This window comes from Scyliorhinus torazame, chromosome 15, assembly GCF_047496885.1.
Source record: "Scyliorhinus torazame isolate Kashiwa2021f chromosome 15, sScyTor2.1, whole genome shotgun sequence".
NCBI lineage: Eukaryota > Metazoa > Chordata > Chondrichthyes > Carcharhiniformes > Scyliorhinidae > Scyliorhinus > Scyliorhinus torazame.
In genome coordinates, this window is record NC_092721.1 from 150,262,140 (window position 1) to 150,384,035 (window position 121,896).

Genomic DNA, 121,896 nt, shown 5'->3' on the forward strand with positions numbered 1-121,896 from the left:
AGCCAGACGTTGCCAGATTGCTGAGCACTGAGAGTCTAGGACCATGCTCAGCAACTTGTTGCATGACTGTCTGGTTTTTGGGATGCATAACCTTAATATCCAGAAATGTCTGGTGGAGATTACAATTACTTTGGAAAAAGTGATCAAGATAGCTCAGGCGACGGAGCGCGTTGAAAAAGACGCCACTGAGATTCAAAGCACGGCTGAAAGGAAAGTATGGAGGGGTACAGCCATGAGGTCTGCAGAGGAATCAACAGGCACAGTGCAGAGCCAGGCACTGCCCTCTGGACAGGAACAGAACCCAAGGAGCAGGAAGGAATCAGGGCATCATATCGAATCCTAGGTGGACTGCTATCATTGCAGGGGGGACCATCCCCAGGAGTCCTGCCATGTTCGAGAGTTTGTGTGCTTTTGTTGCAACTGAAGGGGGCACATTCAAGCACATTGCCTCACAAGTCAAAATGCGCCATTGCAAAAAGAAAACAGCAGCAGCCGCAGTCCACAGCACCCACTGAACATAGTGGAGAAGAGTTCTGGAAAAGGGAATATGATGCATTGGTTGAATACAGTCTAATTGAGTAAAATGGCTCTGATTGAAATTGTCTGAAGGGTAAATGGTAGAAGCCTTAAAATGGAAGTCGACACCGGGGATTTGGTGACTGTAGTGGATGAACAGATCTTCCAATATCTGCATGTCGGAATACAGTCTTGAAACCTTTTTTTTATAATTTAGAGTAACCAATTCATCTTTTTGTTCCAATTAAGGAGCAATTTAGCTTGGCCAATCCACCTACCCTGCACATCTTTGGGTTGTGGGGGCGAAACCCACGCAAACACGGGGAGAATGTGCAAACTCCACACGGACAGTGACCCAGAGCAGGGATCGAACCTGGGACCTCGGCGTTGTGAAGCAGTAGTGCTAACCACTGTGCCACACTGACCTACAGTTTTGAAACTTGAAAAGTATTACAGCCAAGCTATCGACATACACCGAGGAGATTTTGAAGATCCTTGGAACAGCCAATACTCCAACGGCCTACAGAGGGCTAGAGACCAATCTGCCTTTGGTTGTCGTGAAAGGACATAGACCCAGTCTGTTGGGAAGAGACTGGTTACAGAAGATTAAACTCAACAGGATGGAAATCGTCAAAGTATCTGACGGCATCCTCTAAGATGTCTGAAGGAGGTATGAAGACATCTTCCACAAAACATTGGGCCAAATTAAGGGTATAAAAGCCAACATGTATGACACTCATGTTGTTCAGAGCCAGGCCAGTGCCATACACATTGCATCAAAAGGTTGAAGCAGAGCTAAAGACATTGGAAGAGTCTGGGTTTAATCAAGCCCGATTAGTTTTCAGAGTGGGTGATGCCGATAGTCCCTGTCCTTAAACCTGATAGGTAGATAAGGTTCTGCGGGGACTATAGGATGACTATAAATTAAGTTGCCCAGGTCGAATGCTATCCAATTGAAGATCTGTACTCCAAACTGGCAGGAGGCCTCACCAATTCAAAATTGGACCTCAGTTACGCCTACCTGCAACTAGAGTGGGATGAGGAATCTCAGAAGTTTGCTACAATCAATATCCATAAAGGACTCTTCCAGTTTATGAGACTGCCATTCGGTATTGCTTCAGCTTGCGCTATCTTCCAGGGCACGATGTAAAATCTCCTCCAGGAAATCCCCATGGTGATGGTTTACCTGGATGATGTGCTGGTCACCAGAACTACACCAGAAGAATACATGGCCAGCCTAGAGGAAGTATTAAAGACGCTTTATGATGCCATGATCCACCTAAAATGTGAAAAATGTACTTTTCAGGCCTCTGAAGTGATGCACCCAGGATTTTGCATCGATGCGACAGGGTGGCATCCTATGGAAGGAAAGGTCAAGGCCCTATGAGACGTCCCTGTACCCAAAAAGGTCAGTGAGCTTAAGTCCTTTCAAATCTACTCACAACATTGGCACCATTGCACCAACTATTAAGGAAGAATCAGCGGTGGCAATAGAAGGAGCCTCAAAAAGAAGCCTTTCGAATCGTGAAGCAAAATTACAGTCTTCAAACCACTTGGTGCATTTTGATCTGGGAAAACTAATTGTGCTGATATGCGACACGTCCTCTTTGGTATAGGGGCTGTTTTATCGAGTAAAATGGGAGATAGTTTGGAACGCCCTATATCCTTTGCCTCAGAACCTCATGAAGCAGAACAAATCTGTGCCCAGATTGAGAAGGAGAAATTCCACCAGTGTGTGGACGATTGATGATTCAACATAGTGACTGACCAAAGCCATTGCTGGGATTGTTAAGTGAAGACAAGCCCATATTGCCCATAGCCTTGGCGAGGGTGCAGTGTTGGGCCCTGCTGTTGACAGCTTACAACTATGTTTTTCAGCACCGACCCAGTCATGTGAGCCAAATGGATGAAGGCCACATTCCCAAAGAGATGCTCTATGACTAGCTATTGACCAATTGTTCACCCACATTTGCATTTCAAAGATGTCTACAAGTGAGATCTCATGTTGACCGAGATCGGAGTTGGTACATGGGAATTCCTTGCTCTTGACTAGAGTACCTGGAGACAAGACATCAGGATGGGCATGGAAAAGGCAGAGGACAAGAGAAATGTCAAGATGGCGGAGAAGAGAACCCAGTAGAAATCCTAGGCACGTCACTTCAGAGCCTGAAAAGTACATTTTTCACTTTTAGGGGGACCACGGCATCACAAAGCGTCTTTAATACTTCCTCTAGGCTGGTCGTGTATTCTTCGGGTGTAGTGCTGGTGACCAGCACATCATCAAGGCAAACCATCACCTTTGGAATTCGTGCCAGCTCTATTCAACTGTGCCAGCTGTGGCTGGGATCACAGTGGGATCTACATCCCCAATAATGTTCAATCGAAAAGTGACAAACACCCTGGGCATAGTCCATTGTCTCTACAAAGTACGTTCACTAGCTATGATATCTTTTGCTCAGTGCTATGACTCTATGAGTTGTATTTGCATTGTGCAGCCTGAGCATAAACATCAGAATCATTCAGGCAGTGAACAGGCCAGCCAAAGGGGATCTTAAAGGTAAGTTCCTCTTTATACTTATGGGGTTGCGAACAGCAGGGATGCTTCTCCAGCCTCCACGTGCTTCATGGACCTACCATCTTCCAGCCTAGAGTCTCTTAGCTGCCCTGGGCCATTTAATTTCCACCTACAGCTCCTTGTTCCAATGTAACTGAGGTTCAGTCCTCCCCCACACCAGAACCAACCACCCAAAATCCACCCATGAGGAAAATCAATATCCCAGAGTACTTTTACACATGAAGCGTAGTGGAAATCTAGAACTCTCTTGAAAAGGCTGTCGATCCTGCACCAATAGAAATGTTAACGCCTGATAGGGCTTTGGTGGGTAGGGGTATCAAGTGATTAAAATGATCAAAATTTAGTTACAGAGGAAGGAACTGAAGTTAAACTGAATGACCGAACAGGTTCAAGGTGCTGAATGGCCTATTCCTGTTCCTCTGAATGCCAGTTTCTTTTTGGTACCTTACCTCCAAGGATGAACCTAAGCAAGGTGAATGGGCAGGTTATTTGGCTATAGGGGATGGAGGCGAGAGACATTACAATCCTGATCCCAGCAAACGTTCACACAGATGCACTTCCAGGACGGTTATCAGGAGCAATAGTCTTGACTAATTTTCTCTTGCTAAGCCACCAGTGCTGAGACTAACACCAAAAATGCTGAAATCTGCAATGCATGGATGGTAGAGGGCTGTATAACGTGTAAAGGATGCACCATCAGCGTCTGTAAAACGGAATTTCAACATGCAGTGTAAATAGAGCTCTAGTCCTTGGACTGGTGGCCCTACAAACAGATCAGAAAGCCTAACTGGTTAGATTTTCCATGTTGCTTTACAATGAGCCCTTTAATGATGACAGCCTACAATGTTTGCTATTAGTGGCTGAATAGAAAGCATGAGTTCTGTTTGATATCCAAATTAGCCTGCAAATGGCTAAGAACCAGCACAAAGACCTTTATAGACAGATCGATTAATACAAACACTACTAAGGAGACATCCAACCTGATTACCATGTTATTCCCACTTTGGAGATTCCTTTATCTGATGTGATTCACTTTGATCTGCTTGCTTATTTAGGTCACTAAAGAATAAGAAAGGGTTACAAGGAATGGGCAGGCTAATTTAAAGAGACCTGAGGGAATAGGAAGACATCAAGGTGGCTTAGAGGTTTTATGTAATTGAACCGACTTTAGGTTTCTTTCAGTGCCCAGACCACCTTTGTTGGCACTGTTAAATATAGGCAAAACATAACATCGTTTGTTTCATTGTTTGGAGCAGTTGAGAAAGGCCCTTGTGCTCTTAATCAGTGCTTTTCCAAGCACCCATTCAGAAAAAATTTCAAGGTGCTTTTTTTGTCACGTCGGTTATAGACTCAAACTAGCACCTCATGAACAAAGTGAGGAGTTGGGTTAATCAGTGGTTAAAAACAAAAGCAGAATGCTTTGCATTTGGATGTAGAATGTCACAGTGGCAGGAATACAATGAGGTGAAAACAACAGTATTGGGAAGAAACTGCCTGAGAAAGAGACAGACGTCACCAAACAAACACTTACAAATTACAGACACAGCATGAGTGACAAAGGTCACTGGGGGGTCACAAAATCTGATGATAAAAAAAGACTGTTTTGCTCATGAGATATCAGAATATTAAATAGACAATCCTTATTTTAATTACCCAAGCTATCCAACAATCAGTTGGTCAGTTTTCAAACAGCTGACTGGATGTAGGTCGGATTTACCTTTAGGAATGGTGCTTCAGATTAGCACAATTCACAGGTTAGGTCATAACAACCAACATACAAACACAGTGGTAATCTGCTGTAATGTGAATTTGTGCACTCTAGTTATACTGAGACCTGGAACTTCATCAGATTTGTTCTCAGGATGTGGCAACACTGGTTAAACTACATTATTGCACATCCATAGGAGCCCTAAGGATCCTGTAAGCCTTCTTCTTGAACGCCTGCAGTCCTCGTGCCCCGATGGTATTAGGTAGTGAAGTTCAGTTTATTCTATCTGTGTACAGTGTAAGCGGTTCAATAAAATCTGCCCCAAATAAAATGGGAGCTCTCAATAGATCAATTTCCATGGCTGAACTTGTAACATCCCACACGGGACTTATGGGGTGGGAATGATTATCTCCCCCGTGGTTCTCATGGAGTACGAGGGCCCCGCTGAGGGGTGGGGAACTCCATTCAATTATGTATAAAAGGTTGGCCAGTAAAGCACCGACCGAGGAGAGACCTGGTAGGAAACTATCAGGAGTTCTATGTAACGTAACTGTAAATAAACCAAAGTTTGTATTCTTATTCAGTGTGGACTCCCCATGTCCTTATTAAAGAACGCATTCTTACTTTTGCCCACCATATGTATAATGCACTTTTTTTTGTATTTCAACAACAACAAAGTCCAAAGATGTGCAGGTTAGGTGGATTGGCCATACTAAATTGCCCCTTAGTGTCCAGGGATGTGCAAGTTAGGTTCCAAGGGTAGGGTGAGGTGGATGGGGGAGGGTAGACCTGAGTAGGGAGCTCTTTCGGAGGGCTCGGTGCAGACATGATGGGCCGAATGGCATCCTCCTGCACTTATAGGGATTCTGTGATTTTCTTCTTTCAATTTCAATTCAGGGGAAAGTTAGTATGGCCAATCCACCTACCCTGCACATCGTTGGGTTGTTGTGGGTGAGATCCACACAGACACAGAGGGGATTCTATGATTCTAACAACGAACATATATTTGCACCTTTAACATAGGAAAACATTCCGAGGTGTTTCACAGATGTGCGATAAAATAAAAATTGACATTGAACCAAAGGAGATATCAGGGCAGGTAAATATATGCTTGGTCACAAATGTAGGTTTTAAAGAGGGCCTTTAAAGAGGAAAGAGAGGTGAAGAGAGGCAAAGTTAAGGTTGTACCTTGAATAAATAACTGTTTAATGTATATTTTTCAAATGCTTCAACTATTTTCAGTTGTGAAATCTGATATCGAAACAAAGTCACATCAGCTCTGCATGCTGCAGTCAGCTTTCTCTTTGAGCATGGTAACCAAATGAGTTGGCGTCCACCACTCAACGAGTAATTCCAACTTTTTTACTAACTTTATTGTGGAGATAGGAGCAGCAGGATCTAATAATAATAATCGCTTATTGTCACAAGTAGGCTTCAATGAAGTTACTGTGAAAAGCCCCGAGCAGCCACATTCCGGCACCTGTTCTAACTTAAAACCATGGGTTTCAACTAATCACTACCAGCCCCTACTGCAATTGTTTGAATCCTCAGCCCCATTTGTTTTCCCTCCAGAACTGGCAAGCCACCTTGGGGCCACAACTGGCATTGCCAGCTCACTAGAATTGTTCTAACGACACTTTTGCCATGCTCTTGCCATCCATTTGATTAGGCATATGTAGGGTTGGTTGCATTCGGATTGAGACCACATTCAGGCAGGGTCCTATTTCTCGGCTATGACGAGAGCACATGACAATGGTGTGCCTGCTTGGGGGTAGTGGAAGAGTGGGAGCGGATTGGCAGAGAAAGTGAAAGGAAGGGGAGCCAACAACAAGGTTACCTTGACTGGAAGGATTTGGAGTGGGAAGGGTGGCATGGGAGGGAGGCGGGGCAGATTGTATGGTGGGAGGCGAGGACATGGCATAGGGAAGGGGAATACATGGGGGTTAATGGATGGTTGATGGGAATGGGGTGGCAACGGCAATATGGATTGAGGAATGGGGATAGCATAGGGTGAAGGGGTAGGATCGGGGATCAGATGCAACTGATATGAAAGGATGAAAGGAATGGGATATGACATGAGAAGGATGGCATGGGAAGGATGGAGTGGAATGGGCCGGAAATTTAAAGAAGTACTTTTCTTAATTTAGTTGTTCACAGAATGTGGATATCATTGGCCAGGCCACCATTTATTGCCCATCCCTAATTACACTTGAGAAGTCGGTGGTGAACTACCTTCTTGAACTCCTGCAGTTCATTTGGTGTAGGTACACCTGCCGTGCTGTTAGGAAGGGTGTTCCAGGATTTTGATCCGATGACAGTGTAGAATGGCAATATAGTTCCAAGTCAGGATGGCGTTGGAAGAGTGAGTAAGCCGGGTGGGAGGGATCTTTGATTATGCTGCCCGCTTTCCCCAGGCAGTGGGAGGTGTAGATGGAGTCAATGGATGGGAGGCAGGTTTGTGTGATGGACTGGGCGGTGTTCACGACTCTCTGAAGTTTCTTGCGGTCCTGGGCCAAGCAGTTGCCATACCAGGCTGTGATGCAGCCTGATAGGATGCTTTCTATGGTGCATCTGTAAAAGTTGGTAAGAGTCAATGTGGACATGCCGAATTTCCTTGTTTATGATGCTGACCTGGGGGCGGTGGTCAGTTTCAACAGTGAACCGGGGAAGACCATACACATAGCCATGGAACTTGTCTAAACCGGTTAGCAAGCCCAGGCACTCCTTTTCGATCTGCGCGTAGCGCTGCTCTGTGGGGGTCATGGCCCGCGATGCATAGGCGACCGGGGCCCATGACGCAGTGTCATCCCGCTGCAGGAGCACTGCCCCAATGCCGGACTGGCTGGCATCAGTCGAGATTTTAGTGGCACGAGACGTGTCGAAAAACGCCAATACCGGTGCTGTGGTGAGCTTGAGTTTGAGCTCCTCCCATTCCTGCTGGTGTGTGTGCTGCCACTGGAACTCCGTGGACTTTTTGACAAGGTGGCGCAGAGCTGTCATGTGGGAGGCAAGGTTGGGAATGAACTTCCCCGGGACGTTGACCATGCCTAGGAAGCGTAGCACTGCTTTCTTGTCTGCCGGCTGCGGCATGGCTGTAATGGCGCTCACCTTGTCTGCATCCGGACGGACCCCTGACCGGGAAATGTGGTCCCCCAGGAACCTCAGCTCGGTTTGGCCGAAAGAACACTTGGCTCGGTTGAGGCGCAGGCCGTTTTCACGTATGCGTGCAAAGACGCGTTGGAGACGATAGATGTGCTCCTGTGGTGTGGTGGACCAGATGATGACTTCGTCCACGAAGACGCGCACACCTTCGATGCCTTCCATCATCTGCTCCATGATCCTATGAAAGACCTCGGATGCCGAGATGATGCCAAATGACATTCGGTTGTAGCAGAACCTGCCGAAAGGGGTGTTGAAGGTGCACAGCTTTCGGCTGGACGGATCGAGTTGGATCTGCCAAAAACCCTTCGAGGCATCCAGTTTCGTAAATATTTTCGCCTGGGCCATTTCGCTCGTGATCTCTTCCCGTTTCGGTATGGGGTAATGTTCCCTCATAATCTTGTTATTGAGGTCTTTTGGGTCAATACAGATCCGGAGCTCGCCGGAGGGCTTCTTGGCACACACCATGGAGCTGACCCACGGCGTGGGCTCCATAACCCTGGATAGGACCCCTTGGTCCTGGAGATCCTGCAGCTGCTGCTTGAGGCGGTCTTTGGGTGGCGCAGGGACTCTGCGAGGTGTGTAAATGACCGGGGTGGCGTCTGGTTTGAGCTGAATTCTGTAGGTGTATGGCAGTGTTCCCATGCCCTCGAATGCCTCCTGGTTGTGGGTGAGGAGCGATTGGAGCTGTGCGTTGAACTCTGCATCCGGGAAGTCAGACGTGCCGTCTGGAGAGAGAGAGTGGATTCGTTGCACGAGGTGGAGAGCCTTGCATGCCTGTGCGCCTAGCAGGGAGTCCTTCGATGAGCCGACTATCTCGAATGAGAGTGTGGCCGTGTGTGTGTAGTGTGTCACCTGGAGCTGGCAGGATCCCATAGCCGGGATAACGTTCCCGTTGTAGTCGACCATCCTGCAACGGGACGGCCGAATTGGTCTGACCTTCATGGCGTAGAAAGTTGACCATGCTATGAGGTTGGCGGAGACGCCAGTGTCCAGACGGAAGGTTATCGGTGATCGGTTGATCGTCAGGGTGGCACACCATTCATCACCCGGATTGATCGTGTTAACTCGGTTCCCATCAATGACCGCAAGACGGAAGGTGTCTCGGTCATCTGTGTCACCGGTCTGGATGTCGTCTGGGCACGATTCGTAATGGGGAGGCTGAATGGTCCGCACGTCCCTGCGAGGTTGTCGGAGTTGTGGAAGATTGACAGGTTGAGCTGCTCGACAGTAAGCAGCGTAGTGGCCCACCTTGCCACAGCGTAGGCATTGTCGGGTTCTTGCCGGACATTGCCGCTTTAAATGTGCAGCTCCACAGTTGCCGCACGTCGTGACGTCATGGCGTTCGTTGCACCACTGCGTATGCGCAATTCGGTCTTGCGTCGAGTGTGCCTGCGCATCACGTCCCTCAGTGTTGCCGTAGGTTTTGGCGCGCACAAGCACGGGAGGCCTCGAAAAGCGCGAAATGGCCGCCCTCGTCCGGTCCGCGGGCCGGGAGGAACTCGATCGCCTGGACCCGTTCGGCCTTGTGGGGCAACTGGCTCGCCGATCCGGCCGCGTAGGACCCCCACCGTGCCGATTCAGTTGCCTGAAATTGGGCATAGCGGCTAGTCGCGTTTTCGTGAAGGACACAGGCTTCGATTGCGGAGGCTAAGGTGAGGCCTTTTATTTTTAAAAGCTGCTGGCATAGGGTGCCCGAGGCGACCCCAAAAACGATCTGTCCCGAATCATGGAATCTGAGGTGGTGTCGTAACCGCAGGACTGCGTGAGGATGCGGAGATGCGTAAGGAATGATTGAAAGAGCTCATCCTCACCTTGCAGGCGCTGCTGGAAGACATACCTCTAGAAGCTCTCGTTGACCTCGACGTTGAAGTGTTGGTCGAGCTTGAGAAGGACCATCTTGTATTTGGATTTGTCCTCGACTTCCGCGAACACCAGGGAGTTGTAGACATGGATGGCATGCTGACCTGCGGTGGTGAGGAGGATGACGATCTTCCTGGTGTCCGAGGCGCTCTCTTTTTCGTTGGCTTCCAGAAAGAGTTCAAAACGCTGTTTGAACAGCTTCCAATTGACGCCGAGGTTCCCAGCGACTTGCAACGGCTGCGATGTGTTGACGGTGTCCATGGCGCAGGATGGCAGATTTGTGGGTAGGTATCAAATCACTCCTGGTATCATGAAGTGTTGGGTACTCTGATACACAGACGAACCAACACGGTTGCGAATGGTACAACGCAGTTTTATTTCAATCAACTATTAACATAGTAAACTCTGGTACTCAGCACATGGTGAATGTCTGAGTGGCTGGCAATGAGGTCTGTGCCCTGAGCCGTCTCCTGCTCGAGTGCCCAGGAAGTGTTGTGTTCCCTGTTTTTACTGTGTATGCTCTTGTCTGTGATTGGCTGTCGTGTTGTGTGTGTTGATTGGTCCGTTGATCTGTCCATCATTATGTATGTATGTATGTGCTCTGATGTTCACCTGGATATCATGACACTTCTCATTCTAGATAGTAGTGGTCGTAGGTTTGGAAGATGCTGTCGAAGGAGCCTTGGTGAGTTGCTGCAGTGTATTTGTAGATGGTACACACTGCTGCTACTGTGCGTTGGTGGTGGAGGGATTGAATGTTTAAAGTGATGGATGAGGTGTCAATCAAGCGGGCTACTTTGTCCTGGATGGTGTCCAACTTTTTGAGTATTATTGGAGCTACACTCATCAAGCTAAGTGGAGTGATTTCCATCAAATGGTGGACAGGATTTGGGGAGTCAGTAAGGAGATGATATCCACAGAAATCCTAACATCTGACCTGCTTTTATAGTCACAGTCCAGTTCAGTTTCTGGTCAATGTCAACACCCAGTATGTTGATAGTGGGCAGGGCAGCATGGTGGCACAGTGGGTTAGCCCTGTTGCCTCACGGCGCCGAGGTCCCAGGTTTGATCCCGGCTCAGGGTCACTGTCCATGTGGAGTTTGCACATTTTCCCCGTGTTTGCGTGGGTTTCACCCCCACAACCCAAAAGATGTGCACGGTAGGTGGATTGGCCATGCTAAATTGCCCCTTAATTGGAAAAAAATTAATTTTGTACTCTAAATTCTTTTTTTAATGTTGATAGTGGGAGATTCAGCGAATGTAATGCCATTGAATGTCAAGGGGAGATGGTTAAATTCTCTTGTTAGGGATGGTCATTCCCTTGTTCTTATGTGACATAAATTACTTATCTGTTTTCAGCCAAGCTTGCATTTGCACGTGGGCTGCTTCAGTACCTGGGGAGTCATGAACGGTGCTAAATATTGTGTAAATCATCAGCGAACATCCCCACTTCTGACCTTATGATCAAAGGAAGGTCATTGATGAAGCGGTTGAAGCTTAGGTTGCGCCCAGGACACTACCCTGAGGAACTCCTGTAGCGCTGTCCTGGACTGAGATGATTGACCTCCAACAACCACAACCATCTTCTTTTTTACTAGGTATGACTCCCAACAGTGGAGAGTTCTCCCCCAATTTCTCATGAGTTCAGTTTTGTTGAGGCTCCTGGATGCCATATTCAATCAAATGCTGCCTTGATGTCAAGGGCAGTCACTCTCACCTCACTTCTGGTATTCATCTCTTTAGTCCATCATAGATTATCATAGAATCATAGAATTTACAGTGCAGAAGGAGGCCATTTGGCCCATAGAGTCTGCACCGGCTCTTGGAAAGAGCACCCTACCCAAGGTCAACACCGCCAGCCTATCCCCATAACCCAGTAACCCCACCCAACACTGAGGGCAATTTTGGACACTAAGTGCAATTTATCATGGCCAATCCACCTAACCTGCACATCTTTGGACTGTGGGAGGAAACCGGAGCACCCGGAGGAAACCCACGCACACACGGGGAGGATTTGCAGACTCCGCACAGACAGTGACCCAAGCCGGAATCGAACCTGGGACCCTGGAGCTGTGAAGCAATTGTGCTATTCACAATGCTACCGTGCTGCCCCTATATTTGGATCAAGGTTGTAATGAGGTCAGGAGCTGAGTGACCTTCATGGAATTCAAACTGAGCATCAGTGAGCAGGTTATTGCCGAGTAAATGCTGCTTGAATAGCACTGGTTTTTAAAATAAATTTAGAGTACCCAATTCATTTTTTCCAATTAGGGGGCAATTTAGCGTGTTCAATCCACCTATCTTGCACATCTTTTGGGTTGTGGGGGCGGAACCCACGCAAACGTGGGCAGCACGGTAGCATTGTGGATAGCACAATTGCTTCACAGCTCCAGGGTCCCAGGTTCGATTCCGGCTTGGGTCACTGTCTGTGCGGAGTCTGCACATCCTCCCCGTGTGTGCGTGGGTTTCCTCCGGGTGCTCCGGTTTCCTCCCACAGTCCAAAGATGTGCAGGTTAGGTGGATTGGCCATGATAAATTGCCCTTAGTGTACAAAATTGCCCTTAATGTTGGGTGGGGTTACTGGGTTATGGGGATAGGGTGGGGTGTTGACCTTGGGTAGGGTGCTCTGTCCAAGGGCGGTGCAGACTCGATGGGCCGAATGGCCTCCTTCTGCACTGTAAATTCTATGAAAATATCTATGAAACATGGGGAGAATGTGCAAACTCCACACGGACAGTGACCCAGAATCGAACCTGGGACCTCGGTGCCGTGAGACTGCAGTGTTACCACTGCTCCACCGTGCAGCCCCTGCTTGAATAGCACTGTTTTTTTTTACAAATAATCTTTATTAAGGTTTTCATAAAATATCAACAACAAAATGAAAAAGGAACCCAACTGGGTTAAGTACAAAACACAGTCTAGAAAAGCAACCCTCCATACCCCCCTCCCCACTGGACATAAATAATAAATTAACATTGACACCCCGACTTAACACAACAGGTATATACACCCCCTCAGGCCCTCCAGTGTAAATACCAAAAACAAAAATAAAGTAAATCCCCCCCCCCGCCGAGTTGCTGCTGCCATTGACCAATGTCTACCGTTCTGACAGGAAGTCTAAGAACGGTTGCCACCGCCTAAAGAACCCTTGTACCGACCTTCTCAAGGCGAATTTCACCCTCTCCAACTTAATAAACCCCGCCATATTGTTGATCCAGGATATCACGCTTGGGGGCCTCGCATCCTTCCACTGAAGAAGAATCCTTCCCCGGGCTACCAGGGACGCAAAGGCCAGAATACCGGCCTCTTTCGCCTCCTGCAGTCCCGGCTCCTCTGCGACCCCAAATATTGCGAGCCCCCAGCCCGGTTTGACCCTGGATCCTACCACCCTCGACACCGTCCTCGCTACGCCCTTCCAAAATTCCTCCAGCGCTGGGCACGCCCAGAACATATGGGTGTGATTTGCTGGGCTCCCTGAGCACCTAACACACCTTTCCTCACCCCCAAAAAAACGGCTCATCCTTGTCCCGGTCATGTGTGCCCTGTGCAGCACTTTAAACTGTATGAGGCTGAGCCTCGCACACGATGAGGAAGAGTTCACCCTCCCTAGGGCATCTGCCCACATCCTTTCCTCAATCTCCTCTCCCAACTCCTCCTCCCACTTACCTTTCACCTCCACCACCGATGCCTCCTCCTCCTCCTCCATCACCTGGTAAGCTTCCGAGATCTTCCCCACTTCAACCCCCCCCTCCCCCCCCCCCCCCCCCCCCCCCCCGAGAGCACCCTGTCCTGTACTGTGTGTGGCAGCAGCCGCGGGAATTCCATCACCTGCGCCAGGCAAACGCCCTTACCTGTAAGTACCTGAAGGTGTTCCCCGGGGGGAGCCCGTACTTCTCCTCCAGCTCACCCAGGTTCGTGAACTTCCCGTCCACAAACAGGTCCCCCAACCTTCGTATCCCTGCCCTGTGCCACCCCGAAAACCCTCCATCTGTTCTCCCTGGGATGAACCGGTGGTTCCCCCGTATTGGGGTCCACACCGAGGCCCCAGCTTCCCCCCTGTGCCGCCTCCACTGCCCCCAGATTTTGAGGGTAGCCGCCACCACCAGGCTCATGGTATACCTCCTTGGAGGAAACGGCAGCGGCGCCGTTGCCAGTGCCCCCAGACTCGTACCCACACAAGACGCCGTCTCCAGCCTCTTCCATGCAGCCCCCTCCCTCTCCATCACCCACTTGCGCACCATCGTCGCATTGGCGGCCCAGTAGTACCCACAGAGGTCGGGCAGCGCCAGCCCCCCTATCTCTACTCCGCTCCAGGAACACCCTTCTCACCCTCGGAGTCCCTCGCACCCACACAAACCCCATTATTTGAATAGCATTGTTGACAATACTTCCCATCACTTTACTGATGATCGAGAGATGACTGATGGGTTGATAATTGGCCATGTTGGATTTGTCCTGCTTTTTCTGTGCAGGACATACCCGGGACGTTTTCCACATTGCCAAATAGATACCACTGTTGGAGCTGTACTGGAACAGCTTGGACAGGGGCATGGCAAATTCTGGTGCACATGTCTTCAGTACTATTGCTGGAATGATGCCAGGGCCCAGAGCCTTTGCAGTATCCAGTGTCTTCAGCCATTTACTGAGACCATGGAGCGTGAATCGAGTTAGCTGAAGACTGGATCATCCACAACAATTCTGGCTGAAAGTGGTTGAAACTGTTTCAGATTGCTCGGCTCCTTCATCATAGAGAATGGGATATTTGTAGAACTTCCTCCCTTCTCCTGTTAGTTGTCAACTTGTCAACCTGGCTTCAGGTCAAACATGGGCATGGAAACCTCCTGCTGATTATCATGTACCATCAGCCCTCAGCTGATGAATAGGAGTACTCCTCCATGTCAAACACCACTTGGAGGAAGCAGTGTGCATGGCTAGGGCATAGAACGGACTCTGGGTGGGGAACTTCAATGTCCATCACCAAGAGTGGCCCAGTAGCATCACTACTGACCAAGCTGGCCAAGTCCTAAAGGACATAACTGCTAGACTGGGTCTGCGACAGGTGGTGAGGGAACCAACAAGAGGGAAAAACATCCTCCTCACCAACCTGCCTGCCGCAGATGCATCTTTCAAGGACAGTATCGGTAGGACTAGCCACCACACAATCCTTGTGGAGACGAAGTCCTGTCTTCACATTGAGGGTACTCTCCATTGTGTTGTGCGGCACTATCATCGTACTACATGGGATAGATTCAGAATGGATTTAGCAACTCAAAACTGGGCATCCATGAGGAGCTGTGGTCCATCAGCAGCAGCAGAATTGTACTCAGCCACAATCCGTAACCTCATGGTCCAGCATATTCCTCACTCTACCATTACCATCCAGCCAGGGGACCAACCCCTGGTTCAGTGAAGAGTGCAGGAGAGCATGCCACGAGCAACATCAGGTATACCGAAAAATGAGGTGTCAACCTGGTCAAACTACAACACAGGACTACTTGTGTGCCAAACAGCATAAACAGCAAGTGATGGACAGAGCAAAACAATTTCACAACCAATGGATCAGATCTAAGCTCTGCAGTCCTGGCACATCCAGCCGTGAATGGTGGTGGACTATTAAACAACTCATTGGAGGATAAGGCTCCACAAATGTCCCTAAATGATGGAGGAGCCCAGCACATATGTGTAAAAGACAAAGCTGAAGCATTTGCAGTAATCATCAGCCAGGAGTTCCGCAGGATAGGGTCCTAGGCCTAATCATCTTCAGCTGCTGCATCAATGACTTTCCTCCCAACATAAGTTCAGATGTAGGGATGTTCCGTGATGGTTGCACTATATCCAGCACCATTCGCGACGCCTCAGACACTGAAGCAGTCCATGTCCAAATGCAGCAAGACCTGGACAGTATCCAGGCTTGAGCTGACAAGTGGCAAGAAATATTCGTGCCACAGAAGTACCAGGCAATGACCATCCCCGATAAGAGAAAATCAAACCATCGCTCCTTGACATTCAATGGCATTACTATCACTGAATCCCCCACTATCAATATCCTGGGGGTTACCGTTGGCAAGAAACCAAACTGGACTAGCCACATAAATATTGTGACTACAACAGCAGCTCAGAGGCTAGGAATCCTGCGGCGAGTAACTCAAAGTCCTGACTCCCCAAAGTCTGCCCACCACCTACAAGGTACAAGTCAGGAGTATGATGGAATACTCACTTGCCTGGACAAGTGCAGCTCTAACAACACTCAAGAAGCTCAACACCATCCAGGACAAAGTAATCTGCTTGATCGGCAGCCCTTCCACAAATATTCACTTCCTCCACCACCGACGTATAGCAGCAGCCGTGTGTACCATCTACACAATGCGCTGCAGGAACTCACCTAGGATCCTTAGGCAGCACCTTCCAAACCCATGATCACTACCATCTAGAAGGACAAGGACAGCAGATACCTGGGAACACCACCACTTGAAAGTTCCCCTCCAAGTCACTGACTATCCTGACTTGGAAATATATCGCTGTTCCTTCAATGTCGCTGGGTCGTAATCCTGGAATTCCTTCCCTAATAGCATAGTGGGTGTACCTACACCACGTGGGCTACAATGATTCAAGAAGGCAGCTCACCACCACCTTGTCAAGGGCAATTAGGGATGTGCAACAAATGCTGGCCTAGCCAGCGAAGCCAACAACCCATAGAAATATATATATTATAAACTACCATTCACACCTGGATGTGGCAGGTGTAGAGCTTAGATTTGATCCGATAATTGTGGCATCGCTTAGCTCTGTCTATTGCATGCTGCAATAAAGATAGTTTTTTCGGGTTTTAATTTTCTTCTGCAGTCTCTGCAAGGCTTTGAGTTGTTCCATTCGCTGCCACCATGTTGTACGGTTTTGGGTGCAGTTCGTTAGGTATTATTAAGGTATTCATAGTCTTGGGTAGTTTAACAGTAAATATTTATTAACTAATAAAATCTATATACAAAGGTAGAGGCCTAATCTAGGAGCTGTCTCCATGCTTGCTTCTGTGCACTGCTCTGTCCAAAGCTACACTGCTAGGTGCAGGTCACGTGTTCTCTTACATCATTGTGTAGGCATTATTGTACACATTCCGCATTAACCTTTTGTGTGCCAGGCCCTTATACGCGAGGGGAAAGTTGATTGCTTACCCTACAGCTTTGGTGTAGTGTGAGGCACAGAGCTACCGGCATGAGGGATAGAAGAGGATCAAATGGAAGCAAATTAGGGCACAATGAGAGTTTCCATGTCAAATCTGGAATACAACAAGGATCAGCACTGAATGCCTCCCTCTTCCTGATTGTCATGAAAGTTCTAACTGAGCAAGTGAGAGAATGAGGAGGTGCCATGGTCAAGGATGTTTGCAGATGACATAGAATCACAGAATTGTTATGGCCAGAAGGAGACTATTTGGCCCATCGTGTCTGCATCATGACTTAGTGCCATTCCCCTCCTTTTTCGCCGTAGCCCTGCATATTGTTTCTATTCAAGTATTCATCCAATTGCATGCAGGGTGACACAGTGGTTAGCACTGCTGCCTCACAGCACCACGGACCCGGGTTGAATTCCGACCTTGGAAACTATCTGTGTGGGTTTCCTCCGGGTGCTCTGGTTTCTTCCCACACTTCAAAGATGTGCAGAGTAGGTGGATTGGCCATGCTAAATTGCCCCATAATGTCCAAAGGTTAGAACGGGTTACCGGGGAGTGCTCTTTTGGAGGGTCCATGCAGACTCGATGGGCCGAATGGCCTCATTCTGCACTATAAGGATTCTATGATTCATATATCCTCTTGAATGCCTCGATTGGACATTTCCCGGCAGGGCAGGCTTGAACCAATCGTTGTGTTAAAAGGTTTTTTCTCGGGGCAGCACGGTGGCGTAGTGGGTTAGCACTGCGGCCTCACGGCGCTGAGGTCCCAGGTTCGATCCCGGCTCTGGGTCACTGTCCGTGTGGAGTTTCCACATTCTCCCCGTGTTTGCGTGTGTTTCACCCCCACAACCCAAAAATGTGCAAGCTAGGTGAATTGGCCACACTAAATTGCCCTTAATTGGAAAAAATGATTGGGTACTCTAAATTTAAAAAAAAAAAGGTTTTTTCTCACATCACGTTGAGCCATGTGATGGGGATGGTGACCGAGCATCTGGAGAAAAACACTGGATGACCAATAGGCCAAAGATGCAATATGTGGACTGTCAGTTTGAGCCTCGGGAAGAGGATTGGAGTAAAGACTTGGAGAAAATAGACCTGTGGTCAGTGGTAGTAAAAGATGGAAGTATGAAAATGGAAATTAAGCACCAGGTTAGCTCTGATGAAATAATTGGAAGAGTGTTGTAAGATAGAAAAATGTTCCTGAAACTGAAAGGAAGAGTTCACAAGAATGGGCAATATCAAGAAGAGAAGAATGATGACTGGATACCAATGAGATGAGGATGTTGAGATGGTTGTGTGGAATGACAAGAAAGTCAAGAATCAGTACTTCAGGGGGTCAGTAAAAACTGTGGGAGCATCAATGAAGGTGACAAGAGATTGAAATGATCGGGTCATTTACTGTGGAGAGGGAGAGGAGCTTTGGTTAGGAGAGTGATGGAGATGGGACCACCAGAAAGAAGGAGAAAAGGAAGACCATATGGAAGGATGCGGTGGCAAGAGATTTAAATGTGGTGGAATTGGAAGAGGAATGGGTGATTGACCGGAGGAGATGGAGAAGAGTGATCAACCAGCATTGTGGTGACCTCAAGTAAAACGGGAGAAACTGAAGGAAGATGTGTGAGGAATATATAAGAGAATGGGATGGAATCATAATGTAAAGCATAAAAAGAATGAGTACAGAGGACGTTCACAAGAATGATCCCTGGAGTGAAGAGCTTGTCCTATGAGGACCGGTTGAGGACTCTGGGTCTGTACTTGTTGGAGTTTAGAAGGATAGGGGGGGGATCTCATTGAAACTTACAGGATACTGAGAGGCCTAGATAGAGTGGACATGGAGGGGATGTTTCGACTAGTAGGAAAAACCAGAGTCCGAGGTCACAGCCTCAAATTGAAGGGATGATCCTTTAAAACAGAGATAAGGAGGAATTTCTTAAGCCAGAGGGTGGTGAATCTGTGGAACTCTTTGCCACAGAAGGCTGTGGCGGCCAAGTCACTGAGTGCCTTTAAGACAGAGATAGATAGGTTCTTGATTAATAAAGGGATCAGGGGTTCTGGGGAAAAGGCAGGAGAATGGGGATGAGAAAAATATCAGCCATGATTAAATGGCAGAGCAGACTCAATAGACTGAATGGCCTAATTCTGCTCCTATGTCTTATGTTCTTCAAAATGTCAGGGTTTTAGTTTGGTGTTGTACAACAAATGCCCAAATGGACCTGAGCTTTACTCAGACTTTTGTCTTGTAATTGAAATCTGCCTAAAAACAAATATTTGTCCATGTAATTAATAATTGAAGTGGTATTTGAAACATTTTATTTCTTGAATATAGCTGTAGTAATGCAACATCATGCATAGGTTTGTACTCCATTCATTTTCCCACGGGAATTTCCCATGGGATCTTCACTGGTGCCTGCCATGACAAATTAGAAACCCACTGATGGCCAGTGTGAAACTGATTTGCATCCTGCGAATGGGACATCCTCGAACATCACAACAATGGGTGGGGGGAGCATCTATCAGGTGGATCTCCCAGTTTGAGTGTCATGGGGGACGTCCATCTTCCAGCCTCAGCATGTTCCTGGTGATCCATCTCCAACGGTGGGTCAGTTATTTTGGTTGCCTTTTAAATATGGCACCCAGATATGACAGCAGGACACACACATACCCCGCCCTGCCACACAATATGGCGCTAAAACCCCAGGTGTATGATTAATGAGCTCGAGGCTGGATGAGACGCCATGATGTCCTGTCAGCCTCTGCAGCAGGAAACAATCCCCATCCCCACTCCTGCCACGGGACGTAGTCCCAGATGGGAGATTTCCACCCTATTTTTCCTTTTTACTGTCAGTGCTTTTCCTCTTTTAACAGAAAGTTCATAAATTACTTAGTTTCTGTTAAGTTACTTTTTGACTGAAAAATGATCAAAGGAGACTCATTATTCTGTGGTATATACAAAATTACTTAGGGATTGACTTCAGGTAATCTTAGACACAGGTAGTGTGTAAACTCTGGTTAAAGACTCAATGATTAATATGTCATTGACATTGTCAGTCAATGATTACTTCAGGTTCTGGGCAGGTAGCCTTTCTCTATGGGTGAGCTTTAAATCAAAGAGTAAATTCAGCAAATTCATTCTCCCAGCAGGGAACTGCTGACCTACAGTTAGAGCTCCATCTAGATCTGCTCTCTCTGAATGCAATCACTGAATCTCTTCACACATTTCTCAGGCAGTTCTTAAAGAAAATGATGCACTTTGCAGGTTTTAATAAAGCTATCACAAGCCTCTACAATTGTTAGATAATTCCTATCTCCTCACTAAAGAAAAAGAGTGTTATATGAATTGGCTTAAAAGCGTTCTCTATAATTAAACGGAAGGACAGAAGATTCTAATATCAATATCAATATATTGTCTGTGCACCAGATGGGCAAAGGTTTCCAGATGGAACAGGAAACCGCTGTGTAGACCCCATTCCAGTACAACTCCAGTGCAGATGTGACATTCTCAACATATGTGAGTGCGCCAACTGGGGAAATATGGGGCAAAATTGTCTGTTTAGGAGACTAAGGGCAAGATTCTCAGTTTCCTGCTGGAGGAGAATTGCTATCGATTTACACCCCCCCTGGAAGCACAAATCAGGAAGCAATCTATATGCTCGACATGCAAATTTATGCATGGCGAGGAATAGGTGGGATTCCTGGGGAGCATCCTGCTATTGGGCCGCCATTTGAGTGGGCTGCCCAATAGCGAAATCCTGTGGCCAGCCAGCCCCCACTCCCTGCATCGTAAAGCAACCCCTCACTCCTGAGATTATCTACGTTCCCCCCCTTTCCCCAAGTATGGGGATGATCCGACCCACCCCCTCCCTAACTAGGGAGAAACCCCCCGACACATGGACCCCCTTAATATTGCGTGCCCACAACAGTGACTCCCTTAATAGGGAGACCCTCCCACAGAGGCCTCCTTAATAGGGAGACCCCCCCTCAGAGACCCCCTAACTACATAATCCCCTACAGATACCCTTTAACTAAAGGAACACCCCACCGAGACCCCCTAAATAGAGGGACACCCCCACAGGGATTCCCTAAATTGAGGGACCCCCCGCCCAGATCCCACAGAAAAAAGCCCTCCAGTCAGAGGCAGTGACAGAAATTATAGTTGTAACACTTACCTGTCCATCCTGCAAAGAGAACAGCTGTGACCAGTGTTTAAATCCCTCAGATCCATTAGCTGCAACCATTTCTAGTAGTGGGCTGTGATTGACAGTTTCCATAAAACACTGTAGCCTTGATTTATTCATCTCCCTTCATGGGTGAGTGACTCTAAAATGCTGAAACCCCCAGGGCGACATGGTGGCGCAGTGGTTAGCACTGCTGGCTCACGGTGCTGAAGACCCAGGTTCGATCCCAGCCCCTGGTCACTGTCTGTGTGGAGTTTGCACATTCTCCCGTGTCATGCATGGGTGCCACCTCCACAATCCAAAAGATGTGCAAGATAGGTTGATTGGCAATGCTAAATTGTCCCATAATTGGAAACATTTAAAAAATATTTTAAAAGGTGCTGAAACCTCAATGCTTACAAACATCAACCAGATCAAAGAGAGGTAAGTGCATTCCAATCACTCAAGCGTGTGATTGCAATGCACCTACCTCTCTTTGACATGGTTGATGTTTGTAAACATGGGGATTTCAGCACTTAAGGGTCACTCAACCATGAAGGGAATTGAATGAATCAAGGCTGCAGCTGCATGGGTCATTAAGACACATCTGCATTCATTTACATCTCCCTGCTGGAGCGCGGGTACGAACATCGAACCTGCTGCCAGTAAGGTGTCGGAGCATCGCAAACGGGTCGGCGGCCACCTTCGCCTGTCGCTGATCTCAATTTTTTGATTACCCACTGCATCGGGGACCCCGCTTCCGGCGACGGGTGGCAGAGAATCCAGCCCGAAGTATTGATGCCAGGACTGAATTGCGTGCAGTTCACCTTCCCATTGAGGCACTATTTGGGGAGCAATTCAGAACATGCTAATAGGCCAGCACTTTGCTGGTGCGAATTCTGAGCATTTCCCGGCCCAACGGACGTTCTAACCACTGGGACAGGAGTTAGCGCTCAAGAGCCTGACAGCTGGAGCTGGTTTTAAGCGCTCCACTTATCACACACTCACTGCAGCCACGGCTCAGAGAAGAACCCCCCCCGGGCCCCCCGAGGCCAGGAGTCCGAGGTGGACCCACAGCTCATTGCCAGTGAGGGGTGGAGGGACGCTCTCTTCCCCAAAGTGAGCCATAGACTCAAGCCTGCTCTCCTGAACACTGCCTGGGAGGTGGTGTCAGAGGCAGTCAGTGCTGCCAGTCTCACCAGGAGGAGACAGCTGATGATCTGGAGGGGTGGGGGTCATGTGTGAGGACTATTCCCCTGCCCTATCCCCATAACCAAAGATGTGTGGGTTAGGTGGATTGGCCATGATAAATTGCCCCTTAGTGTCCAGTGATGTGCAGGTTACATTGTGGGGTTACGGGGATGGGACGGGGTGGACATTGGTGCAGTGCTCATTCGAAGGAACAGTACAGACTCGATGAGTTGAATGGCCTCTTTCTGCACTGTAGGGATTCTATGAACCCCATCTAGCTTTTGGACACTAAGGGGCAATTTAGCTTGGCCAATCCATCTCACCTGCGCATCTTTGGATGATTTTCTTAAAATATCAAACAATCTTCATACCCACCTGCATCTATTTAAAGGGATTCTCATTGGTTCTTCCTCAGGATGTGAGGTAAGATGCTTTTGGAATTGGCGAAAGTATTTAGAATCTTTCTTCAGGTTACTTCATACACACCTCCTATCAGTTGTTTCCTTTGGCGGCACGGTAGTCCAGCTGGTTAGCACAGTTGCTTCACAGCGCCAGGGTCCCAGGTTCGATTCCCGCTTGGGTCACAGTCTGTGCAGAGTCTGCATGTTCTCCCGTGTCAATGTGGGTTTCCTCCGGGCGCTCTGGTTTCCTCCCACAAGCCCCGAAAGACGGGCTGTTAGGTGAATTAGACATTCTGAATTTTCCCTCTATGTACCCGAACAGGCGCCGGAATGTGGTGACTAGGGGATTTTCACAGTAACTTCATTGTAGTGTTAATGTAAGCCTACTTGTGACACCAATAAAGATTATTATTATTTCTTGTTTTCCAATTCTCCTCCTCAATTCTCTCTGCATCTCCTGAAGGTGACAATTGCTATTGGGCTGTTTGGGTGGAAAGGTGCCGTCACGCCTGATCCAATCCCCAGTCAATAGTCTGCAGACATGCACTTTGCAAGTAGCTTTACCGAATAACTATCAGAATCTGCGATCTTGACTGAATCACTTGCTTTCATGACCACCTTGTATCAGTGTGCAGTGCAGAAAAGATTAAAACCTTGTTTTGCAAGGGATCATCTGCAGTAAACTTCATCCCGGTCATATGCAGCACAGCATGTGGGAACATCAATATGTTGTGCTTTTGCTTCATTGCTCTCTTTTTCTTACTTTCTTCTCCCTCATCCTGATGAGATTACTGCTCCTGCTGTGACTTATCATTTGCCCCTGAGATCTCTGAGCATTAAAATGGTCTTTCTTGAATTCAACAGTGCGTGTTTATGGCTGGAAGGAGCATTGTTAGCTAAGGACTCGAATAGAAAAGGGATGTTTATTATCCTCTATAAAACTAGCCACAGCCAGACATTCAGGTCAGCCTAGACAGGAGACAATAAGCACCATACTGGACACCTAAAATAAAAAAAGCAGAAAATACTAAAAACACTCAGCAGTTTAGCAGCAGCTGTGGAAACAACAAGTTAACAATTCAGGCTTGCAACCTTCATCAGAATTGGACAGAAAACAGATGTTTCCATTCCTCAGTGAACACTTTGTGTCATGTGCACACGATGATTGTTTCTGACCAGTGTCTGCTGGTTAGGAAAAGGGACTGCATTGGCACTGTGCTGTTAATTATTGGACGTGTTCATGAGATGTAAAAAGAAAGAACACAAAGAGCAAATCCCATGAAATCAAGGGTACACTGCAAACCTATCAAGGAACTGTTTTATACAATGCCATCAAGTATCACCACTTCTGGGAACTGGGGAAAGGATACAAAATCCTTATCAAGGTTCAACGTGTAAAAGCTTCAGCATTTTGAGTGACAACAATAGGAATAAAGGAAATGACTAATTATAATAACAGACTAATTATAAAAAATGTTTGATATGAAGTTTCCATTTATTATGCACAAATATCCATGCAGGAATCAACTGGCAGAATGCATCAGTCTTTAAAAATGATTGCAATTCTTAACATGTATTCAGATGTGAGGTCAAATCTGTTTCCCTTGTGCTTACATGGTTCTTGCATAATAAAAAAAGACAATGCTGGAAATACTCAGCAGGTGCATGTGCGGAGAGAGAAGCAGAGTTTACCGCTTTCATTTCAGATTTCCAGCACCAGCAGTATCTTGCTTCTGCACAGAGATCTTACAGATTTGCAGGCTGGATACATTTCAGCATCCTGGTTTGGGGGATTGTTGATGCCTGGCCGTAGTTCTGTGGGAAGGATGGCAAGCAGTTGGATCAATAAGTGAGATCATGCTCGCACTTTGATATTTAAGCGCAGCACATTGCATTCTTCCACTATGCTGATTATCCTGAAACATTTCTCGTTTGTTTAGAGGAACTTGCCTGGTATTTTCTACTGAAACATCGTTCTTGCTGTTGCCTTTTCCCATCACGAAACAAAATAGCAATATCTTCTGGAATCTCCAAGGTCGGGCAGCACGGTAGCACAGTGGTTGGACTGTTGCTTCACAGCAGGAGCGTCCGAGGTTTGATTCCCGGCGTGGGTCACTGTCTGTACGGAGTCTGTACGTTCTCCCCGTGTCTGCATGGGTTTCCTCCCACAAGTCCCGAAAGACGTGCTTGTTAGGTGAATTGGATATTCTGAATTCTCCCTCTGTGTACCCGAACAGGCACCGGAGTGTGGCGACTAGGGGATTTTCAGTGACTTCATTTTTGTTCTTAAATTTAACATGCCCAATTTATTTTTTCCAATTAAGGGGCAATTTAGTGTGACCAATCCACCTACACTGCACATCTTTGGGTTGTGGAGGCGAAACCCACGCAAACACGGGGGGGAATGTGTAAACTCCACACGGACAGTGACCCAGAGCCGGGATCGAACCTGGGACCTCGGCTCGTGTGGCAGCAGTGCTAACCACTGCACCACCATGCTGGCCCTCACAGTAACTTCATTGCAGTGTTAATGTAAGCCTACTTGTGACAATAATTAAGATTATTAATATTATTATTATGGCCTTAACAATCCCAGGGTGAAGGCATCTTTGCACGTACCAAAATACACTAGCCTCATGCCTTCTCTACTGACCCTGCTAAGTTTCAGAGGAATACTGGCATTTATCAAGTGCAGAGTCCTTCTGGAAGCTTTCGATCTTGGGAGTTCCCACCTTCCTCAGCCCCACCCCTCCATACCACATTGGGCAGCCCCATATGGCTATTTTGGAAAGGTCATTGTGACATCAGAACCTGATGGGACCAGGTCCCCACGTAGTTTTCAACTGTTTCAGCAAATTGTTGCTGAAATCATGGCAGAATTATACTGGAATAACCTTGGATTTTCAGCATCTATCCATCTAATCATTTTAAATACCGAACCTCATGAAAGAAAATGCAAATGGATAAGCCATAAAGCTATGTGAAAGTGGATAACGTTTAAATTACTTTCAAACTGACTATAAGCTTGAGACAAGCACCCTTTGGTGGATCAGCATTGTGTATTTCAGTGCTCAGATACAGAATTGTGCCCAGTGCTTCCAAAACTGAGTTACTACCAGTCCTGACTCAATCAGTGAACATTTGTGAAGGGTAGAGGGGGAATTAAGTCAGAGTTGGAGTCACCCAAATCTGTCCCGCACGGCAGGGTGCTCAGGGTGGGCAGCCAGTCATCCACTGAAACAGAGCCAAGGGATATGCGATTTTGGGCGATTGGGGTGAGATTCTGAAGGCGACCAAAAACAATTTAAGGATAAGAGGGTTTAGGAAAGAAGATAAATGGTAAAAATAAGTCTGAGCTGAAAGTGAAATGGGAATTGACGTGCAAACAGGATTCACTAGAAAAGAAATAATTAAAGCTTGGATTTATATAGAGCTTTTCCTGAGTTCCCAAAGTGTTTTACAGCTAATGTGTTAATTTTATAGTGGACACTGTTGTGATGTAGGAAATATGGCAGCCCATTTGCGCATACTTATGTCGCGAACGCAATAATAAAGACCAGATAATTTGTCTTACTGTTGTTTGTTGAGTGATAAATATTGGTCAGAACATCAGGGAAAACACTTTGCAATTGTTTGAAACCAGGCCATGCAATCTTTTACATTCACCTCAGAGGGCAGAATCTGACAGTGACAGGTCAGTGCCCCCTCAGTCCAGCATTGGGGTGTTAGCCAAGGTTTTTGTGCTCAGGTCACTAGATTGTGAGAATTGGACCCACAATCTCTGATTCAGAGGCAGGAATACAACCACGAAGCCAGAGCTCGAAACAGAACACCCTTATTGCTATCTCCAACTGCTCCCTGCTGGAAAAAAACTTTTCATCTGCCAAAATGCTAAACTCACCCGCTAAAGCAGTTGACATGCTATCTGGAGTTTTAAAATACATTGTAAAAGCAATTTTGCCAAAACATTATGTATAAGAGGTCTTATGCAGGCTATCAGCTACTGAGGACCTGTTGACTTCATGTAGTGTGAGGAAGACAATCAGCAGATAGCAATGGTTTATTCTATTTCCAATAGCCTTTCAGCCTTTCCTGCTCATTTTGACTTAGGTATGTGGATACATCTCACGTTATTGCTCTGGTCCAAATGGAGGTACAACCAGTAAGGAGTAATTATAGAACCAAAGACACTGCAACAAAAATGATTCAAAACAAAATGTTGAAGACAGTACCAGGGACCCGGGTTCAATTCCAACCTCGGTTGACTGTGTGGATTTAGCACGTTCTCCCTGTATCTGAATGCTCTGGGTGCTACGGTTTCCTCCCACAATCCAAAGATGTGCAGGTTAGGTGGATTAGCCATGCTAAATTGCCCCTTATTGTCCAATGGTTAGATGGCGTTATAGGGATAGTCTGGGGGATAGGATGGGGATTGGGCCTAGGCAGGGTGCCCTTCTGGAGGGTTGGTGGAGGGTTGGTGGAGACTTGATGGGCTGAATGGCCTCCTTCTGCACTATGTGGATTCTATGGACTAATATAAGGCCTGTTCTTGTTATAAAGCAATGGCTCATAGGAAACAAAAGTTGTTCTCCCACAATTAGCTGCAGTACAAAGGCTACCAGTGCATACTTACCCTTTATGGGTAGCAGTACAGGCCCACATATTCATGGGTCTTGTCAATGCTCCCAGACTCCAGTACTCAATGAAGAATTGTTCGGTGGGAATGTAACAGGAAAGCACAATATGAAGAGATCCATTTTTCTAAAATTGGTACTGCAAAGCAAAGGTATCTGTGGTGTAACAAATTCCCCTCTCCCAAGATCAGTTAATACAATGCAGACCAGGGATAGGATCTGGGACATTCCATAATTCAATTTCTGTGGTGCATTTACCCACTATTATGAGGATCCGCAGGTTCATGTCTTGGTCTTTGTGTGCTGGAGACTGACAGTACTGAGGAATCTTGAGGTGGGATGGAGGGGACCTGCGTTGGTGGGTAGGTGGGTGTGGGGAGAGGTTGTCCTATCAGTGTTGCTTTCTCCTCCATATCGCTGTTAGAAGGCGGGTGTGTGTACTGACATTATGTAGTGACAGGGTTAACTGTGATGATGACTTCCCCAGCCACTCAAAATCCTGCCAACACTCTATGTTTTAGACAGAAAAATGACCAGTTGGGTCAGAAATGTCGCTGGCTGTCAATGAGTGTGGAAGTGTATTTAGAAACAGTTTCCTCACAAAAGAAGAGAAAACAAATGAAAACTGGGTGTGGTTCCCCGTGAGCATGTGGGGGGGGGGGGGGGGGGGGGGTCCCGTTATCTGTGGTGGGGGGGGGGTCCCGTTATCTGTGGTGGGGGGGGGGGGGGGGGGTCCCGTTATCTGTGGTGGGGGGGGGGGGGTGGTCTGCCCTTGTGCATGTTGGGGGGATCAGGGTTCCCTTATCCATAGGGGGGATGTATATTTTTGTGGCAGATTAAAGCCTTTAGAAAGTGTGCCCCAATCTCTAGATTAAGAAATACTTGCATTAATGTAGCATCTTTATCACTATCAACACATCTCACACAAACAATTTTTCTGAAGCTGTGACTTGGCCGCCATTTTCTACCAGTTACATCCTTTAAACTTTAAGATGACTAACCAGTTAATCTGCTCTAATCCTGGCCATGCCGGGAGATTTCCTCTCCACAAAGTGCTGCAAAATGTGGTGAGAAAAGCTGCCTGTGAGTTGAACTCGGGTTTCTTTTGCCTCAGCAAATAACCGAAAATTCCACCCATTGAAACTAGAGTTGAACAATAAATTTACAGTAACAGTGCACTTTTCTTGTTCAATTCAGGGATGAACGATTGTATTTATTCAAGATCATGAACTAAGAGTATTCATACTGCAGAATATGCTGCAAATGAGTATTTGCATCATAAAACATGTGCTAGAATTTTAATGGGTGACAAGGTAGCACAGTGGTTAGCACTGCTGCCTCACAGCATCAGGGACCCAGGTTCGATTCCAACCTTGGGTGACTGTCTGTGTGGAGTCTGCACGTTCTCCCCGTGTCTGCGTCGGTTTCCTCTGGGTGCTCCTGTTTCCTCCCACAGTCCAAAGATGTGCAGGTTAAGTGGATTGGCCACTCTAAATTGCCCCTTAGGGGATGCAGGAATAGGGGGATTGGGCCTAGGTCGGGTGGCCTTTCGAAAGATCGGTGCAGATTCGATGGGCTGAATGGCCTCCTTTTGCATTGTAGGTGCGCATGGAAGGCCTCTGACCCGGAAGTGCAGAGGCACGTATCTGCAGCAAAAGCTGCGAGATTCACCCGGGTCCCTGCTAGCCCCCTGCAGGACTATGAATTTGTTACACTTTTTTGCAGTAATTTCAGGAGTAAAATGCCACGGTTTTGACGCTGGCGTGGGGCATAGTCTCAATAATGGAGAATCCAGCCCAGGATCTACAGGAGGGGGTGTCAGCAACTTTCTGGCGCCTGCAGGTGCAGTTGGAGGAGTCCAACTGCCTTTAGGTGCAGGAGATGGTGCCGACAATGCGTGGCACCAAGGCCAACATTCAACGGGTGGAGTCCGAGGTGGAAGCCTTGGGTCAATAAGTCACAGCCATGGGTCAAGACGTCCAAGGCTTGGGGGTACACGGGGAAGTCGATGGCTGAGGCTCAGGACAGGAGAGCCCAGTCACAGGCAGCCATGTACCGGGCCCACATGGACATTACTGCGGCTCTCCAGAGCTTGGCCCAGTCACAAATGATCATAGCTGAGGGCGTCGAGAGCATTGGCCGGGTGCAGGCTGATCTGGGCCAGTCACAGAGGGACATCACCGAGGCAGTGAGGGACACACTCACTCGCTAATGGACGTGGCCCAGTCTCAGTGCTCCATGGTTGAGGGCATCGAGACCCTGGTTGAGACGAGAGCAGGCCTCCAGGATTGATAATGCCAGATGATGGTAGAGTCTCAGGAGATCACTTCGTCCTCACCACCATCTCACTGAGCACCCCGAGGGAGGAGGAAGTGTTGGGCCAATGCCAGTTCCTCCTGCAGGGCACGTGCTGGAACACCTCAGCGCTTCCAAATCCCCCCTACCTGAAACTGGCGCATCTAATGGACAGCGGATCGAATAGGGTGGCACCTCGTCACCTGTGGCACCCAAAGGTCGGTCGAGCCCATCCAGATTCAGGCCCTCCAGAGGATGGCCGCCAAAGGCATCCCAGGTTAGAGGGCGAGATACACAGCAGGCCACCTCCATGTCTGATGTGCTGTCTGGGGTCACACCTAGAAGCAGCGATAGGTGATGTAAAATAAGGATGTTAGACACCAGATAAGTTGGCACGGGTAAAGCGGGTAGGGGGTCAGGGCACAACAATTGTATATAGTCATGATTAAACACCTTTTAACCAACATTCAGACCTGTCTCAATTCTCTGTCTGAAGGATGTGAGGGATAGAATGGGCTAGCTGTAGAGGGTGTGCCGGGTGGGGCAGGATGGCATGGGGCGGGGTCCCCAGGACAATTAAACGTTCCACCTGGATCACCCTCAGAGGTGGCAGGGAACGGGCCCAGAAGTGTGAGGCAGCCTTGTAGGACAGCTTACCCAGTGAGTGGCCCATCACCGCTCACCATCTCCATAACTGCACTCCCCCCCCCCCCCCCCCCCCCCCCCCCCCCCCGCACCCCTCCACATGTGGGCCCAAGAGATGGAAAGGCCAGCACACATGCAGGGACCACCATCAGTGGAATTAAATCCTGAAGGAAGGAGTCAGACTTTGTCAAATGATCAGGTGCACCAGAGCTCATCTCACAGTGAGTCATCATCATCCTCCGTCCCATGGAAACGACCCACTGATACTCCTGCCCAGGGCAACACCCTCTCGTAATGCTGGTAGGACCCTTGGAGGGGGAACATGTCCCCCCTCTGCTGTACAATGTTGTGCAGGATGCAGCAGGCTAGTATGATGTTAGACACCCTCCTGGGGCTATATTAGAGCTCCCCACCGGAGCGCTCCACGCATCAGAAGTGCATCTTTAGGACGTTGATGCACCGCTCAATGACGTTTTTGGTTGCAGCATGGGCGTCGTTATTGCGGTTCTCCGCGTCCATCTGGAGCCGCCATACAGGCATCATTAGCCAAGACCTCAGCGGGTAACCTTTGTCATCCAAGAGATAATCCCTCACCCAAGGGAGTGCTTTGAAAATGCCAGGAACTGACGAGTGCGCCAGGATGTATGCGTCGTGCATGCTGCCTGGGTATCGGGTGCAGACTGGCATGATGTGCAGCTGGTGGTCACACACCAACTGCACATTCAGGGAGTGGAAACTCTGCCTATTGATGAAGGGCACCCTCTGATGAGCTGGTGCTAGTAGGGGGACATGTGTGCCATCAATCACCCTCTGGGGGCATGCCAGCAATGCCAGGAGCAGTTATCCTCCTCCAAACCCCCACAGTACCAGGTATGCCATCATCTGGCACAGGTGACACACAGTCCCCCTGGTTAGCCAAAGTCTTTGGCACCACAGACGGTCCGGCACGTCCTCGAAGGACAGGTGCTGATGGTATAAATGTGGCCCGATGCACACCTCCTCCTCGGCCTGTTGGATGGCCAGCACTGGAACCTCACCGGCTGTCCCCTGCTCTTCTGAGACAGACTCCTCTTGTGCAGCATCTCCCCAAGCAGGCCCTGTGTTTCCAGCCTCTGTGCATCTACAATGGCAGCTGCGGCCAGGTAGAAAGCAAGCATTCTTGGCTGTACTCTAAAATTCATTCTCTTCAGGGGGGAAAGAGAAGACATGTTAGCAAGATGAGTGTTTCCTTGCTCATCCAAATCCAACAGGCTACATGGTGACCCTGAGTTGTCCTACAACTCCACCCTCCACAAGTCTCCCACAATCCTACCCCCACCCCTCAGTCCTTCCCCCTGATATGATGCCTTCCACACGCTTCCACAATGCACTCCTGTGCCCAGCAGTGAGTGGCACTGGGGAGTCTCTATCCTCACCATCCACCCCTCTAAACAGGGGTACCGGTGGCTGCCGCAACCCATGTCAGCAATAAGCTCTGCGGTGGTGCACAGGGTGCATATGACCTGGGCGAGAAATAGTGGGTTCTTTCAGAGGGTAGCAGGTGAGTGTGAGAGGTGGGGTATACTATGGGTGTTCTGATTGGGTGGGCTCTATGTTATCCTGCCCACAGGGTGGCATCCAGTTATGTGCTGGAGAGGGTCACCTTATGCGACCAATCACTTTCATGCTTAGAGGCTTGTGTGTGGACAGGTCCTACAGATGGGGGAGAGGGTGTCTGCTGGGAGTGTAGCTGCAGTGTGATGTGTGTCCTGGGTGTGGCACACAGGCTGTGACAATCTGTCTGAGGGCAAGGTGGATGGGAACGTGGCCCGGCGGGCAGGCAGAGCATGCATTCAGTTGGTGGTCCTGAGGAGTGGGCTAGTTGATAGCAGGTGGGCTGCGCTTCTGATGTGTGCGCTGGGGAATGGCAGCACCTGGTGGGCCATTGATTGAGCTTGGCCACGCCCATCCTGGTGTGGGTCAGCTGGAGTCTGAGGGTTTCCAAAGGGGTGGCCTGGATGGGCTCCCAAATGGCCAGTGGCGCTGTGAACATTTACAGGTCACAGGTCACAGTGAGCAGTCAGCAGAGTGAGCAGCCAGAGGCCCGTAACCTGTACCAAATAGGTGTGTTTAAAACAATTACTGCAGCGATAGCAGCCTGGGCCACCCTGACCCTGAGGGGGACACCCCAAATCGATGGGGTTTCTACCAAGTCGCTCCTTGCTGCTCCCCTCCACCCTGGCAGCCACCCGCAACAAGCAGTACAATTTTTAACAGCTTTTCAAACTTTGCTTACCTTCTCTCTCCCCCTCAGCAGCCATGACGCCCAATCCCCATTTGTAAATACCTGTAGTAAATTGCACCTGCGTGACATCCACCTAAGAGGAGCGAAGCATCATGGAGGCCTGGAGCATAGTGGGTGATGTGAGCTAATTACATTTAAATGGATGAAAATGCCGGTTTTGCGTGTCTCCTGCTAGCGCGGGGCACAAACCTTGTTATCGCCATCAGTGAGGGTCACCGGAACATGGCACCCAAATCTGCGCTGGGCGCAGAACTCGATTTTGGATGGATGCCCGATTCTCCACCCGATCACGGTTTGTGTTTTGGCGTCACTTGGCAGAGAATTTAATAATAATACGTCACTTGGCAGAGAATTTAATAATAATAATCTTTATTGTCACAAGTGGGCTTACATTAACACTGCAATGAAGTTACTGTGAAAAGCCCCTAGTCGTCACATACCGGCGCCTGTTCGGGTACACTGAGGGAGAATTCAGAATGTCCAAGTTACCTAACAGCACGTCTTTCGGGACATTCGGGAGGAAACCAGAGCACCCGGAGGAAACCCACGCAGACACATAGAGAATGTGCAGACTCCGCACAGACAGTGACCCAGCCGGGACCCTGGTGCTGTGAAGCCACAGGGCTAACCACTGTGCTACCGTGCTTGTCCCTGATTTTAAGTTTTGTTCTGAATGTAGGTCATTACAATTTCTCTTATTACATCTGGCCCTGAAGAGGATTCGGATGATCAGAACAGCAAGCAGTAGGTTGAGCCTCTTCAGCCATTAATTTAGATCATGGATGAACTGTAACTCAATCCCATTGATCGCACTTTGTTTCTTAACTCTCAATACCTTCACCTAGCAAAAATGTATCCATCCCAGTCTTGAAAATTTCCATTGACCCAGCAGCATCAACCTCTTGTGGATAGAGTGTTTAATTTCCAATAACCTTTGTGTGAAAGTCTTCAATTTCTTTGTAGCAAATCAAAGAACAAAGAACAAAGAACAAAGAAATGTACAGCACAGGAACAGGCCCTTCGGCCCTCCAAGCCCGTGCCGACCATACTGCCCGACTAAACTACAATCTTCTACACTTCCTGGGTCCGTATCCTTCTATTCCCATCCTATTCATATATTTGTCAAGATGCCCCTTAAATGTCCCTATCGTCCCTGCCTCCACTACCTCCTCCGGTAGTGAGTTCCAGGCACCCACTACCCTCTGCGTAAAAAACTTGCCTCGTACATCTACTCTAAACTTTGCCCCTCTCACCTTAAACCTATGCCCCCTAGTAATTGACCCCTCTACCCTGGGGAAAAGCCTCTGACTATCCACTCTGTCTATGCCCCTCATAATTTTGTATACCTCTATCAGGTCGCCCCTCAACCTCCTTCGTTCCAGTGAGAACAAACCGAGTTTATTCAATCGCTCCTCATAGCTTATGCCCTCCATACCAGGCAACATTCTGGTAAATCTCTTCTGCACCCTCTCTAAAGCCTCCACATCCTTCTGGTAGTGTGGCGACCAGAATTGAACACTATACTCCAAGTGTGGCCTAACTAAGGTTCTAGCCCAGTACTCTGTCTTCCTGTTATTCCTTCCAAAATGAATCACCTCACACTTTTATGCATTAAGCTTCATTTGCCACCTCTCAGCCCAACGCCATTGAACAATTTAACATGCGAGACAGTGTGAACTCACCATACCAGACTGCCATTAGGCTGAAGAGGTTACACTGTCCCACAGGTTGCCAGAGTTACTAGAGATTGTGAAAGTTTCCATTGTTTGTGAATTGCTTAATAATTTAACTGTGCCACAAGGATCTGTTTTGGGGCCACTGCTGTTTGTCATTTTTATAAATGACTTGGAGGAGGGCGTAGAAGGATGGGTAAGTAAATTTGAAGATGACACTAAAGTCGGTGGAGTTGTGGACAGTGCGGAAGGATGTTACAAGTTACAGAGGGACATTGATAAGCTGCAGCGTTGGGCTGAGAGGTGGCAAATGAAGCTTAATGCATAAAAGTGTGAGGTGATTCATTTTGGAAGGAATAACAGGAAGACAGAGTACTGGGCTAAAGTGTGGATGAGCAGAGAGATCTCGGTGTCCATGTACATAGATCCCTGAAAGTTGCCACCCAGGTTGAGAGGGTTGTTAAGAAGGTGTACAGTGTGTTAGCTTTTATTGGTAGAGGAATTGAGTTTCGGAGCCATGAGGTCATGTTGCAGCTGTACAAAACTCTGGTGCGGCTGCATTTTGAGTATTGCGTGCAATTCTGGTCGCCGCATTATAGGAAAGATGTGGAAGCATTGGAAAGGGTGCAGAGGAGATTTACCAGAATGTTGCCTGGTATGGAGGGAAGATCTTATGAGGAAAGGCTGAGGGACTTGAGGCTGTTTTCGTTAGAGAGAAGAAGGTTAAGAGGTGACTTAATTGAGGCATACAAGATGATCAGAGGATTGGATAGGGTGGACAGTGAGAGCCTTTTTCCTCAGATGGTGATGTCTAGCATGAGGGGACATAGCTTTAAATTGAGGGGAGATAGATATAAGACAGATGTTAGAGGTAAGTTCTTTACTCAGAGAGTAGTAAGGGCGTGGAATGCCCTGCCTGCAACAGTAGTGGACTTGCCAACACTAAGGGCATTCAAATGGTCATTGGATAGACATATGGACAATAAGGGAATAGTGTAGATGGGCTTTAGGGTGGTTTCACAGGTCGGCGCAACATCGAGGGCCGAAGGGCCTGTACTGCGCTGTAATGTTCTATGTTCTAATTCCCACATTTATTGTGGATACCGTCTGATGTCAGTACCAAAAATACACATCCATATCCAACAGGGCATTTGTTATCTTCTTTTTATTAATTATTTTTATCAATTCACTGTGTGTGTTGCTGGCTAGATCAGCATTAATTGCTCATCACCAGTTGCCATTGAGAGTCTGCTTATTCTGTTTGTCTATCGGCAGTCAGTCGGCTGCTATTAAGTACAGAATCCTGGGGTTTACTGTACAGCTACATGGTTCTACCCACCTAAACTGTACCTTCTATTATTTGAACATAAAAATTGAAAGCAGCCAGATCAGTATGAGAATCAACCATGGCTTCAATCAAGGTCTGGTTTATCAGGCAGTTAAGTTAATTACATCCAGTAAATCTGCTGATAAAACCAGTGTTGACAATCGTTGTAACAGTTGAATCCCCCTTTCCTATTGCTGCGGCATGGGTTTTAAATGAGCCCTATATAAAAAAAACAATCCGATGCAAAATTCCAGCTGTTAGGCTAAGTGATACTATCAACGCACAATTATAAATAGCTTGCTAATAATCACCCCAAACTACAGAACCTACAACAAAACATTGCTGATACTGGCCAGCAGATGGCTCTGTTTGTTAACTTTATTTGTATGCGTTATTTTGTCAAGGACGGGGCACTTAACATAGCCAAAACCCTGTGGAGCTGACACTGCACATATTCAGTTGAAGCTTGGCAGAATCATCTTCTGTGTACATTACACACTGGTAATATTTAAAGATTTCATAATCTTCGTTTTGAAATCTTGCTGCTAATGACTTTAAATATAAATATTTGTGCCTACTACAGATTCTGAATTTGAATTAGAAATTAATTAATTGGCAAGATGGATTTATGTCACAGGGCATTTCTCAAAGCGATTTCATAAGAAGGTGATTTACATTAATACATTATAGAATCATATTTTCAATTTTTAAAATGTTAACAAAAGGAAGTTATGGTGATGACTGAAAACTGTGCCATATTATTGCACCAAATGCCTTAAAAACATAGACCAACGTGCCAGGTTGATGTGTTAAATCATAACGTCCTTTGCCAATGTATAGGTGTTTGCTCTATATGCGTGTGTAATGATTGTTCCCCATTGAGATGCATTTTGTAAAGCCTTTCATTTATATAGCACCTTTTATGATCACCAGATGAAAACGACCCAAACTCCATCAATATCCTCATAATCCTACCCATAATCTCCACAGGATCCGTGACGGATAACAACAGATTATCTGCATATAGGGAGGTCCAATGCTCCATCACCCCTCTCCATACCCCTCCAACCCCCTCCCCCCCAAAGCCCTACGCGCTATTGCCAAAGGCTCGATCGGCAACGCAAAAAGCAATGGAGACAACGGACAACCTGGCCTCATTCCCCACGGTGCAGACGGAAATACCCCGAGCTAATGTTATTCGTGGAACACTCGCCGTGGGGACTCTGTGCAACAACCTAATCCAATCCAATAATCCCTGTCCAAAACCAAAGCATCCCAACACTTCAAACAATTAATCCCACTCAACCCAGTCAAACGTCTTCTCCGTGTCCATAGACACTATCACCTCCGTTTCCTGATGCCTCCAACCCCCCCCCCAAGGGCATCATAATCCCATTTGACAGCCTCCTAAAGTTAGCTGGCAGCTGCCGCCCTGTCACAAACCCTGTTTGGTCTCATCTATCACCCCCGGAACACAATCCTCCATGCGCGTCACCAGTACCTTAGTCAATAGCTTTGCATCCACATTTAACAACGATATTGACCAATACAATCCACACTCCTCTGGGTCCTTATCCTTCTTCAAAATAAGTGAAATTGATGCCTGCGTCAATGTGGGCGGATGCCCCCTCGCCAACCAACCTGTCAAACATCTCCACTCAAAGGGGCCCCAGTTCTGTGAAATAGTTTTTATTGAATTCTGCTGGGAACCCATTAGGACCCTGGGTGTTCCCACACTGCATGAACCCACACACCCTAACATTTCCCCCAGCCCAATTAGGGCACCTAACCCCTGCACCTTCTCCTCCTCCACCACCGGAAAGTTCAGGCCATCCAAATACCACCTCACGCCTGAGACTAGAAATCCAGAGAGCCAGTTTAATGTTCTGTGACCCCTGGGTTTGAATCCTACCATGGCAAATGGTGAACTTTGAATTCCATAAAAATCTGGAATTAAAAGTACAATGATGACCATGAATCAATTTTCATAAAAACCCATCTGCTTCACTCTGCCATCCTTGCCTGGTCTGGCCTACATGTGACTCCAGACCTGCAGCAATGTTCTAACCGCCCTGTGAAATAGCCGAGCACTCAGTTCGAGATTAATCAGGGGTGGGCAATAAATGCTCAGACAACGATGCCCACACCCCATGAATGAATATGAAAAAGAGGCTTCTGATGGAGGTGTCCCCTCCCTCTACCCGCCTGAGACCTTAACCTGATTATTTTCAGGTTTCCCCATCACCAGGATCTCCTCCTGCATCCTAAAAATTGATAAAGGTGCCAAAAAATACAATTTGTTGGACTAATTGTGTTTAAAAACCACAGGAAATGTGCCAAATAAAGTGTCAAAAGACATATGGGGCCATGACCCCAACCTTCTCTGGAAACTAAATGCCATTCATGGGGCACAGTATATGCACTTCTGAGAGGGAAACCATACTGCTGATGTTGCCTAGCAACATGTTATGATGCATGCAAATTAGGAAATGAGGTTGCTCAGTTGGGGCAAGGGCGGGTGGCTCATCTGAGGCCTCTTCCGCACCAGGATAAACTTGTTGAGCGGTCGTGGTTGGTGGGAACCCAGAGGGAAGCCCATCCACAATATTTCACACTTAGTCCCTGCCTACAAACCCGCCAGCAGAGGAGCGTAAAATACAGGTCTCCTGAGGTAAAGCCATTGCAATAACCAACTTAAACAGCAGTCCAACACCAGGTGGCACTATTGAAACACAGCCTGGAACATCAAAACCATCCCAGACAAATAACAAAAATTCCCATGCTGGATAAACTCCAGTTTCACTTTTCCAGCCAGTATGAAGAAACTCTTTACAGTCAGTGCTACTCTACATCTTGTGCAGGTTTTATGTAATGTTAATCCCCTGACTGTAACTGGGAATGCAAAGCTGCCTATCAGTGTTCTCATAGTGTAGCAATAATTTGTTTTTACCTATAATAATCTTGACTATAAATATGAGTTGTGTGCAGACAGTGGAAATCCTCAACAGTCATCGTCTCTTTAGAGTGAGGTTTGAACACATCACCTTCTGACTCCGAGGTAAGAGTTGCTGACATTTTGGTTGTGCAGAGATTGACCTGGATTGCAATGAATGCAAGGAAATCATCTGCCCCCCATAACCTTTGATTCTCTCGCTCATCAAAAATCTAACACAGCCTTGAATATATTCAGTGATCCAACCTCCACTGTTCTATGGGGAAGAAAATTCCTCAGACTGGAGAGTATCGTTGAGAAGTAAATTATAAACAAGGTTGTGAAAAGTTCAACAATGATGGCGAGATGATGAAAGACGATGAAAGAGGGCAGCATTCTCTATCTGCATTTTCTGTCAGAGGAGAAATGTTTCACCAAACTCAGTGGGGCCGTAATTCACGGTTTTGGTTAGAACCATCTCGGTGTTGTGAGCTGGGTAGAAGACAGTTTGAAGAGATATAGAATCATAAAATCCCTACAGTACAGAAGGAGGCTATTTGGCCCATCGAGTCTGCACCGACCCTCTGAAAGAGCACTCTACCCAAGCCCATTCCCCCGCCCTATCCCAATAACAATTTAACCTCACCTACACATCTTTGGACACTAAGGGGCAATTGAATATGGCCAAGCCAAATAACCTGCACATCTTTGGCCTGTGGGAGGAAACTGAACATCCGGAGGAACAGACACAGGGAGAACGTGCAGACTCCACACACAGTCACCCAAGGTCGGAATTGAACCCCGGTCCCTGGCACCATGAAGTAGAAGTGCTAACCACTGTGCCACCATGCCGCCCTATGGACAAGGAGTATTAAGAGAGCTGGAGTATGGAATTGGGTGGTGGCACTGCATTTAAGAATCTTCGAAAGGAAAGAGAAGTTAGAGGGACTGAAAGGGTTTTCCTTCCCTAAAGGACGGGTTGCATCTAAACTGGAGAGGCATAAATATCCTGGCCGCGAGGATTGCTAGTGTCACACAGGAGGGTTTAAACTAGTATGGCAGGGGGGTGGGTACCGGAGCAATAGGTCAGAAGGTGGAAGCATTGAGGGAGAACTAGGGAATAGGGCCAGTATGGCTCTGAGGAAGAGCAGACAGGGAGATGTTGCTGAAAACAGCGGGTCTGGTGGCCTGAAGTGCATATGTTTTAATGCAAGAAGTATTACGGTAAGGCAGATGAACTTAGGATTAGTACTTGGAACTATGATGTTGTTGCCATTACAGAGACCTGGTTGAGGGAAAGACAGGATTGGCAGCTAAACGTTCCAAGATTTAGATGTTTCAGGCGGGATAGAGGGGGATGTAAAAGGGGTGGCGGAGTTGCGCTACTGGTTAGGGAGAATATCACAGCTGTACTACGGGAGGACACCTCAGAGGGCAGTGAGGCTATATGGGTAGAGATCAGGAATAAGAAGGGTGCAGTAACAGTGTTGGGGGTTTACTACAGGCCTCCCAACAGCCAGTGGGAGATAGAGGAGCAGATAGGTAGACAGATTTTGGAAAAGAGTAAAAACAACAGGGTTGTGGTGATGGGAGACTTCAACTTCCCCAATATTGACTGGGACTCACTTAGTGCCAGGGGCTTAGACGGGGCAGAGTTTGTAAGGAGCATCTAGGAGGGCTTCTTAAAACAATATGTAGATAGTCCAACTAGGGAAGAGGCTGTACTGGACCTGGTATTGGGGAATGAGCCCGGCCAGGTGGTAGAAGTTTCAGTAGGGGAGCATTTCGGGAACAGTGACCACAACTCAGTAAGTTTTAAAGTGCTGGTGGACAAGGATAAAAGTGGTCCTAGGGTGAATGTGCTAAATTGGGGGAAGACTAATTATAACAATATTAGGCGGGAACTGAAGAACCTAGATTGGGGGCGGATGTTTGAGGGTAAATCAACATCTGACATGTGGGAGGCTTTCAAATGTCAGTTGAAAGGAATTCAGGACCGGCATGTTCCTGTGCGGAAGAAGGATAAATACGGCAAATTTCGGGAACCTTGGATAACGAGAGATATTGTAGGCCTCGTCAAAAAGAAAAAGGAGGCATTTGTCAGGGCTAGAATGCTGGGAACAGACGAAGCCTGTGTGGAATATAAGGAAAGTAGGAAGGAACTTAAGCAAGGAGTCAGGAGGGCTAGAAGGGGTCACGAAAAGTAATTGGCAAATAGGGTTAAGGAAAATCCCAAGGCTTTTACACGTACATAAAAAGCAAGAGGGTAGCCAGGGAAAGGGTTGGCCCACTGATGGATAGGCAAGGGAATCTATGTGTGGAGCCAGAGGAAATGGGCGAGATACTAAATGAATACTTTGCATCAGTATTCACCAAAGAGAAGGAATTGGTAGATGTTGAGTCTGGAGAAGGGTGTGTAGATAGCCTGGGTCACATTGAGATCCAAAAAGACGAGATGTTGGGTGTTTTAAAAAAATTAAGGTATATAAGTCCCCAGGGCCTGATGGGATCTACCCCAGAATACTGAAGGAGGCTAGAGAGGATATTTCTGAGGCCTTGACAGAAATCTTTCGATCCTCACTGTCTTCAGGTGACGTCCCGGAGGACTGGAGAATAGCCAATGTTGTTCCTTTGTTTAAGAAGGGTAGCAAGGATAATCCAGGGAACTACAGGCCGGTGAGCCTTATGTCAGTGGTAGGGAAATTACTGGAGAGAATTCTTTGAGACAGGATCTACTCCCATTTGGAAGCAAATGGACATATTAGCGACACGTAGCATGGTTATGTGAAGGCGTGGTTGTGTCTCACTAACTTGATAGAGTTTTTCAAAGAGGTCACAAAGATGATTGATGCAGGTAGGGCAGTGGATGTTGTCTATATGGACTTCAGTAAGGCCTTTGACAAGGTCCCTCATGGTAGACTGGTACAAAAGGTGAAGTCTCATGGGATCAGGGGTGAGCTGGCAAAATGGATACAGAACTGACTAGGTCATAGAAGGCAGAGAGTAGCAATGGAAGGGTGCTTTTCTAATTGGAGGGCTGTGATTAGTGATGTTCCGCAGGGATCAGTGCTGGGACCTTTGCTGTTCGTAGTATATATAAATGATTTGGAAGAAAAGGTCTGATTAGTAAGTTTGCAGACGACACAAAGGTTGGTGGAATTGCAGATAGCGATGAGGACTGTCAGAGGATACAGCAGGATTTAGATTGTTTGGAGACTTGGGCGGAGAGATGGCAGATGGAGGTTAACCTGGACAAATGTGAGGTAATGCATTTTGGAAGGTCTAATGCAGGTAGGGAATATACAGTGAATGGTAGAACCCTCAAGAGTATTGAAAGTCAGAGAGATCTAGGAGTACAGGTCCACAGGCCACTGAAAAGGGCAACACAGGTGGAGAAGGTAGTCAAGAAGGCATACGGCATGCTTGCCTTCATTGGCCGGGGCATTGAGTATAAAAATTGGCAAGTCATGTTGCAGCTGTATAGGACCTTAGTTAGGCCACACTTGGAGTATAGTGTTCAATTCTGGTCGCCACACTACCAGAAGGATGTGGAGGCTTTAGAGAGGGTGCAGAAGAGATTTACTAGGATGTTGCCTGGTATGGAGGGCATTAGCTATGAGGAGCGGTTGAATAAACTCGGTTTGTTCTCACTGTAACGACGGAGGTTGAGGGGCGACCTGATAGAGGTCGACAAAATTAAGAGGGGCATAGACCGAGTGGATAGTCAGAGGCTTTTTCCCAGGGTAGAGGGGTCAGTTACTAGGGGGCATAGGTTTAAGGTGTGAGGGTGTGAGGGGCAAGATTTAGAGGAGATGTACGAGGCAGACGTTTTACACAGAGGGTAGTGGGTGCCTGGAACTCGCTGCCAGAGGAGGTGGTGGAAGCAGGGACGATAGAGACATTTAAGGGGCATCTTGACAAATACATGAATAGGATGGGAATAGAGGGATACGGACCCAGGAAGTGTAGAAAATTTTAGTTTAGACGGCAGCATGGTCGGCGCAGGCTTGGAGGGCCGAAGGGCCTGTTCCTATCCTGTACTTTTCTTTGTTCTGTCTCTCCACCTCTCTCTCCTCCTTTATGACACTCCTTAAAACCTCTGCCTTTGACCAAGCTTTTGGTCACCTGCCCTAATACCTCCTTTTGCGGATGGGCATCAAATTGGTTTGATAATACTGCTGCGAAGCATCGAGGGATGTTGAGGGATAGATAGATGCACTATTTTAGAAGCCTTTACATATATATACTGGGAAGAGGGAAGGCAGGAAAAATAGCACAGCAATGTGCTGGGTGATGTGCTTGTTGTCTTCTGCCATAATGTCATTTTGCCAGCAGCAGGAAAGGTGGCAGATGGCCTGAAGCCCAATTCAGCTATGAATGTGGCCAGTTATGGGCCTCTCACCCCTCCACTGGCATTTTACCAGCGGTGTCGTGACAGAAGCTGGGCGTGCCTTGTACGATGGGTTTCAAGATGCCCTCGATGTAGCCAGAGAGGTTCTCACACAGGGTCCCATTGCCTGAAACGATAGGACGGCCTGGTGTGATGGCCGTGTGTATTTTCGGGAGGCAGTAGAGATCTCCAATACGGGGAGGACGTGGGATGAGAGCACGTAGGGTGCTCTGAAGGTCTGGATCCAAAGTCTTGATCAGTCTGTTGAGTTGGCGGATGTGTTCCTTGGTCGGATCTGCGGGTAACTATCTGTAGTGTTCCTGGTCATTGAATTGTCGGTATACTTCTTTGCAGTAGTCCGTTCTGTTCAGTATGACGGTGGCCCCTCCTTTGTCTGCTGGTTTGATGACGATGTTGCGGTTGGTCTTGAGAGCACGGATGGCGTTGCGTTGTGCTTGGGTGATGTTCGGAGCTGTCTTGTGAATGCAACTGATGAGTCTGGCATTGACGCGACTCCTGACTACTTGAGCATACATGTCGAGTCTAGGGCAGCGGCCTTCCGTCGCGACACGACGGATTTCCTACAAAGACTCAGCACCCAGGGACCAGTTGAATCAGGAACATTCCTCGTCACAATGGACGTCTCGGCACTCTACACCAGCATCCCCCATGACAACGGCATTGCTGCAACAGCCTCAGTACTCAACACTGATAACTGCCAATCTCCAGACGCAGTTCTGCAACTCATCCGCTTCATTCTAAATCACAACGTCTTCACCTTCGACAACAAGTTCTTCATCCAGACGCACGGAACAGCCATGGGGACCAAATTCGCACCTCAATATGCCAACATCTTCATGCACAAGTTTGAACAAGACCTCCTCACCGCACAGGACCTTCAACCGACGTTATACACCTGATCATCGATGACATTTTTTTCCTTTGGGCCCACGGCGAAGAATCACTGAAACGACTGCACGATGACATCAATACGTTCCATCCCACCATCAGACTCACCATGGACTACTCTCCAAAATCAGTTGCATTCTTGGACACACTCATCTCCATCAATGACGGTCACCTCAGCATTTCGTTTTACCGCAAGCCCACGGATAACCTCACAATGCTCCACTTCTCCAGCTTCCACCCTAAACACATTAAAGAAGCCATCCCCTATGGAAAAGCCCTCCGTATACACAGGATCTGTTCAGACGAGGAGGAGCGTAACAGACATCTACAGACGCTGAAAGATGCCCTCATACAAACGGGATATGGCGCTCGACTCATCGATCGACAGTTCCAACGCGCCACAGCAAAAATCCACACCGACCTCCTCAGAAGACAAACACAGAGATTTATTATGTTGTAGGTGTAACATAAGCGGCTTCTTTGTGGTGCACTTGACAAAGGAAGGTTCATATGTGGAGATAACTTCAACACGTTTATTAAACTATTTACACTTCTATTACTCGGGTTCGACACTACTACTAATCCTACTATAGCTACCCAGAGTGACTAACCAGTTGCTGCAATCCATGTGGTGGGTGTAATATTGAATCAACCCTGTGTCTCTACTCACTGACTGTTTCCACTGGAAAGAGGCAGATCATGTGTGAGTGGTGTCCTTTATATATGGGTTGGTGTAATGCCCTGTTGTGGTCGTGTCACCTCTGTGTGTATCGTGAGTGTCCATTGGTCCTGTCCTATCTAACTGATCTATTGGTTGAGTGTGTGTGTGTGATGTCTTTGGTGCTCCCTCTAGTGTCTAGCTAGCCTACATGCATTTACATTGATGCACATCAACACATCCCCCTTTTTTATATGTTACATATTTTCTGGACACTTTGAGAAAATTGAACAAAAAACAGGTAGATAGATTAAGGTCTATACAAGTCATGGGAACAGTGATTAAACAATAAGTCCAAATCATTTTGTGAGTCCAAAAACCATCAATCATCATGGTCAAATGTCTCCCTTGGTTATGAACGCCATCAATGTCCCTGTGCCACAGGAACCAAGAAGTGGTCAAATCAGTTCTCTATCTGATTTGGAGTCCCTTTCTTTTTCGATGTTTATGATGGTGCTGTCGGATGGCATCTTGTAGCTGATAAGGTGTTGACGTTGAAGAGGTACCATCAACAGTATCATTCGAGGTCATGGATGTGCCATATGTTGAAGTTGGATAAGACTGTGCATACTGGTTCTGGCCACATGCTGTGCAGGAAGGGTGATCCTGCTGAGAACCGTTGAAGCTTGTCGAATTGGAAACAGAATTGCTGCTCACATAAATACCTGGTGAGGGTGTGAAACTAGAACCCTGCATCTGATAGGAATATTCCGTCTGGCCAGGCTGGGGTGCAGCAAATCCTGGGCTGTAACTAAGGCATCCAGTCTGTAGTGCAGATTGCGCTGACGGTAGTCCTCCTTCGGTCTTGATTCCATTAGTGGGCAATCCGTAGTGCTGGCCTGTTTGAGAATATGCTGCATAGACTGCTGGCTGCTGCATGCCTGAATACTGGGTTTGTCCAGCATGAGCTGTCATTGGCTGCACTGCTGGTGTGGAAATAATGTGTGGATATAGCTGAGGTGAATATTGGTGTATTCCTCTTGGACTGTAGCCGCTGCTTGTTATTACTGACCCAGTGTAATTGTTAAGTGATCCATCCCCTGTCGTTGTGGCATCTGCTGTCACCCTGAGCGTGCCATCACTGAGGTTGCGACACTCCCTGTCTGGAGTAAAGTCCGGCTTACGTGAATCAGAGTCGGCGTTTGGTTGCTCCCCATCTGGAGTCTGGTCTGTTTTAATTGAGTCAGTGTTGGTTTGTTGATGCTCCCCATCCGGAGTCTTAGCAGGTTCACTGGAGTCAGCTGAGATTTCTTGTAGCTGCACGTCTGGAGTCGGAACATGCAGGGATGCATTGACTTGTGGTGAGCGAATGAAGGTGGAAGTATCGTGGTGTCACCGGAGTCATCAGTGGTCTCACAGTGATCGTTGAGTGCCTCTGTACACACTAGCTGAGGTCTGTCACTTTGCACATCTTGCATGGGAAGTGGGATGCTGTCGTCACTCATCTCACATACCGTGGGTAGATCCTCAGTAGCTGCTTGCTGTTCATTTGGGTTGGGTAAACTGTCGGAGCCTTCATCTGATGGTGCAAACAATGTGGGTGGACTGTCATTGTCTTGCTGTTGTCCTTCATTTGGGCTTGGACTGTCATCGTCGCTTTGTTCTTCACTGTAGCATGATAGACCGTCATGGTCGTCCTGCTGTGCACTGGAGCGTTGTAGACTGTCATAGTCTTCTTGCTGTTTACTTGAGCATAGCAGACTTGCATCATCTGCCGCAAGTTGGTCAGAGGAGGTTGCTAGACCCTGATGGTCTTGTTCCTGCAAGGACTGCGCATCAGAGTCTTGCATTGCTTCTATCGTGGAGGCTGTCCACGAGCTCGCTGTGGAGGCTTGTGACACTGGAGTCACTTCTTGTTCATGCAAGGACTGCAGTGTGGAGTCTTGCGTTTCTGCAATTGTGGAGTCTGTCCACGAGCTCACTGTGGAGGCTTGTGACTCTGGAGTCACTTCTTGTTCATGCAAGGACTGCAGTGTGGAGTCTTGCGTTTCTGCAATTGTGGAGGCTGTCCACGAGCTCGCTGTGGAGGCTTGTGACACTGGAGTCACTTCTTGTTCATGCAAGGACTGCAGTGTGGAGTCTTGCATGTCTTCTTTCGTAGAGTCGGGAACCCTGAGCGGTGTGTGGACCACGCTCTGTGTGGCAGCAGGCCGCTCTCTGTGGGCTTGTACCGCTCTCTGTCTCTTGGTGTCAGGCTGCAGCATCATCCTGCACTCACGAGTTAGGATGTCATATCTGCTGGGCTGAAGATTCTCAAATCCGAAGAATTCGTCGTCGGGGTTGTGAATGTGCAACACGTCTAGTTGCGGTTCGGATTTGGTACTGGGGTAGCCTCCCAAGGTGAAAGGTTCGTCCGAGTCGTTGTCTTCTAGGACCATATCATCACTGTTTGCGCGGAGCTGGCATTGGGCTCGCGGGGTCCAGAGAAAATGTAACGGTCGGTATCGAAGTATTCAAGGTCGGAATCATCAGTTTGGGCGTAGGTAACTGCTTGTTGCAGGGTTCTTCGGAAATTAATTTCATTTCATGGTTCAATGTGAGTCATTGTGCTGTCTTTCCAGGTGAAGGAAGGTTGATTTACGGCTTTAAAATATTTTTTCTTTGATTTGGGACGTTTCCCCTTTAAATGGGCATGGTCCGGGGCCTCAGACGTCATGACGCATGTGACATCATGCGCATGCGCAAATCGCTGTTCCTTTACCGATGGCCGTTTTCGTGACTGCGCATGTGCGGCATCTCGCACATGCGCAAACGGACCTTCCCGTTCTGTGCGCTTCTCGCGCAACTGTGCAAGTGCAGTCCCTTCAGAAAGATGGCCGCCGATCAAATCTGTTCTCTGCTCCGGGATCTCGGCCTCGTGGTGAGTACTGGCGCTTATCTTATCTTTTCTTGCTGGTCGGAGTGTGTTTTCCTCACAGTATTTGCCAAATTTGTCCAGGACTGCCTGGATGTCGCTCCTGTTTTGCCCTTTGGAGAACTTGAATTTTTTAAAGGTTTCTTCTGCTCTGGCACCAGCGATGGTGAGCAGAAGCTCTGTCCTTTCAGCATCGGCCACTTCTTCTAGTTCGGCTGCCACCAGGAAGATTTCAAACATTTGCCGGAATACCCGCCAGTTTTCGCATGGATCGCCATGGCACTGGAGCTGCTGCGGAACCCGGATCTCGAACAACTTGCCTGGGTTTTGTTGCTGGTTGTCACTGTACACTGAGGTATGGCTATCTGGATTGAAACAGTTCACTCTTGGGTCCATGATTTGTTATGTTGTCGGTGTAACATAAGCGGCTTCCTTGTAGTGCACTTGACAAAGGAAGGTTCAGACGTGGAGATAACTTCAACACGTTTATTAAACTATTTACACTTCTATTACTCGGGTTCTTCACAACTGCTAATCCTACTATAGCTACCCAGAGTGACTAAGCAGTTGCTGCAATCCATGTGGTGGGTGTAATATTGAATCAACCCTGTGTCTCTACTCAATGACTGTCTCCACTGGAAAGAGGATGATCATGTGTGTGGTGTCCTTTATATATGGGTTGGTGTAATGCCCTCTTGTGGTCGTGTCACCTCTGTGTGTATCGTGAGTGTCCATTGGTCCTGTCCTATCTAACTGATCTATTGGTTGAGTGTGTGTGTGTGATGTCTTTGGTGCTCCCTCTAGTGTCTAGCTAGCCTACATGCATTTACATTGATGCACATCACCACACACGAGACACAACCGACCAGTAATTTCCCGGAGTGGAGAAACTACAACATCTTCTTCACAGCCTTCAACACGTCATCGATGAAGATGAACATCTTGCCAAGGTCATCCCCACACCCCCAGTACTTGCCTTCAAACAACCGCGCAATCTCAAACAAACTATTGTTTGCAGCAAACTACCCAGCCTTCAGAACAGCGACCACGACACCACACAACCCTGCCATGGCAATCTCTGCAAGACGTGACAGATCATCGACATGGATACCACCATTACACGTGAGAACACCACCCACCAGGTACGCGGTACATACTCGTGCGACTCGGTCAATGTTGTCCACCTCATACGCTGCAGGAAAGGATGTCCCGAAGCGCGGTACATTGGCGAGACCATGCAGACGCTGTGACAACGAATGAACGGACATTGTGCGACAATCACCAGGCAGGAATGTTCCCTTCCAGCCGGGGAACACTTCAGCAGTCAAGGGCATTCAGCCTCTGATCTCCGGGTAAGTGTTCTCCAAGGCGGCCTTCAGGACGCGCGACATTGCAGAATCGCCGAGCAGCCAGGTTCCGCACACATGAGTGCGGCCTCAACCGGGACCTGGGATTCATGTTGCATTACATTCATTCCCCACCATCTGGCCTGGGCTTGCAAAATCCTACCAACTGTCCTGTTTTGAGACAATTCACACCTCTTTAACCTGGGCTTACCCCTATCTCTGGATCTGTAAACACTTAATTAACTGCAAATGCTCGCATTCAAAGCATTGTCTTGCATCTTTGAATTTGTCTATATATATGTTTCTGGAACATGCCTCTTCATTCACCTGAGGAAGGAGCAGTTCTCCGAAAGCTAGTGTTTGAAACAAACCTGTTGGACTTTAACCTGATGTTGTAAGACTTCTTACTGTGCTCACCCCAGTCGCCGGCATCTCCACATCATGATCTAAATTAGTAATATAAAAGCCAAATCCAGCTAATTGTTAGGCACTAAAATTGGGGAAAATGGTTAGGGCAGGTACTAATTACCGTGTTTGTTTTGAAATAACTTTCCGAGTTTACCTTGTGCACGGTAGCACAGTGGTTAACACTGTTGCGTCACAGCGCCGGGGTCCCAGATTCAATTCCTGGCTTGGGTCACTGTCCTTGCGAAGTCTGAACATTCTCCCCGTGTCTTTATGGGTTTCTTCCGGGTGCACCGGTTTCCTCCCACAAGTCCCGAAAGACGTGCTGTTCGGTGAATTGAACATTCTGAGTTCTCCCTCAGTGTACCCGAACAGGCGCTGGAGTGTGGCGACTCGGGGATTTTCACAGTAACTTCGTGGCAGTGTTAATGCAAGCCTACTTGTGACAATGATAAAGATTACTATTATTGTATTTCACCATAATACTTTACAGAATTCACTGAATATTCCCTCCCCTTAACAAACTTCTTACAGGACAGTGCAGCTTGAACTTCTCTGATCAATTCACAAAGCTCTTTACATTCGAGATCAGTTTTTTGCTCTTCTCTGTACCTTCATCAATGTGCATATATGGTTTTGTGACATGTACCAAAATTGAACAAAATACACTAATTGTGGTCTGACCTAAGCATTAAAAGCATTGCTAAAATAATAACATATTGGGCACCTTTATATAGTAAAACTTCCCAAGGCCATTTTACAGAAGCTTTCTCAAAGTTTGACACTGAGACACATAAGGAGACGACACTACAACAGGTGACCAAATCTTGTTCAAATAGCTTTAAGGAGCCACTTAAAGAAGCAGAGAGAGTGAGGAAGGTAGAGAGCTTTAGGGATGAACTGCAGAGTTTAGAGACTGGGCAGCTGAAGGTAAAGCACCAATGGCAGGGCTATTAAAATCAGGAATGCAAAGAGGTGAGATTTGGGGGAATTCAGAGATCTCGGAGGATTGTAAGGCTGGAGGAGATTATGGAGGGAAAATCAATGAAGGATTTGAAACAAGGATAGGAATTTAAAATTTGATGTTTTGTTGGACTGGGAGCCAATGTGGTCAGGAGCAATAGGTAAGAGGGGTTTGACGTGAGTTAGAATATAGGCAGCAGAGTTCTGGATGAGCTCAAGTTTATGGCTAGTACCATCTGGGAAGCCGGCCAGGAGAGTAAAGAAATAGTCAGGTTTAGATGTAACATAGGTATGGATGAGGATTTCAACAACTGATGGGCTGAGGTAGAGATGGGGATGGGTAACATTGAAATTGAAGTAAGTGGTCTTGGTAGTGTAGATGATATGATGTTATAATCTCAGCTAAGGACCTAATATGTCTACATTTACATTGACAGTCAGATTTAAAATGAAAAGTCCCCGTGTCCAACAAATCAAAGTGATGTGCCTAGTGTGTGGGTGAAAAGACTCAACATGCTTTTAACTTTTATGTGCCAGTTTGATTTTCATTTTCATCCTACACCACTGAATAGTAACAATGTTAAAAAACAAACCCAATGTGGTAGTCTCTCCTTGTCAGTGCACAGTCTCTCTATGAGAAAGTCCTCAGTGACTCCTCATGGCTAAAGCTTCAGAGGAACTCGAAGGAGGTTTGGACCTCAGACATGCAGTGTGCAGCTCCATTGGCATGTGAGCACGCCCCGGCATTCATGAACCAAACTCCCCGACGGTGAGCGAATAGCTCCAGTGTCTTGTGGATACCTCAGGAGAGTTGAAGGCTAAGGGAGTAAACCCTGACAAAAACTCTGGAGTGGAGCCCAAAGGCAAGCTGATGTCTAAATAGATCGGACCGGATTCTCCGTTTCAGAGACGAAGTGTTGACGCCGGGACTGAATCGTTGATGTTCTATGACCACGGAAGCGGCGCCAGTCCTGGAGCAATTCAACATCGTTAATGGGCTAGTTCCGGCACCATGTTGAAATAGAGCAATTCCAATGAAAAACGGTCTCCGATTCGCCAGAGCCGGGATTGGCACTTGAGAGGCTGACAAGCTGCAGCCACATATAAGCACTCCACTCCCCACACACACCAATTCCAGGCAACAAGATGGCACCCCGAAGATCGGCACCCAGTTCGCAGATGCGAAGTTCAAGACCCTGCTGGATACTGTAGAGGAAAAGTGGGGTACCCTGTTGTCCGGCGTGGGAGGCTGCCACCTACTGCCATACACGGGGCCTGGGCGCAGGTAGCAGAGGCCATTAGTGACGTGGGCCCCACCACCAGGACCAGCCAGCAGTGCCGTAAAAAGCTGCACAACTGCCTCAAGGTGGCCAAGGTGAGTGGCCAACACCATGCCCCTGGCACCAACCTGCGACCCACACAAGGGCAACACGGTGGCGCAGTGGTTAGCACTGCTGCCTCATGGCGCTGAGGTCCCAGGTTTGATTTCGGCTCTGGGTCACTGTCCGTGTGGAGTTTTCACATTCTCCCCGTGTCTGCGTGGGTTTCGCCTCCACAATCCAAAGATGTGCAGGGTAGGTGGATTGGCCACACTAAATTGCCCCTTATTTGGAAAAAGTGAATTGGGTACTCTGAAATTTATTTTTTTTAAAACCTGCATCCCACACACTCATAACCACCCCCCTACACGAGGGTGACTGAATCCCATACGCCAGCAGTCTGCTCGCACCCTGCTTTGCACTACATGCTAGCACTCATATCACCCACCATGGCCTGGTGCCCTGTTACAAAGGCCACCAGCTGCCCATTTGTTGCGCTGCCCGCTTCCAACTGTCTAACACTGCGCATCTTCTGTCTCCCCCCCCTCATCCAGGAGAAGGTGGCGCACAACTGCAGGGAGAGAGAGAAGATTGGAGGGGACCCAGCGGACCTGCGGACCCTCACCGTCGTGGAGTGGCAGGGACTGGACCTGGTTGATGGGCCCGGGGAGAAGACAGTAACCGAGGCGGAGGTCGGCATCAGGGAACCAGGCGAGCCCCTGCTGAGTTGCGGTGTCCCTATGGCACGCGTGGCACAACCCTTCCACTACCCGCTCATCACCCCAACGCCAGCACCCCACAACCTCAACACCACCCCAGCACCCTACCTCCACAACATCACCCCAACCCCAGCACCCCACTACCCCCACACCACCCCAACCCCTGCACCCTTCCTTCCCCAACATCACCCCAACCCCAGCACCCCACCACTCCAACCCCAACACCCTACCTCCCCAACATCACCCCAACCCCAGCACACCACTACCCCCACACCACCCCAACCCCAGCACCCCACCCCCAGCACCCCAACCCCAGCACCACACTACTCCCACACCACTCCCACCCAACCCCAGCATCCCACCACACACCCCCATTACCCCAACCCCAGCACCACTCCACTCCTACCCCAACCCCAGCAGTCCACCACCCCATCACAACCCCAACCCCAGCACCACACTACCCCCACACCACTCCCACCCCAATCCCAGCGGTCCACCACCCCCACGTCACCCCAACCCCAGCACCTCAACCCCAGCACCCCAACCCCAGCACCCCACTACCCCCACACCACTCCAACCCCATCACCTCACCACCCAAATACCAGCACCGCACCACTCCAACCCCAGCATCCCCCCCACACCACCCCAACCCAAGTACCCCCCCCACACCACCCCAATCCCAGTTACCTACCTCCCCAACATCACCCCAATCCAAGCACCCCACTACCCCCACACCACCCCAACCCCAACACGCCCCCCCCACACCACCCCAACCCCAGCACCCCCCCACACCACCCCAACCCCAGTACCCTACCTCCACAACATCACCCCAATCCCAGCTCCCCACTACCCCCACACCACCCCAACCCCAACACGCCCCCCCCACACCACCCCAACCCCAGCACTCCCCCCACACCACCCCAACCCCAGTACCCTACCTCCACAACATCACCCCAATCCCAGCACCCCACTACCCCCACACCACCCCAACCCCAGCACGCCCCCCCCACACCACCCCAACCCCAGCACCCCCCCACACCACCCCAACCCCAGTACCCTACCTCCCCAACATCACCCCAATCCCAGCACCCCACTACCCCCACACCACCCTAATCCCAGAACCCCACTACCCCCACACCACTCCCACCCAACCCCAGGACCCCACTATCCCCACACCACCCCTACCCCAGCATCCCACTACCCCCACATCACCCCACTACCCCCACACCACCCCACTACCCCCCCCACTACCCCACACCACCCCACACCACCCCACTACCCCCACATCACCCCACTACTCCCCACCCCACCCCACTACTCCCCCACTATCCCCACACCACCCCAGCCCCAGCTCCCCACTATCCCCACACTACCCCAAACCCAGCACCCCACTATCCCCACACCACCCCAACCCCAGCACCCCACTACCCCCACATCACCCCAACCACAGCACCCCACTATCCCCACACCACCCCTACTCCAGCATCCTACTATCCCCACACCACCCCAACCCCAGCACCTCACTATCCCCACACCACCCCTACCCCAGCACCCCACTCCCACCCCAATCCCAGCGGTCCACCACCACCACGTCACCCCAACCCCAGCACCTCAACCCCAGCACCCCAACCCCAGCACCCCACTACCCCCACACCACTCCAACCCCATCACCTCGCCACCCAAATACCAGCACCGCACCACTCCAACCCCAGCATCCCCCCCCCCACACCACCCCAACCACAGCACCCCACTATCCCCACAGCACCCCTACCCCAGCATCCTACTATCCCCACACCACCCCAACCCCAGCACCCCACTATCCCCACACCACCCCAACCCCAGCACCCCACTATCCCCACACCACCCCTACCCCAGCATCCTACTATCCCCACACCATCCCTACCCCAGCACCCCACTATCCCCACACCACCCCTACCCCAGCATCCCACTATCCCCACACCACCCCAACCCGAACACCCCACTATCCCCACACCACCCCTACCTCAGCATCCCACTATCCCCACACCACACCAACCCCAGCACCCTATCACCCCCACACCACCTCAACCCCAGCACCCCATCACCCCCACACCACCCCGTCACCCCACCCACCCCACACCACCCCAACCCACACCCCACCTCCCCCACACCACCCCAACCCGCGTTCTCACCAAGCGTCCTGTCTTGAGTCTTTAAGGATCACCTGGCAACGAGCCAGACCCTTCTGGTGTTCCCTGTCCCTGGCCACAAGCAACGAGGCAGCAACAGACAGCGATGCGAGCCCCCAACGCCAGTCTGCAACACCCCGGAGTACCAGCTGTCTCCAACACCCTCCACCTTCCCAGAGACACTCACCTCTGTTGGGCACTTTAGTGAAGAGCCTCCTGGGGCACTAGTTGGTGCTCACGACACTCATGGAGTTGTACATCAGGCGGAGGTGGGAACCCCCGAGGGGCGGACGGTCGGAGGGCGACCCAACCCCAGTAACTAACTGCTGCCCAGATGGGTCTCGGGCTTCTGGAAAAGGAGGTCCCATCGATGCTGGAGATGCAGACACAGAGCCGGGGACTACATGAGCGGTTGTCAGTAACCATCCAGCGCCTGCAGGTGCAGTTGGAGGAGTCAAACCGCCTGAAGGTGGTGCCGACCATGCATGCCACCCAGTCCAACACAGCATGGGTGGGTCTGCGGTGGTGGGAGGCCTTGGAGGCGAAGGTAACGGCCACAGGTCAGAATGTCCAAGGCCTGGGGTGCTCTGGGCAGGCGGTAGCTGATGTACAGGACAGGGCTGCCCTGTCACAGGGAGCCATGTACCAGGGCCACCTGGACATTGCAGCGGTGCTCCAGAGTTTGGCCCAGTCACAACGGCTGCGAGCACCAATGGCATTGCCTGGGCGCAGGCTGACCTGAGCCAATCACAGAGGGATATGGCACAGTCCCAGAGGGAGGTGGCCCAGACCTTGTGCTCCATGGCCGCGAGCATTGAGACCCTGATCGAAACGAAAGCGGGCCTCCAGGACTGGCAGAGCCAGGTGGTGGGAAAGCCACCCCCTGACTGCATCCCCATCCCTATGAGTAGCCTGGGGGCCATTGGGCACCCTGAGGAAAGAGGAGGTGACCCATGCTGGGGAAGTGCCGAAACACCAGAGCGTCTCAGACATCTCCCTCCTGTTCCAGTTGTATCCGATGGGCAGTGGGCCAAACAGGGTGGCACCACACCACCTGGGACACCCAAGAGACTGATGGGCCCGCCCAGGCCCAGTCACTCTAGAGGATGGCCGCCAAAGGGGACCCAGGTCACAGGGCTGGAATCGCAGCAAGCCTCCTCTACCCCTGATGTACTGCCTGGCGATCCACCTAGATGTAGAGTTAGACACCAGTTAAGTTGGCATGGGTGCAGGGCACAGGATAGCGTTGGGGTCTAGGGCACCAAGCTGTAAAAATCTGTTCACAATAAACACCTGTTCACCATTGTTCCAACCTGCTCTGTCAGAAGGGTGTGAGGGATGGCCTGAGATGGTGGGGGAGGGCTGTGTGTGGAGGTGTGGCCATTGGAGGTGGGCATGGGCCAGGGCCCCCAATTCAGCCACCGCCCTGGTACCCCGCCCCGCCCCTATCCCTCTCCACCCGAACCCCCACCCCCTGCACCCCATCCCCACCTCCATCCCCCCTAAGGGTTTGCTGGGACTGTGTGATGGAATAGCCAACTCACATGCAGGGATCACCCAGGTGATCAGTGGAAAGTGCTACTGTGGGCAGGGGTCAGACATTGTCAAATGATGTGGAGCGCCAGAGCTCATCGCAGACCGTGTTGTCGTCATCCTCCATCCCATGGACTGGATCTGTTGTTACGGCCAACCCAGGGCCAGCACCCCTTAGTGAGGCAGGTAGGAATCATGGAGATGATTGCGGGTGGGGGTGGGGGCGGGTTGGGGTCCAACAGCATACTCAGTGACCTGGGAATAGAGTCTACCAGGACTATGTGGTGGTCACTCCTTCCAAAACTGTCATGGACAGATGCATCTGCAACAAGCAATTTGGCGAGAACGAGTTCAAGTAGGTTTTTGGATTGGATTGGATTCCCCACTTGTTGGTTCTCTCACCACCTGCTGCAGGCCCAGTCTGGCAGATATGTCCTTCAGTGGTCGACCAACTCAGTCAGAGGTTGTGTTATCAAGCCACTCTTGATGTTGGACATTGAAATCTCTAACCAGAGATTTTGCCCTTGCTACCCTCAGTATTTGATAATCAGCACGAGGTTTCCTTACCCATGTTTGATCTGATGACATGAATCTTCATGGAATCCGGGTCAACTTTAATGGCTTCCAGAGCCACTCCAGTCATACTGTATATCACTGTGTCACTACCTCTGGTGGGTCTGCCCTGTAGTGGGACAGGGCATATGCAAAGATGGGGATGGAGGAGTCCAGGACATTGAATGAGAGGTATGCTATGAGTATGTGAGTGTGGCTATATAGGACTGTTGCTTGACTAGTCTATGGGATAACTCTCCCAATTTTGGCATAATCCCCAGATGTTAGTGAGGAGACCTTTGCAGGGTTGATTGGGCAGGGTGTGCCTTTTTGTTGTTACCGGTGCCTAGGTCCATGATAGATGTTCTGTCTGTTTTTATTCTTATTACAGCATGTTTGGTACACTGAGTCATTTGTTCGGTCATTTCAGAGGGAGATTAAGAGTCAACTACATTTTTATTTGCCTGGTGTTAAATAACGGTAATCCTGACGAGGATGGTGAATTTCCTTCCCTGAAGGACACATGAACCAGATGGGTTTTTTCAGGCAATCTGGTGGTTACATGGTTACCATTACTAATATTAGTTTTTTTTATTCCAGGTTTATTTATTTAATTAACTAATTTTAAATTTCCTGGCTGCCTTATTGGGACTTGAAGCCATGCCTCTAGATCATTAGCCAGGTCTCTGGATTACTCGTCCAGTAACAGATTCACATGCTACTGAACCCGAGGCTTCTGTCATGTCAGAGTACCTTTAAGAAATGGGTGTTTATCAAATAGCTGTAGTGGGTGTACCTTTAAGAAATTGGTGTTTATCAAATAGCTGCAGTGATGTCAGAGTGTGGGTGGAGCTGGGTTTTGGTCTGTAGCTTTTTACTTTTGCTTTGAGCTAAAAGCTGGTGTGTGTCTGTGTTTTAGTTTCGTTTTCAGAGTTGGAGCTGCGTCCAGACAAACACCCTTCTGACAGAGCACAAATTTTGATCTCTCTCTTTGTATGTCAAGAATGTCTTCATATCACTTGCTAATTTAAAAGTGATAACTGCTCTCAGTAGAGAATTTAAACCTGCTGCCTTTGTTAAAGAGGGTATTTGTCTTATGGATGTTGCTAGGAAAGATTAAGGATTACTTATAGAGTACTGTATTCTTTGGGGGAGTATTTAAGTTGATAGTTGCTAAGATGTTTACTGTGTGTTTATAAAATGTTAACTGGATTCATAGAATAAACATTGTTTTGTTTTAAAAGTACTTTAGATCTCTGTTGCATCACACCTGTAGAGAGTGCCCTTGTGCTCCCCATAACCAAAATCTATTAAAAGTTGTGGGTCAGGTGAACTCCATTATATACTTTGGTATTCTCTAAACCCTGGCCCATAACACTTCAACAGTCCATGCCCTCCTCTGAAATTCCCTTCCTAGGTTCCTCTGCCTCTATACCCCGCTTCTTTCCATTAAAACTCAAATCTTCAACCTCGCCAACCTTTAATCACCTCACCTGACACCTCCTTCTGTGGCTCAGCCTTGTTTTATCTGACTGCATTTCTGTGCAGCTCCTTGGGACATTCATCTACATTATAGGCACTAAATAAATGCAAGTTGTCAGATACTACAGGGGGAATTTTAATTCCAAAAAGCAGTGGCTTTGGGTGAGGTGGGGTTTGAACTGTTAAATGTCTGAATCCCAATTCTAGCCTGATTCCAACCCACCTACGTCTGGTTCTAACAGAGCTGGAATGGAATGGTGGGGGTGGATGACAGAGCTGCTAGAAGGAAGAGGAATGGCACTTTAAGTGTGATATTAAGGCGGTGTACCTTATTTGTATTCACCGTGTGAAATGTAACTCTGGCTGGTTGGGTTTGCGGGACTGTGGGAAACCCGTCAGCTAAACCGAGGTGAGGGACTGGTGGAGAAGAGGTCAGTTCCTTTTCACTTTCCTTCTCGATCCAGTGTCGCTGTTGGGCCAACCCTATGATTGGCCAACCCCCCCCCCCCGAAACCCTTCTAATCTCCCCACGATCTCACTCACAAGGTCATCGACCATCCCACCACACTGCCACCCTCACCCAGGTAGTGGGGCAGACCTCACTCATCCTGTGGCCTCCTCCAGACTGTACACTTCCCAACTGGAAGTCAAGCTGGCACTCAGGCGGGTAACCTGTTGGTGACAGCACACACATTCCAGGGTTTCCAGTGCTCTACCAGCCTCACCCAACTCGTGGCAGGTCAAGAAATTTGAAATTTTCCCCGGTGAATGAGCTTTCTCCTTACTGAGCCACATGGTTCTGTCACCATGTTATGTCAATCCCTGCAGGCAAGACTCCAGATTCCTAGTCTCTGGATATCTCCATAGGTTGGGTTGGGATCGTGGTGATCAAAATTGTGCACCCGGCCACCGCTGATCCTGACCCTGGACCATTTAAAAATCCTGGTGTTGGTTTGTAAATGCTTAAACTAGATTTCTTCACTAATAGTGCTATCAGTACTGCAATTTAGTACAAATTGAAAGCTGGTTGAATATATGGGAATGTTTACATAATTCTTGGTATAACATCTCAGCCCTTACTTCCTGAATTGCAAATAGGATACATAATCCTAATGCAAGGTTTTTCAAAGTGCGGGTTTTTCAAAGTGCGGGTCACTGACCTACGGGCGGGTGTCGGAAGGGTCATGGAGCAATTGGTTACCCTGTTACCACGGTGGTCCTGATCATGGGAGACGCGCGCAATGGCCGCTGCCACCTTTTAAATGAAAGGAAATGAGGTGGTGTGGAGTCTTCCGGCCAGAGGGGGTGGCAGAGAGCAGGTCACATGCCCAACACGTACACCTGACATCAAGCGTTCTCCATGCTTTTGGCGCCAAATTAGGGAGCACATTTGCTTCCATTTTCAAGCTGCTGGCAAAAGGACTGTGAAAATGGATCATGTTCTGAAATGTAAGTGACGGCCAGAGACTCAAATAGACAGTGTACCATTGGACAGGATCTCATAACAGAATCTGCTGGAGAGAGCTGCTCAGGAAAGTCCAGGGCAAGACAGAGCAGTGCTAGTGTTAGCTCTGTACAGAGCTCCAGGGTTTCTGGTTAACAGTCTACAGAGAAGAAACTTAACTCAGGAACAAAGCAGTATAAAGATGATTTCTTGAGGTATGATTTTGTCAATTGCGCCAATGCAAATAAGAATGCAAAGTCCATATGCAGGGAAATACTGGCAAATTAGAGAAGTTTCAGATATTGAAAGAGAAGTGGTGGGTGAAAAATTAATTTTGAGAGACCCCAGAGTCGTTATTAACTTAGAGCTGACTCCAAATTAAAAGACTACGCTGCTGTAGCTGACCTGTGATCCCACATTAAAAACACACCAAAAACCCATAAGAATGTCAGCATTCTGGAACAGTATCTCCCAGACGTATCCAGTGCTGAGTAAAACACACATTGTGTTGCTATTGTCCTTCACGCCGACCTACATGTGCGAGGTTGGATTTTCCGTTTTCACAAAGATGAAGATGGCACAAAGGAACTGGTTGAAGGCTCCCCTGATATGTCCATTGCCCTCTCCTCTTTTAAACATGATTCAAGTGAGATTGTGAGGACCAAGCAGGCTCCCCTGTCGCCTTAAAGGTAAGCGAATATGGCGTATGTCGTGAAGACCAGCCAGCATGGGTTGCAAAGGTTGGCGGGAGTGCGTTCTGGGAAAAAAGTTTGAAAAACACTTTCCTAATGATAGGAAAATATTAGGAACATTGGGCCCAGAAATATGGGTCCAAAATGTAGCAGGAAATTTTGGGGTTAAACAGACTGAAAGAAAAGACAGTGATACACCTACAGCCTGCGTTACCGTGTCCCATTCAGACGTAACCTCGTTAGTAGGAATACACAGGATGATCCACTCAAGATCCATTGTCATTCTGGACAACCTTATTTGACCAGCCACCAGCCCATCACAGCGTCTGATGACCTATTTGTCCATTAATGGGAGGGTCAGTTGCATATGAATGGCATTGCTCTCTTCTTTTGTGTAAATGGGAGTGAGCAATCAGCCAAGTTCGATAAGCGATTCACATCTATTCACCTCATAGGAGAACTTTTGTTTGAGGGTTGGGCGGAGCTTAGAGAGAACAGTTTTGAACAGTTACAGCAATAGGCTGTGGAGGTCACCCAGACAGATCCTGAAGGAAGCTGTTCAAGATTACAGATTTCTGAAAAGGGTTACAGCAGAGAATTGCTTCGTAAATACAAGAATTATGTTTGCCTATGTAAATGAAAAGAGAGCTCTTATTTCGAGTGATGTTTGGTTAAGAAACTGTACGTAATCAGTTAGTTTTAGAACTGTGAAGTAAAAGTTTAAATATTGTTTTCTTTTGTTTTGTTTTAATAAAGTTTGTTTATAAAACAACCAAACCCTATTTCTTATATTATCACTCCTGCAATGAATCGAACATTTTGCATGGTCTTAAAACTTACATGTCTGGTTCAGTATTTTAGCCATTGTGGAGGACTGACCAGGTGTCCATAACACTAATGTATACTGATATGTCAATAATTTTACAACGCATCTTTTAAAGACTGTAGATTGTTACCGTTTTGTAGACTTACATCATTATAGAATATCTGATTTATTAAATCTGGAGTCTAGAGAAGCTGGAATAAAAAAGTGCGGAAAAAAAAAATTAACCCTATCTGGCAGCATCTGGGGAGAGTCAGAGAGAAAAGGGGGAGAGAGTAGAGTCCAATCTGATTCTTCTTTGGAACTAGACACTGAGATTGTTCTCCTTCAAGTAGAGAGTGTTAAGGAAAGATTGGAAAGGGTTTTGACAAATAAGGACAAACTGTTTCCACTGGTATGGAGTCACTGTCTGTGCAGAGTCTGCACATTCTCCCCGTGTCTGCGTGGGTTTCCTCCGGGTGCTCCCGTTTCCTCCCAGAGTCTAAAGTTGTGCAGGTTAGGTGGATTGGCTATGCTAAATTGTCCTTAGCGCCCAAAATGGTTAGGTGAGGTTACGTGGTAGGGTGGACGCGTGGGCTTAAGTAGAGTGCTCTTTCCAAGAGCTGACGCAGACTCGATGGGCCAAATGGCCTCCTTCTACACTGTAAATTCTATGTGGGCAGATGGCCAGAGAGCATAGATATAAAATAATTACCAAAAGTAGAGAGGGAACAAGAAATGCTTTAATGCAAGTTTTTATGATCTGGAATTTAGGTCTGCCACTAGTCTCCACAAATCAGAACTCAATCTCCAGGAGACTGGTGAATGGAACCCTGGAAAACTTCATGCCCAGTGCTCCCCTGCACATGGATCAGCATCACGTGAGCCTCTCAAACCACGTGATGCGGTTCCACTGCGCGAGGTCGCAGCGACATGACGTAAAAGGACGAGTCCAAGTAGGGGGGGGGGATTTGAGAGTTGGGCAAATAGATTTTTTACAAAGCCGCAACTCTGACCTGAGACCTCTTTCCGCAGTTTACCTTTTGGTTTAATGTTTTGACTGTAGCTGAAGTAACTGACCACATTCCCCCATTGCACCGTGATGTTTCACATTTAATAACAGGAGCAACAACCCCATCTCACTGCAAATAGAAGAAACCCTGAGCCTGCGCACTGAGTGACAGATGGACAGAGGGAGAGAGGAGGGAGCGGCCGGAGGGGGCGAGGAGGGAGCGGCCGGAGGGGGCGAGGAGGGAGCGGCCGGAGGGGGCGAGGAGGCAGCGGCCGGAGGGGGCGAGGAGGCAGCGGCCGGAGGGGGAGAGGAGGCAGCGGCCGGAGGGGAGGACGGAGTAACGGCGACCATAACCACGGCAGAGGATCGACCGATTCCCGTCAAGGCGCCGCGCAGACTCTCCGGGAATCTCTTCATTTGTTCTTTCGGCTGCGGAGCCACTTTCTCCAAAAACTGGCGGCTGCTGGCTCACCTGTGCAGGCACACGGGGGAGGTAAGAGCGGCGGGGCCGGGCACCCTGGCATGGTCTAGACACCTGGGTATGGTCCATGGTGTGGGCACCCTGGCATTATCTGGGCAGCTGGGCACAGTCCTGGTCTGGGCACCCTGACATGGTCTAGGCACCCGGGCATGGTCCGTGGCTGGGCATCCTGGCACGGTCCAGGGCCAAGCACCCTGGCAGTTCAGGGTTCACTAATTTGATTGACTGTTATGAATATACACATTTGAGCAAAATTACCCAACACCTGTTCACCTTATTGCCTTAAACTATTGCGAATTTTAACATCCATTGACAGAACCTATTTGATAGTAACAACTGGCACTTGTCGGGCTCACTGAAGCTTTTCTACTGAATGTTTTCCACAAGAATAACTTGAAAGGCCAGTGTTGATGGCATGCTTTTTTATCTCTTTCCCCCCCCCCCCCCCCCCAGAAACCATTTTCTTGTGAATACGAGGGATGTGGTAAAGGTTTCTCCAGAAAAGGTCACCTTGCAAGACACATCCTGACTCATAGAGGAGAAAAGCCATTCAGGTCAGTGTACACCATAAATTCTTAACTTCAGTGTAAGCTCTTTGTTTTCATATCCGCTTGGCTCTTATGATCATTACAGGTAAGAATCAACCATGGTTTATTACTTTTCTAACTTTTGGTTTTATTGCTAATAAAATACAAGTTTTACAGAGGAGATTAATAGGAATGTTTTAGTGGCACAACATGGAACTCAGATTGGCCAGTTCTTCTTCAGGAGACTAAGTGGTTAGCAATTCATCAACATCTTGCGTGGTGTTCTTTTGGACTATCACTCCGAACTTGCTGCTATGGCTGGTTTATATCATTCTTGCTGGTACAAAACAAGTTTCTAATATTTGATACGAGTTCATACATCTGATGTTAATAGCAGCTCTCACAGATACTCAAAGTCACACAAACTGTCTTCAGCCTCCAAGACATTCTTCTTAATGACTTTTCAGATATGGTCAATTTTCCCACGGTAAAGTTTTGAACAGTCCATTTCAAATAGCTAATCCATGTTTCTTGCCAATATTTTTAGTTCCTTCTTCAATAGCTTTAATTATTCCCATTGGCAATATACCAGAAACTGATGTAAATACTGTATTCTGAAATTTCAATTGAATGAAGAATGGAAGATTACATTTAAATGTTATTAAGTGTAACTTGTGGTGGTGGTTGCATTACACTTGATAGTGATTCAGCTCCTCTATCTTGTTCTGTAAGATCTTTACCGTAACACTTTGCCTGTCTTTTTTTCTGTATCCCTTGATACCTTCACCTATCAAAAGTCTAACAGTCTCGGTTTTGAAAATTTCAAATGGCCCAGTATCCACAGTCACTTGGCGGAGGGGATTTCACATTTCTATTATCTTTTATTTGTGTATGGGGTGGGGGAAAAGTGGGCGGTAACTTCCTTATTTTACATTTTAAATGGACTGGCTCAAATTATAGGTGCGTGCCTCCCATATTCTAGATTACCCCATGAATAAACATTTCTGATCTATTGAATTATTTTATAATTTTGGACATTCTGTATAGATCAGGCTTCTAAACTCAACAGGATGCAAGCCAGATTGCAACCTGTTTTCACAATTGAATGCTTTAAGTCTGATTATCATTCAGGTGAATCTGCACTGTGAGTTCTAAAAGGTCAGTATATCTTACCTGAGGTGTGGTGCCCAGAACTGATGTCAGTACTCCAAGTGGGATTTGATGAAGGCTTTATACAATTGAAGCAGCACTTTCTAACTTTTGTATTCCAGTCTTCTTTAGATGAAGTTAGCATCCTTTTAAACTTTTTGATTTATTTTTATTTGTCTGTCAGCTTTTAGCGATTTTGAATACTTGGGATATTTAAATCCATTTGCTTCTCCACAGTTCCTAGTCTGTCACCACAAGGGAAATGTTTTGATTTGTCTTGGATTAAAAGTGGATGACCAGCCACTTCCCAACATTGCACTCCTCTGCCACAATTTTTCAGACATTTAATCCGGCTACGTACCTTTGTAATTTTGTCACCAATACAACTTACTATGCCTTCCTAACTTTGTGTCATCTGCAAATGTAGATATACAATTTCATCCTCCCGGGTTGGGTACAGGCGATTAAAATGAATGTGTTGCTGCGATTTTTGTTTATTTTTCAATGCCTGTCGATCTTCCAGCCAAAGGCATTTTTTAGAGAGAATGAAGGAATGATTGCCTCATTCATATGGGGAAGGAAGGTGGCTAGAGGTAGAAAGGTGCTGCTACAGAGGGGAAGGCAGTCAGGGGGGTTGGGTCTTCCGAACCTGATGTATTATTACTGGGCGGCGAATGTGGAGATGGTGCGGAGCTGGGTCAGAGCGGTGGATTCCCAGTGGGTCAGAATTGAGGAGAGTTTGTGTAGGGGGTCAGTATTGAAGGCACCAGCAACAGCGCCGCTCCTGATGGCCCCGGTGAAATACTCGCCAGCATTTCAGGTTGGGGTCAAGGGAAATGCCGATTCGGGGGAATCATAGATTTAAGCCAGGGAAATGGGATGGGAATTTTCAGAGATGGGAGGAGAAGGGAGTTAGGGCATTAAAGGATTTGTTTCTAGGGGGTCAGTTTGCAGGATTGAAGGAGCTGGGAGCGAAGTATGGGCTGGAGCACGGGGAAATGTTTAGATACATGCAGGTTCGAGACTTTGCCAAGAAGGAGATACAGACCTTCCCGGTGGAGCCGGCCTCCACATTGCTGGAGGAGTTGCTGACTACAGGGAGACTGGAGAAGGGGGTAGTGTCGGCGGTTTACGGGGTTATTTTGGAAGAGGAGAAGACATCGCTGGAAGGGATCAAAGCGAAGTGGGAGGAAGAATTGGGAGAGGGTATGGAGGAGGGGTTCTGGTGTGAGATGCTCCGGAGAGTGAATGCCTCCACCTTGTGCGCGAGGTTGGGCTGATACAGCTGAAGTTAGTATAGAGCATACCTCACAAAGGCGAGGATGAGCCGGCTCTTTGAGGGGGTAGAAGATGTGTGTGAACTTTGCGGGGGGGGCCCCGCAAACCACGTTCATATGTTTTTGGCCTGTCCAAAGCTGGAGGATTACTGGAAGGAGGTTTTTAGGGTAATCTCTAAGGTGGTGTACATGAAACTTGACCCGGGCCCTCTGGAGGCCATATTTAGGGTGTTGGTTCAGCCGGGGTTAGAAGCGGGTGCAGAGGCAGGTGTTGTAGTCTTCGCCTCGTTGATCTCCCAAAGGCGGATCCTGTTGGGGTGGAGGTCAACCTCTCCACCCTGTGCCCTGGCGTGGCAGGGGACCTGCTGGAATTCTTAACTCTTGAGAAGGTGAAGTTTGAACTGAGGGGAAGGATGGAGGGGTTCTACAATTCATTTTGCACTTTCAAGAACTGGATGACATCGAACATTTGTTGGGTGGGGGGGGGGCGGAGGAGTTGGAACTGTGTATGTTGATGGTGACTATGGTTGATTCCTGATTCCTTTTTTTATTTGATGTTTGTGTTGACATGTGGGTTGTTTGGGGGTTGGTGGGAGGATGAGATTGTTATTGATAAGGGGATTGACATTGTATTTGTTACCGTTGATTGTTTTGTCAGTGGGTGTAAATTTTGAAGAAAATGTGGAAAAGGAGAATTTAAAAAAAAATTTAAAATACAATTTCATCCTCCAAGGCATTGATTATATATGATGAAAAGTTCTTTCTCCTACATCCCAAACAAATCCTAATCCATGTTACGAGGTTGTCTGCCTTTTTTTTGATAATTACTTGACCGAAAACTTATCGCCTTTTGAAAGTCCATATAGGTGACATATTGACACTCCTCATCCACCTTGTCCATAATCACCTAAAAAAACCTCCTTTTCATTTGAGTAGTGAAAAGCCATACTGAAGAATGGATTTTTTTTCCAGTGAAGCATGTCACTTCAGAGTTGTCATGATCTTTGCTCATTTCCCAGTTTCTCAAGGGAAATTAATAAATATAAATTGAAATGAATATTTCATTCCTCCATGCTGCAAAATTAAGATTGTACTTAGTTTCAATGATGTTTTATTCATTCATTTATTTCTGGAGTTTCAATGAATCATTGTTACAAAGAGGAAAGAGAGAAAGAGGAAATCAAATGTCTTAAGATCCTATTTCTAGAAAATCATGCCCTAGAACGTAAACGCTGGCACAACAATCCCTCATGGCTGTGGAGAGGATTGCTTCATCATTTGAATTTGTGATTTAGGCATATTATTGGGGCAGTGCTTTGAGAAAATTTACACTGAGCAGGAGTTAAGAGATGACTGAAGAGAAAGTTTTGAAAGTCTTGAATGTGGGGAGCTCAGTGAAGGATTTTGGAAGAAAATCTCAGTACAGGACCACGTTGGCTGAAGGTATTTCAGCGGAAAGAATGGTGTGCACAATGAATCAGAGTCAGAACGTGTAAGATAGAAGATGAAGCTTGGAGAGATTGCAAAGATAGGGTAGACTAGTCTATGGAGTGCATTTCATCTCAAAATCAGTGTGTTGGGAGATTTGTTGACAGAAACAATGGCGAACTAAGCAAACAAGGTTTAGTACCAGATGAATGAATGAGATGTGGTTAACGAAGGCTGAGGCTGTTTTAAGGATCAAGCCAAAGCTGATCAGACACATTGGTCTCTAACCCATGCTGAACAGAGGTTGCTTCAGATACTGCTGGAAAATTGTTCCTTTCTCAATCATGAAAGCACCACAAAATGAATTAGCTTCTAGATTTCTTTTAGTTTTGTTTGCACTTTAAAGCATTGCAAATAGATTGTTCTTTAACTTTTTATGCCTTGCAGATGTACAGATGAAAGATGCAATAAAACTTTCACGACAAAGGACAATTTGAAGAAACATATCTCTAGGAAGCATGACAATGCAGAGAAGCTTTATTCCGTATTTAATCTTCCATCTTTTTTATTCATGGAATAATGATGTCATTTGGCAGGACCAGCATTTATTGCCCATCCTTAATTGATCATGACTAGTTTATAGTGAGCCCAGTTCAACTGCTGCAACCCTTGTAGTGAAGGTACTCCTGCAATGCTGTTAGGAAGAGGTGATTTTGACCCAACGACTATGATGGAACAGTGATATATTTCCAAGTCAGGATGGTGTGTAACTGGAAGAGAATCTGCAGGCGGTCTTCCTATCTGCCTGCTGCTCTTGTCCTAGACAGTAGAGATTCGGGATTTGAGAGTGCTGTCGAAGAAGCCTTACTATAGTGCATCTTGTAGATGGTACACACTGCAGCTACAGTGGTGGTGAGGGAGCAAGTGTTTAAAATGGCAGATAGGGTGCTTTGTCCTGGATGGTGTTAATCTTCTAAGTATTGTTGAAGCTGCACGTGAAAAGAGTATATCCCACCATGCTTGTAACTTGTGCCTTATGAATAGTGCAAAGGGTTTGGGGAGTTGAGCGATGAGGAGCCAATGCAGAATTCCCAGCCTGTGATCTGCTCTTGTAGTCACATTATTTATCTGACTGGTCCAGTCATTTTTCTAGTTCGTGATGACCACACGAAGTTGATGGTGGGTAATTTAGTAACGTCGTTGAATTCCTGCCCCACACTGTTCACTAACCACCAACTCCATCCTTCTTCCTGGTCACTCTGAGACTGAACTCAACTGTTTGCAACAAGTACCATCTTGTTGATTGATTTGAGATTCCAAAAACATTTGCTTTATCCCCAAGTCTGTCTATTTACAGCTGCTAACATTGCTCATCTCTGCCCTTGCCTCATCTATCCCCATATCTATACACTTGACTATTTCAGTGCTCTCATGGCTCGTCCCTACCACCTGGAGGTTCCCCTCCAAGTCACTCACCACCCTGACTTGTAAATATATCGCCGTTCCTTCACTGTCGCTGGGGAAACATCCTGGAACTCCCTCCCTAACAGCACAGTGGGTGTACCTACACCTCCAGGACTGCAGCGGTTCACCACCACTTTCTGTAGGGGAACTAGGGGTGGGCAATAAATGCTGGCCTAACCAGCGAAACCCACATCTCGTAAATTAATTTTTAAAAATACAAAACTAAGAACATACTGTTATGTTAAATTTGATACTTGATTATTGACAAATTTTGTATTTTGCCATGTAGTGTGATTTTGAAGGATGTGGTAGATCATTTAAGAAGCATCAGCAACTCAAAGTGCATCAGTATGAACACACAAAAGTGCCACCATTCAAGTAGGTATCATACTCTGCTTTAATCACACTTTTTATCATGGGAAAATATTAAAGTCATTTAATTGTATCTCAATTTTATACTAGATGCAATTATCAGGGCTGTGACAAAGGTTTCTGTCTACCAAGCAAGTTGAAACGTCATGAAAAGATTCATGCAGGTGTGTCCTACTTGTCAATCTTTCTTCAAATAGATATTGCATAAGGAGAATGGAATACTCAACTATTCCTAATATCCTGTTACTTTTGTTGATGTAAAACCTGTTTTTAAGTAAATGGGGCTGACCAGTCTGCTAAAGTGTTTCTAACCTGTTGATTACTATGTATGACAAAAACTGCTGTAAGGGGTTGATTCTGTTGGTTGTTCTAAGTCAGGAATTGCCTTTGCTAGAGCCTTTATGGTATGGGTATACAATGTGACTAAATAAATGGTTGCAACAATGTTGTTTTTAGTACCTTTCACCAGTAGTTCTTTGTTTTACTCTTTGTTTTACTCTGCCTACCACCTAACTCTTCAAATAATGTGTAGGATTGTTGCTGTTTAAAAAGCAGGGCTCCCATATCTGCAAATAAAGGTGGATGTAACAACAGGGTTCAGAGAATAGATTCTCTACAGTGTAGAGGGAGGCCATTTGGCCCATTGAGTCTGCACCGACCCTTTGAAAGAGTGCCCTATTCCCAGAACCCCACCTAACCTGTACATCCCTGGACACTAAGGGACAATTTTATTACAGCCAATCCACCTAACCTTCACATCTTTGGACTATGGGAGGAACCCAGAGGAAACCCATGCTGACACGGGAAGAACGTGCAAACTCCACACAGTCACCCAAGGCTGGAATTGAACCCAGGTCCCTGATGCTGTGAGGCAGCAGTGCTAGCCATTGTGCCGCCCTATTTGAAAAGTTTTGTTTTAATGCCCCGGATCTTCTGCAAAATAATAATGAATGCAGGTAGGTGGTTTGATCAGGAGGGGTAGTCAGGTCAGTGGCTGGTGAGGTGCAGAAGTCGGATGGTGGGGTTAGTCGGGTCTGATCAGGGGAGGGGTGTAGTGCATCCTGGAGGGACAGGTCGGGGGGGGTGGGGGGAGAAGAAGGTACTATTCAGGTGAGTTGTCGGAGGGACTTTCGCTGAGGGTCCTAGGGAGCTGGAGAATCACCCTGATGCAATCTCATTCTGATACAAAGTTAAAAATGTATTAATTGCAAGCTGGAGGAATGCTGTGTGACCTGCTACAGTTTCTTTGTAATTTTCAATAATCCAGGACATTTCAGTAACAGTGGTTTAGGATATAAAAAGTACCCTTCGTTTAGCATTACCATAACTACTTCACAAATCAGAATAGATGGTTAGAAAGTACAAAATATCCAATAAAAAGTGAAAAGGGTAATAATCCCTGGGCCAATCTTCGCAAGCTGGATAAATAAATTTGATCCTGGCATTTTTAATCAGTTTTAAACTCCTGGAAGGGAAAGAAAATCTGGAATGACTACTGAACCACTGTTTTAAAAAAATCTAGGAAAATAAAAGAATATTAAAACGTTTTACATGTGTATATAAAGAGCAAGAGCGTAGTCAGGGAAAGGGTTGGCCCACTCAAGGACAGGGGAGGAAATCTATGCATGGAAAGAGGAAATGGGCGAGATACTGAATGAGTACTTTGCATCATTATTCACCAAAGAGAAGGACTTGATGGATGATGAGTCTGGGGATGAGTGTGTAGATAGTCTGGATCAAAAAGGAGACGTTGGACGACTTGAAAAACATTAAGGTAGATAAGTTCCCAGGGCCTGATGGGATCTACCCCAGAATACTGAGGGAGGCAAGGGAGGAAATTGCTGGGGTCTTTTACAGAAATCATTGTATCCTCACAGGCTGCAGGTGATGTCCCAGAGGGCAGGAGAATAGTTAATATTATTCCTTTGTTTAAGAAGGGTAGCAAGGATAATCCAGGAAATTACAGGGCGGTTAGCCTTAGGTCAGTGGTAGGGAAATTATTGGAAAGGATTCTTCGAGACAGGATTTACTCCCATTTGAAGCAAACATATTAGCAGCATGGTTTTGTGAAGGGGAGGTTGGATCTCACTAACTTGATTGAGTTTTTTGAGGAAGTGACAAAGATGATTGATAAAGGTAGGGCAGAGGATGTTGTCTGCATGCACTTCAGTAAGGCCTTTGACAAGGTCCCTCATGATGTGGAGATGCCGGCGTTGAACTAGGGTTAGCACAATAAGACATCTTACAACACCAGGTTAAAGTCCAACAGGTTTATTTGGAATCACTAGCTTTCGGAGCACCGCTCCTTCATCAGGTGAGTCATGACTCACTTGATGAAGGAGCTGCGCTCCCAAAGCTGGTGATTCCAAATAAACCTGTTGGACTTTAACCTGGTGTTGTAAGACTTCTTACAAGGTCCCTCATGGCAGACTGGTACAGAAGGTGAAGTCACACGGGATCAGAGGTGAGCTGGGAAGATGGATACAGAACTGGCTCGGTCATAGAAGATAGAGTGTAGCAGTGGATGGGTGTTTATCTGAATGGAGGGTTGTGACTAGCAGTGTTCCACAGGGATCAATGCTGGGATTTTGCTGTTTGTAACTGGTTTGATGAGTAAGTTTGCGGATGACACAAAGGTTGGTGGAATTGCGGATATAGTGGGATATAGATTGGTTGGAGACTTGGGCGTACAGGTCCACAGGTCACTGAAAGTGGCAACGCAGGTGGAGAAGGTTGTCAAGAAGGCATATGGCATGTTTGCCTTCATTGGCCGGGGCTTTGAGTATAAAAATTGGCAAGTGATGCTGCAGCTGTATCGAACCTTAGTTAGGCCACATCTGGAATACAGTGTTCAGTTCTGGTCGCCACTACCAGAAGGATTTGAGGCTTTGGAGAGGGTACAGATGACGTTTACCAGGATGTTGCCTGGTATGGAGGGCATTGGCTATGAGGAGACGTTGGATAAACTCGGTTTGTTCTCACTGGAATGACGGAAGTTGGGGGGGCGACCTGATAGAAGTCTACAAAATTATGAGGGTATAGACAGAGTAGATAGTCCGAACCTTTTCCCCCAGGGTGGGAGAGTCAATTACTTGGGGGCATAGGTTTAAAGTGCAAGGGGCAAAGTTTAGAGATGTGCAAGGGAAGTTTTTAGAGGGTAGTGGGTGCCTGGAACTCGCTGCCAGAGGAGTCTGTGGAAGCAGGTATGATAATGACGTTTAAGGGGTTTCTTGACATGCATGAATAGGATGGGAATAGAGGGATACGAACCCCGGATGTGTAGGTGATTTTAGGTTAGATGGGCAGCATGGTCAATGCAGGCTTGGAGGGTCGAAGGGACTATTCCTGTGCTGTACTTTTCTTTGTAGTTCTTAAGAGTTGGGATTTTTAAAGTGGTTTCATTTTATTTATTGGGTAGAAGAATGGCTCTTGACTTATTTGCCAACATGCTTTTTCAGAGACTGGATTGAGATCCTGGGAAGGCTCTTTTCCCAAGTATGTTACCTAAAACTTAAATTAATTGAGAGTTGGGACTTTTTCTTCAATGCCCTATAATGCAAGAACTTAAATAATCTGGGCTACGATTAGAAGAGAATCCAAACGTTTTAACAGGTTTTCTTTCATTGCCGTGCTTTGAAAATTTGACAATGCATCAGAAAAAGTGTCTCCCATTTTTCAGAACTTTGCATACCATGGTGCTATACTGGCTAGTTTAATACCATCAGTTTGGCTTGTTAAAGATCACATTACTCAACTGACTGTAGACCTATTGGCTTCTTGACAGATCTGGTGTTAAACTAGGTTGTTGAAATGCTGACAAACGAAAGCATTTAAATTACGAGTGCTTCATCAAGAGTTGATTGCTTTGGGCATATAATTGAATTGCCATATTTTATTTCGATTTCTGGCTTGTATCTTTATACAGAGGGAAATGCTCTTTCTCCATGATTAATGAACATATTGATTGTAAATCCAAATCTGTTCTACCCACACAGGCAGCAGGTATTAATGGAAATATTGGCTTGGATTTGAAAACAAAATCAGCTTTTGACGTCGGGCATGCAACCTTCAGACTTGAGTTGTATCTTTCTTCTCTTCTGTTATATTCCCCAGTGGCAGTGCTGTACAGAAAATGAACAGATATTAAATGCCATAATTAACATGCCACATTGCTCTGCAGGTTATGTATGCAAATTGGAATGCTGCTCATTTATTGGAAAAACCTGGACAGAGTTGCTTTGCCACACACACGAGCAACACCGAGGTAACCACAAATGAGATTCAGCAGTAAAGTAATTGAATAATGTTGATACAAGTGAAAAAAACGCTTATTGCTTAATTCTGCCTTGCGCTTGACTAAAAATAATGGAGAAATTATATTGATTCTATAACTAAAATATACTGGAATATCTCTGACATTCTTTAAAAAAAAAAAAGTCTAACCTTGTAGGTTAAACCCGTTGGAATTAATTATTGAGTATTATTTTAAGTAACATGAAAAAATGTCTGCTTGAAATTGGTTTTTAGGAGTACTGTTTAGATTGAATAACAATCGTGAGCAGTCGTAATAATATAGATGATAGAAATGCACCACGTCATTCGGATTCCAATTCAACTGTTTTTCATCTAAATCTTATCTCATGCCCATATCCTTTGTCATTTCTGAAATTTATACATTTTCTGGTGGAAAATTTTAACATTACCATTGGTGTTTAAAGGAAACTGCCCCAGACAAGTGTCTATTATATAACATGAAGATAGTTGTATTTACCCCTCTGCTTTAGCTGATTAGTATATCTCTAATTTATTTTGACCACTTACTGAATAAAATGCATCCATGACCAATGTATTTATTTTGCTTTACTTTAAAAAGTTGGATCACATTTGCCCTGACAAACCCTTAACTCTGCAACAATAATGTTGCGACTTTTACTTTTCTTAATAGTTCCAGTTTTAAGTAACTGAGCCAAGCATTTACCACAAACTTTATAATGTATGAGATTTTAAACCCCTTTTTAAAAGCTGCCGATGAGAAGATTATCAAATTATTTTATGATTCAAGAAACAGAATATCAGTAGTTTCAGATGTCAAATGTGGGACTGTTCAAATCAAACTGTCCTGATCAAATGTCCTCCTGCAGATGACTGGTTGTGGAATAGATATAAATAAATAAAAACTTAACTTATTTGTTCTCGGTAGATTTAATTTAGTTTCCTAGAAGACCTGTTCAGTAAGCTATTTACAAAAAAATGAGAGAAGTACTTTAAAGTTATAGTTAACATTTGTATTAAATAGGATTGGAATGTAATTTTGTTACTAATATATTTGTGAATTTTGTTTAGAAACCTTGGTTTGCAACCAGTGCAATAAGAAATTTGTACGCAAAGCTTTTTTACAAGCACACCTAAAAACTCACGCTCAAGAGAGGGAAGTCTTCCGATGTCCCAGAAAAGGCTGTGAGAGAACTTACACAACCTCATTTAATCTGCATAGCCATATTCTATCATATCACGAGGGACAACGAAATTTTGTTTGTGAACATCCTGGCTGCGGGAAAGAGTTTTCCATGAAAGTAAGCTTCATTTTTCTCCTAGTGACCTTTTATTCAAAACTTACTACACATAATTCCACATAGTCTACCTTTCTTTACTGTGAACATTGTTTATATTGTAATTACATTTTAAAATAATTATGAATTTTAGAGATCCAGTTCCCTACATCTGCAGAATGTAGTACACACTGACTGACACACAATGATTGTTTGGGATAAATATATAGCTGAATACATTGTGCATGTACTGATTCATGGACAAAATCATTCTTTTGAAGATTTAGACTAAATAAACTAATGCTATAAGATACTTAAAAATTACCATTTATTTGTGTTGTAGCAAAGCTTGGAACGGCACTCCGTTGTTCACGATCCTAAAAAACAGAAATTGAAGGTAAATCGTGAAATAAGTTTTTTTTAATTTGTGTGTTTAATGTGAATATATTGATATATTGTATGCCAAAAAGTAACGAGAAGTGCTGTGGGCAAACATTCTTGGCTCAAGGACAACTGGTTTTATAGAGTGCATTTGGTTCTTTTTGTTTTACTTCTACAATAAGTGATTTTAAAATGTAGTTTTCCAAAATTATCCGATATTGTGGCACCGTCAGATACTTGGCAAGTCTATTTTTCATGGATAGTTATTCAAAACTAAAGCTGCTAATTCTGGAAATGTACAGCGGATACAACAGTAATAAAACAGAAAGGCAAGTTAACATTTCAAGTATACAGATTGAGTCCATCTGTGGAGAGAGAAACCGAATTAACATTTCATGTAAAAAGTAATTAACCAGTAATGCAAATTTTATTTCTCGCTCCACAGATCTGGCATGATCTGTAGAATCACTTTCTATTACATTTAAAGATTTTCAGCATAAAATTTTTTATTTTTCACATTTTCATCAAATATGCACCCAACAACAGATAACAACAATATCAAATACAAAGCAATCCCCTGATCAACAGCAACTTTATCCTACAAACAAAAGAAAGAAAGAGAATCCAAGGTCATCCCATACATAATCACCAATAACCAACAACTCAGCCCCCCCCCGCCTAATGTTCGATGGCATCCAATTCTTGAAAGTGCATGATAAACGATGCCCATAATTGTAGAACCCTTCCATCCTTCCCCTCAGCTCGAACTTCACCTTCTCGAGCGTCAAAAATTCCAGCAGGTCCCCCCGCCACGCCGAGGCACAGGGCGGAGAATCTGACCTCCACCCCAACAGCATCTTTCTTCAGGCTATCAACGAGGCGAAGGCTAAGACATCTGCACCCGCCTCCAGCCCAGGTTGGTCCGATACCCCGAATATGGCTTCTAGGGGCCCTGATTGATTTCCAGCATCTCTAATGTTTGCTTTTAACGTTTCAAATTATTCCTTCATCAAAATAGATAAAGAAACACAGGAAATCGGAGCAGGAGTAGGCCATTCTCTCTTGCGCCTGTTGAGCCATTCAGCTAGGTCCTAGCTGATCTTCTATCTCAGTCCTATTTTCCCTTGATGTCCTTACTATCAAGAAATCTATCGATCGCTGTCTTGAAATACTCAAAAGACAGCTTCCACAGCTCTGAGGAGGGAGAATTCCAAAGTTTTACCACCCTCCGTGAAAATATTCTTCTTCATCTTAGTCCTAAATGGCTTACCTCTTATTTTGCGACTGGGAGGTAGATTATGGTGTCATGTTGCTGGATTAGTATAGAGGCTCAAGCTAATGCCCTGGGGACATGGATTCAAAACTCGCCATGGCTGGATGGATGGCTGGTTCATGATGTGGGGCGACGGCAAAGGCTGTTCAATTCCACTACCCGCTGAGGTTATTCACCAAGACTCCGCGTTCTCAACCTTGCCCCTCACCTGAGGTGTGGTGTCCCTCAGGTTAAATAACCACCAGTCAACTCTCAAAGGGGGAGCAGCCTATGGTGCTCTGGGACTGTGGCGACATTTACATTTAATTCTAGACCCCCTACCCCCAGCAAGGAGAAGCATTCTTTCTGCATCTGCCTTGTTGAGACATGTAAGAATTTTGTCTGTTTTGATGAGATCACTTCATTCTTCGAAACTCTAAAGAATACAGGCCCAGTCTCCTCAGCTCTCCCTATACGATAATCCTGCCATCCCAAGGATCAGACTGTTGAACCTTGGTTGCAATATTCCTGGTCAGCTTCACCAAAGCTCTATACAATTGCAGTAAAACATCTTTATTCCAGATCTCAAATCCTCTTGAAATAAAGGCTAACATACAATTTGTCTTCCTAATTGCTTGCTGCACCTGCATTTAGCTTTCAGTGACTCATGATCAAGAATACCCTGTTTCCTTTGGGCACCAACATTTCCTAATCTCCACCACCAGCTCTGAATATTTCCAGCTGCACAGAGGCACAAGGCAGGGATGCCCGCTGTCCCTGCTCCTATTCGCCCTGGCAATCAAGCCGTTGGCGATAAAACTGGAAGGGAGACAGAGAGCACAGAGTCTCACTATGTAGATGACCTGCTCCTCTATATCTCGGACCCACAAAACAGCATGGAAGCGATTGTGAAGCTCCTGAGAGAGTTTGGCGTCTTCTCGGGCTACAAGCTCAACTTGGGCAAGAGTGAAGTCTTCCCTGTGAACCCGAAAGGGGAGGGGCAGAGCTGGAGGGGCATTCTAGCAAGCCCAGTGCAAATTCTGCTATCTGGGGATCCAGATTGGACACGGATCCACAAGTGGAACCTGACCAGTCTGGCGGCGGAAGTTATAAAGGACCTACCGAGATGGGGCACACACCTGCTCTCCCTAGCAGGAAGGGTGCAGACGATCAAGATGAACGTGCTGCATAGGTTCCTCTTCCTGTTCTGATCCATACCGATTTACACCTCAAGGCCGCCTTTAATTCAGTCAACAAAATAATTATGGCATTTTTGTGGGAGAGGAAGAACCCAAGGGCCCCCAAAAAGGTCCTAAAAAGAAGGGGTCTGGCCCTCCCAAACCTACAGTACTACCGCTGGGTAGCCACAGCAGAAAGAGTGAGGGGATGGGTGAAAAAACCATAAACTGAGTGGGTGAAGGTGAAGGAGAATCCGAGCCTGCCACGGCAGCCAAGCTCAAGTCCAGAGTGGTAGCCAAACTCCGAACCTGGAATCAAATGAGACAGCAGTACGGGATATCCGAAATGTCCACTATGGCCACCATCTGTGGCAACCATAGGTTTGTACTAGCCATGTTGGAGGCCATCCGAGGATTGGAGGAGGGCTTGCACAAGACATGGAAGCCATTCACAACTTGTTCCAGGACCTGTTTGAAGCCAACAGTCAATAGAACATAGAATGTACAGTGCAGAAGGAGACCATTCGGCCCATCGCGTCTGCACCGTCCAACTTAAACCCTCACTTCCATCTTCGCCCCGTAACCCAATAACCCCTCACTAAGGACAATTTATCATGTCCAATCCACCTAACCTGCACGTCTTTTGATTGTGGGAGGAAACCGGAGCACCCGGAGGAAACCCACGCAGACATGGGGAGAACGTGCAGACTCCGCACAGACAGTGACCCAGCGGGGAATCGAACTTGGGATCCTGGTGCTGTGAAGCCACAGTGCTATCCACTTGTGCGACCATGCTGCCCCAATAGAGCAAGAGGGGGGGGCTCATAGGGGCTACGAAGACACTAAAGAACAAGAAGAGGGCTGGGGGGGGGGGGGGGGAATGAATAGGGGGCCACCAAGAATGCCACAAAGACAGGGCCCCAGCCACGCGCCCCCCCCCCCCCCCCCCCCCAAGAGTAGTCCATTTGAACTGGCAAACTAACGGAACCAGTTACAGGGCCCTGCTGGGGCCAGCACAAGCAAATAAGTAAAACCCTACCAAGATGTAAAATAGACCAAGACGCCAAGGGAACACCTAAAATGGTTGGGGGGGGGGGGAAGAGGGAGGGTGGGGCTAACCAACGGTGGCGGGGGGGGGGGGGAGGTGAGGAAGGAACTATACATATGTAATTACACAATGATCACTTTTTGTAAACAATGTTAATCTGCAAAATTCCAATAAAAATATATATTAAAAAAAATAATTCCTATCTCCATTTAAAAAATAGTCTGCATTTCTGTTTTTCCTACCAAAGTGGATAACGTCACAATTTCTCCCGTTATCTCACACTACATTCCACCTACCATATTTTTGGCCACTCACTTAATCTGTTTAAATCCCTTTGAAACTACTTTGCATCCTCCTCACAACTTGGATTCCCACTTAGTTTTGTGTCATGAGTAAACTTTGAAATATTACATTTGGTTCCCATATCAAAAACATAGATATAGTTCAACAACTGATCCCTGCGGTACCATACTAGTCACACCCTGCCAACCTTTGAGAATGATGTGATTACTCCGAATCTGTTTTTTGTCTGTTAATCAATTCTCAATTCATGCCAGTATATTAGCTCCATTTCTATGCTCTTTAATTTTGTTTACTAAACTCTTGTGAGGGACCTTATTGAAACCCTTTTGAAAATCCAAATACACACCATCCACTCATCCCTCTTATCTATTCTGCTCGTTAGATCCTCAAAAAAAACTCCAGCTGGTTTGTGAAACTTGATTTCCTTTTCATAAATTCATGTTGAATCTGCCCAACCCTACTGCTATTTTCTGTGTCCATTTATCCCATCCTTTAAATAGATTATAGCATTTTCCCTACTACTGATGTCAGACTAACAGGTCTGTAGTCCCCCGTTTTCTCTCTCCCTTGCATTTGCTACCTTCCAATCTTCAGGAATCATTGCAGAATCTTTTAGAATTTTGGAATATGACCACCAACATATCCATTCTCTCTAGTGGCCACCTCTTTTAACACTCTGGGATGGAGGTCATGTCCAGGGATTTACTACCTCTGATCTAATCCTTTATCAACCGTGTTACCCACCTCTTTTTCCTTTTTGCCATCCGCCCTAAATATTGAATACTTTTCATATTCAGTTCCTAGCCTTGGTCACCCTGCAGCATGTCTCTGTAATGGCAATTAGATCATACCATTTTCATTCTATATGTACTGTCAATTCATCTACCTTGTTGCGAATACTGCATGCATTCAAATAGAGTGCCTTTAATTTTGCCTTTTTAACATTTTTCTTTGTACTTTGACCTTATTTGATGCTGGCCTTTGTTTTCGCTGCATTCTAATTTCACGATTTTTCTTCCTACCATTTCCAGCTTTGTTTCTCGCCTATCTGAAATCTGTCTTTGGTTCCCATTCTTCTGCCAAGCTAGTTTGAACCCTGCCAAATCTGGCAAAAATCTTGGTCCTGATACTGCTCAGGTTTAATCCATCCGTCTTTTACAGGTCCCACCTGCCCCAGAACTGGCCCCAGTGCCTCAGAAATCTAAAGCCCTCCCTCCTACACCATCTCTCCAGCCATGCATTTGTTTGCTCTAACTTTCTGCTTTTTAATCTCTCCCAAATATGCCTTCAGGACCTCATCCCTCTTTCTACCTATGCCATTTGTTCCGATGTGGACCATGCAGGTTTCAAATATTTTGGGGCGAATCAAATAACCAAGGAAGCTCAATCAAACAACTGAGGAACAAATTAAAGGGCAGTCCCTTAAAGGGATACTGCTTTAAAGAAAAAAAATCACGAATGAAACTTAAAACACCAAAACATGATTGAGGGGTCGGTAAGGCACCCCAGTCACCATGGCACGGAAGACATGCCAGTGGACTTGCGTGCTCCCTCTCCAGGGACATCTGGCCGCAAATGCAGCGGGGCAGATAGTGGGGTTGGATGACCCCCTTGGTCACCCATTGCCTGGACCTGTTTATAGCGAGGTTGGCCAGACTCATGAGCAGGTTCACGACGAGGTCCTCCTCCTTCCCTGCCCTCTCTGCGTCAGGTGCCTGTAAATCAGGAGGGTGGGGCTGAAGTGCAAACAAAACTGTAACAATAGGTTTTTTAAATAACTGAAAAGGGATGCAGTCTAAAGCAACGTATATAAGCATGGTCCACAGACTCTGCAGGGCCAGGAAAAGGGCAGGCATTTAGGGAGTCTGTGAACCGATGCAGCCTATGGTATGGGACTGTTGCATGCAACACCCTCCACCCCAGGTCCCCGATGTTAATATGGAAGACTCATCTGTAGATGGACCTCCATTGGGAGCTCAGCTGTCGGACGGCAACAGGGCATGTCCAGGCAATGGGTGAAGACAAGGAAGTGAAGGATGTGCAGCAGCAGCCCATACAGGAAACCCCTCCGCGCAATGCAAAAGGATACAGCGGGGCTGTGGAGCTTTGGCTCCCGAAGAGTTTTCAGGGCATGGGGCCAACGTGAAATTCTGTCAGAGATGGGGTGCGCTCAGTCAGATGGGGTGCGGGGGTCAGAGCACATCTGTGCTTCCTCGAGACCACGAGTGCCATTAGGTCCAAGGAAAACCGTTTTGAAGTCCCGGATGGCCGTTTGCAAGGTTGACCCATCTTTGTTGCTTAGCTGTTGACTAACATGCATTTCTAACATTTTCCATGGCTAATAAGGTTGGTGTTTTAATATTTTGTCTCCTAAATGTGCAAGCTTAGTTGTCCATGAAAAGCTAGTCCCAGATGCAATTTACATAGGGAAAACTGTTTTAGTACCAATGTTGTGTTTTGAAAACCATTACCTGTTGGAAGAAAAGGAATGCCAAACCCAAATATTAAAAAAGATATGTGAAACAGCAGAGATCCGATAAGTGTACAACTGATAAAAATGATCTTAGAGTTGCAAAATTACATTATTTATTACTGTACTGGGGATTTCAATTATCACTGATGAAATACGGTTTATTTAACATGAATTATCCTGTCTTTTGTATGTGGCCTGCAGGGCTCTAATAAGTACTAGTGTGTCTGATGTATTTAGTTCTGATGTCTGAAGCTACAAATTTGAAGCAGGAATAGGCCATTTGACCCCTATTTTTAAAATGTGTGCCTTAGTTGCAGTCTCTCCCTTACAGGGGAAGCATCCACCTTGTCAGGTCATGTTATTATTATAATTAATATGTTACATCTTGTATCCTACAGGGAAAACGACCTCGTCCTAAGCGTGGTCTTGCATCTCATCTTGCTGGATACACCCCTTCCAAGAAACAGCCAGCTGCTGTCTCGAGTACTTTAACTGAAATGCTTGAAAAAGCCACAATGTCTGTATTGGAGGAAAAAGCTGAGCTGACTGAACCAGTAGTAGCCAATTAATGTCAATTATAGTATTAAGGAGACTGAACTCTGAAAGAGTGTTACATTGCTATGGGGTATTTCTAAATTCTTCATTAACTTGCCTCAACAGTGTAGTGAAATTATGTACAGGCTTCAATCAAGCCATGGATACGTCCGAGCTTTTCCAAAGTGAGAGCCTACTGTTTGAGCTTGTGAGGAGCTCGAATCGAACTCATCATCCCGTTTTTGTGTTAGGAAGAAATGTGAAGCAGCTCCTCTTCTTACAAATTATTTATTTTTTATACTTCAAGTCCTTCCTAGTCAGTTTTATACTAATTTGTATAAACAATCAGTACAGTTTTGTTATTTGGCTACAAGATTCAGAAATGTATTTTAACTTTCTCTTGGCCATAGAGCTGCCATTTATCCAAGTGACCTTAATTTATGAAGACAGTCTGACCCTTATTCTGTCAACTACACTTTTCCAAGAGGACATAGGAATTGATATTCCAAGTCAACTTTCTTTGTTGATCATTGGTCTGACATGTAATGTCTCAGCAATGTAACTTCTATTAAATAAAAGATTCAGAAAATGTTTTGTGAACAAAGTTCAATTAACATTGCTTTGGAACCAGAGCATGCGCACCTTCTGCTTCAGTTTTTCACCTTTTGTTTGTGCGCTCTCAGTTCTTTTTCAGACAGATGCCGTAGAATGCACGTAGCTGCTTTCCCTTCTCTAATGACCCTTGGCTTAAACACGTAGGTAGCTTTGTCAGGCATGGACTGAACAATTTGTTCCAGCAGTATTTCCTTAGATAAGAGATTAATATATTAGAAGAAAGCTTAAAGCTGTTCTCCATAATAGTACCTGTTTATTCAAATAAAAGTGTAAATTAGTATTCTAGCTGAATCTAAAAGTACCACAAACAGAAAACATTGGATAGAAAATCCATGTAAAATGTCATTAAATAAACCTCTCCTCTTACATTTGGTTGGAGAAATCTGACCCATCAACTATATTTGGAATTACTCAGCAAAAACACCATAACCAGTGATAGAATTGCCAAATTCTGTCTTTCATAAAGTCATTATGCATTTATGATAACCCAAGGAGGAAAGATTAAATAAACCACATGTTACAATCACTGTTCAGAATGTTTTATTTTGCTAGGATGGTTTAGGATCTGTGCAATTCAACTGGTGTAATGAAGATTGCAGCTTTCTGATTTGGGCCATGTCAAAGCAAACTAATTAACAATGACAACTAAGTCAATACTGAAAAATTCTGCTCATGCATGTGATTGACCACTGACAGATTGATAAACTCAGTGGGGTCAGTCAAGCCTATTTTAACAAGCTACCATATCCTCAGCAGAAACAAATTTGGAGTTTTTCATCTATAAGCCACACTTATGGGAGGTGTAATTTGCTACAAATTATAAAAATTATTCCTGCAGTAAAAAGCTAGGACGGGGTTACTTATTTGCATTCTCCAAGTAGTAAAGAAAAATCAGTCCTTCCATGCTTTTACACAATAGATAATCTTCAGTGAAGAGTTGACTTAATAGCTCTTTGCATTTGTGATCAAATCAAACATTTCTTCAAAAACAGTTGGTAGGAATTTTCTCCCCCGGTCAGCTCAATCTCAGAAAATAAACAGATTTTTGTGGCTGATTGGGAGAACTACTGAAGCCATTCCCAACATACATGTTAAAATCACAGCTGCAATTTAGAGTTCCAGCTTCAAATGGAGATGGCCTGAATTCAATTACATTTTATTTTACAAGAGAAAGAAGAAATAACTCCCTCACTAGACGGGCACCAACACGATAAATTCTGTAGTCTGCTACATTAGTGTAGTCACCATAACTCTCAAGTCCTTGCAATTTCAACTATAGCTCAGCAATGACAGTTGATATAATATGCTCTATAAAATTACTACAGTATTTAAGTTTTAAAAAAAACAAGGGTAATAGCATACATTTGGCGAGCACCTTTAAATAATAAAACATCCCAGGGTTTTCATAGGAAACGAAAAAAAAGAAGAAAATCGCTTATTGTCACAAGTAGGCTTCAAATGAAGTTACTGTGAAAAGCCCATAGTCACCCGGCGGCTCAACCTCCCCTGATTAAGTGAGGGTGGACACAGAATTGCCAGGCACCGCTGGCAGGATGTTAATTAGGCTTGGTAATGAGCCAATTGAGACTCATTATCCCTGAGCCCACCGCAATTATCTGGTGGCTGAGGGATTAAATGTGAGCCGCACGTCCTCCCAGTGGCGGTTCCTCATTATCGGGCTTTGTGTGTCTGAACGAGGGACCTGATATCAGGTTGGGGATCTGCTGAAAGTCACTCCCCTGTCCTCGCCTCAGACTCTGCTCTCCCACCCAACCCATGATCCCCATCACACCCTCGCCTTTGGCTTGGAGTCTAATAGCAGAAGGGTAGAGTCAGGTTATGCTCCAAGTGTAAAATTTGAAAATGTGTAAAGTTACCCTAGTGCACATTGCAAAAGCAGCAAATATGGGCCTCCCCACAAATGTCAATTTGCATTTTCACTGGTGTGTTAGTTACTCAGTTCAGTAAGAGTTTCACTTTGCTCTCTTCCAACTTGTGTATGGAAGATGGAAATCAAGTTGCCGACCTTGATGTCATTATTTTCTGAAAGCAAAAAATATCAAATCACAAACTCTTATCCCTTCATAACATCTGAGCGACTTATTTAGTTTCAATGAAATAACATGCACGAAGACTCAAGACGGGTCATGCCATGCACAGCAGTGCTGCAGACCATTTGCTAATGTCTATCTACATTTGAATTTCAGAAAATGTCATGGAAATAGGTGGACTTCCCAAATTTAGGTCATTTATGCAAGTCTCTGGCACTGGTTTATTGCGATAAATGAAGGATCCATCTAAATGTCTTTAGGACCATATTTCTTTTTTTTTTTTTAACGCATTTTATTCAAACTTGTATCAAAGTAGGTTACAGCAAGTAAATACCCCGGGAAACATTCTTCCCCCGGGAAACATTCTTCCCAACAATCAACTATACAGTTTGTACAGATTTTTCTCCTTTTAAACCCCCCCCTCCCCATCACCCACTTTATCTTCTCTAACCACAGGAAGTCATACAGGTCACCCAACCATGCTGCTACCCCCGGTGGCGATGCCGACCGCCACTCCAGCAAAATTCGCCGCCGTGCAATCAGAGAGGTGAAGACCAAGACATCGGTCTTCCTCCTCTCCATGAGCTCCGGCTTCTCTGAAACCGCAAATATCGCCACCCAAGGGTCCGGGTCCTCTCCCTCTTCCACTATCCTGGCTAAGACCGCTAACACTCCTGCCCAGAATCTTCCCAATTTTTCACAACCCCAAAACATGTGTGCATGATTCGCTGGCCCCCGCCCACACCTCTCACACTCATCTGCTACCCCCTGAAAGAACCTACTCATTCTCGCCTGAGTCATATGTACCCTGTGCACCACCTTAAACTGTTATCAGGCTCATCCTTGCACAAGAAGAGGTCCCATTTACCCTTCGCAGTGCCTCACTCCATACTCCCCAATTGATCTCCATTCCCAATTCCGCTTCCCATTTTTCCTTGATCTTTATCACCCGCTCCCTGCCTCCCTGCTCCCCCAGCCACTTATACATTTCCCCAATTCTTCCCTCCCCTTCCACATCCGGAAGCAGCAGTCGCTCCAGCAGGGTGTATCCCGGCAATCTAGGGAACCCCTTCCAGACCTTTTGTGCAAAGTCCCTAACCTGTAGATACCTGAACTCACTACTCCTCAGCAGCTCTACCCTCTCCCTTAGCTCTTCCAGACTGGCGAACCCTCCCTCCACCTCCTGTATACACTATCTATCCCCTTGGGCTCAAACCCATGATTCTCGCACAGGGGCGTTAGCACCGACATCCCTTCCACCCTAAAATGCCTCCACAGCTGATTCCATATCTTCATCGTGGACTGCACCACTGGGCTCCCTGAATACCTGCTCGGAGCCATTGGCAATGCTACCGTCACCATAGCCCTCAAACTAGACCCCTTACAAGATTCCTCCTCCATCCTAACCCACTCTACCCCTTCTCCTTGTCCACATTCGCCGCCCAATAATAATGAAGCAAGTTTGGCAACGCCAACCCCCCCTGCTGCCTCTGCAGCAGGGTCCTCCCCACCCTCGGCACCTTCCCCGCCCATACAAAGTCAGAGATGATTGCGTCCACTTTCTGAAAAAAGGCCTTTGGTATAAAGATCGTGAGAGCCTGAAAGATTAAACAAGAACTTTGGCAGAATATTCATTTTCACCACTTGGACCCTCCCCGCCAACGTTAAGCGTAGTGTATGCCACCTCTTGAGATCCTCCCTGGCTTCCTCCACCAGCTTCGTTAAGTTCCGCTTGTGGAACCCCGTCCATTCCCTCGCCACCTGAATCCCCAAGTATCTAAACCTATCCCTCGCTACCGTAAATGGTATCCCCCCTAAATTAGCCCGCTGTGCCAGTTCATTCACCGGGAATAACTCGCTTTACCCTACATTCAGCTTGTATCCCGAGAACCCTCCAAACCTCCCCAACAGGCCCAGAATCCTTCCCATACTCTCCAACGGACCCGAATCATACAGCAAGAGGTCATCGGCATAGAGCGACACCCGATGCTCCCTCTGTCCCCTCATTAGCCCCTGCCACTCTCCCGACCCCCTGAGAGCCATCGCAAACAGCAGCGGCGACAGCAGGCACCCCTGCCTCATACCCCTGTGTAAGGCAAAGCTTTGTGAGCTCTTATCATTCGTCCTCACCCTCGCTCTTGGCGACACATACAGCAATTGCACCCATGCCACAAATCTCAGCCCAAACCCAAACCTTCCCAAAACTTCGAACAAGTACCGCCACTCCACCCGATCAAATGCTTTCTCCGTGTCCATGAACACCACCACCTCCGGTACCAGAGCTCTCGACGGATTCATCACCACATTCAACAGCCGTCTTATATTACTCACGAGCTGCCTGCCCTTCACGAAGCCTGATCTTCTGCAACCACCCCCGGGACACAATCCTCCATCCTCCCCGCCAACAACTTAGCCAATACTTTCACATCCGTGTTCAATAGTGTAGTGATATGGGTCTATACTACCCACTTTCCACCGGATCCTTCCCTTTTTGTGGGATTAGTGTGATTACTGCCTGTTTCATTGTCTCCGGCAACTCCCCCTTCTCCAGTGCTTCATTAAACGCCCCCAGCAGATGTGGTGCCAGGTCCGCTGCAAATTCCTTATAAAATTCTGCTGGGTATCTATCCGGCCCAGGGGCCTTCCCCGACTTCATACCCCTGATACTATCCAGCACCTCCCTCACCCCCAGGGGCTCCTCCAACGCCTGCCTCTTTGCTTCCTCCACCGTGGGAAATTCCAGCTTGTCCAGAAAACACCCCATGTCCCCCTCCTCGCCCTTTGGGTTTGCCTCAAAGTCAATGGTAATACTCTCTAAATGCCTCATTTATCTTCCCTGGCTCTGACACCACATTCTCAGCCCCAGTCCGGATCTTCAATATTTCCCTGGACGCAGTCTGCCTCCGCAGCTGGTGCGGCAGCATGCGGCTCGCCTTCTCCCCATACTCGTATTGCATCCCTCTTGCCCTACGTAGTTGCCCTACCACCCTCCCTATTGTCAGCCTGTCAAATTGCCCCTGCAACTTTTTCCTCCTCGCCAGTCCCTCCACGGTGGGCATCCTCGAATATTCCCTGTCCACCTCCACTATCTCGCTCACTAGACGGTCATGTTCCGCCCTCTCCTTATTCGCACAAACCGTAAATGCGATAATTTCTCCCCGGACCACTGCCTTCAGTGCTTCCCCCAAAATGCCTGCTGACACCTCCCCATTCTGATTCAACTCCACATAATCCCTAATTGGCAACCGCACCTTATCACAAAAACCTCTATCCGCCAACAACCCCGAGTCAAACCTCCACCCCGGCCTTTGGTCTCGTCCCGTACTGAACCAAATATCCAGCCAGTGGGGTGCATGGTCCGAAATAACTATCCCCGCATACTCTGCCCCCTCCACCCCAACCAAAATCTCCCGACTCACTACAAAGTAATCAATCCTCGAATACACCTTATAGAAGAGTGAAAAGAAGGAATACTTCCCCCTGGATTCTGAAAGCGTCATGGATCCACCATACCCATCCTCTCCATAAAACTCCCCCAGCTCCCTTGCCATTCGTACCCTACCCATCGACCTGGGGCTCGATCTATCCACCCTCGGCTCCAGGACACAGTTAAAATCTCCTCCCATGATCAACTGGTACGTGGCCAAATCCGGGATTGCTGCCAGCAACCCCCTCATAAAACCCACATCATCCCAATTTGGGGCATACACATTTACCAACACTACCGGTGCCCCTTCCAATACCCCACTCACAATCACATATCTCCCACCTGGATCCCTCACCTCCTTTGCACCCGTGAATCCCATTTTTTTGCTCATTAATATCGCCACACCCCTCGATTTCAAATCAAACCCCGAGTGAAAAACCTGCCTGACCCACCCCTTCCTTAACCTAACCTGGTCCTTCACACGGAGGTGTGTCTCCTGCAAAAAGACAACCCCTGCTTTCAAGCTCCTGAGGTGCGCGAACACCTGCGACCTTTTAACCGGCCCGTCAGTCCTCGGACGTTCCACGTTACCAACCTTACCGGAGGCTTGTGCCTCCAATTCACTGTACCGCCCGTCATCTTCCCCACTTAACTCCTGCCCCTTTAATTCCACTCTGTACCTAGCCCATCCCAGATGGCCCCTTTCTTCGCCCTTGACCATATCATCTCTCACCCCCTGCCGCGTCGCAGAAACCTCTCCCCCCCCCCCCCCCACCGCGCCCTCCCCCCTTCCCCTTTCCCCCCGGCCACCCCTCTTGGCCTCCCCCACCACCTCACTTCCGTTCACCAGCATAACCTGCTAGCGTGGCTGCCCCTGCCCATTAGACATCCTAATGACCTTCTCTCCCCCCCCCCCCTCAGCTCAAAGAAGAAGGCCTCCTGCTGGCCTTAACCTCCCCCACCCAAACAAGGACTTCTCCTGAACTCCAGGTAGCCTTCTCCAAAAGCAAACAAACAGATGTTAAACACCAACAGTTTTAGGACTATATTTCATCTAATAATGTTTTTAAAGTGGACATTGATTTATTCAATACATGTTTAGTCTTTGTTAAGACGTACCATTTTATCTGCTTTGTCCACAACAGTTCCTTTTCTCACAGTAATCCGAACATGGTGCTTCTTCTCAATCCACTGCTGGATCTGCTTAATTTTTGTTTGCAGGTCATGCTTTGCAATGTCTGCTGAGAAGCTCTGCTCCTTAATTTGACATGCTCCTGCATTCAGAAGGGGAGATAACCAAAAAAGATTATACTTAAATGTTTTTTATTTCCCGTTAGAATTTGTGCCTTCAGCTATATAGAGTAGACCTCATGCACAAAGTCTGTCTCTAAGCCCCTTTGCCTATCCATCACTTAGTCTTTCCTTACAACCCATCTCTTTAAATCAAGCTTTGGTTCCCACTTAGTAACTCCTGCCTTGTCTTGGGTGTTCATTTTTGGTTAGACTGTCAGGACTTTTCTGAGTTAAAGGCACTATATAAATGCAAACTTATTTATGCAGATTATCCTCGCCTTAATTTAACATCCCAACTATCTGACGATTTTCAGCCCAACAAAGCATACCTCCAGTATATTAATCCTTCTACCGCAGCACAAAGCTGTTTATCGAACATCACCTTTTTCTACTTATGATATTCTATTTAAAAATTGACTTCAAATATTTCTCACTGGGCAAAGGTGTTATTTTGTAAATAAATTTAAATTTGTTTTCCACTAATTTCTATTGCTGTCCTTTCTTTCCTTGCTTACTTTGAGGTAATGCTTTGGATTTGTTTATTCAAATATATATTATGACAATGGCATATTGTTATCTTTCTATTCAGAAGACCTGCCAAGAGTGGGCATGAGCTATTTAATTATATCCATATTTGACAGTACTTGTCATGTTTTTGATAGGATTTTTCTCATTAGTTTGACAGCCTTGCTGTTACAGTCCTCTATCCTGGCCACTGGGTGGCTTTATAGAGACTCTGGGGGCCCAATTGTCTTGTGGAAACGAATTGCTCAGCTTTGCCTTCCATTTTTTTGCATCATTTAGATTTTCTTTAACTGGCGTCAATATCTAATAACTTCTAACATTTTTTAAAATCAATAGGCTTTTTTGTTGTTATCTGGTTATCAAGCCCTCTTGGCCCACTACCAATACTATTAACTAATTTTCAGGTGAGATTCCCAATATTTATTAACCTGAAGGCTTGTTTTAGCCGAGCTTCCTTCCTGCTTCCCATCAGATCAGCCATGATCTCATTGAATGGCGAAGCAGGCTCGAGGGGCCAGATGGCCTACTCCTGCTCCTAGTCCTTATGTTCCTCTTGTGTCCTATCATCCCCCCTTCCCTGGCCTCCAATCTTATTCTACCAAACCCATCATTATACCCTATAGCACCATCCCCAACCAAGCTTTAATCCTGCTCTGCTGTGTACAATTTGGCCTCTATAACTTCATATTCCCCCTTGTCCCCATACAGTGCTCTATTTTCCACTAACCAGCCTCTGCCTTCCTACTTGGTCTCTAACCTTCCACCAATGCTCCTGCATCACTTCCTCATCACAACTCACTCTTCCTTCTAATTCCATTCCTCCCTCCTCCTAGTTTCATTCCCCCCTGAGTCAAGGTTCAATTATCCCCAGACTCTTAACTAAAATTAATTTAAATAGTGCACTTAATCTGTCTAAGGGCAGGCCATTTACTCACTACAGTTGCCCATAGGAGCCTCCTATTTTCAATTTCACAGTGCCAATATTATGATTCTCCCTCAGAGTCTCCATCCCTCTATTGTTTCTTCAATCTCTTCCTTCAGCAAGCTCTTTACATCTTAAAATATGGCCAGGCCAACTTTGTTAGCTGTTCTTGATGCTACTGACTAACGATCTTTCCCCTCTCCTCCATCCTCAGAATTTCTTCATTGCTCTAAGACTTCTCTCTAAAATCGAACTGACCCACTCCATCCTCCTCCAGAACCATATTTCACAACTTTCTAGTCTTTGGCTGTCGCTTTTTCTCAAGGTCCATGTTTCAGGAGACACCCCAAAGCACAGTTTTGATCATTCTTAAGATCTTTACTCGTCTCTGTTCCGAGCAATTCTTTCTCTTTAGAGAATGTATCTTTGTCACTACTGTTCTAGCTCTGATTTCTTTAATTCTTCCCAGGTACAGTGTCTCAAAATCGGCAACCTCGGGACCGACCCTGTACCAGATTTCACATCTTGCTTGATTTTGAGTTTGGGCCATGGGCAGTTCAGATCTAGTGGGTAGGGTGGGGTCAAGGCTCATCAGAACATGGGAAAAGACTGGCGTGCTAGGGGTGAACGAGCAAACTAGTCAGGCACCATACCAATGCAGCACCTAGCCGAACTGTGCCGTTTAAAATTTTTTACTCAATTACAATTGATGCATGGCACATTCTAAAAATGGCCAGTTTTCACACAACTCCACGTTTTGAACAGCCGCATTTCAGACATTACTGTATTTGAATTGTGATATTGTTCTAGCTATTGACCATTTATCTTGACTTTTCTTTCTCACCACTATTCCAATTTTAATCACTTTTGCCCATTTTACATTCTTTTATACATAGATTTTCATTTCATAAGCTCACACTACTTTCACACTCCAAATTATTTTTTTCTTTATTCAATTGAACAGAAATGACATAGACAAATGAAATGTGATCATCTTGAAGAAATTTCCACATTGCTGTAATGAGTATAAATAACGTGCTGACAGTGGAAATCATTTTGTACAGATAGGGAAAACTACATTTTAGCACAATTAGCTACATATTAATTCTTCAGCTTTCAAGATTCGAATATTTCAAAAAAGAGTCACAAACAAATGCAACAATTACTCCCGCACCCCGCCCATGTGCGTATTTTGCAAAACCTATTGTCTTAATTGGTGCATGAAGCTCACAGAATGAGCTTTATCCTCGACTAAACTTCTAATTAAACTGCTTCATTTAAAGCGGCAGTGGTGTTGTCTACTCAATTGAACTGTGCCTTCAGTGCAATTCCCACAGGATTAGTGCAATTGTTTTTATAAATTGCATTTTGAAATACTACCCAATTGTACTGGTTTGCAGCAGATTTGAGTTCAGAAAAATGCAAATGAAAAATCAGCAAAATAAGGTGCAACTGTGAATCTAATCTGTACCAGTATCACCGTGTGTGCCAAATGCAGAAATTCTGTCCCCTTTATATTATGAAAATAAATTTCTTCATGATCACACTTGAGTACAAACGCAAGAGACATAAATTGCCATAGCTATTTTTTGGAAGATTTTTACAATCTTTTTGACAAAGAAAATCACATCGAAAGGTACATCAATTGCCAGAACTATTTTTTGGAATTTATGACAAAAATTCACGTCAATTATCTGCTGAAAATTTTCCCCCAAAACTGGCATTTATATTGAATTTTATCATATTAAGATGTCTCAAAGCACTTGACACAAAATCTCCAAGGTTTAATGATCATTATATAAATAAACATGCAACTTCCGGTGGCGGCTATGAAGGAGTAGGTCGCACATTTGGTGGCTCCCGCTCGGGTCGGAACTTTGGACCTTTCCCCCCGAATTTTTGTTGGATCTGATTTGGAAAATTGATGTTGGATGCAACTGTGACAAGGAATCCTACATCAGTGCAATGAGAGGCGGACTAGGAGTGCTCGTAAAGGAAGAAATAGGCGAACGGAGAAGGTTTGGGCTGAGGCTGAGCGGGAGAAAGCATAGCGGACGAGCGGAGTTCTGGCTCGACGACCCAGCGGTCGACAGAGCAGCTGATGCAGTTCACACAGGAGGGCTTCACCAAGCAGAAACAGGAATGCTTGGACCCGATTAAGGAAACGATTGCGCAGCTGGAACTCAGACTGGATGCTCAAGACGGGGTGATCCAGAAAGTGGAGAAGGCACTGACTGAGCAGGAGGAACACCAAGCTGCAGTGGAGTTATGTGATGAATATCCTGTTCGCCGCAGAGTTCGGTTTGAAATAAGGCAACAGAAATTAAAACAAGTATTTTAATTCAAAGTGGAATAAAACCACTTCAGCTAAAGGTCGTCCAGAAGTCACCATTTGCTGGGAGAAACTCCTAGCTGACTTCAAGGACCATTAGGACATTCCAAACAAATACAGGATAAGGAAATCCTTTCATTGACACACCGTAAATTCTTTAGATCACTCCCCTACACCTATAATTATTCAAACCATGAGGACAGATCATTCTTCAGATAACCAATACACAATCCTTCCTTAACTATATAACTCTTGACACTTAGAATGACACCCTCAAAGAAGAGTCTGTTTGACAATCTATATATCTAAGAAACATGGCAACACTGAAAAGAGACAGATCTCTATACGAGTCCCTCTTTGCCAATATATCTTCAGACACCTGACATTCACGCAGACACTAACATCATTTAAACATATATTGATGATAATACATCAAATTAGCCATTTGGCTATAGGCAATTAACCAACAATAAGTGATAAGACAGTCCTTGACCGATTAAAAGGTTGTATGTATAAAAGGAGGGGCATTTTGGCAGAGAGGTACCCTTCTCACTCCCCTGCGGGAGTGTGGGTCAAAGCTCTGTTCTTCAAGCTTGCCTCGTCAAACAAAGACCATCATGGTTTTGTAAGTATGTTTCTGTTAAACCTCTTAGAAATATATTGGAAATTGATAGGAGATACTTTAGGATTTTCCATGTTTTAGATATCTCATTCTCTTCAGAGAAGTTAGTGTGTTAGCAGATAACAAAGGACTGTTAATGTTTTTTTATATTATTAACAGATAACTAAAGACTGTTAATCAATTTATATTTTTAACGAACCCCTGACTATGGCACTGAGGGAGTCGAGGAACTGGAGGGGGTTGGTGCGGGGTGGGGAGGAGCATAGGGTGTCGCTCTATGCGGACGACCTGCTGCTATATGTGGCGGACCCGGTGGGGGGAATGCCGGAGGTAATGAGGATTCTTTGGGAATTCGGGGACTTTTCGGGGTACAAGCTCAACATGGGGAAGAGCGAGCTGTTCGTGGTTCACCCAGGGGACCAGGAGAGGGGGATTGGCGAGCTCCCACTAAAAAGGGCGGAGAGGAGCTTCAGGTATTTGGGGGTCCAGGTGGCCAGGAGCTGGGGGGCCCTGCAGAGGCTTAATTTTACAAGGCTGGTGGAGCAAATGGAGGAGGAGTTCAAGAGGTTGGACGCGTTGCCGCTGTCCTTGGTGGGTAGGAGACAGCGTCTTGTGTGGGTACGAGTCTGGGGGCGCTGGCAACGGCACTGCTGCCGCTCCCTCCAAGGAGGTATACCACGAGCCTGGTGGTGGCGGCTGCCCTCAAAATCTGGGGGCAGTGGAGGCGGCATAGGGGGGAAGTTGGGGCCTCGGCGTGGACCCCAATACACCGGTTTGCCCCAGGGAGTGCAGGTGGAGGGTTTTCGGGGTGGCATAGGGCAGGGATACGAGAGTTGGGAGACCCGTTTGTGGACAGGAAGATTGCGAGCCTGGGTGAGCTGGAGGAGAAATACGGGCTCCCCCCCGGGGAACACCTTCATGTACTTACAGGTAAGCACGTTTGCCAGATGGCAGGTGGTGGAATTCCTGCGGCTACTGCCACACACAGTACAGGACAGGGTGCTCTCGGGGGAGTGGGTGGGAGTGGGGAAGATCTCGGAAACTTACCAGGTGATGCAGGAGGAGGAGGAGGCCTCGGTGGTGGAGTTGAAAGGCAAGTGGGAGGAGGAGTTGGGAGAGGAGATCGAAGAGGGGACGTGGGCAGATGCCCTAGGGAGGGTGAACTCTTCCTCTTTGTGCGCGAGGCTCAGCCTCATACAGTTTAAGGTGCTGCACAGGGCACACATGACCGGGACAAGGATGAGCCGGTTCTTTGGGGGCGAGGGCAGGTGTGTTAGGTGCTCAGGGAACCCAGCAAATCACACCCATATATTCTGGGCATGCCCAGCGCTGGAGGAATTTTGGAAGGGCGTAGCGAGGACGGTGTCGAGGGTGGTAGGATCCAGGGTCAGACCGGGCTGGGGGCTCGCAATATTTGGGATGGCAGAGGAGCCGGGAGTGCAGGAGTTGAAAGAGGCCGGTATTCTGGCCTTTGCGTCCCTGGTAGCCCGGCGAAGGATTCTTCTTCAGTGGAAGGATGCGAGGCCGCCAAGCGTGGAATCCTGGATCAGCGATATGGCAGGGTTCATTAAATTGGAGAGGGTGAAATTTGCCTTGAGAGGGTCGGTACAAGGGTTCTTTAGGCGGTGGCAACCGTTCTTAGACTTCCTGGCAGAATAGTAGACATTGGTCAATGGCAGCAGGAACTCGGGGGGGGGGGGCCTTTACTTTATTTCTGTTTTTGTTATTTGCACTGGAGGGTTCGGGGGGGGGGGGGGGGGGGGGGTGTATACCTGATGTGTTAAGTCGGGGTGTTAATGTTAATTTATTATTTATGTACAGCGGGGAGGGGGGTATGGAGGTTTGCTTTTCTAGACTGTATTTTGTACTTAACCCTGTTGGGTTCCTTTTTCATTTTGTTATTGATATTTTATGAAAACCTTAATAAAAATTATTTAAAAAAAAAAAAATTATATTTTTAACTCTGCAATTCTGTATGTATTTACAATAAAAATACTTTGACTAAAATTATACTGTGTAGACTTACTCTCAAAGTTTAAAATCCTAGACACTCATTTAGGAAGTCTTAAATTACTAGGATCCACGCCGACATTTGAATTCTTCCCAAAAAAAGTAACTGAGATCCTGTTTAAATGTCTGAGACCCAGAAAAGCATTCTCCCTTCGTGAGATTTATTTTGAGTCTTAGCAGAGAAACGGATTTCCCTCTTTTGGTCGGTTAACGTATAGCATAGGTTAATAATAAAGTATTATCAGGTTTGGAATAACCTAAATCCTTCACAGTTGGAGGTGGGGATGTTGAGAGACGAACAGAAAAGGCTTCAGGAGAAGGTGGAGGATCTAGAGAACAGGTCCCGCCGGCAGAACCTGAGAATCGTGGGTCTCCCGGAGAGATCTGAAGGAACGGATGCAGGGGCATACATAGCGGGTATGTTCGAGAAGTTACTGGGGGAGGGGACGTTCACCCGACCCTTGGTGGACAGGGCTCACAGAGCGCTAGCGAGGAAGCCCCGTGTAGGTAAGCCCCATGTAGGTGACCCCCCCACCCCTCGACCCCCGAGAGCAATGGTGATTGGATTCCACAGATCCCTGGACAAGGAGTGAATCCTACGGTGTGCCAGCCAGACACGGAGTTGTAAATGGGAGAACAGCATCCTGCGTAAATATCAGGATCTGAGCATCGGCATGGCCAGAAGAGCAGGGTTCAAGCAGATAAAAATCGACCCTTTTTTAGAAGAAGGTTAAGTTTGGACTGCTGTATCCTGCCCGTCTTTGGGTCACTCACGAAGAGCAACATTTCTACTTCGAGTGGCCCAAGGAAGCGATGGACTTCGCTAGAAGGAAAGGGCTGGTAGCGGACTGAGGTGTTTGGACTGAACTTTGCTGCAGTGTTCATGTTTTAAAAGTTTTTGTTTTTGGAAGTTATCTGTAATGCCTTCTGTATCTATTTGGGGCCTGTGGATGAGCTGCGTGAGTTAAAGTTTGCATTTGCAGTGATGGGGATGGAAGCGTGAATGTTAGATGTTGGATCTTCTTTTTGATTTTCTCTGTGTTTCTTTTGGGCAATTGGGTTGAGATTGTTTTTGTTTGCATATGTGTGTCCGAGCCGGGGGAGGGGGGACAATAGGTGGGGAAATGTCGGCGCCATGGGCGGGGGCCAGCAAGCTAGCTGGGCGGGCTAGCTCACGGCAGCGCAGTGCGGAGTGAGCAGATGTTATGCTTGTTGAAGGGGGCTGTTTGTATAGTGCTGTTACTGGAGGGGGGGGGAATGTTCTGCTGACAGGGGAGTGACTTTTGCTGTGGGATAATAGGGAGGTCGGGGACGGAGGCTGCCTGGGGGCGGGCCTGTGGATGCGTGGGGCGAGGGCTGGAGACTGGCCCAAGAAAGGTGATGGCTGATCGGTGGAGGGGGGGGGGGCGAGAAGCCCCCCAACCAGGCTGATCACATGGAACGTAAGAGGGCTAAATGGGCCGGTTAAGAGGGCACGTGTTTTCGCGCATTTGAGGGGACTGAAGGCGGACCTGGCAACGTTGCAGGAGACGCACCTTAAGGAATTCTACAGCAGGCTGTATGAGTCGGAACCCCCAGCTGGGCCGGAAGGGATGAGGCAATTCTGAGGGAGGCTGAAGTTCCCGAAGGTTGATGAAGACTTGGTAGAAGGGCTTGGGGCCCTGATCGGGTTGGAAGAGATAGTCGAAGGGCTGAAGGCCATGCAGTTGGGTAAAGCCCGGGACCGGATGGGCACCCACTGGAGTTTTACAAAACGTTCTCTAGGATACTGGGGTCACTGCTGATGAGGACATTTAATGAGGCAAGGGAGAGAGGGGGGCTTTCCCCGACGATGTCACAGGCCACTATCTCATTGATCCTGAAATGGGATAAGGACCCGGAGCTATGCGGGTCCTACAGACCGATCTCCCTACTAAATGTAGATGCCAAACTGTTGGCTAAGATCTTGTCCTCAAGGATTGAGGACTGCGTCCCGGACGTGATTGGGGAGGACCAGACGGGATTTGTTAAGGGGAGGCAGTTGGCGGCCAACGTAAGGGTGGGGTGGAACACAGAGTCTCGCTATAACCAGAAGACCTGCTCTTATATGTGTCGGACCCATTGGAAGGGATGGAAGAAATTATGAGGATTCTGGGGGATTTTGGCCGGTTTTCGGGTTACAAATTGAACATTGGGAAAAGTGTGCTGTTTGCGATCCAGGCACATGGGCAGGACAGACGATTGGGGGAGCTTCCGGTACCTAGGCATCCAGGTGGCACGGGAATGGGAACGGCTGCACAAGCTTAATCTGGCCCGGCTAGTAGACCAAATGAAGGAGGATTTTCGACGGTGGGACGTGCTCCCGTTGTCACTAGCTGGGAGGGTACAGGCAGTGAAAATGACGGTCCTCCCGAGATTCCTGTTTGTGTTTCAGTGTCTCCCCATCTTTATTCCACGGTCCTTTTTTAAACGGGTCAATAAGGTGATCCCTGGCTTTGTATGGGCGGGTGAGACCCCGCGGGTTAACAAGGGGATGCTGGAGCGCAGCCGGGGGGAGGGCGGGCTGGCGCTGCCAAACTTTAGTAATTGTTACTGGGCGGCGAATATAGCCATGATTAGGAAGTTTGGGGGGGGGGGGTCGACGTGGGAGCGAATAGAGGCAGCATCATGTAAGGGCACTAGTTTGGGAGCATTGGTAACGGCGCCTCTGCTGTTCCCGACGGCACAGTACTCCACCAGCCTTGTGGTGGTTGCGGCCCTGAGTGTCTGGGGGCAGTGGAGGAGACATATGGGAGCAGAGGGAGCATCGGTCTGGTCTCCAATCTTTAATAAACACCAGTTTGCCCCGGGGAGGCTGGATGGAGGGTTCCGGAGATGGCTGAGAGCAGGGATCGAGAGGATGGGAGATATGTTTATAGAGGGGAGCTTTCCCAGCCTGAGGGAGTTGAAGGAAAAATTTGAATTGACGGGAGAACGAGTTTAGGTACCTGCAGGCGCGGGACTTCCTACGCAGGCAGGCCTCAACCTTCCCGCTCCTACCACCAAGGGGGATACAGGACAGGATAGTTTCCAGAGTATGGGTGGGAGAAGTGAGGGTTTCGGACATTTATAAGGAACTCATGGGGTCAGAGGAAACGCAGGTCGAGGAACTGAAACACAAATGGGAAGAGTAGTTAGAAGGAGAGATTGAGGACGGGCTCTTGGCGGACGCGTTGAGCAGAGTCAACGCGTCCGCATCATGTACCAGGCTCAGCCTGATACAGTTCAAGGTTGTTCACCGGGCTCACATGACAATGGCCCGGATGAGCAGGTTCTTTGGGGTAGAAGATAGGTGTGCGGGCGGACCAGCGAACCATGTCAATATGTTCTGGGCTTGTCCGAAGCTTAGGGGATTCTGGCAGGGGTTTGCGGACGTCATGTCCAAGGTGTTGAAAACAAGGGTGGCGCCGAGGCCAGAGGTGGCGATTTTCGGAGTGTCAGAAGACCCGGGAATCCAGGAGGAGAGAGAGGCAGACGTTCTGGCCTTTGCCTCTCTGGTAGCCCGGAGACGGATATTATTGGTTTGGAGGGACTCAAAGCCTCCGAAGTCGGAGACCTGGCTAACTGACAAGGCTAGCTTTCTCTGTCTGGAGAAAATTGGGTTCGCCCTGAGAGGGTCAATGTTGGGGTTCGTCGTCTTCTTTGGGGAGAATTAACCGTCAGCAGGGGTGGGGGGGTTAGTTTAGTTTAGAGTGGGGGATTAGGAAATGTGGTGCGACCTATGAGGGAGGAAGATGGCTTTTGCACTATGTTTATATTTGTATGTACGCTGTTTCTTTTGTTATCATAGAATTTACAATGCAGAAGGAGGCCATTCGGCACATCGAGTCTGCACCGGCTCTTGGAAAGAGCACCCTACCCAAGGTCAACACCTCCATCCTATCCCCATAACCCGGTAACCCCACACAACACTAAGGGCAATTTTGGACACTAAGGGTAATTTATCATGGCCAATCCACCTAACCTGCACATCTTTGGACTGTGGGAGGAAACCGGAGCACCCGGAGGAAACCCACGCACACACAGGGAGGATGTGCAGACTCCGCACAGACAGTGACCCAAGCCGGAATCGAACCTGGGACCCTGGAGCTGTGAAGCAATTGTGCTACCATGCTGCCCTAAAAACCATAAATACCTCAATAAAATGTTTATAAAAAAATATATATAAATAAACATACGATTATTGTTTTAGCAATGTTCCAGAAACAGTCATTTTATTTTTTTTTTCGTTGAGGGGATGTGGATGTCGTGACTGGGCCACGGTTTATTGTCCATCCCTAATTGCCCTTGAGCCGAGTGGCTCGCTCGGCTATATCAGAGGGCATTTTAGAGTCGAGCACATCACTGTGGGTCTAGAGTCACGTGTAGGCCAGACCAGGTAAAGATGTCAGATTTCCTTCCCTGAAGGACATCAGTGAATCAGATGGGTTTTTATGACAAGCGACAGCAATCACTATTACTGAGACTACTTTTAATTCCAGATTTTATTAATAGAGTTCAAATTCCACCAGCTGCCATAGTGGGATATGAACACATATCCCTCACACCATTAACCTGGCCCTCTGGATTACTATCGTCTCCCAAATTCCTGCAGCAACTTGGTGAAGCCCAGCCTCTATATTTCTAGCAAAAATGAACCTCCATCATGAGTTAATTTTTGATATTTTAGATATTTTTAGGTGCATTTATGCTCATCAACCTGGAGGAATACCCGCGGTGGAATACTTTTCCACCTTCACAGTCAATATAATGAAACTTTTAATTCCAGATTTTTATTGCATTCACATTTCACCATCTGTCGTGATGGGATTTGAACCTAGGTCCCCAGAGCATACCCTGGGTCTCTGAATTACTAATCCATTGACAATGCCACTACATCACCGTCTCCCCATTAGACAATACCCAGTCAGTCTGTTGTTGGTGGTAATGATGGAGGGGTTTGAAAGTGGGAACACTCTAGACTTCTTTGAATAGTCCCAATGGATCTTGAATTTATTCTTTCATGGGATGGGATGTAGACACCACTGGCAAGGGAAACATTTGTTGCCCATCCCTAATTGGCCTTGAATTAACTTGCTCGGCCAAATCAGAGGGCAGTTAGGAGTCAAACCACATTGCTGTGGATCTGGAGTCAAACGTAGGCCAGACCAGGTAAGGACGCCGGATTTCTTCCCAAAGAGGACACAATTGCTGATAGGTTTCATGGTCACCATTACTGAGATTATCTTTCAATTCCAGATTTTAAAAAATTATTTAAATTCCACCAGCTTGGGTGATGGGATTTGAATCTGTGTCCCCAAAGCATTAGCCTGGGCTTCTGGGTTATTATTCCAGTGACATCACCACTACTCCACTGCCTCTCCCAAAAGCCCATTATCATCATTAAACCCCAAGCTCTTAATGTCTAATCCGATGGGTAGATATATACCAGGTGGTCTTCAGTTTTAAGGAAAAATCAATCACGGTATTTTGAATGTTCTCTTTGTCTAATGGGTGAGTGGTAGAAGGAAAAGATTTCATCATAAAAGGTTGAGCTTGATAAATATCTAATTTATCCATCCACTTACCAGTGTTAGTTTTGTTTTTTTGTTTTTCTCTGAGTTTCATTTGTTCTTCATGAATCTGTTTTCCTGTCATTAATTTATACACCGGAGGGTCTGCATTTTCCCTGAGAGGTACAACCTTGACTCCACGTTCATCCATCATCCGGATAACATCTGCTCTGTGCAAATTTCCCAGATTCTCTCCATTTTCATCGATCACCTGAATGATGCGGTGCTCAATCTTTCTGCCAATACTCCCTAATGTTCTTCGTGCTCTTGGATCCTTTTTCTCTCGGTGCTGCACTGTTTCAGACTCCCCCTTGCTCTCATCAGATACAAAAGTTTTTACTGGCGTAATGCAGAGGCCTGTTTTCCAATAAGGTATGATGTGTCTGGATTGGGGTATCATTACTTTTACCGTGGTTTGTACCAACAAAGTAGTAAAATGCCTTGAACTCTCAGTACAAAGACACCAACTCGCATAACCCGGTTTAGCTTGCAGTGTTTGGAGAGCAAGTTTTCTTATGCAATGTACAGCCATCCTGAAAGAAAACGCAAACAGAAAAATAATCATTAGTTTGTGGATGAGTGGATGATTGGAGGAGCTTTCTTTTGCTACTTGAATGAAGTTATAGAATGGATGTGTGTTATCGTATCCTCATTTTATTTTTCTGTTGAAATATCCAATACGTCACAATATTTGCAAAGTTAAATTAATGCCAGAAACATAAGGAGCTTCCTTTCAAAATTTCTTAAAAACGACCAATCGCAAACATTTCGATTTTCTAAACTTTTATGCGTTCACCAGAATTCTAAAAAGTCAAAGCTTTTAGGTGGAAAAGTTACACTATCACAAGATAAATACAGAGGAATATTGGGGCCCAAGGCATATATATATGTTTGCATAAGTAGAAAAATAAATCTTTGGCACTGTCCAAAGAAAAGCAAGATTGTTCTGATTGTGTCCTAGCAGTGATCACACTTTGCAACAACTGATTGCTGCATCTGCCTTTATAACAGTGACTGCATGTCAAAATATTTCATTTTCTCTTCAGCATTTGAGATAACGTGAGAATGCAAAAGATATTGTATAAATGTTTTTTTTTTCCAGCAGAATCTAGTAGTGTTTGATTGCTAATTGAAAGAGGAAATAGCAGTAGATTGGAAACAGGTCAATATGATGCCATTATTAAAAAGCAAAGGGGGCAAGGGAAATGTGCAAAACAAAACTCAGGTCACTCAGATTAGACTTAGTACCTTCCGATATAAAATAAATATCAATGGTTAGGTATAAACATGTAAATTAAATGGGTAATATAACTTAAGTAACAGTGAGCATGGATTCAGAGAGATCCTCCTTGACCCACCATCTTGACTTCGAGCCCCTTAAGAACTTTTAAATGTTTCATGAGATCACCTCAGTTTTTCTAAACTCTAAGAGAATACAGGCTCAGTCTCGTCATTTTATCCTCATGGGACAGTCTTGCCAGCCCAGGTATTAGATTGGTAAATCTCTACGGCAAGTATATCCTTCCTTAGGTAAGGAGATCAACACAGCACAAACCATTCCAGGTGAGGTCAATCCACATCATTGGTAAAAATTGTGAACAGCTGGTTCTTAAGTAAACTGAAGTACGCCTTACAGCATGCACCGTGGCCTCAAAAGACATTTAACAAGTTCTTAAAGCTGGTCTGACTCCCTTCCATCAATATGTTAGTATTATACTAATCATATAGTGATGCTGCAAAACTTCTTCAGTGTTACAGGATTGCACTACATTCTAACAGCACTGTGGGTGTACCTACACCACATGGACTGTAGCGGTTCAAAAAGGCAGCTCACCACCATCTTCTCAAGGCCAAACAGGGATGGGCTAGAAAAATGCTGGTCTAGCCAGCGAGGCTCACATCCCGTAAAAGAATAAAAATTAACCGCAGGCATCTTGCTTTCTGTTCAGCATTTGATGTTAGATCCAAGAGTATTTGGGAGGAGGTATCTAGTCTTATACCACTTTGAGTGCCTGCAAAGCCAACTTAATACATTTAAAATTAATGTTTAGTAAAATCACACAGATCCACTGCTGACAGAGCTCTGTGCCTACACTAAGCAGATCTATTTTGTCTAAGCTGTGAACACTTCAAGTGACTGTATAATTCAAGGTTGCCTAATAATGATGCTCTGAAAATCAAATTGGTTAAAATCATTTGATGTCCTTTAACCACCTTTTAAATTAACTGTAGATGGTAATAACTTCCAGCCAATCCATCCATGAATATTCCAGTTAATAAATAAAATGTTTATCATAGCTGTTAGATTTCTGTCGAATGGGTCTAAAATATTAATGTTCAGTGCTCAAGCTAGTTCAATAACACACCTACAAGACACTGATAATAGGTCATTAATTTCAGTAGATTACAATTTTTCATCTCACGAGAAATCATGAACTTTTATTTTAGCATACACTTCAATTTCAACATTTCCATCACTATTTTCCAATATCAAAGAAAAAAGAAAAGTACAGCACAGGAACAGGCCCTTTAGCCCTCCAAGCCTGCGCCGACTATGCTGCCCGTCTAAACTAAAATCTTCTACACTTTTGGGGTCCGTATCCCTCTATTCCCAAGTACTTGTCCCTTGCCATGTCTGCAACCTCCTCTACCCCTACAAGCCTCTGGGGTTTGTGCACTTGTCCAGTTCAGGCCTCTTGTGGATTTTAATACTAGTTGCTACATCATTGGCAGTCATGCCCTCTGCTGCCTAGGCCCCAAGCTCAGGAATCACCTCACTAAACCTCTCTTTCTCTCTCCCGCTCTTCAGGCAGCCCTGTAAATTGGGCTCTTTTACCAAGCTTTCGGTCATCTTTCCTAATAGCTCCTTATGTGACCCAGTGAAAATTTTGTTTCATACTTTTATGAAGAGCCTTGGGAATTTTATTACATTAACGACACTGCAGGTGTTATAGATTATTTACTGAAAAAAATAATTTGCAGAGTTTCATTAAGACGGCATATGAAGAGGGAATCACCTTTCATACTGACAGTGGACAGCAGCTACAGTAATAATGTCAAAGAGTAGATGCTCAATCGCTCTTGTTAAAACTAAAATGGCCAACATTTATTTCTCAACCAACATAAACAAAAATAGATTAACTGATCATTAGCTGCGTGTGGGACCTTGCTGTGCACAAGTTGGCTGTTTTAAATGCCTGGATAACAGCAGTTACTGCACCTTAAATTGTAAATAATTGGGCCTTCACCAAGACAGCCTACTTTCATCTCCATAACATTTCACTTCTCCAACCCTGCATCAGCTCCTCTGCTGCTGAAATCCTCATCCATGCCTCCACTACCTCTACAACTGATTATTCCAATACTTCCTGGTCAGCCTCTCATCTTCCACCCCCCATAAATCTGAATGTATCCAAACTCTTTTGCTCGTATTCTAAATGCTTCACATCAAGTCTCATTCATCCATCCTATATTGGCTCCCTGGCTCGCAATTTTTCAACTTGTCATTCTTGTTCCCAAATCCGACCATGGCCTTGACCCTCCCCATCTCTACCTTCTTCCAGCACCAGAATCCTCCAAGATCTGTGTATTCCTTTAATTTTGGCCACTTGCACAATCCTAATTTTATTTGCTCCTCTGGTGTGTCAACAGCCCATGTTCCAAGGGATGCAATTTCTACCCTAAACCTCTCTGTCTCTATGTTTCCTCTCTTCCTTTAAGATGCTCCTTAAAATCTACCTCTTTGGCCAAACATTCGGTCATCCAACTCAACATCTATTTACATGGCTTAATTTCAAATGTTTTCTTTTGAAGCACCTAGGCATATTTTCCGACAATACAATACAAATGCAAGTTGATGTTTGAAAGCACTTTGGGGTGTCCAGAATATGCAAAAGTCATTATACATTTGTAAACACATTCTTTCTTTAATAAAGCAAGACTTCTCATTACAATTGCCGAGTTATTAGAATTGACCCTCAATTACAAAATGAATCATTTACGGATTATCACATCATTGAGGCTCAAATTAAGTTCCTAATGTGACATTCAATCTTGGCATAGGCCAACAAAATAAAAGAACTTGGACAAATACAAGAACTAGCCAACAACAACTTGAGGTTACCATCGATGTCAGAGCTTAAGTTGACCGTTGAAGCCTCGAAAAATCAATCCAAAAACGGGGCTAATACGTCGAATATAAAACATGAACCGCCAATGTGGGTGTGAGAGGTTGCCATCTTGAAATTTGCAATAAAGTAATTCATACTAAATTAATGTGGCAGAATTCATTGAATAAATTAATTGAACAAATATACTTTTAACCACAATGAAAGCATTTTAAAACTTGTCAAATGCATTGTCTTCGGCATCTGGTGCAAAGAGTTCATCAAATTCACTCTGAGTCACTTTGGCTACGGCATCATTGTAAGGATCCCACTCTGTAGATCAGATACGGTGTTTTCAGTTTCATAATTATCCCTCCATAACAAATCATCTTCCTCTCCGTCAGCCAAATTGGTTAGTCTGCATTTTCTGAATGATCTTATGACACTCTCTAACAGCACTATGGGTATACCTACACATGGACTGGAGCGGTTTAAAAAGACAGTTCACCACCACCTTCTCAAGGAAATTAGAATGGCCAATAATGTTGGCCGAGCCAGCGATTTCCACATCACATGAATGAATATAAAAATCTTTGTGCACTAACAGCACCCCACAATTTGATGACAAAACATCAGGAAGGGCAACACGCATATTTCCACTCTTTGTGAGGATTTTGTTTCCGACAACCACCATCTATTCCATTTAGTGAAAACGGTGATCCTGGAATGGTTTGTTGAGGTACACGTTCAAAGGTTGAACAACGGACGTTAGACCCCCGGTATAATTCAATCTGGATGTTATTTCTTCACAGACCACTCGTCATCTCATCAGTTATATGATATCTGAATGGGTCCCACAATAATAAGCTGTATTCTTTACACAGGCCTACTCCACACAATGTTGATCCATAATCTTATTTCATCCTCAAGCATCCAACTGTTGTTCTGGACATGCATTCCTGCAGGGAATTTGTATTCCTGCAGGGAATTTGATTTTACTCCTTACTGAGCTTGATTTTCAGCAATGTATTGCATTTGAAAATTACCATAGGCTTTCATTTTGTTTCATTATCAATGCAGCCTAGTTCCACCGTGAAACTTGTCTTCCCTTCTCATATCATGTAGTTTTCATTATAACTGCTTTTGAACAGTTCTCCACAGTTCAGATACTGGGCACATTGAAATTCATGGATGTTCCTGTTTTTCCACTGTCTGGTGACAAACCAAGGCAAACTGGGCATCTTGGCATCAAGGTCTTTTGGTAGAGTTACGATCCCAGTTGGAGTTATAAGTGGATGGAAAGTTTTCAGGATGGAACCCTGGCTCAAAAGACTGTAACTTTTACTTTTGCTTATAAAATGTGGAGGAACAGACCTCTAATTAGTTTTAAGAAAAATAAAAACATTTATTAAACATGGAACAATTGGATTATAATACAATACTCCTTTACTCCCCCTTAGCCTAACAAATACACACAGATTTAAAGATTAACATGGATTACAAAGTACATCTTAAACTACAATGGTCTCATTAACACAAAAAGTCCCTTTAAGCACACAAGATGACCGTGGGTAAATACATGCACTCCACTCTGAACCCAAGTTAGTATCTGTAGATTTCTCCTCAAGAGTTCCCCAGATGATAATCACGAATTTCTAAACTCCACTCCCAAAAACACACTTTAAAATCTTCCCTTAGTATTTTGCATTCTGAAATCCAGACCAGATTTTCCAAATAATACTTTTAAACAAAGCTTCAGCTCCACTTTTAAGTGAATCCAGTCCAGGATTTTAAACCAACCCCTTTAGGATTTCTCTCAACTACTTTTACACTAAATCCCGATATCCAGCCACCAACTTCTATAGTTATTTCAACTCCCGTTCGACAGGCTGTAGTAAAATCTCACAAACCTGAAAATCACTTCAGATATCTTTCTGGTGTCTCAGTCTTCTTCTCAGCTCTATCTGTCTTTATGGAACAATGCTCTAATATTTAACCTCAGGCTTCTTGGAATCTTCTCTTCATTTCTCTAGTTTCCTTAACTAGCTGCTCTTCAGATCTCTTCACTTGTTTTCTTAACCAATACTCCATGGTATGGCTTTTCTTGTAGCAAATCTGAGAGAGATGTTCTCTCTCTAGCTGTCTAAACCAACGGCTTCTAGCAGAACTGTGAGAGCTACCTTCCCTCTCATTACCTATCTTCAACTGTAAACAAATTAGTTAACCTAAAACTTATAAACTTCTCTTCCCTTACAAGGCCCCAGTTGCTAAGCAGTCACTGCTGGTTTATTTATTATTCATGCTGTAGCCCTGTCTCAGCATAATAGAAACACAGTTGGAATTTAACCAACCCCACACATACAGCATGAATCTAACTATAAGTTTCACCCCTCCAGGCACAGAAATATTAAATGAAATCCACTTAAACCATACATTATTTCTAATGTTTACAAATATAAATATAAATCTCTTAAAACTAGCCTTATTTTCCTGACAGTAGTCTCTGAGTGATCTTGAACCTCTGCCCCAAACACTAGATATTTTCATTTTATAAAGCAGCTACACCAATTAGCTGTTGTTTTGAAATGTTTGCTGGACTCAGGGTTTGATTTGGCCAACCTAAGCGCAGCTATATCCATTGCATTTTTGTTGACAATGTAACTATTCTAACAATTATCGAGGATCCATTCCAAGATGTTTCTCCAGATTAAGCCAGCGGCTGGTCCCTCTTCTCATCGTGCATTTTGTCTTGGGAATCTTCTTCAAGGCGGATTCATCCTTCCATTCTTGCAACAGCCTTTTCATTGACACTGAATTCTCTCATGGCAGCACAGTTATTTGACAAATTTGCAAACGTTATGACTTGTAAATTGAATCAAATGTTATACTTCAGTCGTTTTGTTGGAAGACTCATTTCTTTTTGCCACGCAGGGTTTTCTCTGTGTGGCGGTGTCTTAAACTCCTGTACACCTTTGCAACATAGCCCATATTACCTGCTCAATCCTTTGCACTCCACCTGAGTATAACTGGACGAGGGGTTGTGGGGGGTCAACCTATATGCATAAACACAATATTTGGAGTCAGCAAAATGGGGTCATTTCTTATGCTGAGCAAACCTATATGACGCAATCTGTGGTATATAATGCTTTTAACTTAGAAACACATCTTAAATCACTTCTCGGAGATGTAATAAGGAAAAACTTCAATAATAATTTTTTTCAAAAAGCTCAGTAGTATAAATCTCATCCTAGTTCCAGTTCTCTCTAGCTTTTGCAAAGAGTCATCCATACTGAAAATGTTAGCTCCCTTCTCTCGCTACAGATGCTGTCAGACCGGCTGAGATTGTCCAGCATTTTGTATTTTTGTTTCAGATTCCAGAATCTGCAGTAATTTTATTTTAACCCAGTAATACTATGGTACCCTGAATTATTTCATACTTTTATTTATACCATAGGGTCAACATATTGCTCCATTGTATAAAAGAACTGAAATCACACCCATTGATACCAATCAAATATGGTAATTTAATAAAAGCAAAATGTTACGGATGCTGGAATTTGAAACAAAAACAGAAAAATACTGCAAAAAAAAATCAAGCCAGTTTGGCAGCATCTTTGGAGAGCAAAAATAGAGTTAACAGGTGGGATTTTCCAATCGCACCCACCCCAAGACTAGAAATTCCCACCTGAGGTCAACAGAACTTTAAATAGCCCGTCAAATTTTCCTTCCTGTACAGGACAATTCCTGCAGCGGGTAGGGCAGGGAAAATTGCCCTAAAGTTATGATTAATTATATACTGTGTAAGAGGGGGCGGCAAAGCTAGAGCAGAGTAGGTCAGTGATTAGTGGGAGCTAGGAGAAATTGCAACAAAGACATGTAGGTCGGGAGACAAAGGAAGCATTAATGACAGGAAAAGGTGCCAGGAATTGCATAAAGGTAAGATATCAGAATGTGTTAATGGGGGAATAAAGGTGCTCAGTGAAAGCAAAACTTAAGAACAAGTAGTATTTGGCAGGTAGGATCAAGGAAACCCCAAAAGCTTTCTATAGGTATGTCAGGAATAAGCGAAATACTAGGGTAAGAGTAGGGCCAGTCAAGGACAGGGATGGGAAGTTGTGTGTGGAGTCTGAAGAGATAGGCGAGATACTAAATGAATATTTTTCGTCAGTATTCACTCAGGAAAAAGATAATGTTGTGGAGGAGAATGCTGAGACCCAGGCTATTAGAATAGATGGCATTGAGGTACGTAGGGAAGAGGTGTTGGCAATTCTGGACAGGCTGAAAATAGATAAGTCCCCGGGGCCTGATGGGATTTATCCTAGGATTCTCTGGGAAGCCAGGGAAGAGATTGCTGGGCCTTTGGTTTTGATTTTTATGTCATCATTGGCTACAGGAATAGTGCCAGAGGACTGGAGGATAGCAAATGTGGTCCCTTTGTTCAAAAAGGGGAGTAGAGACAACCCCGGCAACTATAGACCGGCGAGCCTCACGTCTGTTGTGGGTAAAGTCTTGGAGGGGATTATAAGAGACAAGATTTAAAATCATCTAGATAGGAATAATATGATCAGGGATAGTCAGCATGGCTTTGTGAAGGGTAGGTCATGCCTCACAAACCTTATCGAGTTCTTTGAGAAGGTGACTGAACAGGTAGAGCAGTTGATGTGGTGTATATGGATTTCAGTAAAGCGTTTGATAAGGTTCCCCACGGTAGGCTATTGCAGAAAATACGGAGGCTGGGGATTGAGGGTGATTTAGAGATGTGGATCAGAAATTGGCTAGCTGAAAGAAGACAGAGGGTGGTGGTTGATGGGAAATGTTCAGAATGGAGTTCAGTTACAAGTGGCGTACCACAAGGATCTGTTCTGGGGCCGTTGCTGTTTGTCATTTTTATCAATGACCTAGAGGAGGGCGCAGAAGGGTGGGTGAGTAAATTTGCAGATGACACTAAAGTCGGTGGTGTTGTCGACAGTGCGGAAGGATGTAGCAGGTTACAGAGGGACATAGATAAGCTGCAGAGCTGGGCTGAGAGGTGGCAAATGGAGTTTAATGTAGAGAAGTGTGAGGTGATTCACTTTGGAAGGAATAACAGGAATGCGGAATATTTGGCTAATGGTAAAGTTCTTGGAAGTGTGGATGAGCAGAGGGATCTAGGTGTCCATGTACATAGATCCCTGAAAGTTGTCACCTAGGTTGATAGGGTTGTGAAGGCGGCCTATGGAGTGTTGGCCTTTATTGGTAGAGGGATTGAGTTCCGGAGTCATGAGGTCATGTTGCAGCTGTACAAAACTCTGGTACGGCCGCATTTGGAGTATTGCGTACAGTTCTGGTCACCGCATTATAGGAAGGACGTGGAAGCTTTGGAGCGGGTGCAGAGGAGATTTACCAGGATGTTGCCTGGTATGGAGGGAAAATCTTATGAGGAAAGGCTGATGGACTTGAGGTTGTTTTCGTTGGAGAGAAGAAGGTTAAGAGGAGACTTAAAAGAGGCATACAAAATGATCAGGGGGTTAGATAGGGTGGACAGTGGGAGCCTTCTCCCGCGGATGGAAATGGCTAGCACGAGGGGACATAGCCTTAAACTGAGGGGTAATAGATATAGGACAGAGGTCAGAGGTAGGTTCTTTACGCAAAGAGTGGTGAGGCCGTGGAATGCCCTACCTGCAACAGTAGTGAACTCGCCAACATTGAGGGCATTTAAAAGTTTATTGGATAAGCATATGGATGATAATGGCATAGTGTAGGTTAGATGGCTTTTGTTTCGGTGCAACATCGTGGGCCGAAGGGCCTGTACTGCGCTGTATTGTTCTATGTTCTGTGTTCTAAGTAACAGATGGCCTTGGAAGAAATGGAGGGGGTTGGATTTTGTATTGGGACAAAAACTGTTTGGGATATTAAACAAAAGGGTCAAGGTGGCGGAGAAATGTCACAATCTGAAGTTGTTGCACTCAATGTTGAATCCTGAGGGCTGTAACGTGCCCAACCAGAAGATGAGCTGCTGCTTCTCCAGCTTGCATCGAGCTTCACTCGAGCTTTGCAGCAGGCCAAGTTCGGACACGTGAGCATGGGAGCAAGATGCTGAGTTGAAATGAGAAGCGACAGGAAAGTTGAGGTCATGCTTGCCGTCCGAGTGAAGATGTTCCGCAAAGCGGTCACTCATTCTGCGTTTAGTCTCCCCAGTATAGAGACTGCATTGCGAGCAGCCTATACATTAGACCAAATTGAAGTAGATGCAAGGGAAACCAGTAGGGGCTGGTTTAGCACAGGGCTAAATAGCTGGCTTTTAAAGCAGACCAAGGCAGGCCAGCAGTGCGGGTTCAATTCCCGTACCAGCATCCCCGAACAGGCGCCGGAATGCGGCGACTAGGGGCTTTTCACAGAAACGTCATTTGAAGCCTACTTATGACAATAAGCGATTTTCATTTCATTCCATTTATAGAGTCAGAGTCAAGCAATACAGAAGAGACCCTTTAGCCCATCGAGTCTGCACTGACAAAATTACACTAAACCCACTTTCCAGCACTTGGACCATAGCCTTGAATGTCATGACATTTCGAGTTATCATCCACGTACCTTTTAAAGGTTTTGAGATTTCCTGCCTCTACTACTGATGGGTAAGTCCTGCCTGGTATGGAAGACATTAGCTATGAGGAGAGGTTGGATAAACTCGGTTTGTTCTCACTGGAACTATGAAGGTTGAGGGGCAACCTGATAGAAGCCTTAATTCCCTATGTATGGTATGCGTTGTCTGTATAGCATGCAAGAAAAATACTTTTCACTGTATGCTAATACATGTGACAATAATAAATCAAATCAATATTGATTGATTGATTTATTATCACATGTACCGAAGTACAGTGAAAAGTATTTTTCTGTGGCCAAGGGTACCTACACAGTATGTACACAGTAGGCAAAAACGAATAATCAACAAAATACATTGACAAATAAATAAAAGCAAATTACTACGGATGCTGGAATCTGAAACCAAAGAGAAAATGCTGGAAAATCTCAGCAGGTCTGGCAGCATCTGTAGGATGCTGATTGGACACCTATAAAATGTGTCAAATGTGGCAAGTGTTAAATATCTGTCCCCTTGTGCTGTATAAGATAGGTACGAGAAGAAGTGCCTAATTTGGGTGCTGTATAAGATAGGTACGAGAAGAAGTGCCTAATTTGGTACTAAGTGTTGCCTATCTTCATCCTACAGATGCTGCCAGATCTGCTGAGATTTTCCAGCATTTTCTCATCAACAAATCAATGATTGGTTACAGTGCAGAACAAGGGCCAAACAAAGCAACTACATGAGCAAGAGCAGCATGGGGTGTCGTGAATTATGAGGGGTATCGACAGAGTGGATAGTCAGAGCTTTTTCCCAGGGTGGAAGAGTCAATTACTTGGGAACATAGGTTTAAGGTACGAGGGGCAAGGTTTAGAGGAGAGGTGCGGGGGAATTTTTTTTTTTTTTTACAGAGTAGTGGGTGCCTGGAACTCGCTGCCGGAGGAGGTGGTGAAAGCAGGTAAGGGGGGCTTTGACAAATACATGAATAGGAGTGGAATAGAGAGATGCAGGCCCCAGAAGTGTAGAAGATTTTAGGATAGAGGGACAGCATGGTCGGTGTAGGCTTGGCGGGCCGAAGGGCCTGTTCCTGTGCTGTACTTTTCTTTGCTCTTTGTTAAGTCCTAAGTCTTAGTTTGCAGGTTGAGATATATATAAATATAAATCAGGTACATTTTATAGGTGTCTAATCATAAATGGATGAATTCTAGATTGAAGGGTAGCATGCTGATTGCACACAATTTTCCTCGGTTAGCTCATTTCCATAATTATTCAGTACCTAATGCAACTTTGGCCTTGTGCAAGCAGCTAACCTAATGAACAAATCAACAAATTGTGCTGGAGGGAAGAACTAAAGTGGCTGCTTGGAGGGGTCAAAACAATCATGCAACCTTTGGAAAGGCTTAAAATGACATTTCAATCAACCAGCAAACTTTGCCAAGACTAAAAAAAAACAGGCAGCAAAAATAAAATTAGAAAATTCAATATGGAGGCATGTTATGGGGTCTGAAATTGGGTTCCCAACCCTCCAGGATTGGCTGGGAGTGTCCAGTAATTGAAGATCAATCTCCAGAACACTGCTGCGTGCAACTCTGGAGAAAAATCATCAGATTTTTAAAAAGGATTTTTAAAAAAATTCTTTGAACATTTCTCTTGGCTGACAGTCAAGCATCATTCAATTGGGTGATTCTTTTTGCCTTTCAATTAGTTTAAGAAAGAAGTCCGTCACAAGGACGGATGTGTTGGCTAACTAATGGCTGGAGCATGGGGCAAGTCCTGTGATAACGAAACCTCCAGGAATACATTTATTCACAGCTGGCATCCCTAGTTTGAAGGCAAGTGTCAAATATCTGTCCCCTTGTGCTATATAAGATAGGTGTGGTAGTCACCACTGTTGTATTATATTGTATATATGGGTATTACTGTAAGGCCCCTGTACTACAGGTATGGGGGTAGATCCCTGCCTGCTGGTTTCGCCCAGTAGGCGGAGTATAAATGTATGTGCTCTCCGAACAGCAGCCATTTCGTAAGCTGCTGTAGGAGGCCACACATCTCTGTGTAATAAAGCTTCGATTACATTCTACTCTCGTCTCGTCGTAATTGATAGTGCATCAATTTATTACACAGAGATTTTTCAGAGACGGACCTCCGCATCAAGCCGGATCGCCTGCAGCTGCATCCTCAAGCAGACAACGCCAAAAAGGACTTACAACATTGGCTAGCTTGCTTTGAAGCATACATCGGGTCTGCGCCAGACCCAATCCCAGAAGCACAGAAGCTCCAGATTCTGTACACGCGGCTGAGCTCCAACGTTTTTCCCCTCATCCAGGACGCGCCTACCTACGCAGAGGCCATGGCGGTACTGAAGGAGAATTACGCTCAGCAGACCAACAAGATCTACGGCAAGCACCTCCTATCCACGCGGCACCAACTTCCCGGTGAGTCTGTGGAAGATTTTTGGCGTGCCCTGCTCACCCTGGTGAGAGACTGTGACTGCCAGGCCGTTTCGGCCACTGAACATTCGAATCTGCTAATCAGAGACGCGTTCGTTACGGGCATTACGGGCTGTTTAGCACAGGGCTAAATCGCTGGCTTTGAAAGCAGACCAAGGCAGGCCAGCAGCACGGTTCAATTCCCGTAACAGCCTCCCCGAACAGGCGCCGGAATGTGGCGACTAGGGGCTTTTCACAGTAACTTAATTTGAAGCCTACTTGTGACAATAAGCAATTTTCATTTCATAGGGGTCTGACTACACCCGCCAGCGCCTCTTAGAAGGGGCCACGCTTGACCGCGCGGCGACCAAGAAACTAGAGCACTCGCTCATGGTCGCCTCACACAACGTACAGGCTTATGCCCCCGACCACACGCCCCCCCCCCCCCTGTGCTTCGTGGACCCCATCAGCGACCACCCTCAGCCAACCACACACCTGCGCCGCGCGAAAGGCAACCAACCCCGGGGGACGCAAGTGCTACTTCTGCGGACAGACAAAACACCCCCGGCAGCACTGCCTGCTGCGGAGCGCACTCTGCAAGGCCTGTGGCAAGAAGGGACATTTCGCTGCGGTGTGCCAGGCCCCCTCAATCGGCACTATTGTCCCGGCACCCCCACGTGCGGCCAGTGGGTGCCGCCATCTTCCTCTCCTCAGACCACGTGTGGCCCATGGGCGCCGCCATCTTGCTTGCCTCAAAACCAATGGGCAACGCCATCTTGCCTGCCCCATGACACATGCGGCCGAGGGCGCCGCCATCCTGCCTGCCCCAGAACACGTGCGGCCTGTGGGGGCCGCCATCTTACCCACCTCAGGACCCCTGTCCCTCATCGGGGCGCTCATCGCCTGCAACCGCCGACAACCAGTCTCGACCGCACAACCTCGCGACCGCTTCGACAAAGGTGAAGGTCGACGGGCACGAGATATCCTGCCTTCTGGACTCCGGGAGCACTGAGAGCTTCATCCACCCCGATAAGGTAAGGCGCTGCTCTCTCGCGGTTCACCCCGCTAACCAAAGAATCTCCCTGGCCTCCGGATCCCATTCCGTGGCGATCCGGGGGTACTGCATCGCCACCCTCACCATCCAGGGCGTAGAGTTCAGCTGCTTCCGGCTCTACGTCCTCCCCAACCTCTGCGCTTCTTTGGTACTCAGCCTGGACTTCCAGTGCAAGCTCCAGAGCCTAACCCTGAAATTTGGCGGGCCCCTACCACCCCTTACTGTTTGCAGCCTCGTGACCCTTAAGGTCGACCCGCCTTCCCTGTTTGCAAACCTCACCCCGGATTGAAAACCCGTCGACACCAGGAGCAGACGGTACAGCGCCCAGGACAGGACCTTCATCAGGTCTGAGGTCCAGCGGCTGCTGCGGGAAGGTATCATCGAGGCCAGTAACAGCCCCTGGAGAGCCCAAGTGATAGTGATGAAAACCGGGGAGAAAAACAGGATGGTTGTTGTGTACAGTCAGACCATCAATCGGTACACGCAGCTCGACGTGTACCCCCTCCCAGGCATATCTGATATGGTCAATCAGATTGCACAGTACTGGGTCTTCTCGACAGTGGACCTGAAATCTGCCTACCACCAGCTCCCCATCCATAAGGCGGACCGCCCATACACTGCGTTTGAAGCAGACGGCCACCTTTACCATTTCCTTAGGGTTCCCTTCAGCTTCACCAACGGGGTCTCGGTCTCCCAACGGGAGATGGACCGAATGGTTGACCGGTACGGGCTGCGGGCCACTTTCCCGTACCTGGACAACGTCACCATCTGCGGCCACGACCAGCAGGACCACGACGCTAACCTTTCCAAATTTCTCCACACCGCAACTCTCCTCAACCTAACTTACAACAAGGAGAAGTCCGTGTTCAGCATAAACCGAGAAGCCATCCTCGGCTATGTGGTTCAGAACGGAGTTCTAGGGCCCGACCCCAATCGCATGCGCCCCCTCATGGAACTCCCCCTCCCCCACTGCCCCAAGGCCCTCAAACGATGCCTGGGGTTCTTTTCGTATTACGCCCAGTGGGTCCCAAACTATGCGGACAAGGCCCGCCCACTCATTCAATCCACTGCTTTCCCACTGACGGCCTTCAACCGTATCAAGGCCGACATCGCCAAGGCCGCGATGCACGAGGTCGACGAGATGCTCTCCTTCCAAGTCGAGAGCGATGCATCAGACGTCGCTCTGGCCGCCACCCTCAACCAGGCAGGCAGGCCCGTGGCATTCTTTTCCCGCACCCTCCATGCCTCCGTAATTCGGCACTCCTCTGTCGAAAAGGAGGCCCAAGCGATCGTTGAAGCTGTGCGACATTGGAGGCATTACCTGGCCGGCAGGAGATTCACTCTCCTCGCTGACCAACGGTCGGTTGCCTTCATGTTTAACAACACACAGCGGGGTAAGATCAAAAATTATAAAATCTTGAGGTGGAGGATCGAGCTCGCCACCTACAATTATGAGATTTTGTATCGCCCCGGTAAGCTCAACAAGCCCCCCGATGCCCTGTCCCAAGGTACATATGCCAGCGCACAAGTGGACCGACTCAGGACCCTGCACGACGATCTCTATCACCCGGGAGTCACCCGCCTTTACCACTTCATAAGGCCCGCAATCTGCCCGACTCCATTGAGGAAGTCAGGGCTATCACCAGCGACTGCCAGGTCTGCGCGGAGTGTAAACCGCACTTCTACCGGCCAGATCGTGCGCGCCTGGTGAAGGCCTCCCACCTCTTTGAACACCTCAGCGTGGACTTCAAAGGGCCCCTCCCCTCCACCGACCGCAACACGTACTTTCTTAATGTGGTCGACGAGTATTCCCTATTCCCCTTCGCCGTCCCATGCCCCGATATGACGTCTGCCACCGTCATCAAAGCCCTCAACACCATCTTCGCTCTGTTCGGTTTCCCCGCCTAAGTCCACAGCGACCGGGGATCCTCATTTATGAGCGAGCTGCGCCAGTACCTGCTCAACAGGGGTATTGCCTCGAGCAGGACGACCAGCTACAACCCCAGGGGAAACGGGAAGGCGGAGCAGGAGAATGGAACGGTCTGGAGGGTCGTCCAGCTGCCCCTACGGTCCAGACATCTCCCGGCCTCCCGCTGGCAGGAGGTCCTCCCCGACGCACTTCACTCCATTCGGTCGCTCCTGTGCACCGCGACCAACGAAAACCCCCATGAATGTCTCTTTGCCTTCCCCAGAAAGTCCACCTCCGGGGTTCCGCTCCTAACGTGGCTGGCAGCTCCAGGACCCCTTCTCCTCCGCAAGCACGTGCAGCTCCACAAGGCAGACCCGTTGGTTGAGAGAGTACAGCTACTCCATGCGAACCCGCAGTACGCCTACATAGCGTACCCCGACAGCCGCCAAGACACAGTCTCCCTCAGGAACCTGGCACCAGCTGGGTCCCCTCCCCCGGCGCACCCCACCGCAGACCCCGCTCCAGGACAATCCGACCTCCTCTTGCTCCCACCCAGGGATGAAGAGGATTTTGACACGCTCCCGGAGTCACCGAAGACCAAGCCAACACCTGAGTCGCCACCAGCACTACGGCGCTCTCAACGACAGATCAAGGCACCCGATCGTCTAAATTTGTAACGTTCTCTGTAATTTTAAAGCCAATCTGTATGTATATAATTCCCCCCCCCCCCCCCCCCCCCCACTGGACTCATTGTTACCAGGGGGTGAATGTGGTAGCCACCACTGTTGTATTATATTGTATATATGGGTATTACGGTAAGGCCCCTGTACTACAGGTACGGGGGTAGATCCCTGCCTGCTGGCTCCGCCCAGTAGGCGGAGTATAAATGTGTGTGCTCTCCGAACATCAGCCATTTCGTAAGCTGCTGTAGGAGGCCACACATTTCTGTGTAATAAAGCCTCGATTACATTCTACTCTTGTCTCGTTGTAATTGATAGTGCACCAATAGGTAAGAGATGAAGTACCTAATATGGTACTAAGTGTTGCCTATCATCAATAAATCCATGAAGCAAGTTCTTCACAGCTACTGTCAGCACCATTCGTGTACAGGTGCCCTTGTCAGCACTCAGAAACTACGCTGCTGTCAGTGTGTTTGTAAAAGCTCTTAATTATTGACAGATCGGTGTGCCAAGACATACAGATGCACAATGGCAAATACAGCTTAGGTGTTTACTGATCATTCTGGCATACCTTCTTTCATTTTGTATACTTCAACTGTGAAATACTGAAACCAGGAACATCCAAACCAATCCCGTCATTAAAGATACCTCCAAAGGTGATCACCACGCAACTTTTCAGCTTCAACCAAGATGAGTTGTAGCTTATGGAAGAAATACTTTCAACTGTCCCCTACTCTTACCAATTCCTGTTGTGCTGAAGTTCTGAAAATGGTTCACTTTCCGGTGGTTTAACTGAACACACTATGGCTTTTGGGGGCGGGGGTTAAAACTAAACATAATGTCATGTGTGAGTAACTGATACCCTCCAAAACAAATCTACATTCATGTTATTAAACTAGCCCCAGACACTCCAGAGAAGTCATGGTTTAATAGGAGAAACGTTTCAAAAGTGTGTGACGGGGGAGACTGGAAGGTTTGGGAGTCACCCCGACCCCTCGGCCTCACCCCGGCTCCAAGCCCCGGTCCCTCGGCCTCACCCCGGCTCCAGGCCCCGGTCCCTCGGCCTCACCCCGGCTCCAAGCCCCGGCCTCACCCCGGCACCAGATCTCGGTCTCCCGGCCTCACCCCGGCTCCAAGCCCCGGTCTCCCGGCCTCACCCCGGCTCCAAGCCCCGGTCCCTCGGCCTCACCCCGGCTCCAAGCCCCGGTCTCGCCCCAGTCTCCCGGCCTCACCCCGGCTCCAAGCCCCGGTCTCCCGGCCTCACCCCGGCTCCAAGCCCCGGTCCCTCGGCCTCACCCCGGCTCCAAGCCCCGGTCTCGCCCCAGTCTCCCGGCCTCACCCCGGCTCCAGGCCCCGGTCCCTCGGCCTCACCCCGGCTCCAAGCCCCGGTCTCCCGGCCTCACCCCGGCTCCAAGCCCCGGTCTCTCGGCCTCGCCCCAGTCTCCCGGCCTCACCCCGGCACCAGATCTCGGTCTCCCGGCCTCACCCCGGCTCCAAGCCCCGGTCTCCCGGCCTCACCCCGGCACCAAGCCCCGGTCTTCCCGGCTCCAGGCCCGGACCTCACGCCAGGATATCCGTGTTTCTGTGCGGGTCAGACTCACTCGCCAGACGTTCAGTCCCAGCCGAAGGGACAAAGAAGTCCCGGACCTGAGGTCGCCAATATTCTCGGAGCGGCCACAGTTTAACTCGTAGGGAGGCGGAGACTGATAACCAGAGATCCTGAGAATCAGAGATCCTGAGAATCACAGAGAGATCCTGAGAATCACTGAGAATCAGAGAGAGGTCCTGAGAATCACAGTGAGATCCTGAGAATCACTGAGAATCAGAGAGATCCTGAGAATCACAGTGAGATCCTGAGAATCACTGAGAATCAGAGAGAGGTCCTGAGAATCACTGAGAGATCCTGAGAATCAGAGAGATCCTGAGAATCACAGTGAGATCCTGAGAATCACTGAGAATCAGAGAGATCCTGAGAATCACAGAGAGATCCTGAGAATCAGAGAGATCCTGAGAATCACAGTGAGATCCTGAGAATCACTGAGAATCAGAGAGAGGTCCTGAGAATCACTGAGAGATCCTGAGAATCAGAGAGATCCTGAGAATCACAGAGAGATCCTGAGAATCACAGAGAGATCCTGAGAATCACTGAGAGATCCTGAGAATCACTGAGAATCAGAGAGAGGTCCTGAGAATCACTGAGAGATCCTGAGAATCAGAGAGATCCTGAGAATCAGAGAGATCCTGAGAATCACAGAGATCCTGAGAATCACAGAGAGATCCTGAGAATCACTGAGAGATCCTGAGAATCACAGTGAGATCCTGAGAATCACTGAGAATCAGAGAGAGGTCCTGAGAATCACTGAGAGATCCTGAGAATCAGAGAGATCCTGAGAATCAGAGAGATCCTGAGAATCACAGAGATCCTGAGAATCACAGAGAGATCCTGAGAATCACTGAGAGATCCTGAGAATCACAGTGAGATCCTGAGAATCACTGAGAATCAGAGAGAGGTCCTGAGAATCACTGAGAGATCCTGAGAATCAGAGAGATCCTGAGAATCACAGAGAGATCCTGAGAATCACTGAGAATCAGAGAGAGGACCTGAGAATCACTGAGAGATCCTGAGAATCAGAGAGATCCTGAGAATCACAGAGAGATCCTGAGAATCAGAGAGATCCTGAGAATCACTGAGATGTCCCGAGAATCACTGAGAGATCCTGAGAATCAGAGAAGGAGATCCTGAGAATCACAGAGAGATCCTGAGAATCAGAGAGACCCTGAGAATCACTGAGAGGTCCCGAGAATCACTGAGAGATCCTGAGAATCACAGAGAGATCATGAGAATCAGAGAGAGATCCTGAGAATCAGAGAAGGAGATCCTGAGAATCAGAAAGAGATCCCGAGAATCACAGAGAGATCTTGAGAATCAGAGAGAGATCATGAGAATCACTGAGAGATCCTGAGAATCACTGAGATCCTGAGAATCAGAGAGGCATCCTGAGAATCAGTGAGGTCCTGAGAATCAGAGAGAGATCCTGATATTCAGAGAAAGAGATCCTGAGAATCAGAGAAAATGATCTTGAGAATCAGAGAGATCTTGAGAATCACAGAGAGATCTTGAGAATCACAGAGAGATCCTGAGAATCAGAGAGATCATGAGAATCACAGAGAGATCCTGAGAATCAGAGAGATCCTGAGAATTAGAGAGAGATCCTGAGAATCAGAGAGAGATCATGAGAATGACTGAGAGATCCTGAGAATCAGTGAGATCCTGAGAATCAGAGAGGCATCCTGAGAATCAGTGAGGTGCTGAGAATCAGAGAGATCCTGCGAATCAGAGAAAGAGATCCTGAGAATCAGAGAAATAGATCCTGAGAATCTGAGAGAGATCCAGAGAATCAGAGAGACATCCTGAGAATCACTGAGAGGTCCTGAGAATCAGAGAGAGATCCTGAGAATCACTGAGAGATCCTGAGAATCAGAGAGAGATACTGAGTATCAGAGAGAGCGAGATCCTGAGAATCAGAGAGATCCTGAGAATCAGAGAGAGAGATCCTGAGAATCAGAGAGAGATCTGAGAATCAGAGAGATCCTGAGAATCACTGAGATTGAGGGCCGATCTAACCAAATGGAACAGAGTCCCCTAGCGAGCGTGCTTAGTCGCGTGTTTCCCAGCGTTCACAGTGCCAAGAAACATAACTATCCAACACGACCCCGGTGAGATACGGGGCATCAGCAGGGAATGAGCAGGTGAGGCTGCACTTAGCTCCGTTTCTTGCACTGAGGAACCCTGCTCGCCGAAACCCCTCAGTGCAGGGACAGATGGGGATACTGAAAAATAGCATCTCGATCGCCCGAGCCCCTGATGCAAACCCCAACCCCCCAATTCACCTGTTTTTTTTTTAAATTTAGACTACCCAATTCATTTGTTCCAATTAAGGGGCAATTTAACGTGGCCAATTGACCTACCCTGCGCATCTTTGGATTGTGGGGGCGAAACCCACGCAAACTCAATGTGCAAACTCCACACGGACAGTGACTCAGAGCCAGGATCGAACCTGGAACCTCGGCGCCTTAAGGCAGCAATGCTAACCACTATGCCACCGTGCTGCCCGCCAACTCACCTATTATGAGGTCCTCGGCGCCTCCCCGCACCCCACCTCACATGCAGATGGCACACCTGAGCCCGATCCCTGGCAGTAAAAAAATGACAGTTTGGCACCTTGCCAGTGTCAGCCTGGCACCCTGACTTTGTTAAAAGGCCCATCCAGACAGAAATCCAAAAGCTGACAAAAGCCCAAGAGGTTCAAGTCTCTCTTTTGCATTGTAAATCCTGTGATTTTATAGTCAGTTGAACAGCAATAGCTGTTCTGACTCAAGCAATCTTTCCTAAAGAAAGTCCAAATTTCATTTTGCTGAATGGTTTAAACCCTGACATTTAAGTTGAAAGGTAAAGACTATTAGGTCCAGATAGTTAATGTTCACCTGCTGCTCCTCTATAGGTGCTGACCTTTTAGTCTACTCCCGTTCTTGCCTCATTGATGAT

The 121,896-nt window shown here is 46.8% G+C and overlaps 1 protein-coding gene across 6 annotated transcripts; it reads right to left on the minus strand.

The window, feature by feature from the left end:
- Positions 1 to 72,391: 72,391 nt before the first annotated feature.
- Positions 72,392 to 121,617, minus strand: mtif3 (mitochondrial translational initiation factor 3). Of its 6 annotated transcripts, XM_072476925.1 has the most exons (7): positions 118,952 to 119,069; positions 107,716 to 107,775; positions 100,632 to 101,149; positions 88,462 to 88,616; positions 81,912 to 82,055; positions 74,406 to 74,457; positions 72,392 to 72,652 (listed from the first exon to the last, which is right to left on the minus strand). In XM_072476925.1, the coding sequence occupies exons 3-7, from the start codon at positions 101,146 to 101,148 to the stop codon at positions 72,600 to 72,602; spliced, it is 921 nt and encodes a 306-aa protein (XP_072333026.1). In that variant the 5' UTR covers position 101,149; positions 107,716 to 107,775; positions 118,952 to 119,069; the 3' UTR covers positions 72,392 to 72,599. The 6 variants fall into 6 exon arrangements, with proteins under 6 accessions (XP_072333026.1, XP_072333023.1, XP_072333024.1 ...); XM_072476922.1 differs by lacking the exons at positions 107,716 to 107,775; positions 118,952 to 119,069 and adding an exon at positions 121,475 to 121,617; XM_072476923.1 differs by lacking the exon at positions 107,716 to 107,775 and having other exon boundaries at positions 118,952 to 119,114.
- Positions 121,618 to 121,896: the final 279 nt, after the last annotated feature.

What these genes read in the sequence shown, in the direction of transcription:
- mtif3 (XM_072476922.1), bottom strand. Translation starts at nt 121,617, where the DNA reads ATGGGCCTTTTAACAAAGTCAGGGTGCCAGGCTGACACTGGCAAGGTG. An exon ending in AAAAAACAAAACTAACACTG is followed by an intron (nt 88,617 to 100,631) that starts GTAAGTGGATGG and finishes TTCTGAATGCAG; the next exon opens with GAGCATGTCAAATTAAGGAG. An exon ending in TGAGAGCGCACAAACAAAAG is followed by an intron (nt 74,458 to 81,911) that starts GTGAAAAACTGA and finishes TCTGTTTTTTAG; the next exon opens with GATCGTGAACAACGGAGTGC.